The sequence below is a fragment of the Parus major genome, chromosome 18 (assembly GCF_001522545.3).
Source record: "Parus major isolate Abel chromosome 18, Parus_major1.1, whole genome shotgun sequence".
In the NCBI taxonomy this organism is placed as follows: Eukaryota; Metazoa; Chordata; class Aves; order Passeriformes; family Paridae; genus Parus; species Parus major.
This window is the reverse complement of record NC_031786.1, coordinates 4,668,665-4,812,843: the sequence shown is the minus strand read 5'-3', so window position 1 is coordinate 4,812,843 and position 144,179 is coordinate 4,668,665. Positions and strand designations below refer to the sequence as shown.

The following is a 144,179-nucleotide window of genomic DNA, read 5'->3' as shown; positions in this document are numbered from 1 at the left end:
CTGTTAATATTATAAATGATTTATGCTAATAAGGCACCCGTCAACCCACAGCAACTTTTCCATCATTCCATGTATAACTGCAGCTGTGTGAGGGAGTTTAACAGCAGTGAGTAAAACATGAATGGGCAGGTGACTTGTTCTGTGATGCTGATGTGGTGCATTTTTCTCCCTGTTCCTATTGCTAAGCACATCATGACTGCTGGATATTGAGAATTAAAGAGAAAGGATTTCCCATGCACACATGTGCTTGTGTACACACACACACACACACAGACCTCTCCTTTTTGGTTTGGTGCTGAACTGTGGCTGTTGCTTTCACTGCTCTGTTGATTTGAACCTTTGTGATGTTATTAAAGGATAATATATCCCACTTTCTTTATTTCATAACCTTGTAGCTGACTCCTCCCCTCACTTTGTATTGTAACACTGCAGCATGGGGCTGAGGGATGACAAATTTGGATTTTGCTGTATCTGAAATTGGCATTTCCAGCTGGGATTCCAATAGCCAGGTTTTAAGACATCTTAAAGGTTTTTAGAAACATCTGTTTCTAAAATAAGAAGGGACCCAACATAGTATTTTTTTTCTTCTCTTTCTCTCCAAGCATCTAGTTCAAAATCCACGAGACAGCTCTATTTGCTGTGTCACGTATACAAATATTTAGCACTAACCATATGTTTCTGTGTTTTCTTGAAGCCTAAAATAATTTCTTAAACCATCCTTCCTTTTCAACTTCTATGTTTGAGTGCCTTTTTGGCAGCCAAACCTGCTCAGTGTTGAAGTGAAATTTGTTTCACGAGAGAGCATTTATATCTGTGTGTATTTGCTCTTTTGCTGAGTTCATTACAAAGTGCTGCTGTGTGATGGGCTGTGGGGTCCAGGAGTGAGCTGCTACAGTCAAGCTGGGACAACTAAACTTGTCTCATTAGCTTCAACTCAGGTGTGGAAAAGGATGAGCATTAAAAATCAAGGGGAGCTAGGGAGGAATGCAAGATTCTAGAGGAACAAATGGCAGAGGAAAAGCCCAGTGGATGACAGATTCATTTTCTGGTTGTGATAAAAGTTGCAGGTGAACACCAGCCAATAACCCCTTGTGTAATGAGTGGGGTCAGGGCCTCACCTTTTACCAACCAGCTGCAAAGACAAAGCTTTCTTGCCTTATTAACAATCATCAATTTGCCAGCCCGGAGCTGAGGAGCTGAACCTGCTTTATGGGAACACTCAGGGCTGGACCTGGGAGGGGAACAGCCCTGTTTGGATGGGATTTTAAAGTTGTGTTCTGGCTGCTGAAAGAGAATGAATGAAGAAAAGTGGATCCAGGCAAATAAAATCTAGAAGGGGGGGTAGAGGGGGGAGGAGGAGAGTGTCTAAAAAATATGAATACAAGATGAGTGGATAAATTTCGAAGAAATCTAACATAATTCTCCTAAACATACTAAGTCTTCAGTGCTGAAATGCTGCAGCAACCATTCAGTTCTGAGGAGACTCTGGGTTTGGTCCATGATCCATAACTTAGATTTGGAACAATTTGAGTGGTTTTGCCTTTCACACAACTCTTTGGTTGAAGAGAGAGTCTCTTTATCTGCTGAGATCAATATCACACATCAGCAGCTTGAAATGGGGTGCAAGTTTGCATGTGGAGAGAAGATTCTTACCTGAAAACACATTTAGGTACAACCTTGTGAGCACTATCAGTTCATGGGAGCATCCCAATTCTGAACTTAGGGAGTGTTGGAGCACCTCGCAGTGATTTCACTCAGGCAATCACATTAGGATGAATAATGAAAACCATAATGACATAAATATTTAATTTTTATAACTAGGTTCTAAACACTGTAGAAATGTTGTCAAAATTAATTTTCAGCCAGTAACTTTCTTCTTCCCCTTTCTAATTAGTAGAGTACAGATGACATGCTACTGCATAATTGATAAAAACGATGTTTTTAATTGCATCTATGTGATCATTCTTACATAGTTACATCAAATGAATCAAGTGTCATTGCCTTTACACAGCTCAAGGGCTAGAGAGGGTACAGAAATAATTTTATGCTGGTGATAGAGTCATATTAATGCTCATTGCTCTTCATCTGAAGACATCAAAGATCCTTGCAAAGCTGCATGGAATATTCTGCTTTATATGCAGGGAACTGGAGTCTCAGAAAGATTAGAATTCCCATTTTTTTTAATCAGGAGGTCATTCAATCATTCAATCATCAAATCAAAATAAGTGAGTGGTGTTAAAATCTGAAAGTTTTTCATGTATAGGGATCAAGCACAGAGCTCTGGACCTGCCCTAGCCCAGAAAAATTAAACCATGCCTTATTCAGTGGCCATGTGGAATGCCCAGCCAGGTGATATAATAGATATAATAATAGATATGATGATTTCAAGGACACCAGGAGTAGCTTTGCTCTCTGAGAGAGCAACACCTCAACCTGAATTGGAAAAGCAATATTGACCACAGCAGGGAGATATTGATCCAAATTTACTACAGAAAAAATTACCTGGAGAATCAGAAAACAACAAAACTGGTCTTTCCACGTGAAGGATTTTAGAGCCCACGCTAGTTTTTTCTAGATGTGGCTTGGAACATAAAAATAATTTCCTGATTCATCCACCAAGCTGAAAAATCAATTATTGCACTCCTCAGGTCTAGTAAACTGTTTGTTCCTTAATGTAATGACAATTGTCTTCCAAGCAAATTAAGTCCAGCACTAGAGAAAATAAAATATTCATTAGCAAAGTTATTGGAAAAATAGATCAAATTATATTGAGGCAGTTTATTTTCTGTGCTCCTACAAGGTGCTTCTAATAACATGCTGGTTTTAAGTAACATGAGGACAGTCTTCTGCTCTTCTAGGTTAGAATGTTACCTGGAATTCCTGGAAAATCCCCTAATCCCATAGTGAGGGTAAAAGCACAGAGTGGAGTTTATCCTGACCTTTGCTTCTGTTGAGTACAGGAATTAAAGTGGAACAGGATGGAGCAGCTGGGTGCTGGGGAAGAGGGGCTGTAGTGTCACAACAGATGTGAAGAGAGAACTAAAAGTTGTGTTTTAGTCCTGCAGGGTGTTCTGACCATAAAACAGCCCCAAGCCTCTGCCCCTTGAAGCAGTGACAGACCTGCATATGATTGTGGAGGATGAAGTGCTTCATACAGAATGAAATGTAATCAAATTTCTTGTTCTTCCCCTCTGCACAAACTTGTGGCTCATTTGGGTTCTTTTTTCTTCAGCTGAGAGAGAGGAAAAAACAAAATAACAGGCCAGAGTAGAACAATAAGCAATATCTCTCAGTGCCTATACCAGCAGCTGGCACAAAGTGTCTCAGGCTCTTGAACTGGTCACACCTCACACCCCAGAGCTGGCAGTGGAAAATCAGAGCCTTGAGGACACCTGAGGTCTTCTACCCCTTTTGGGGTGAGAACATGGATGTGCCAAACTCCTGGAATATTTCCCCCTATTTTTCCAAATATATGATTGTCTTTAATTTGCATGGAAATCAAACCATCACCTGGCAGTGAGTCACAGAATCTGGGGGACAAACTCTCCTACTCAGAACGCAGCTCCCCGTGGGGAGCACGGCTGCCCTGACACCTCCAGACAATTCTCACTCATCCAAGTAATCCTTTAGATTAATGTTAAAGCAGCAGCACAGAGTCGACTCTTGGAAGCAAAACTGAGTTCATTTGACAGAATTTAAAAAATAGTTATTCTCTGTGATCTCTCTGAAGTGCTGAGGGAGGGAGGGAGAGGGGGAAAATCCAATTACCTTATTTGTGTGTGTGTGTCCATACACTGGGACTTTCCTTTTATTCCTTATATCTGGGAATCTGTAATGAAGCTGACAGTGATTTAGGGTGTTTTAAATGTTTTGGAACTAATCTCTGCTTTCCTGGGAATTTTCCTGGGAATATGCATTGCCTTTCTTGTGTTCACTAACCTAGCTAGCTAATCATAAAAAAAAAATGCTATTTGGACTAATAATGGGTAGAATCTGAATTACTGTTAATTGCTGCAGACAGGCTTAGCTCATGTGATGAATGTAAGCATTGCCTTTCAATATGAACTTGCATTTATCACAAAGCAGAGAGTACTACAGATCTGACCTGAGGATAAATATTTTTAGATTAATTAGTGACCTACTTGCAGATACACAGAGAAGTCAACCAGGTTTTATTTTCCTGTAAGAAGTATTTGAAATGTCTAGCTGTTCAGTTCTCAGTGCATTCTGCAGGATTGCAGCACCAATTTGGGCTTCAGACAAAACAGGTGGAGGAAATTCCTTCTAGCAATGAGACAGCCCTTGATGTTCATGGCAGAATTATTTTGTGTTTTTGCAAACTGGGGCACATCAGCAGCCCCACTCTGTGCAGTGTGGTTTTAACAAGAGTCCTGTCACCTCTGGCAATAATCATCTCTTCTTAGCTCATTTTAAATATGCTGAGGAGACACTGGGGCTTTGCAGCTCAACACTCCAGTTCAAGGAATCATCCGTGTTAAGAAGGGTTCTTGAATGCATACTAAAGTTTAAATATATATTTAAATGCTTTTCAGGGTGGTTTATAGTACACAGTAACTGTTTTCCTGCCTCAGGGCTTTAATTAGGAAATGATAGTGAGCATCTGTGCTTGCTGGCTGGTGAAGGGGACTGAAGAGAGAGTAGGAAAGCATCCCACATAACCAGAGATACATTTTGGCTCTTGGTTTTCAAAGCTTGGAGAGTTCACCCTCCAAAGATAAGTGTGTCCCTCTAATGTCTTTCTCTTATTCTGAAAAAAACATACTGAAATTCTCTAGGATAGAAATGATCAAAAGTCTTTGACTTTAAGACTAGTTTAAACCAGGATCTCTAGAAAGGAAAACCAGGATCTCTAGAAAGGAAAGTGCTGCTAAGGGCCAGTAATTTCAATTATAAGGCATGGCAAAGCCTGATATGTGTGTCCTTAGATGGTTTAGGTCAAACTACTCAGTTCACACAAGATGGAGACAGGTCTGGAACACAGGAAAGCAAACCTGCTGTTTCCTAGTTTGTTAGTAAGAAAATCCTTAAATGTTGTAGGGGAAGGCAAGTTCCAGCACTGCAGGCTGGGAATTGTGCTGTGCTCAATCCCTGCACCCCCAGCTGGGCTCAGTTTGATCTGTAAATATTCCAGTTCACTGCAGTGTCATGTTGAGGAAGATATTGTGAAGATTGTGGAAATTCTAAATATGGGAGAGAGATCAGCACCCCACATCTCTGCCAGGAGCCCCAGAAGATCCCTGGCAGAGGATCCTCTTGTTTCCTCAAGAATTATTGCACATGTGTTCTCGCTTCTGTTCTCACATTTGAACTCAGGGAGCAGGGACATCTCCAGCACATGATTCCCTGCTTGTCTCCTCATCCCTGAGATTGCATCCATACACCATGGAATGTTTTGTGCATCTCTGCTTGACCTTGTGTGGCATCATCCTTCACATAATTGAGACACACAGATATTGCTGAGATTGGTTGAACAGCAATGGTATAAAAAAATGGCAGAATTTTAATAGATCTTTACACTGTTCCCAGTCAGTTAACAAGAAAAAGCTCTGCTGGCAGAGAGGTGAAAATAGGGGCAATACATGCCTGATATCAAAGGGGGTTTATCCTCTCCAGAATTTCAAAAGAAGCCATTTCACTACTTACACTGTGCACAGAGAATTTTATCTCTCCCTAAAAAATAAAACTCAAATGGAATTGTGAGATCACTCCAAATGAAAGGGTATAATATTTGCTCATGGATGAGAAAAGTTAGTTTGGACCCCCATCCATCAGTGTAGCACAATGAGGAGTAATTCTTCTTTCTTCTCCCTAGTTAATAAAGGGGAAAAAATTCTCTAAGAGCAGGATTAGAAAAGTCAGCAATGTCCAAATGTTGAATATTTTTCTCCTCAGTGTCAAAACACTTCTTGATAGTGCTAAAGATTGAAACAATGTTGGTTGCACTCTTGGAGTTCTTACCTTCACCATCAATATGTGCAGCTTCAGGAGTAAGGCAGGGAGAGAAGGTGGAGGAAAAAAACTTGTTTTTAAGTGGATTGCTAGCCAAGTTTTAAGATTCTGTTCTCTAGTCTTTCACTAAGGCATCTCTTTACAATGTTCAGCTGACCAGATTAAATATGGCCTGACAGTTTTCTTTCTCCTCCTGACTAATATGAGGCATTTGGCCTTTTGTTCTGGACAGTTTCTTGTCCTCATTGCTTTCTTCCATTAATCCATTACAGTTCTGGTTTTCCTTCTCTTAAGTGCAACATTTTCACTTTCTTGAGCAATGGACTGAACTTTTGCTTTGAACAAATTGTATTTTGTAACATTGGGACTTTTTGATAGATTTTAGGCAACTCTTAGATAAAAAGAATTTGGGGGAGTTTCAGCTATCCTGGGTTAAGTGAGGCAGGGGAGGAAGAAAATATTTGAATGAGCTGTTGCAGAAACAATTGCAACCTGATTGTTTGGAGGCTAAATCAATCCTAAAGGGTTGTTACTGTACTGACTCAGTAGGAAATATAACAGCAGATCTGGGTTTTAATTTAGTTGATTCTCCTGTCACCTCAAGCAAATTTTCAGCTTCTTTTTCACCTATATTTTCATTACTTACTTGTCTAGCCTCATTAGTACCAATGCCTTTTTCTCTTCTAAAAGCTTTTTTAAGATTTTTTGGTTTCAGCAGGTTGGTAACAGCTTCCTAAGGATAAATTTGAGCAAAGAGATGCAAATTCGTGTATTATTGGGTCTGTCCCCATTCCTTCTCTGTGGTAGGAGGGTTTTTCTCAGCACAGCACTGACTGGTTGTATCCACTGAGAACAAAACTTGGGGAGATCAGGTGAGCTGGAAATGCTCAAAGCACAGTGTTTCAAAGGAGCTTAACAGTTCTGCCCCTTCTCTTTCCTTATCACTGTCCCCAAAGGCAGGAACAGAAGAAATTGGAACCACACTTACTGCCCCTGCCAGCTAATGGAATGAAATGAAAGTTGCCTTCCAGGTGATCAGCAGATTAACTGCTCAAACCATCACTCAGATAATTCAGTTCATAGACCAAGTTATGTACTTGGTAGCTGCAGATCCAGGAATTTAAGGCTGCTTTGTTTCATAGTTGCTCTTGCAACATTTGGATTATCAACCAAAGCTTTCACCTCTCCCTTGCACTTGTCAGTGTTGGCAGTATAAATGAATACATTTAAATCTCTTTGTGGTTTATTTGTGTTTTAATACTTTTGATCTCTCCTGAAATGCTTGGTGGGACTCAAGTCTGCAAGTGCTGGTTGCAGATCTGCCAGATTTTACTCTGGGTTGTTTTATATCCTTTCAGCCTGCACCCTTCTTTTGAAATTTGTTGGCCAGGAAAGTTTAGGCTCAAAAAAAGAATCATTTTCACTGTGACATACTTAAGGGCTGGTTTAGAAATTACAAACAAGGAACTTGCAAATTGACCAGGATGTCATACAGATGCCACCCCAAAAAAGGTTGCAAAGAAACAAACATAGGTGTGTTCTGTAAATGGCATTCTGTATTTGTTATTCAATAAAGTGTAAAGGGGTTGTCTGACACAGAAAAACTACCCTAGCACAGAATAATAGAATTAATAACTAATATTTATTTATTAGAGTCTTCTTCCTTCCTCCCTAGGATTTGAATTTCTATATTTGAGTCATTCCTTCTATCCTTCCTGAGAAGCTGCTTGACTGACAGCAGGGAAAGGTGTATTTTAAATGGTTCAAGCAGTTGTCACTGGATTTATCTGCAGTGCACTAACAAGGAATATCCAGAGGTGTTCTGGGCAGGATGGGGGTCTTCCCTCTTCCAGGAGGTCTTGTAACAAAAGAGGATAATGAAGGCTGAAGTCTGCCACAGCCCAGCCCTGTGTGCCACACTCTGCCCTACCTGACAGGTGGAGCATTAACAGCTTAAACCTGTATCATGGGGGGCAAGAAATGAGATCACCTGGGGGGAAAAAAGAGGTCTGGAAATAAACAGGCAAAGACTTGAAGGTTTAGAAGGCCCTTGAGTAAATGAACTGCCTTTTCTGAAGTGTGATAGTGATCAAAAGAAGACAACCCGAGGAACAGAGCTGTCGTCCCCAAGCAAATGGACTGTCACATCATTTATCTGGCTGCTTTCTGGCAGCAGGCAGTCTGTCAGAGCCTGCAGCCTGGAGAAACAGGGAAAAGGAGAGGAATAGCAGGCATCTGACAACTGAAATGATGCTTGCTGTGTTGCCATTGTCCCTGAATTTTGAAAGGCTAACATCAAAATATTATGACTCCCCAAATGTCATAATTTCAGTATCTCAACTCACTCATCTGCACTCTGTGCCTCAGAGCTTATGTTTAATCTCTTTAACATTCTATAATTACGTCTTCAGTGTGCATCAATTATCTCAGAATATGGAAACAAATTACCATCATTATCTTCAATTGTTCTTTACATTTTCTTTGTCCTTTTTTGTTTTCTGGCTTTCTTTATCAGTGCCAAAAATGTAGCTCACATTCCTGCTCCTTTGTCATGAATATACATTTGGCAGTAAATCATCTGCCAAGCAAGGATTTGTTCTTCCCTTTGCTGTTATTCCCCAGTTATCCTTGTTGGGCAACTCATTACTTTTTGAATATTCAAATAGGTTTATTTGAGGTACAGCTCTCTAAGCAAGACCAAAGATTGGTAGCAGTCAGACTCTTTTTAGTTTTTCAGGTTCCTCACTAAAATACTTGTAAATTAACATAGATTACATACCCAAGAATAGTACTGGTATCTGCAGGAGTGAAGTTTATTGTGACAGTAATTCACTGGTCAAAGCTGGCTTCATCTGCACTGATGTGACAGCTAATGGCTCCTATTACATGAGTGCCCTGTGAATTATACAGTGACTTGTAACCATTCCACCACAACCATAAATAAATCTAATGAACTTAGTGCTTTTAAAAAAATAAAATTAAATTAAATTTAAAAAAAAAAAAGCATTAAGCTACAGCTCTGGTTGGGCTGCAGCCCAGTAAAGCAGAGAAAGAGAATTCTTGAATTTCAGCAGCACATTGGGATTTGATTGGAGAGAAGTCACTCTGGCACCAAGTATGATGCTGCTTGATTCTGCACTCCCAAAGGGAAAATTACCACTTAAAATTCAGTCTTTGTAGTCTGATTTGCCTAAATTATTAACTTTTGTCTCCAGGACAATCTATCTGATTAAGAGATGCTGGATGTGTTAATTGTTTGGAATTTGGTGAGGAAATTGTTTCTTGTGTGACCCTGGTGTATTCCTGACTGTTTGGGGCTAGAATCTGTGAATGCAGCTGAGATAACCAAGCTGTGCAGAATTCTAAGTCAGGACATTTTTTTAAGGTCATGGCTTTGCTATAGAGATCATGTCTTATTTCTTCTGAATTGATTAGGCTATCTTTCAAAATGCTGCACTGGAAATCAAGTTTCATATAATAGGTATTTCTACCAAGAAAGGCTTATAGTGGTAACTCTCCTGTAAAACAAATCATATCTTCCTGCCCTCCTCTCTCCATTTTATGAGGTACCTTTCCCCTTCTTATTGCTTTTTCTTCCGTTTCTCACTGTCTCTGCTGCACATCAAGGCAATAAACTACTGAGGTGCAAAAAAAAAGGCAAGTACTTAGTCCAGAATTGTATCCAAACCTGGCTGCTGCCTGAAAATAGTAATTTCTATCAACTGTATTTCAAATTAAAATGCTAAAGTTCTGGAGAAATGGGGTGTGGAAATACTTAATTTGATAGCAAATTACATTTATGGGTTGAGAAAATGATGTCTTTTAAAAATGGGCACCAGTGTTCAATGCATACCTGTTTTAATTACCCAGGTGTGGAAAATAAAAAAAAAATATGCTTTGTTGGGAACATTTCAAGGACTGCTGATGTCAAGAAAAGGCGAGAGGCAGCACAAACCCAGATGGTTGGCTGTAGGCTTTTCTTAACCTTCCAAACAGATTTACTCAAAACTCCTACAAATCAAGAATCCAGCACAAAGATGAAATCTATTTTCTTGTGCAGCTCTTTATTAGCTAGTGTTGCAAAGTGTGGTTTTACAACCAAGGCAAAGCACATGATCTGGGGGAATTATGAGCTGCATTTCTGGTTTTCATGTTTCTCTGCTGGTCTGTGCTCCTGTGAGGTGAGAATTTGATATGCAAAATGGCACTAAAATCAGCCCTGATCACACTGCCTGGGCTTGGACATCAGAGGATGTGAGGAGTCAGCCCTTGACTTCCCAAAATTAACTTTTTACCAACACTGGAATGAGCTGCACCTTCAGAACCCACAAAGTCATGGCAGAAACAGGAGTGGCACAGGAGAGAAAGTGTGGGGTTTTCTCTTTTGTAAAGCTTTTAACTTCTGATCTAGCATGTTTTTTAGTGAATTATTTGTTGTGATAGATGTCTGTGATGTCCTGCTGTTCAGTTTCCATGTCTGTGTCCCAAGGGAACAGCAGGGATGATGTGAGCCCACTGCACTTGTCTCACACAGGTGACAAGCTGTCTTCTGTGCCAGGGATCACTATTAATTTCCTGATTATAAAGCCTGAAAATTTGGTATTTGGCAGGCTCAGAACTCCAGTGTTTGGCCCCCACCAGAGGGATTCTCCAGGATGCTCAAGATCATCTTCTGGAAGAGCAGGAGGATGGAGCTTACCCTGCACCACCAGACCCTGCACCTGAGACAGGTGAGGTTATCAAATGTCTCCTTCTGTACAGGAACTCTTCTCCAGGATTAGTGAGTGCTCTGCTCTGGACTGGACTTTAGCCTGTGTTATCTTTAGTATTGCCATGTGTTTATAAATCACCATCCCTTTGTGCAGGAAGTTCCTTGCACTTAGACTGATTTTTTGTGAACACGATATATATGGTGGAGACAAAGTTCTAATGCCTCTCTAGTATTCTGAAGAGTATTTTTCCCTCAGCCTGCACCTGAACTGACAGGGTTGTTCTGAGATCAGTAAATGGTATCTGCAGTAACCCCTTTCAGGAACAGCAATTCCAAGGGGACCCCACCAAATCCCCCTGATGAGAAGAGCAGTGCATCAACACAAAATTGCTGGAGTTGGATTTTAAGGAACATGGACTGCTTCATGGCTCCAGAATCAGGGCTGACTGGTGATACCTTTAAATATCTTTGGCATTTATTACCTTCTGCAATGGAAAGGGTAGTTACCAGCATTAGAATGTCAAACATTAGAGTCATGGAGAACAATCACATTGGAGAAGTAAGAGAGAGAAAAGCCAGCAAAGGCTTAATTTGAAAAATATCTCTGTATAGAGCTCCTGTTACTTCAGGGATGAATCCATGTGAAAGTACTGATGTTAGTGCAAGTTTTCACTAACAAGCAAAATATTATCATTAATTATTGTGTGCATTACTGTACTTGAGCTGCCTTTGTTCTCTAGTGCTCAGTCATACAGACTGCCAGGCTTTCCAAGGAGCCTGAGGTTAGGTGTTTGTCTTGGGGAAGCTTCCTGAGAATAGTTGTGTAATAAACACTCTGAGCTGGAGGGTAAAACAAGTGATATATGTTGCAGTACAGCAGTATAATGAATTAGTTAAAAGCAAACAACCCCCAAAACAGTAGATTGCCAGGGCAGGCCTGTGTCTGCCAACCAATATTTCTGTGCCAGCTTTCCTAAGGAAACACAGCCAAAAAACAAGAGTGCAGTAACTCATCATGAAGAAAGCAAGCTATTACAGAGTGGATGGAACAGCAGCAGTCTCTCAGCACTAACCCCAGATCATGAGGTTGATTCTCCGTCCTTTACCTGATAAAGAATAGGTGCAGTAACTTATAAACAAGTGCAAACTGTGCCACATGCTGAATCAGAGCACTCTCTTGCCTCTCTGCATAAGAGCAGAGCAGGGACAAGTGGTCAGGACCTGGACTGGGTGATTGTTTGGCTCTCAGGAACACTGGCAGCTGTAATGAGAATATCTTCCCTGTGCTTACAGGTTTAGTGGCTGAGACAGCACTGGCACCATTCAAGTGAATTAAGGAGCACCTTTGTAAAGCATTTTACACCACAGGAGATAAAGTTGTCTTAGGCAAAATAGGGCAGGTGTAAAGCCTGACTTCTGCAGTCTGCTCTGCTGCCTGAGCCTGCAAGCCTGGCTGGCTCCAGTGTCAGCAAATTAAGGTGAAACAGGAGAGACACTGGTCAAACATAGCTAATTTTTAGTCACCCTGCCAAAGCCAGATGTCTCCATTCACTTTATAGCAAAGAAATGCCCTGTCATGCCCAACAACTAAAATAAGATTCATCAGCAAGATGAAATTCAATTTATTACACGCCTGAGTGGCCATTAGAAGAGGAGAAGGTGAGGTTTGATTGCTGCTTGCAGCGAGTGCTTAGTGAGGAAGAAATGCTGGTACTTCAAGAGTGGGCAATAATGTCAAACATCTGCCTCATTTCAGACTGACAGACATGCAGGACATGTCCTCTGCCATCCACACTCAGAGCCAGCCTGGTCAGATCAGCCTCCTCTGCACCAGCTGCAGCAGCTGAGGGATCATTTTGCAAGGGGAAAAACAGTGGGTATCAGGGAGGAGCATTATTCAGTTCTCTCCAGTGGATAATACCCCTCTATAGGCATGCTGGAAAGGTCACAGAAATGGAAGTATTAAGGGTCTGCTGTCATCACACATCTGTAAGACACACAGGCAGGTGTCCCAGTCATCACTTGAAGTTTCACAGTCCTTGCTAGGCCTACTGAAATTGAAAACTATTTACAGATGTGTGGAAATAGAGATTGCCTTGGAAATTTTGACTAGTAGTATAGTTAAACTGGAGTTAAGATGAACTTAGATTGCTTTTCTCTTTCCTTTCATTCTTATTTTTTTCTGAGCCTTACACTCTCTGAGTCATGAAGACTGCTGTTGAGCATTTCACAGATAACTCCTGCTTCAGGAGTGAACTGAGGCCTCAGCACAGAGAGAGGTTTTCCTTAATTTGAGGAAGCACTTGAAATAATCCCTTGAACATATGTTTCAGGACCACAGAGTGTCAAAATTTCAGATGTTTCCCTAAATTTAGATTTCTTAAACCAACACACTGAACACTGTGTATTCTGCTTCCTCCACTGCTTTAAGTAGAAGTGTGTTTCAACAGCATGAAGGACTGACACTTTAATGACTCTGCTTTGAGTAGAAGTTCTCGAAATCCAATCCCTTCTGCAGAGAAGTTATAGAGCTCCTGTTCCCTGTTATGCACTTTTAAGGGTCTTTTCTATGTGATGTACAGCAGAATTAAACAGATAGCTGGTTCCTCCTGTGCTGTTGCAGGGAACAAGTCTGAGAGAGAGGCTGATCTAATCAGGTGATTCCCTGCCTGCACAGGGCTGGGTTGTGTCTCTCGATTCACCCCACACAAGCCAGATTAAGGATGGAAACCAAGCTATTGCCATTGTTTAGGTACATGGCCAGAGTGTGTTTATGTAATATGCACTACAATACAGAAGAGAGACTTTCTATTTTCCTTTTTTTTGTTTGGTTTTTTTTTTCCTCTATCTGTATCCCTGCTGTTTAGCAAGAAACAGTAGAGTTGGTCAATAAAATTAAACCTCCTTTTACTTACCAGTCACTGAAATGCTAGGGTATTCTTAGCTGTGTCTGGAAATGCTCCTAAGATATTAGGTAAACACTACAAATTGGATGTAAATGGAATCAGAGAAACAGCTGCCATCTTTTGCTAGCTGATTAATTTTTTTCTGAGTCACAACAATTATATTTCAGCACGGCACACCCATCAGGTTCTAAACACTGACTGCAGTGCTCGCCACTGCTGCTCGTGGATGGGCTGGGGAGGGGGGAGCAGCTCCCCAGCAGTGAATTTCGATTAATCTCAGCCCATTTTACATGCCCTGCAGCAGTTCCCCCCATCCCCTGAGGAATCTCTCTCTGGCTGGATGTTCCTGCTGCACTCGGGATCCCGGCGAGATGAGACAGGCGTGGGCAGGTATTTACAGACTGAATTTCCTGCGGCAAATCTCTCCAAATCTCCAGTTCATTTCCCAGAACCAGCGGTTTTGCCACGCATTTTTGAGCTTCCACTGTCCTCTAGTGGTGCTTTGTTTGCCAAACGAAGATGCTGAGAGGGCTGGAGCACCTGTGGAGGCAGGATGAGCTGAGGATGCTCACCTGGAGAAGAGAATGCTCCAGGGAGACTTTAGAGCCCCTTCCAGTGCCTAAAAGTGCTCCAAGAGAGATGGAAAAGGACTTTGGACAAGAGATGGAGTGACAGGACAGGGGGGAATGGTTTTAAATTGACAAAGGACAGGGTTAGATGGGATACTGGGTGGAAATTCCTCCATGTGAGGCCCTGGCACAGGTCGCCCAGAGGAGCTGTGGCTGTCCCATGCCTGGAAGGCCAGGCTGGAGCAATGTGGGATAGTGAAAGGTGTGTAGCAAATGTAAATCTTGAATGTGTGTCTCTACCTCTTGTCCAAACCTTCTCTCCTGAAGTGGTTCCCAAACCATCACTCTGAATATCCATACGTGCACCCCAGTGCAGACACCAGCACACCCACTCCTGCTTTCCCTTCATTTCAGCAGGAGCTGTTATTTGGTTTTTCGACCAGGCTTTACATTTTGAATTAGCTTGGGTGTCAGCAGTAGTATTTAGATGAAATTTAATGGATTTATTTCTTGTCTCTCAAAGGGGCTGTCAATGTGTGGGAGGCAGCTGAGTGCTCAGCTGAGAACTTTGCAGCTGGGGTGTACAGGAGGAGGGATTGCACTTAAGATGTTGTCTGCATGTAACTTGAAAAATGCCTTGGTGCATTAGCAGGAAAAGATGTTTGCAAATATAAAATATTAACCAGCCTTTGTTTTTAATAAACTTGATTACTCCAAGGGAACAAATAACACTTGTTATAATGTAATGTGTTATAATGTTATAATGTTTGTCCTATTTCCTGAGTTTATTTTATGAGCATCTGTCTTATCCCTCACCTGTAATAGGAGACCAGCTGAATATTTTATAAAATCAGTATTTCAGTAGTATTCATATTATTGTATCAGTATTCCTACAGATGGTGCAATATGTAACAAAATTAATAAGTCTCAGGAAGCTATTTACTTAAAAAAATCTAAGCCCAAAGTCCACAGAGACTCAGGTGTACACTTACCCTTTCTCAGGGGAGCACTCCTATTGGATTCCATGTCAATATTTGCATGAGTGCATGTTAACAACTTCAAGGCTTTTTCCTTCTCTGATATATATTTACATACTATAACAACCTTGAATTAATTAGATGACTGATTCTTTGAAAACTGTCGTTATTTCCTCCTTTGAGGTGCCTGTGAGGTGCTGAGCTGTGATTTGTGTTGGTTGGCTGTGATCTTGCTGATTTGTAGTGGGATAAACATACAAACACTTCTAACAAAAATTCTTGCATGAGAGTGGCTTTTTGTATGGTTTTGGTTGGCTGGGTTTTGTTGTACAAGCTGACATGGAGAGGAAGGTAAGCCAATAATCTGCCTTGTGTTCAACAAAGGATAAGGTGTTCTCCCATCCTTTATCTGACTTTCCCAGTGCACAGGCTCTGCAGTGGAGACATTCTCTCCCCATCTAGGCTTTGTATCCTACCTTAAGCCTTTGCTATAGAATTTATCCTCTAGCAGTAATGAATTTTTGATATTGGCTGTCTTTCTCTGAAATTCCTTTTCTTGAGGACTGGCAAGGAGTGAGATTCAGCAAAATGACTGGTGGAGACTGGTCATCCAAACATGATCATCCAAATGATCATGGCAGTAAAAAAAGAAGTAGGATATTGATATCATCTGACTTCCAGTAGCTGAGGCTGCAGGTATTTTAACTGCTTTAGGACTCTAAACAGGAGCTGCTACTGAGCAATCCCCTGCTGTTTACCAGTGCTGGCACCCAGGTGCTTGTGGGTGGTTCGGTCTAGCCCAGACAGATGAAAAGTAATTAAAAATTAAAAACAAAATTTAACACCACACCACCACCCCCATCAAAAAAAAAAAAAAAAAGTAGAAGTACTAGTGTTGGCTTGCAATAAGCAAGAAAAAACACCCAATTCAAGAGTCCTAAATCACTTTCTGAAATGGCCTGAAGGTCACAGTCAGTGTAGGACCCAGACTCACAACTCTGTGTACTCTGAATTGTATCCAGGTCTGCACTTGGTGACTGAACTGAACAAAGTGAAGCCTTTGAGGCCCCTGTTCACTGCAGGTGATCTGGGCCCTATTATAGTTAATGATCAAGATCCTGCACCTCAGAGCAAGAGCCTAATTTAGCTCCTCAGACTTATCATCAGGGAGGGCCAGTCCTTCTTTATTAACTGTGAAGAGGAGCCTTTCAGCAGGCTGCAGCACTCCTTGTGAACCCCCACTGTCTCTGCATTACCTCAGCTGATGATTAATTACCTTTTTGGGGGTGTCTTTCTGCAGAGCACTCCCTATTTGAATTGGAAATCATGTCCTTGGGAACTGCAACAAGTTCTTGTAAGACTGCATAGCAGGGATGTAATGGAGATAGCCAGCCACAGTACATCAGCAGGTAAAAGAAAGGAAAAACCAAGCTGTGCTACTCTGACTACACTGTTTACTCTCCCACACTGCTGTTTGCATGTGAATATGAGAGATATTTGTTATGCCCTTCAGCAAATATTGTTCTCATCAATACTGACGGCTGTATCAGCTGTGGATTAGCAGCACTCATCCTCTCTGGAAGGATGTTTTCAGTTCTCACTGGAGAGCATTAAAAAGGAAGATCTTTTAATTCTGCAAGCAGCCTCTAGAAGAGAAAAAGAGCACATGAGTTTTGATCTCAAAAAAATTAATCTTTGGGTGGAAATCCATAGTTCTAGAAAGGAATCTTGTCGTGGAAGGCCCTAACTGTTGTTAAGAGGCAATGTCTCCTCCATGAAAATACAGGTCTTTAAAATGTGCAATGGGATCTGACCCACCACACAAGACAATGGTCCCCAGTGGTGTGTACCCCTGAACCCAGGATTGGTGTCTGTCTGAGGTATCCATGCTTTTTCTAACCTCAGCCTCCAAAACTGTGTTGAACATGAGAAGAAAAGCACCCAGATATTTCAGTGTTAAATGCAGACCCATGTTTTCTGTTTTCTTTCTGATTCACACTTTTCATGACGCATTTCAAGGAGAATTAAATATGAAATATATCTTGTTATTTAGCCAACACTTAATGTGCCATTCTTATCAGCAAAATACTGCTGAGTGCTCGCCTGTATGTGTGTGTGAACTTTTGTCCAAGCTCTGTAGATGTTGAGGGAGTTTGGAGGAATAGCAGTAATTTCCCTCACAGTCTCATTCCAGTGGTTTATTTCTCCAGCTTATGCCATAAGCTTCTTCAGGGGAATCTGAAGAGCCAGATTTATAAAGAGAATGGATAATTTCATTGCAAAAAGACAGAACTAGCATTATGCATGTTAAGTTAAGGGTAAACAAATCTCATGCTTCAGGGCACAAAATGATTTCCTATTGGGCTCAGGAAAGATGTTTTTCTTCATGTAAAGCATTGTATGGTTGGCTAGACATATTGCTAAGGGTTTTATTTATTCTACTGCCCTCTGAAGCATCAGTTTAGGAGACTTCATTTTAGGTTGTGCTAGAGGCAGAATGCCAGATGTTGTTATAATTTTCCTTAGCATGGAGAGCCAGCTCTATAAACTTCCAGCTCCAGCGCCTTACCCAGTATCAGTGGGAACAAATGAGGGCAGAGCTGCTACTTCCTTGTACTCAGGAAAAAACCAACATAGGATTCATCTAATTTCCATCCTGCAATACTTACCTGCTGCCTCCATGGTGCAAGCAGTCACAGCAGGGACATGATTCTCAGAATACGCCGTCGGGGCAGTGGAAATCAGCCACTCTCTGGAGTCTGCCTGCCAGGAAAACTGAAATACCCCACAGAAAAACACATCCCAGAGAAGAAGCAGGCAAGGTTGTGAGACAATCTTTCAGCTGAGGGCAAGGAGGCTCCTGTCTGCAGCCTGCCTGCTCTGTGCAGGGAGGTGAGAACACCTCCACACTGCCCAGATCCACGCTCTGCCCATCCTCCTGTGCCAGCAGTAATTCAGCCTGTGACTTCAGCACAAAGAGCAGCTTTGAAAGTCCCCAGAAGAACTGCCTTTGTATTTGATGCCTGGAGTCAAGTTCCCTTAAGGAAATAGAAAGAAAGAGAGAGAAATAGCTTTTAAGAGCCTTGGTGGATTTTCTTGTAAGTGGGAAGCCTATGTAATTTGGTAGAAACAGAAGAAATCTAAATCTGTTAATTCAGTGAAAGCCACAGGAATGTGGGTGTATGCATTTGGGAAATTCACTGACAGGAAAGGGAAGGTTTTCAGTTAAAACATTCCCATTATACCAACTGAACTCAAATCCAGTTCATGTGTTTGTCGTGCTTTTTTTGTAAAGTCACCTCTTCTCTCTGTGACTCTATTTTTATCTGTAAAATGAGGGTGACAACACCACCTTTGCCCAATATAGGATGCAAGCTGCTATGGCCTGGAGCAGGTGCTTTATACAGAGTCTAACACAATATTTAATATAAATACCCACAGTGTTTTCCAGACAGAAATTATTTTATTGTGAATAAGGCTGAAACACTTTTTTCCTATTTGAAATGTCTGGGGTCTTGTTGTTGTCTGTCATTTCCTCCTCTCTCTAGCCTGACTCAGGTCTTGAAAGCTCTGACAGTTCCATGAGTTAATTGCAACCATCAGACTGGGTGCAGCTATTTTACAATGAAATTATCTGCTGGGTGAGGGGAACTCTGCCTGTAGGCCACGGGCATTTTGTTTGGGTGACAGATGACAAGTCTGGCAGGTTTGTGTGTCTCAAGGTCTGCCACGGTGAGGATCAGTGATGCTGAGCTATAATTGCAGCCTCTGAGATCAGGGCACCCTTCACAAGGGGCCAGGGAGGTCTCTGCTCACTGGGATCAGGCTCAGGGTACAGCTGGGCCAGGGGACACAGCTCTGGCATTCTTCAGGTGAAAAACTCAAGCTTCACTGCTGGTTTTGTGTGTGGAAGCTGAGGTGGTGATGGGACATCAGCCCTTGTAGCCTGATGGAGAACAGCCACATCTTCACTGCTCACATGGGATCTGCAGGAGGAAATCTGTTTTTTCTGGGCACTGGAGGAGGAAGAGAGGGCATCCTTTGGCATGATGATGCTGCAGAATTATGTTTGCTTGTGCAGATGATGTCTGGGAGATTTAACACTGTTTCTAAATGTCTGCTTCATAATAATCCCCACATTCCATTCACAGCAGAATGACCTGGAAAGGGTTTGGTTTGAGAACAGGGAGTACAAGTGCAGGTAACAGGATTTCCATGCTGTGAAGGGAGGTGGCCATGAAATAAGATCAACAGCTGCTTCACTGGGAGACTGCTGGTGGCTGGAAGAGGTGCCTTGTTTGAAGGTGATATGGGCAACCTTTTTTATTTGAAATATACATATACCCTGTGTTAGGCACTTCTGCTGTCATAAAACTTCTTTTTTTTTTTTTTTTTAATGGTAAAAAGTTATAAGTTCCTGAAATTTAAAACTTCTTAAGAGCAGCAGATTGCAATTTCAGGGGCACCTTGTCTTTAACAGAAACAAATATTGCATCTCCATTGAGAATTGCTCTTCAAATTAGAAATTCAAGCCTTAATCTCTCAATCAAACAACACTAAATAAAAACAACATTTAACTTCTGCTGTCACTTTTCCTTGAAACAGAAGATGAAAAGAAGAAACTGTGTTGCTGGAGCCTACTCCAGAAATTCCACATTACTTTGTTAAAGCCTTTTGATGTTGCAAGGGAAGCTTCTGAATTGCAAATAGCTGGGCTTAGAAGTAATAAAATAATTCCTGCCACACTTCAGCTGAGTGCACAAATGTTACTTTTAAACATGCTGCTGAGATAAGGAGGATATTGGGGTGTTGAAAACAAGGTCATCCTTGGAGGAAATGTATTATCCCTCGAGGCCACAGACCACACCAAAGCTGGGGCATCCTCGAGCACTGGGTGATACTATCACAAATGAAAAATAGTTCCTGTCCAGTGTGGACATTGCCATCCTCACTGACAAGAGCAACAGGAGAATTCCAATTGCCAGGGTATAGGTGGTGAAATGAGGCACGTGGCAAACTCCTGACTAGAGTCTGTAGCAAGAGATCTCCTCATGAAATTACCAGCAGGTTAATCACAAGATCTGTTTTGTTCCTTCTGCTTGGGGCACAGCTCTTCTGTGAAAAAAAATGGGTAATAAGTGACCTCCAGAAAATTTGCTTCTGGTCTACAGGATTAAAGGTGTCCATCAGTAGATGGCCCTGTGTAACTGAGCTGTCTAGGAAAACCTTATAATCACCTGTGGAAACCCATAAATTTATCTCATTTTCATCTCACCTTACTCTTTGCCCCTAAGCTGGACTACATGGCAAAACCTGCCAGTCAAAATTCTCACTCTGAGTTCAGTGGGGTCAGGTTTTCCAAGCAAACCTCTCTAATTCTAAGGCCACATGTTCTGCCTTTACTCATGGTCAGAGTTTAGTAGTTCCTGCCCAGGAAAACACAGTAATGTCTTCTCCACGGTGGTAGAATGAGGCCATAACTGCAGCAGATGTGCCCAGAAGGAAACAACTTCAGTGCATGGAAATATCAGAAATATAGATGTGATAACAGCAGCCCTGGTTAGAGCTCTGCAGCTCCAGCTGCTGCCAGAGCTCCTGCAGTTTTGCCAGAGCAGAGTGAGTTAAATCAGCTCTGACTTGAAGCTTCTTTGTGCCATAAATCAGGGAGGCTCTTGGAGAGGTGCAGAGGCGAGATCTGCTGTAAACTTGTCTGCCTTCAGCACAGCTTGGATGGAGGAGAAAACTGACATTTTCTCCTTTACTATGCAATGCTGTGCTGGATGTTTTTTGCACAGAATTAGTTCAGGATGCAGGAAAAATCAGCTCTGGGATGCAAATGTCTCCCAGTGTAAGAATTTACCTGAAGGGGGAGGGAAACCATTAGCTCAGGAACAAGCCCTGTCTTTTCCTTCTGCCACGTTTTGATGATAAAGGTTTCTTGCAGGAGATGTCAAACTAATTTGACTTCATTTTGCAAATATCCTGAGACTGTGTGCTAGGAGTTGTCTGGATAATGCTATTCCAGGAGGATTAGAAAGCGTGGAGCAGCCGTGCCAGGCACATTCAGGATGTTTGCTGCCTGCTAATGTGGAGGCCTTGAGGAGTCCATCCCATTGCAGCTCAGCACTGGGCTCTGTGACAGTGTGGAAACCTTGGCTTCTTGTGGGTTTAGGGTTTTTTTTTTTCCATATTTCCATTCAGCTGGAAAAAAACAATGAACAAAACAAATGGGTTTCAAATACTTACTATGGGCTCAGCAGTGTAAGAAGCAGTACAGGCAGTTTTAGTAATAAAGGCTGCCACATGAAGGGTGTGACAGGGTCCTCCACTCAGGGACACTGCAAGTTCCCCAAACCCATACATCCAGTCACAATAGGGAACATTCAAATTTATTTACTTTTTTAAGGTGACTTCATGGGTGAAGTCAAAGCTCACTGTATTCCTGAGGTCAGAGTCCTTACCTTGGGTCCATCTTTAACCTCCCTAGGGCAAGACTGGCCTCAGCAGGGCCATAGCTTTGGAATTCCTCCCCCAACAAGTGTATTTATTGATTTCTCCTTTTCCTTAATGTGACTTTAACAGATCCTTCAGGGAAGAAGCTGTTAAATTCTTCCCACTGAAGGAACTCTTTCTTCTAGTTTGTAACTACCCACAGTAAGAGCTGTTCCTTGTAAGGACAGAGAGCTTAAATTAGTGTGGTCTGGATCCTTCTGGTGCTTGCATATCATCAAAATTTCTTCTTTTTCAGTCTCAGCATCCAGAAGAGATGGAATAGTTGCAGGCCATGTGGGCAGACACAGAGCACCTTTTGTTTTGTTACTGACAAGGAGCACCAAGTTGAGATTTGATTTCCGAAATGGAAAAGGTGATGGCTTGTCTGAGGATTTATGAAACAAAATACTCAAAAGAAAAATTGGATGGCTCCTTTGGTCATTTCTTCTTGAGTGTTCATCCAGTTCAGTCTTGCTGTGGTAATCACCCTTGGAAGTGCTCTGTTATCTTCACAGTGTCTTCAGAAATTCCTGCTGCTGCTCACAAGAGCCCTGAGATGTTTTTGAGGAATGGGAGAGTTATCCTCCCTTCCCCCCTGCACCAGCAGCTGCTAAACAAACTTCCCACAAAGAGCTTTTACAAGATCTGGAGGAATTCTCTGTCAGTGGAAATGAATTGAAGAAAAACAGTTCCAAGAAGAGCCTTTCATCAGAACTCCCTCTTACTCTGCTTGTTTGGGGCAGAGAAATCAGAGCTTAGATGTTCTGGCTGGAAGCATGGGAATTTATTACATCTGCCATCTACTGTGAGTGCAATTTTCTAGGAGTCTGCTGTGTGCTGCAAACAGCTCCATCTTGGTTTTGCTCCAAATGTATTAAAAAAAAATCCCACACTGTGTTTTGTCATTGTATTTATTTACTCCTGCATCTCACCATCTAAAAATAATTTAAAGTGAAAGGATATGAATTTTGTTTGTGCATGGAAAAAAAACCAAAACATAATGGTTTCAACTACTGTGATTTTGAGGAAACAAAGATGACAATAACTTAGAAAGTCAGGCTGCCTATGTTATCTATGGATTCAGGAAATGTTTAAAGCAGTAACATTTAGACACATTTTTTCCATCACTTACAACTAAACAAGTGAAGTCAAAAGCAAGTATAAATCAGTGCAGAATAGTAGCAAACCAAGTATCTTGAGAAAACAGAAGAAATTGGCAATTGTCTCAAAGAGAAAAAGGCTTTAGATTTAAATTCAGTAACAGAAATTGGTGGCAGACATGGTGGAAAGCCTGTAGTTTTGTTTTAAGCCTCTATTCTTTTTCTTCACTCTAACAACTGTTTAGGAAGCAATATACTGTGGATGAAGCTTGCTGAACTGGAGAATGGAGTATTTCCCTGGTGTCTGTGAGACACTGTGGAACAAATTGAACTGAGTATGACAAGCTGCACAGTGTTATTTTAGTGGCTGCAGATAACTGGATTTCTCCTTCCAGGCATTAAGTGTCACTAGTTCATGTATTAAGAGTCAGATCCTGCTGCTGGCCACAGAAGTGAAGGATCTCCAGTGGAGACTCAGTGGTGCCTGGGGAAACTTAGAATTTATTGCTGTGCCACCCTGAGCAGGGGCTGCCCCTCAGGGCTCTGGCACCAGTAAACGTGGCTAAGTGTAGTCAAGTAAAAACTGCATTTATTAAACAAAATTCTCCACAGATAATACAGGTGTAACTTATTTGTGCAGGTATATCATGGTGATAGAGGCAAAGGGCCAGATTCTCCATGGTCCTGGTCCAGGTTCTGGACAATTTGTTGGTGGAGTGATGCTCTGGTGATTTGCCTGTGCTGCTTTTTCTCTGCCTGTGTTACAAGTTGTGCAGCTTCTCCAAAGCTTTATGTGTGCTGGGAAAAGGGGATGGTTGTGCTTGGGAAGGAGAACATCTGGTGGCTGGAATGAATTGAAGATAGCTGGGCTCTTTTCATGCTTCTGCCACTGATTTCTGGAATGACCTTGAGCAGGGAATTCTGCACACTGTTCTAAGGCAGGCTACGAGGAGGCTGCAAGTCAGCCCCAAAAACAGGGGCACAATAGCTGTGCTAGGCTAAGTACCACTAATTACCCCTGCTTCTTTGGACTTGAGGTGTGTTTTGACACAGCACCATGTGTTGGGCCACACTGCTTGTGGCAGCTGGTTAGACAGAAGCACAGATCCCTAAAACTGGTTTTACTGTGCTCCACTGCAAAGGGCAGGCATGTCCTTAATCTCTGTATAGCTCAATGCCAGGTTATTCTGATCATCCTCTGGTTTGTTGTGAGGTGAAGTAAAATGATGGTTAAGTGTCTCACAAGCAGGTGTAAGGGGGAGGTAACAGAAAAACACAGCAAAATCTACCAGAGAACAACTGCCTGTCCTGCATTTAAACTGGACTGTATATATGTGCCAAGGGACCTTATAGGAAGAAACAAAAGACATAATGAGTAATACTTTGAAAATGGATTTAAAAAATCCAAGAAAGCCTCATTGGCCATATTTATAATCATGCCATTGTTCTGTTATATTTGTTATATATTTGTTATATATATTGTTACATATTTGTTATAATATATTGTTAAAATTTTGTTATAATATATGTTCTATATTGGTGGTGACAGTGTTTAAAAGGCAACATATGTTTACTTGTGCTTAATACTTGCCTTCAGCAATTTACATCTGCTAATGCAAAAATGGATAAAGTTTTCTCACAAACACTGGTGACAAAACCCAGCATCCAGTTCTCCTTTAGTACCTAAACACATGCAAGGTTTTATGAATTGAGAACAGTGCATGCCATTTCCAAACACAGGCTGCACTGAGGGGAGCCAAATTCTTTTCTTTATTGCACCTTGAAGTGTGTTTCATTAGTGGAGGAAAGAACAAATTTGCTTTTTATCTCTTCCTTTACATTGAATTAAACCAGGTACTTTTAAATTATGGGCCTGAAATTACCGACACTTTGGACTTGTGCAGTTTGCCGTTAAATGTGCTAATTCTGAGTTATGTAACGTGTATTATTTCAGGTGGATTAATACATCAAATCTGTCTGCATCCATTTAATGCTTCTTAAAAGTGCAAGAGAAGTCTGATGTATTTTATGTGCAATGGTGAGATGGCAAAGTTTCTCAAATCTTCCACATGCATTTATATCTGTCAGAATGACTAAGGTCAAATAGAAGTTACAGCCACAACTCTCACCAAATAACAATTGAGTGCAAAATTAAATATTTGCAATCAGAACCTACCAAAAACTTGTCTCTGTGTGTAGTGTTCAGACAGATCTGTTTGCTCTGCTCTTGAATTTGTTTTTAGGGCAGACTGATGTTTGAATTTTTTAGCTACGGGACTGTGAGAATTTTAGTTAATAGTTAACAGTGCTTGTTCTCTAATTAACTGTCATTTTTGTGACTGCATGCATTAGGGGAAATAAAAAAAAAAAAAGGGAACTAATTTGAAATTCAAAGAGGCCTTAATAATAAAAAATGCAGTCCTGGCTTACTTTCCTCTGTAAATAATACAAAGAGCTCACATATAAGCAAGAGTTCATCTCCTGGGTATGCAACAACTCAGGAACAAGCCAGTTCCCTTTTTGGGGTGATCATCTCCAAATCATTTGGGGTGAAGCACCTCCAAATGTGCCTGTTTTGCACAAAACCATGAAGGTAGCACAGCCCTGGGACCTCTTTGTGGCATCCCATTTGTAAATGCATGCTCAGGGAGGAAGGGGGGATGTTAATGCCAGCAACCAGGGGAGCAGCAGAGCAGGAATGAGTTTTCCAGAGGTTTTTACTTTGCTTGTCTTTATTAATTGCCGCTGTTGAAACTTTTAACAGTCGCTCTGGAAATTGGATGGACAACAGGGAAAAGCAGCCATGATCATAATCTCCTGAAGGATGCCATAAAGATGGAACTAAAACTCCTCCTGAATTACCTTCCTCTCACACACACACATTATAATAGAATTAGTAATTCTCATGATTCACTGGAATGACAGTTCCTTGCCTAGCATGATTTAATGGGGTGGTTGTTCCCTGCCAAGGGCTGCCACCTGAACTACAGGATTTATGAGCTGGCTCAGTAGCTGAAACCCTGTAAGGTCTCATTTTTAAAATCTAAGGTGCTTGAATAATCTAGGCTGGCTCTCTCACATTTGGGAGGAGTGGTGGAGAGGTAAAATGAGTTGCATAGAGTAGACCTGTAGAAATGTTTCTGACAGGAATATCCTTCCAATAACCAGTACAGCCATTACTGTTATCAAGGTATCAGGAAACTGTATTATTTTTCATTTCTGTTCATAAGAATTTAATCAAAAAGCCACTGAAACTTATTTCTTTCCTCTGAAGGACTTCCACCAGGTGCTGTTAGCCCAGCTTTATCTCCTGAAGGTCTGTTACAGTGTTATAAAAGACTGATGAGAAGGGGGAATTTTCCTACTAAAATGAGGATAAATCATCATTTTTCATTCTGTAAGACTTGCTCATACAAATGGGACAGTGCTACCACACAAAGACAAATCACTCAGTGCTGCTGCTTTAGTCACTGAGTCCAAATCACCCCTGGAAGGGCAGGTCCCATCCTCCAGGTCCTCCTTCAGCCAAGCCCACAAGCTCTGTGAGCCAGATGGAGAGGAGTAATTTACTCTTTGCAGAACACTAATGGCTCTTAATGGAACGAGCAGCAGCTCTTGGCTCTTGCTCTGCTTGGCTTGAAGGAACAAGTCTGAGCAAAACCAGGCTCAGAGCAGTCCCAGGTGATGAACTGAGTGAGGGCAGCCTCAGATTTGTCCCAGGTGACACAAAGGCCCCTGCTGCCTTTAGGAATGATGGAATTTGGAGAGGCAATGCCTTTGACACAGAAGGGATTTACAGAGTGCAGTGTCTCTGCCATCTCTTCCTGTGTACACCTGCACAGACATTGTCCTCTTCCTTTATTGTTTTTCCCTCTAATGTCCCCTCTTCCTCACAATTAGGTATTGCAAATGGTTATTAATATTTATAAACAGCTTTGTTGTTTTCTGGTGGGGAGCTGGATTCCTGCTCAGCAGTCACCCGTGACTGTCTCCCAGCCCTGCCATCCTTAATTAGTGTTCCCCAGCTATTCCCTGGGCCTCCCCATTGCCATGGAAACCTTATTTAATTGCAGACTCAACTGGTCCCTCTCACAGAGTAAGGCCTGGCTCCTCTGTGTTTTCTGCTCTCAGTGCTATCAGGGGTAATTTCATGTTTTATTCTAAACTGATAATAATTATAATTTCAAATTATGAAGCAAAAATGTACTGAGAGAAAGGAAAATAAGAATAATCAGTTCCTTGTCAGTGTCAGGGATAAAAAATATCGGGGCTTTCACATAGTAAATAGCATAAGTAGGTTGTAATTCCTGGTACTGTAAGAGATGTCACAGGGGGGTAGAATTCCAAAGAAATACAAATGAGGATTTGAGATGACATTAATGGAAAAGTCCCGTTAGTTTCAATGGGAGAAAGAAAATGATTATGTGTCAGAATATTATTAAATTAAAATTAATTTGGGGAAGAGCATTACCTGTGTCTATTACTGACTTTGGCTGCAGGGAAGCATTTTTGCATTACCATCAGAAAATTTTTTCAGAAGCATCCACCTTGCACATAGTGAGACTTCTTCTTCCGGCAGGAAAAATGTCACAAGGATTATTTTAATGTCATTTTTCCTTTCAGGACAAATGAAGTTTTTTAAGCAATATTTTATAAGTTTTTTTTCCTTACTTTGGATCAGAATCAGCCATCCCAGTTAGGCATAAATGCACATGCAGGACACAAAGCACGCAGACTCAGTCTGGGACAGTCAGAAAGGGAATTTCAGCTCAAATGCTTTACATCTGGCAAAGTTCCTAGCAACAGAAAATGGCCTTGTAAGAGAAAGAGTCTGACCTGCCTAATGTGGATATTTTATGTATCCAAATCACCTTTAGGCATTGTTGTTATTGCTATTAGTGAATGTGTTGTTGCAGACCTGCAGCGTGAGTTGAGAGAAGGGTTTTTTTACCACTCTGTGCCAAATCTTCTGAAATCTCACAGGCTCAGGAAAGGAGAGGAAAAGGAGAAAACTTCCCCAGCTTTTGCTGTATATTTAAAGGGTTATTTTCCTTTGTTTGTGCCTATCTCAGGACTCTCTTCTCTTCAGACAATGCCAATTCTCCTGCCTCTCCTGATCTTCTGTCCAGAACACGGTGTTATTTCAGACAGACTGGGAGTTCTCCTAATTAAAGTACCTATTTTATTTGAGCTCACATCCAGTTGAATCTCAAACAATTTGGCCACCAAATCTGGAACTGCAGGAAACACTGAGTTTGTCCCTACTCCTAATTTCTTGTTTTACCTCCCCTCCCTTCTATACTATTTTAATCTGACCCAAATTTGACCCAGTATAATTCAGCAGGAACATGTGCAGCACCTTGTTCTGCAGTTCCCCATATGGCAGTGAGGGAAGGAAAGCTAGTGCCAATTGCAGATCCAATTATAGCAAAAACAAGGTTGCTCCATTACTGCATTTGAAGCCATAATTAAATTTGCTAACTGTGAAGAGATGCCAAACCTGCCATTTCTTTGGAACGTGGGACATCTGTTTAGTGCTAATGCTAACATGGGATTTGAGAAGAAACAATAAAACTTCCACCAGTTTCTGCTGTTTAATTTCATTTAAAAAAAATATTTTAGTTCATGTCTTCTTGGTTTCAGTTTGGCATTCCTTGAGGCATTTCTAGTGCAGGCATCCACTCCACCAGTTGCTGTCCAAACAAATACCCTGCAGTGAGAGTTGTCCCTTGGTATTTCAGCACCCAGGTCCTTTATGTGGGAGATGAAGCTCTGTTCTTTGACACTTTGACAGTACAGCTGGTCTGTAGCTGGACAGATAAATCTGGCCATAATAAAATACCCAATTTGGCTCTTCTGGTTGGATAAACACATCCCTGGGTGAGGGATGATAGGATGGATCTGAACACATACAAAGGAGCATTTGATCCTCCTAAGTGCAGACATCTCCCTGGCCAAGGAGCTGGGCAGGGTTAAAACCCAGCCCAATCATGTGTCTAAACCCAGGAAAATTCAAACCCCCTATAAAAAGAGCTGCTGGAATAAACTCTTTGCTGTTTGTCTCATGTTCAAGAGGACTCGAGTCGTGATTTCTGTCTCCAGCCTACAACCACACATAGCACGTGGTGACTGTGTGAGGACACAGCCATCCCACCAGGAGAGCAGGGGGAGACAGAATGGTGTGTGAGGAGAGCTCCCAAAACAGCTCTAGAGCTGGTCAAATCATATTCTCATCCCACCATTTAGGCAACTTTTTATTTTTGACTGAAAAATCCATAGCTTTGTGAACAGCTGAAACACTGATTTCTAGGAATATGTGCCACTGAACACTGCCATAATTAGTGCATTCCTTAGAAAATATCAGCACATTTTCAGGGCTGAACTTCCCATGGAGTTGCATTTCCAGTTTCAAATGCTCACCCATCATCAGCTGCAGCCAGAATTCTGAGGACACAATTTCAGTGCTGACACCAAGAAATTGGCCAATGCATTTCTAGATCTAAGAATTAGCTCACTGTGTTTGTTTTTTTTTTTTAATTTCAACTGATCCTCGCCTAATTAAACAAAAATAAAGTAACTTGTGGGTTTTTTTCTAGACAGGACACTAAACTAAGGCCTAAGGCTCCCATGCCCAGTCCTGGATCTTGGAATTGGAAGTCAGCAGAGGGTTTCTCACACAGGTTTTCACTGGGCATGGCAAGTTGGGCATTGATTGCAAATTCTGCCTCTTGCCATCTCTGTCTGCAGCAGAGTTAGCATTCATGGTGTCACTCAAAGTGAACTTTTACTGCCCACAACAACCTATTTCTGTAGCAAAGGTCATATTTGCTATCTATCAGGATGTAGCAGCACAGTGGAATAATGAGTTGCCACAATGAACTGGCCTTTTAACATTCTGAATGGGCTTCTAAATCAAGCAGAGGGATCATTGACTGAAAATCATTTGGTCTGTCTACTTGAAAGGTCATAGTCTGAAATACTGCAAGATCATTTTAGCCTGGTTTATACAGTGAAGCAGATTCTGGTACAGAGCCCACCACCTACACCAACTGTGCAGGTGTCTGGCCTTCGTGGGATTTGAGATGGAAGTGGGAAAAATGGAAGACTACTTGGATCTGTCACAGCCCTTAAGTCAAGGAAAGATAAAAATCAATAATGGTTTGGTGTTGTTCATTATTTTTCTATTTTTTTTTCTTTGTGGCAAAATCCTTTTTTCCAGCAGCTGGAATCATCAGGAAGTTCTAAACAAATGCAGTATTAGATCAAGCTAAAAGAATTTTAGTTCCTTTTGATGTTTCTGTTTATGGGGCAGTTGTTCTTTTACCATGCAGACCTTTCATAGGCATATGTATGAAGCAAAACAAACCTCAAGTTTTGAGGTTAGGTTTTTTTCCATTTAAGAATCTAAATTACTAAATTATATGCCTAAACTCAGTGAATTTTAATAGGATTAAACCACATGCTGAAGGTAAGTTCTTAATGCCTTTTGGAAAAAAAGAGGAGACTTAAGGAAAGCACCCAATGATATAACAGGACCTTTTTTCTGTATTTAGGAGGTTCAGTTTAACATTCAAGTATGGCATTAAACTTCTGAGATTAATCTGGTTATTTCTCTAGCATGCTATAGAGAGAGAGAGAGAGATAACAAGGGTTATCCATGTTTTTATATTTTACAGCAGTAATGATCCTTCATTTTCCTGTCCTCACCTATCCCAACCCCATCCTCTTTGGCAGCCTTGGGAGTGTACCTGAACAACCATAACTTTTTCAGTCCCACACTGAGCTGCTTCAAAAGCTGATTATTTCCCTCAGTGTGTGTGATATCACAGTTATTTGGGTACTCGAATTTCATGACCAGTGGGAACCCTCATGAATAAAATCTCCTGGCAGTGTCCTGGCCTGGGAATGCTCCATCCTGGCTCGGCTCCAGCCCTGCAGCAGGACAGGGATGGTGTGAGTGAAGCTGCTGCTCCCTCCCAGCTGAAGGGTATCAGCTCTGACAGCATTTGCTGATGGCCACTGAACCATAAACCATATTCTAAAATGTTACACTTTACTCGCTGCCAAGGCAATTCATGAGCAGTTTGTGAGATGAAAAAATCTGAAAATCGAGCAGGACTAAGGAGGACACGTGAAATTTTGGAGGGGAGAAAAAAGTATTAGGTAATGCTAACTCATCAAAATAGACCCTGAAATAGGTAATAAAGGAGATTAAACAGTAAGAGAGGCATCATAGTGAAAATAACTACAGCACCATCCATGTGTGTCTGGTGCACACTTTTCACTCCCTGATTTGAAAGCAATTTTTGACATTTGGGCTCTATCAGAACCCTTCTTGCCAAGAGATCACTGTATAGTTTCACAAGTATTATTGAGGACTCACACAGTGCCTGTGAAGTAGATCAGTGAAATTATCTCATTTTTTCAGATGAGTAAATTGCATCATCTAAGTGAGTGATTTTTTTTTTCTGTTTTCTGAGACCACAGCGAGCCAGCTTTAAGGGATGATCCCAGGAGTCCTGGCTCCTGCATCCTGCTTTTATAACCTGCACTGACCTATGTCTGCTTTAACAGAGTCCTGGTAAGTGATTTTGGGGCATTAAATACCATATCAGATTAGAAGCTGGAAGTGTCTATATTTGGAGGTAATCCCAGTGCATTAAAGCAGGAAGAGAAGGTGCTGCACAACAGGATTGTATTTGGTAATGTTTTGCCAGTCTTCCTGAAATATTCCTCAGTTATCAGGGGCTGCTGTTCTTACCTTGATGTCAGGAATGTAGAGAAATGTTTGGGAAATCATTGGTAATGCTGAAAGGTGTAAGAGTTTTCCATATTACCAAGCTCATGGATATCCCACAATTTCATGTGATGCCTCATCCTGAGGAAAAACCATTACTCCTGAGGAGAGTCCAAAGACTTCTCAATCCTCAAAGCAGGAATTTGTGAATATCTGAAGTGTAACTCCTAAGAGGTGCAGCAGTGCTTCCCCCAGCTACAGAAATGTGTATTGACTAGAAAAAATACCTTTTATATTAGATAAAGCACACATTAAGCAAAACATTTTTATTTGGGAATGTAGAGAATATACTGAATGGCTGACTATTTACAGAGGTTTGTTGGATGATGCTCCTAATCAAAATGAACCCCCTAATAAGTTTATTTTTTAAAAGGGCTAAGCACTATGATTTTTTGGTTAATAATATAAAATGATTCTGTGGAATGTATGTTTACAACCAGTCAGTAGAAATATAGAAAGAACTGAAAAAAAAATTACAGGGGAATAAAGATTGACTCAGCTGATAGCTAAATATTAACCATGTTCATAAGGAGAAGGGAAATTATTACAAAGGACTTGGCAAACTGAGTTGTCCAAACTGACTGACTAAATCAAGAAGTTAAACATCCTTGGGCAAAGCAAACCAGAGCAAACCAGCAAAGGTCATTACTGTTTCCTCAAATGGTTTGACTCTTTCACTTTGCAATTGAGCTGGGGTTTTAAACATAGCTTTAGTATGCAGACATAAAGGTCCTGGTCTGTGTTGAGCAGAGAGGCTTCGAAAGGCATTTCCCCCCACAGGTATTGGGATGTTACCTGCAGCAGCTTCACTTTGGGGTGTTTCAGGGCTCCACCAGCCACACAATGGTTAAAGATCAGAGGTGTAATTAGCTATGCTCTGCTGGGCTTGCCTTTAGGCCTCAGTAATAAAAGGATTAAAAGAAGAGGAATGGAAAGATTCCCTTTTTTTTGTCTTCCATGGAGCAGTCTCAGCAGCACCAGGGTGCTGTGTCTGTGCCAGGGCACCTCTCACCATTGCACTGCTGTTTTAGGTTGTTGCAATAGAATATATTTCCTTTATTATATCTGTATTCGATTGCCACAGGAGTTACTTTAAAAACTAGAAGTGATGTAAAACACTGAGAAAACAGCAATCACCTTGCTGGTGTGCAGGTAAACACATCTGTATTCAAAAGTCTGCTGACAGTATTGCATATTTTCTGCACCTGATTTGAGCAAGGGGAACAGTGAGTTTCTAACTGTGCCTCAAGTGCCCCATTCACAAGAGGATGATGCATTGTCAGCCAAATCAAAGCTAAGACTAAGCAGCACTTGAAGCTTAATACCATTCAAGTGAGTCCAGTTAAAAGCAAGCACCAATTTCCAGGTAGTGACCTTAAGCTGTGGGTGTTGCATTATCAGCTGCAGCTGAAAGGGATTTGGTTCACCTGAGGGGTAGGCACAGGCTCACTCAGTAAAGAAATTATGAGTAAAAAGGCACTGCATGAGCTGCTCTGTCTGCCTTGCTCTCAGTCCCCATTCCCCACAAAGTCAGAAAATTGATGGTAAATGCACATGTTATCATTCATGGGTGGTTAGAGAATTCCAATTTGAAAGAGCTGAGGTTATTCTTGCCTAGAAGACTAAATGCTAACTCTGTTCAATTCCATTTGTGTATAGCAATGGAAAACATGATTTATCTGGGGTATCAGGAATGACATTGCCTTTCATTAGCCATAAATAGCATTATGAGGCTCTGCCCTACTACTAGGTGGGTTCATGTACTATCAATTTCTGTGCATTTATACACATGCAGAATTAGGAAGGTGGAAATTCTCCAAAACCCTGCTAGAAGAAACCTGTTAAGAGCTTATAGGAGTATTTATTTTACATTTTAAAAATTCAATAGACTCCAGTTAATCTGCCCTCTGATAATCCACAGAATAGTGACTGAGCCAGACACTTAGCTGGTGTAATGTACTGAAGCTCTTCTGAAAGCAGCAGTCAGGCTGCTCCTCTGAGACATAAGAGGCTTAGGCTCAATTCCCTAATTTACAAAAGGTCTCCAGTGTAACTTTGGCCAAATTCCATCTGTTTAGATAAAAATAAGGGTTTACAGGTAGTGAACAAAATTCAAATCTCAACGATGATCAAATTTCCTACATGATGCTAAAGAGAGAAGGGCTGAATGGATGGAGTGCACAATTAAAAACACAGTGGCTGCACATTAGGAGGAACCCTCAGCACCCTCATGGAATTTCTGTGTGCTTGAGGAAGCCAATTCTATGAAATAAGGTATAAATCTCCATATTTCCAGTGAGAATCCTCTGTTGCTGTTTACAGTAACAGCAGAGCACCAGTTTCTTACTGCTCCTGAAGGCAGGTGGAAATTAGGGGCCAAACAATTCAGTTCAGTCATGACAAAAGGCTTTGTGGGCAAAATTTTCTGGTCTTTGGTCAAGCCACAGCTTGAGAACATGTTTCAAGCACCAGTTCTCTGGAAATAGGCATCAGAAGAGGGACTTTGGAGAAATTAACAACTCCAGCATTAAATCTTCCTATTGTTGCTTCAGAACTTCAGTGTGGGATTGAAAGTTAAGTGGATTAAGGAGTGTAAAACGTTCATTATTGTAGCAATGGGGAACATCTAAGCAGCTAAAATTGATAGGTGCTTTCATTTATAATTGCTGAGAGCTTGAGAACCAGAGTGTGTTAGGAGAGAGAGCAGTGGGAAGGTTTGAGCTCCTCAGGGGTAATGATCTGGTCTCTGATCCATACAGGTGCAGCTTTCTGGGGGGCAATTGTGTGCAGAAATGCCAGTCTGGAAAGGTCTGCCCTGCACACAGGACTGCAGAACAGGCACTTCCACAGCTGTGGTGCAAAGCCTGGGTAGATGTGCTCTGAAAGCTGCTGGTCAAAAAAGCAATGGTGTCAGTGCCTTTTGGTGGCTTTGTGTTTCAGTTCATTACAGAAGAAATCTTTATTGTGGACATAGTTCCAGGAATAAGTGAATGGAAAACACTCCAGAGGACTATTCTGCCACAAGAAAGGTTGGAGAAGTGGGCCTGGAAAAGATTCTAGAGGCCAAAAGTTACAGAGAAACAAAGCAAGGAAATATTAAATCGAATAAGGAGAATAGATGGTGAGCCTTCTGTGAAATGAGAGAAATGGTTTGGGGCAAATTCTGCAGAGTACAAGAGGGCAAGTACCTGAGGGAGGTGGAAACAATTTTCATGGTTCCCTCCTGCAGGATGCTGCCTTGTTAAATGACATCTCACCATGAGCTAAAAGGTTATTTTCTTCCTGTAACACTTGTTAGCATTTTCTTCATTCTCATCTCCCCTTCTCATTTGACCTGTGACAGGTATTAATATCCACTTTGACTATTCAGGAGCATTTTCTGGCACAAAATCTCAATTTGAGAGAAGTGTGGCAATTTATAGTAGAGTTAGTTATTGCTAGACCTCAAAAGCTCCTTAAAGTGGGGCTGCCAGAGATCTGCCAAGTGTGCCAGTGGGAGCCCAGGGCTGTCCTCAGTGATGAGAACAGCCTGCACCAAACCACTGATAACTCCTGGCTTTGTATGGAACCAAACATGCAGAGAGAGCACCAGTCATCTTTCCTTATCTACTGGATGTGTGAATCCCTGCCAAAATTCAGCAGTGGTGCTTAGAAAGCATTAGTGCAGAGCCAAGGTGTGTGATTCTCTTAAGCTGGGAGTACAATTCTGCATTTCTCTTTGAGCTATGTGTACCATTTAGGGGTCTTTCTGCTCACAAGATCAGAAGTAGGGAATGCATATAAATGAGTATTGTTGCAAGGAAAATGAATGTACTGAATTAGTAGAAAAGATGGAAGAACTGCCTGTTTTCAGGAGTGACCATAATAGCAAGCAGCAGCAGATTTAGCCTGATGGTCTACTATGGGAAGATCTCTGATATATTGATCATGGTGGAAAAAGCAAATCATCTAATAATTTTTATACTTTTCTGTATGAAATATTTCAGCAAAAAACCCCTCTACTGCTGGCATTAATGCATCATTACCCAGAGATAGCTGTGGTGAAAGATAAAGTACAGACAGGCAGAAATTTCCAGTTTGTCTATAGGATTTGTGCTGTCTGTCAGAGTATGCACAGTGCATCCCAAGCCATCCTCTGCTTTTAGAAAAGCAGTGAGATTCCTGTAGCACATGAAAATGTAGCCATTTAGACGTAATAAATGTTTCACACAACATTAAATTACTTGTAGCTGCATGGTCTTGCAAACACCACTGCTCCAGCTCCCTGGGTAAAATGTAGTGTAAAACATCAGTGTGGAGGTGCAGCCAAAGCAGGGAGTGTGTCCTGAGCTTTCCAGCTGTCCTGGGCAGAGATTCAGAGATTTTCACCTGAAGTTTCAGAGCAGCAACTAATTCAAACTAATTCCACACTGACACAGAGGATGTACCTTCTGCAAGTTTACCTTTCTGAAGCTAATTTCAGGCTCCATGACAGGTCACCACCCAACAGTTTCTGTAAATCTGCAGTGCAAAGGAGCTCCCTGAGAAAGGTGTGTGTTCCTCTGCTCCACAAACTGGGGGCTCAGGATGGCACAGGGGTGCCACAAATCTCCATTTAGACCACAAGTGTTAATCTGTGAGCCCCCACAGGTCAGAGCCACCTGCACTGACCATGCCCAGGTGTGGTGAAAGTTAAAGAAATCTGAATTCTTTGGACTCAGAAAGTTCAGTCCAACCACAACCAGCCTTTGTTTCTGTGCCCAGATTAAGAACCCAGGTGAATATTTGCCTCCCTCAGAAACAGGGAAGGATGTTCTTCAGCTTTGACTCAGTTACAGCCTTAACATCTGTATTTATTTGTTTATTCTATTAACTGGCAGACACATGGCTGATCCTTTCCATTAAACAAATTGCAAAATTTTCTCACATCCTGCACTCCCATAGTAGGAAAATCACTGCCTTCCAAGTGGGATCTTTTGGCAGATCCCCAAAACTGTCTCCACTAGTGGAAAGAGGCTTTGGGTTGAGTTTTTCACCTCTTAGCTGCAAGGTAGTCAATGTGTAATAAAACCTGTAGCTGGTGGAAAGTTTTTCAAAAAAACCACCCCAATAAGCAAATACTGACTTGCCAAAATCAAAACTGTCCAAAATTCTAGTTCTGAAATTGTCAGCATATCTGGTTCTGCATGCTCAAAATGAAACCTGATTTTCTTTTTGTCTTTGGATATTTTTTTGATACATTTGGATGAGAAGCATAGTTTAAACTGTTGTTTCATTAAAAAAACAAAACCATTAGGGAAATCCCAACACTTTCTCTTTTTTATATAGAACCAACACATGACAAAAACAAAATGCATTTCTGGAGAGGATGGAGCCATAAATTATATATGTAGTTTAAAAAAAACAAAACAAAAAATAAAACATAATAAAAACCCCTGTAACTTTTTCTTCTCCAGCAGAAACCACCTCAGCAGACAGAACCTGCATCCAAATGATCTCACTGTCTGCTGAAATCCTCTTTCCTCAGTCCACCTGACACTCTGCATGTCACCACGATGGATGAGACTTGCTGAGAACATAGACAAAAACTCCCATGGAATAGAATAATTGATGGAGAGCTCAGAATCATGGCACTAGTTTCTTCTTGTTTTTCTTAAAATCCTGATCTTGGCATTTTTTCAGGTCCTGCCTGTGTTTGCTGTAATGCATTTATTTCATTCAAAGTTGTTTTGACACTGCTTTTTCCTGTGATTTGAAGTTGTTAGTAAAGTTATGACAACATTTATTATCCCCTATAAGAGATAAAAATGAGTGGTTTTCTTCATGATTGATGCTCAGTGTAACAAGAATTGCTGAGTAACCAACTAGTTCCATTGTCTAGAGCCTAAAAAAAATAGTGGTTTATATTTTTAGAGGAAAATGGAGCAAAATGACCCCAGCAAAAGCTAAAAACCAAATTAAGAACACACATTTATAAGCTTTTTTAAAAAAAACAGAGCCAAACCTGTTTCAATTGTTATTTTTATGCTGAGAAATCCCCTTACACTGTAGAAGAGTAACTGCTACTATGAACACTGCTCACTGAAAAGTAGCTAAACCTCCACCACTCATTTAATCATTCTGAGTTTTTCTGCCAAACACCTGCCTTTTAATTTGCTACAACCAACCTGAAACATCTGTCAATTTTTTTTCCCCCTATGAATTAATAATGCTGTAATTAAAATCCAGCAGAGAGCTCAGCTGGGGCTCCTGGTTAATTAGGATAGGAGGGGGCTGTGTGAGCAGTGTGCATGGCTTGGAACCAGGGTTCTGTGCCTGATGAGTTTCTGCCAGTCCAGGAAGCTTCTGGGTGGTTTTTCCAGAAGCCAGCAATCATTTGTGGGCAATCAAATATTGCTGAAATGATTTAATTTGGATGCAGTGCCCAAAAATTTCTTTTCTATGTGTGTATTTTAAAAGGATCTGTGTTTAGTTTCTCTCTAAGCACTAAGAAAAGAAGCAGCAGTGCTGAGCTAAGCTCTTCCTGAGAGATGTTTTGCACTTCAGGTGGGAGTGTCAGGAAGAGAAAAATGAACTCCTTGGTAAAGGCCATGCCTGCTGCTAACAGGCAGAGATTGAGGATGGGAGTTTCTTCCAGCATTGATTTCCGTGCTGAGAATTGCAATGGTGCTCGACTAATCAGGATTGTTCCTGGTACTGAAAATATCAGCTGCATTCAGGTTTGATGCTTGTTGATTCTTGCAGCTCAAGTTCTTACACCACACATTTGAAATGTAAGGATTATGGATTTTTGGCTGATTTGTTTTGTTTTGGAACAACATACAAAGTTATTTCTAGTTTTATTGCATTTCAGCACATTTAGAGATGAAAACATCAATCTGAAAACCTCATCATTTATCAAGTAATTTTTTAATTATAAAAAGTTCACAAATTAAGCTTTTTCAAGCTTTCTCATTGAAGGCAAAAAAAATTATATTGCACCTCAGAGTCAGATATAAGAAATTCTTATCATGAATTTAAATGATTTGAAAACAAAACTGAACTAAACTTGCAGCATGTAGTAAAAGAGAAAAGCCAATATGGCTGAGAGGGAATTTTCCTAAGCCACCTTTCACTCCAGCAGCTGCGGCATGAAAAGTGAACAAATTGCTTGACCAAGCCTGCCCTCTTCAGGCCTCTGCATCCCTCTGGCTCTGCCAGATTTCTTTTCCACACAGGCAAATTAAACGTGCTGCTGACATAACAGCACGTGGACATTACTTATTTTTTGTTTCATTTATTATTATTATTATTATTATTATTATTATTATTATTATTATTATTATTATTATTATTACTATTATTATTATTATATTAAAACAATATATAATAATATATTGTTATATAATAAATAATATATTATATATTATTATAGATAGAATATATATATAATATATAATATATAGTAATACATTATATATAATTCATATATATGTATATATATAATGATGCTATATAAATATAAATCATATATATAATAATATATAATTATAATAAACATATTATATTTATTAGATATAATAAATAATATATTATATATTCTTATAGATAAAATATATATAATAATATATAATAATATATAGTGATGATACATTATATATAATTTATATATATAATTATGCTATATATTAATATAGATCATATAATAATATATAATGATAATAAATATATAATATTTATTAGATATACTAAATAATATATTATATATTCTTATAGATAAAATATATATAATAATATATAATAATATATAGTGATGATACATTATATATAATTTATATATAATGATGCTATATAATATATTAATATAGATCATATAATAATATATAATGATAATGAATATATAATATTTATTAGATCTAAATATTATATATATTATATATAACATTATATATAGTAATAATATATATAATTTTTATATATATATATATAATGATGTTATATAACATATAAATATAAATCATATATACAATAATATATTATAATAAATAATAAAATAAATTGGTATTTGGGGACAGCTCTGTATTCCTAGTGTGACTGTGTCTCAAATATTAATTCAATTTGCCCAAATAGCTCCTGATTAGGTTTGCTGTTGTGTGAGGGCTGTGAGCTGATGGAGATGATGCAGAAGGGATTTGATCTGTGCCTGGAGCTGTTTGTTCAGGTAAAGCTCCCAGCACAGGCCATAAGCAGCATCATTAATGAGCCACAGTGAGAATCCCATCGACTGCATGTCTTGTACTGGATAACAAGGGAGAGTCACACTAAAACAGGCTTCTGGTGAAGGCAGTGAGAGTAAATACAGCCCCTGGGAGATGGAGAATACTGTGCAGCTCCTCACTTAATGTCTGGTCAAAAAGCACCTTTTAAGAATCTCTCATTTTTAAACTAAAACAAAAAATCATCACAATGTTTTTTTTTTATTTTCATATAACAAATAAAAGCAGGTACAGGTCAATATCATAAATCAGATTATGAATGACAGCTGTTTAAGTATTTCATTCAAGTAAGTATTCATTCATTAATATTTCATTAAGTATTTCATTCATTCCTCTGAGTGTGTATGTGATTCTTTGAAAATAGGACTGAACCCTAAATAAGGCAAAGTGTGATTTTTAAAGTTAATTAATGAGATATAACTCTGAAATGTAAAGCCAGCAAAACTAAATTTAAAAAAGAATCTCTGCATAGCTACAGCAATTTGGGATTTTTTTTATTTTCAATTGATATGACATCATCAAAATCTCTGGTACAAATGAAATCACATTGATAATCCTGCTTATGTTATATGTATATATATATATATATAATACATGTTAGCTGAGCTGAGGCAGACAGAAGCTATGCCACACAACCCTTTTCTTTCAAAACTTTTTGCAAAGAGAAGTTATTTAACCCCTTCTTTCTTTTTAAAACATGCTCTATGTGCTTGCAAGAGGCAGAAAATGTCCATTAATAGTTATAATTAAGTGTAATAGTATCTCTTCAGTAATAGTAAAATTGCAAGGAGTGCACTAGGGCTCTCTTGGGACTCTTTGACCTCCAGCTCATGAATTCTGAGGATTCCAGCCCTGAGAATGCTGAAGAGACAGAGAAGTTTTGTTTCAAGCAGAACCTAAAGCCCTCTAGAGTTCACAGGTCTATACCAAAAGCTGATTTCAATGAGTAACTTTAATCAGTAATTCCAATTAAAAAAATGCTTCGCTGGGATCTTTTCCCCTGATCAGCTCAATAAAATATGTTCTTTGAAACAAAATCTGACTCACATTGTAGGTTTAATGAGGGCTAATTTAAATAAATTAAATAAACTCATTACAGTTTCAGTGTTAAAGAGCAAATTAATTAAATACCTAAGTTTAGAGGCTGTCTTTCAAAATTCTGTGAAGAAGAACAAATAAACAGAATTCTGTTTTGAAAGCTAAATCACAGGATAACAGAAGTGTGGAAAATTGAGATGTGTTCATTAGAACAGTCTCAAATGGATCCTGACTGGGCTGCATGATGGATTTCACCCATTTACTATAGATTGCGTTAGAAAAAGACTCCTACATTCATGGTATGTGATCAATTTGCCTAAGAGTTCTTTGATAACTTGTTTTTCATAGAGATACTTGCAGGTAAGCCAAAAAATGTGATTTTCTCCTGCATTGACGTTAAAACCATCCAGTAGATGGGGCCACAGAGTTGTACAAAACACAAAAGAAAGATTAGTGTCTCCTAAGAAAAACCCTCATAGTGCAAATAGAGCTTTGTAATCCATTACATTCCAATGTCAGGCAAATAATTTATTTGCTTTTATCGTGTCTCGACTGTATGATTCATTAAGCTCTACTCAAAGGCTACTTAATATGATTGTGTGTGTTTGATACCGAAATAATTACAACTCAGCCAACAAAAATTACAGCTGAGATCTTAATTTTCATCCATCCTCTGTTGGTTCCCAGGTATTGTCCAGGTGTGAGATAGGCTTGTGATGAAGTGACACGATGGAAGTCGTTGCAGTAATTGTAGCATTAAAATCCCACATGTGGAGAGGTGTGTGTGGCAGGAGGAACGTGTCAGTGGTTCCTGCAGAACACACAGGATAACTTTATGAACGTAACTCGGATGCACTGTTGAGAATGGGGTTTTTTTGCCCTTTGAGATCTTTTTTGTGTGTCCTTTTTAAATGTGTGGATCAGAAAAGGCCGGGGGGTTTGAGAGCGGCTGTAGGGAGGTTGCAGGAGCAGGGGTAGCCCCGGGGCTGTGTAGCGGTGGCTGCAGAGGTTTCCATTGCCTGCTCGTGGGGTGCAGCTCGGTACCAGCAGCAGAAGGGGCTCTGGGGGTGTTTCTGAGCTTCCCCCCACGAAACGCCAAGTTCCTCGTGGATTCAGCTGTGAAATACCATCCGGGACCCGGCTGAAACAGCACTGCCTGTGAGCGAGGGGCTCGCAGGTAAAATACTGATATGGGGCAGGAAAATGAGCCCGTGGCTGTGTGAGCAGAGGAGATCAGGGGGTGCTTTGGGTCCGGCCCAGGGCGAGGGACTGAGCTGTCCGTGCGGCTCTGAGCACAGCTCAGCCCCGGGGGGAACCCGGCCCGGGAGCATCCCTGCAGTGTCCCGGTGGGTGTCCGGGAGAGCCCCTATGCCATGGGATGCCCGGGAGGGATCCAGCCCCGGTGGGTGTCCGGGAGAGCCCCTATGCCGGGGGATACCCGGGAGAGCCCCAGCCCCGGTGGGTGTCCGGGAGAGCCCCTATGCCCTGGGATGCCCGGGAGGGATCCAGCCCCGGTGGGTGTCCGGGAGAGCCCCTATGCCCTGGGATGCCCGGGAGGGATCCAGCCCCGGTGGGTGTCCGGGAGAGCCCCAGCCCGGGGGATGCCCGGGAGGGAGCCGGTCCCGCGGGGGCGGGAGGGGCCGCTGCTGTGCCGGTACCGGGTTCCAGGGCCAGCACCGGCACCTGGAGGCGGCCCCGGGAGCGCAGGAAGGGAGCGCCCGGCGGGGCGGGAGGGAGTGGCCGGATCCGGCGGCGGGGCCGGGGCTGCCGGCCCGCAGAGCCCGCGGGACGCTGCCGGCAGCGGCCATGGCTTTCGGGAAGGCTCCGAAGGACCCGTTCGGTACCGCCGTGGGCCGCCTGGTCGGTGAGTAACCCCGAGCGGAGCCCCCGCCCGGCCCCCGGCCTCGGCCGCCGCTCACCCCCCGCTCCCCTTGGCCTTGCAGAGCGGGCGACGCTGGGCTCGCTGCAGACGGAGGAGTGGGGACAGTTCATGCACATCTGCGACCTGATCAGCGCCACCGAGGAGGGGTGAGGAGCGGGCACAGGGGCGCGGACATCCACCGGGGCACGGCCGCATCCCACAGCGGAGCAGGGCTGGTGTGAAGGGACCCGAAACAAAACAGCGCAGGGAGCAGATAGCTTTGGTTCCCGAGGAAAAGCTTTGCCTGTCGCGGGGCCATCGGGGCTTTTAGGGATTAGGCTGGGAGGTTTTTCCCCATAGGAAAAGGTGGTGACAAAGGTTTCTCATCCGAGTCTGAGGCGTTTATACAAACTGTACTTCTCGGGTACGCCTGTGCTCTACAAACCCGCCTGGAAAAGGCTTTGAGCACTGGGATACCTACAACAGCATTTAAAACTGTTGTATTTTGCCTTCGTGTTCCCCCGTGCGGTGTGTGCCGGTGCCGGGGTGAGGGATGCTGCCAGGGGATCTGCCCGGTCCGGGGCTCCGCACCCAGCTGTGCTCAGCCACCTGCTGCTCTCAGCTTCCTTGTTTCCACCTGTAAAACGGGAAAAAAGGAAAGTCGTCCTCATGCTACATCTGCTTCAGCATTGCATTGCGAGAACTCATTCTAGCAATGGTATATTTTAACGCTAGCTGAAGAGTTTTATCCAGGACAAGGAGGTATGGCTTGCTTTCTGCACAGGTGTCTTTTTTTTCTGTATCAGCTTTTCTTTCCCTTCATTGTTTTGGATTCCACATTCTCATCTGTGGCTCTTAGTGCTTGGAATGTCAGTAATAATGACTTCCTTCTGGTTATTGCCATAAGCAACAGCATGCTTTGACCCTCAGTGTTAGTTTTTATGTAAAGTTTCCATGCAACAGAGCCTTTTTTCAGTAAACTGTTTCCTCTTGTGTAGCTTGGGCTTGCAGAGGACTCCTTGTGACTTCCTCCTAGGCAGCTACTACTAGTCACAGTCTGTGACAGGACAGTGGGAGCAGCAGAACTGCTGCATCTAATTAGGTAAATGGTTATTTTAATGCAATATCCAGCTCCTGACCAGAGCATTTCCAGATGCTTTAGCGAGGGAGGCAAGCAGGAGTAGAATTGTAGTACAGCTCTCTGCAGGGGAAATTTCTCCACTCTCGTGCTCCCATCCATCACTTGATGCTCTACTGATGTGCCTGGGTATGACATATGATTAATAAAAATAGAGAAATGTCTTATTTTTTTTTTCATTAAGTATATATCTCATCAAACTAAGAGATGTAGTAATGTAAGTTAATTTCACTGATTTTGAAATGCTTTTAACAAAGATTTATTTTTTTTCTTTTTTCTTTAGTGAAACATTGTATTTGGACCTATTGCTCCATCATAGATTCTAGAAAGATCCTAAAGAGATGTTAGGACATCTTGTTTATGTTGATCATGAGCATTGGGCTGGCCCTAATAATTGTACACTATAGGTAGTCCATGTTAATGAGGCAAAACTGCTTCCCACATGTGATAACCTCAATACCATCTTCCTTTTCCTCCTACACAGATAATTCAAAGATATGGGGTGTATATATAGAAATGAAAATGGCTGGGTTAGAAATGCCCCTATCTCTGGGCTGGAGTGGGTTGTCCCTCCATCCATGGTAATTACTCAGATGAGTTAAGTGCATCCTGCAATTAGAAGATTGGAAGTTATCCATGACACCCCTACTCCTGACAGCACTCCCAGGAGAATATTTTCTAATTGCATCATACAAGAAAACTACCAGTCAACTCTTGATACATCTGGCAATTGATATTTCCTTTCATGGCAACAAAAACTGGATAAGTAATTATATTGTACAGCAGTGGAAAAATATAATTTTGGAGCAGACTTTGCAGAGGAGAATGCAAAGTCTCTGCACAAGTCTCTGGAGTAATGCAGAGTCTGCAGTACCAAACCTGATTCACTGCTTTGTTGCTCTACTTCAGTGCTGAAGAGATTTTGCTGAAATCAGTGGGGCAACTGCTCTGGTTTTATGTGGGTGTAAACACAGGGGTGGATTTGGTCCTGTATCTCAGGCTGGTATTTTTGGTACTTGGATGAAGTTATGAACTAGAAAACTTCACTGGTAACTTCTCCTCTTTCATTTATTGTCATAGACCAAAAGATGCAGTTAAAGCACTGAAGAAGAAGCTTTCAAAAAACTGTAACCACAAGGAGATCAGGCTTACCTTGTCTGTAAGTACAGCTGTGTTTATATTAATTAGACACTAAGAAGGCAAACAGTCTAAATGATAAAGTGGCATGCAAATTATCCCTGACACAACTCTCCAGGACCTTTTCAGTCTTTGTTGTTTGTGTGTACAGCACTGCCACAGTGCAGATCAGATGGTTTGCTGGCATTCCATGGACTCCTGGAGGATGCAAATTGTGGGGGGAGTTGTTCTGTGTAAAAGTAGGATAGTTCTTATGTGCTCCAGTGACTGTCCTGTGAAAATCCCACCTGTTTGTGAAAGACATGGAGGTTAGGATATTACATAAAAGCTACATTTGCCCATCCTATTACTCACCTTGTGGTGCTGATCTTAGTCAAACCAAGCAGTGTGCAGCATGGTGGAATGTGTGATATGTGCTTGGTTAAAGGAAATGTTATCACATATAAACTATAAACTTGAAGGAAAAGCTAACCCTGGTGAGTTAAATAAGGGAGTGAGAGGCAGGGTGAGCTGTGTGAAATTATAACTAAAGGTTAGAGTGTCTGGGAATATCCTCATCTGACAGAATGTGGTCTCTAGAATCTGACAGTGTTCCTGAATTTCCCCAGGGTTTGGGGAGCTGTTGTGATTTCAGTCAATTTAAGATTTACTGAAGTATTTTAATGCAGAAATTTCTAATACTGTTCTAAGTCCTGAGTTTCTGGCTTGAATTACTCTTGACTTGCAATAGTGGAACTGTGACAGGAGTGATGTCTTTTATATTTTAAGTTCTTGAGGATTTTAGTCTTTTGTTAATTGGCTCAAAGTATTTTCTTCACTGTTTCCTTTTTTGAGGTTTTAGAGGCCTGTCTGCATCACTTTGAGTACTATTGCTCATGGGTTTGGTATTTGTTGTGCAAAATCATTATCTCTATCAAGATGTGCTGAGAAGTGATTAAAGAAAATGGGTGATGGATAGTGCCAAATTGTAGGTTGCTTAGCAATTGCCCAAGTGTCTCCTGACGAGTTAGAGACTCAGATAAATGTTAAACGTGTCAATATCAACCTTCAGCTCACTCAGTTTCCGGAATTCTTCCCTGGCTTCTCCCTCCACTGTCTCATGAGTCACATTTTTGTGTGTTTTGAGTATTTGCATAATGTAAACACTGGGTTTCCACCGTACCAGGTGTGTCTCCTGCAGCCCTTGTGCAGCAAGGTCCTGTTCTGATTGCCTGATAGTCTCTGCTGATAACCCAGGGTTTAGGTTTGGGAGTTGTTCCTTGGGTATTTACAGTGCAGATATACCCAAGGTGACATTATAGCCTAGCTCCTGAGTATGTAAAAGTGGGAGAAGGATCTTGTTCCAGGTCTATCCAAGAGGAAGATATCACACTGACCTGGAAGCTCATTGTATTGCAGATAGAGCATGCAGCAGGTTCAGCTGGGAGTGCAGATCCTGTCCTGTTCCAGCCCCTTTCCCCATCCTCACCATTCCCATGCACACCTGTAATTTGCCTGCCAGGCAGTCACATCCTCTTGGCCCAGCTGCTGTTTTCTGTTTGCAGATTTCTTCTCCCTGTATTCCTTAATCTTGTTTCCTCTTTTTTTATTTGAATAAGTTCCAGCCTTTCTTCTAACTCTCTCTCTCTCTCTCTCTCTCTCTCTCTCTCTAGTTTTAGTTCTTACATAAGATCTTTTATGCTTTGCCTCTCCCTCTGCCTCTGGCTTTTTTCCTTTTTCTTTTTTTTTTTACCAGTACTGCCATAATTTCAGCATGTGTAAAATCTTTCTATTGATGACCTCATTGCTGGCCATGTGTGGCTTTTGCCTTTCCCACAACACTCTTCCTATGTTCTGTATCTTCTGTTTTTATCTTCTTAATTACCTTAATGAAGTTGTTCCTGTTTTCCATTTTGAAATGTTTAGATGGCAGCAGTAATTGATTGCCAGTGGAAAAAAAGAAATCAATTTCAATTCTTGAAACACGAGCCCATTCCTCCCTGTGTAACCCTCATCTCTTAAAAAGTCTTTTCCTCCCAGAGTTTTGCAAAACTAAGTGTTCATTTTGGATGAACTGTTAGTGCCTGTGTTTCTTACAGTAAATGTGTTCCTCTACCTTTTGAGACTCTACATCAGATTGTCTCTCCTACCTACATTAGATAAAACTAAGAAGGATCTACAAATCACATTTCTTTACAAGTGCATTTTGATCCAGTTCTATCTATTCAACCTTGACATCCTTGAATTCAGTATTTGTAATGAAGCTGTTTAGGGATCTCATTCCCAGAGGATACACACAGGGTGGAGTGTGAAAATCTTCATGGAAGCAGCACGTTATCCCTGATTCTGCTGCTGAGTTAAATCTCAGCAGTGTGTTCCTCCTCCTCGCTTTTAGGTGATGTTTTATTTACTTGGAGGAGGAAGGCTGGGTGCCAGCTGGATAATGTGGCTTGGCTTCAGGAGCTGCTGGAGTTGTGTGAAATCACATGGATGGAGGTGTTTGTGTCAGGCCATGGAGTTGCCTCATGCCCAGCCTTTGATAACACCGAGAGATCAGGGCTGGCACTGGAGGTTGTGCAATCAGCGTGAAGAGGATTAGAACTTTCAGGCAGGAATCCAACAGACTGAGTGTGTGTTACTTTTTATTGCTGGTAGACTTTGGATACATAAGTTTTGTTTGTGGTTTTGTTAAGCATTTGTTGCAGTGCCCCAGTTCTGACACCTGTAAGGTCTCAGGAGCTGAACAGCACATGGGGAAATTGTTTATTGGATGTGTCCCTCTCACTCCTGCATTCAAAACAGTGGGCAGAAATTTAAGATTAAATTACTGTTTCACCTCTGTATTACATTGTTGGAAAATATTATAAAGGAAGTCATTTTCCCAGAGAAATTGTGGATGCCCCATCTCTGGAAATGTTCAAGTCCAGAATGGAGGAGGCTCTTAGCAACCTGATGTGAATGGCAGGGGAATTGGAACTAGTTGATCTTGAAGGTCCCTTCCAACATAAGCCATCCTATAATTGCTTAGAATTAAATTTTGATTTTTTTTGTTGTTTTTTTTCCTAAGAAAAGTTCCACTTTTCCTTTTTATTGTGTGTAATTTTTCTGATGCAGAAAAAATTTAGCATGGCACACGTGGCCTTCAGGTTTTAGTTTGTTAAATTAACATTTCACAAAGTGGAGGATTTGAAAAACAAAAGCTAGAGTCCTCCAGCTCCTCAATTAAGAGTACCACTCTATTTTATTATACTTTATATATATGTTGACAAAGAAGAAAAGAAGAGGACATTGAGTGGGAGCAAAAGAAATCCAAATCTCAGTGTTTAAAGTGTGAAAAACAAGACTTCTGAAAATTCAGTGTTGAACTTTGATTGAGAGTACCCAGCCCCTGCACTGTAATTGGTAAGTGGCAGCTGAAACAGCTGCTCATACTGGTTTGGTTTAAATGCTGGCCTTGGAAACAGCATCTTGCAGTTCCAAACCTCAGATGGGCAGGCATCAGGATGTGCTCAGTGGAGTGTAATCCTGGAGATGGATTAATGGCTTGTTCCCCTTGAGTCAGAAGTGTGAAGAAGCAAACTGTTCATCTGGGTTTTCTTGCAGCCACCTTGGGTCTGAGAAGCATCCCTCACGAGCTGCACCCATTGCTCAGCTTTATGGACCAAGCCTGGCTGTTTTAAATGTACAGCAAATCCTGAAATCTGAGTGAGATCTGTTAAGGAACATAGCTGGCTTTCTGCTGTACTCACCAACTCCTCCCATTTTTTGTTTCTGCTTCACAGTTTGGCTTCACCTCTTTGTGGATGCCTTTTATCATTTTAGTTCTGTGATTCAGTCCTTTAAACCAGAGGCCTTGGATTGAAGAGTTTGCCTTTTTTTGCTCAGTGCAGATCTGTGGGATTGGTTACCCTGGAACACAGCAGCTCTGTCAATTCCAGCACTTCTCATGTCCTGTTTGCCATTGACAGGAATGGTTTGATTGAAGTTAATTTGCCAGTTTTGTTATTAAAACATGTTTCTGGTAAGTTCCATTGTGCTGCATGGAGCAGTGGTTGGCTTGGCCAGCTTGGATCTGTTCCTTCCACTGGAAGTGCTTGGGACTATGAAATCCTATTTCCACTGGAGTCCTATTTGCACAATAAATACCCATATTGAAATTCTAATGAAAGGTGTTACGAGAATGAGAGTGGCTTGTTCATGAATAGTCCACTCAAAAATAATTGAGTCAAAGTCTAATTTTTCTTATACCAGCCTAGTTTTATCCTGAGTGTGTGGGCTGGTCACTGAAGTCAGTACTTTCATTCAGTGTGTAGATACCCAGTCCCCTAAGTAGGGAATTAATAATAAGGAGTAGTATAACAAGTTTCCCATGCACTGGGTTGAAAATATTTTACACAAAGCATCTTTGAAGTACTGCACAAGCAAATGACTTGGCTTGTTAGCATATGTTTCATGTACTCTCTATGAAAAGTAATGTTTCAAACCAAGAGGTTTTTGTAATTATCTTTCAGTTAGCTTTTTGCACAGCAGTCTGCCAGTGTCTCTTTGTTCTACCCTGTTCTCATTTTGACAATATATTTTCTTCCAGCCTTAAACCTGTTCTCCTGTAAGCTCCTGATCACACTGAGAGAAAAATCCCTGAGTCTTGAGGCTAGAAAATGAGTTACTAAAATGGTTTCACTTAGTCAAATGTAGTCTGCTCTGAATAGGAAAGTATACTTAACCTACTTTTATGAAGATTACAATATCATCCCTTTTAAATGCATGTATCCTTTTTAGAATATGTCCTGTCTGTTACATGGTCCAGGGGAAGTTTTTTTCTCAAAACACATGAAATTTTGCAGCCTTTTGTTAATGTCACCCCTTTGCTTTCACCCTTTTGTCTTCCCTCTTATGTTGGGAGGGAAAATGAAGCTACAATTGAAGAGAAAGAAGCACAAGAGTGACTGTTTTTCCCATCATCCATCTTCAGATTTGGGCTGGGCAAGATGAGTTCTGTTCCTGATTCTGCACCTGATCTGACTGAGCCCAGTTTCCTGTCAAGTCCCAGGTGACTGGGATGTAATGGCAGTTTTTGACATCTCTTCTGCAAAATGGGGATTGTAATCAGCCACCTCCAGATGTACAAGGGAGAAATATTACATACTTACCACATCCTTCTGTGTTTGATAGGGCAGGCATGGTGCTTGAAGGGCTCATGCTCTAAGCATTTGAAGCAGGGTTTTGGAAGTAGACTTCCTTCATGAAGATGAATCTGACAACTGGAACATTTCAGCTCATCTCTTTCAAATCAATGTGACCTTTGAAACATATGGAGAAATTATGCTCCAAGTTGGTGAATTTGTTCTTTCCTGTTTTATCATTAGTCTCTCACTGGGCAGATTAGAGGACAGGCATTTAGTAATCTGATTTTCTTCTCTTGCAGAGCTCTTCAGAATCTGTAAGACCAGGGTATCTATGTGCTAGGCAGTGAATTAATTCTATTGCTGAAGCTGTACAAGTAATTTTTAAGATATGGGCGGATTTCCAGCTGTGTGTTCAGTAAATGCTGTGACATGAAAACAACTGTGACCATGGCACTCTGTTAAAGGTTGTGTGAGTCTGGCTGGCACAGCTCCTTTGGACTGTGCAGGTAAAACAGAGCACACAGGGAGCTGCTGTTTCCCTGAAGTGACCTCGTCAGGCATTCTAGTCAGAACTTATCTGTTCATATCCATTCCCACTCTTCCCTATAGTTCCTTGAAACAACTTAAACAAAAAGAAACAAAAGCCATCAAGTTGTGTGGCTTTTCCCCCTCTATTCGTTGTGTAACAGATGTTTTTTTGTGTGTGTGCAGCTGCTTGAGATGTGTATGGAAAACTGTGGCCCAAGATTCCAGTCTTTAGTTGTGAAGAAGGATTTCTGCAAAGACAAGCTGGTGAAACTGCTGAACCCAAGATACAACCTGCCCATTGACATGCAGGAGAAAATACTGACCTTTATCATGGTGAGTCTGCACTAAACTGAGTGTTCATAGTGTTTCTGCCACGTGGTAAATGTTTAATTGTGCAGCCTGTTTAATTAAACGTTTAATTGTGCAGCCTGGGAGCCTCTTCTGAAAGCAGACCTTAACTTTGGAGCTGTAGTGGTTCCTGTTGCACTGAATGGAGTTGTCCAGAGTGAAAGAAAGGAATGACCTGTCTTTAGGACCATACATTTTAAATGCACTTGACTGACCCACTGACTGACCATTTCTGTGACTGTTACTGTCCCTGATATTTCAAAACCAGGTTTGGGCACGAGGTTTTCAGGGGATGGTGGATGTGAGTGAAGTAAAAGAAGTTTACCTGGAATTGCTGAAGAAAGGAGTGGAGTTTCCATCCTCCAACACCAGCAGTGGTGGATCTAAGGTGAGGATATACAAGGACACTTCAGGAGTGGGATGTGTTCATTTTATGGGACACAGAAGGCACAGAAGTTTGATCTGGGTTTTTTTATTTAAATGCTCTGGGGCAGAATATGACCAGTCTACATAAGCACATGAGAAAGAATCAGTTCCAGTTATAACAGCTAAGGTAACAACAAAGAAACCTGACCTACATAGTAATTTATTTCATTTCCAAGTACAGATTCATGGATATGTTCTCAGGAATGAAGCATCTCTGGCTTGAGACTTTCGAAGATTTGTGTGTGTAGTTTACTTCAAAATAAATGAGTGCTTAGTGCTCCAAACTTGTCATCTTCTGAAAGCCTCAACAAAAATGAGTAAGATTTTTACAAAAACACGTACTGTTGAGAATATGAGAATCATCTGTCTCTAAGATTAAATGGAGAGAAATCTATAAGAAAAGACTATTGTCTGTCTATCTCTCCAGCTTGCACACTAAGTGTTATTTAAGCCTATGTCATAGGTAGTATTGTGTGGCATTTAGGACATTAAATATGATTTGAGCACTGTACAGCAGCTGAAAATACAGTACATGGTTTAATGCCATTCTTTCTAGAATTCTTTTTTTTTTTAAAGAATTTTCACAAGAGCTTGGGCAGTGTGAAAGCCATCCATCACTGCATGGAATCTTGCAGTTGCAGAATTAGATGTTTATAATCAGTGCAGACAGGAATAATTTAGATTTATCCTGAGTTTGATCTGCTGGTTGAATAGTGGAGTGCATAAAAGTTTATGTATTTAAAGGTTGTTTGAACAAGCTGTGTGAAGAATGCTCTCAATAGATACCATTTTTTTTCCACACCTAGTATATTAGAGATGATTTTGTCTGCCTCATGTAGTTGCCAGTTAAAATCAGTGGCAAATGTTCTGTTTGTCTCAGCAGACCTGAACACAGTTTTTACCTCAGTCTCCGGGAAGTGAAGAGTTTGTAGTGTGGTACAGGCTGAGGTTTACATGTGAACTTTTTTTAGCAGTCAGTTCAGATGTGATGCAGATGAAGCTTTCTCAGACTGTTCCTCCTTTTCAGTCCAAGAGACTTTTGTCATTTACCTTCTGCAGAGACCCAGACTCAGCCCTCCAGCCCTTCTACTGCTTCCAAATGTGATCACATTCCAGGCTGTCCTTCACTGCAGAATTGCAGTGGCACTCTGGGCAGGACTCTTTGCTCTTAGATGGGTTGTTTATTCCTTGCTAGCCTATTCTTGAGCCATTCCCACTTTAGTCTGTGATGGAACTTACTTGCAAACCTTTCCAAAGATATTTTGTTTCCAAGCTTCATTTCATTACAAAATGGCCATTAGATTCTTGCAAATAGGTTTTGCTCAACAAATTCCCTGGGAGCACTGATTATGAGGAATCTCCTGCCCAGTTGTGTAGTCTGAGAGATGTTCCTCTCTCCACTGCATGTCTGCTGCCATTCTGTTCAACCCAAGCTCTGGTGTTTTTTCTGTTTTCACAGATTTCAACCTGGTCTTGTGCAAAGTCATCCCCATCCTCTGCCAGTCCTGCCAAACATTCCCTCCTGCCTCTTCCCACAGGCCCAACGTTGTTGTTGACCCCGGAGCAGGTGCAGCACTGCAGGTTTAGGGGAGGGTGGGTGCTCCTGGAATGTGCTGGGAATGTGTCCCTGGAGCAGCCTGGCTGCCACTGGAGGCACCCAGGGGTCACAGGGTGTAGCTCTGGGTTCCTGCTCTCAGCTTTGTGGAATTGCTGCTGGAGTGTGTGGATATCTAATCACATCTTAAAATGCTCTTATGCAAATTGATAACAGCTTGTTCAGAGATAAGCAGGAAAGCCAAACTTTCACATAAGTCTTGTGTGAAGAGGTTATGGCAAAAAGCAGGAAGGAAAGAGCAGTTCTATTCCTGCTTGCCCTGTATGTAACTAAGAGGAGGAGCAGTAGCATCAGTGAGAGGGATTAACTGCAAGGAAAACAAGCAGCGTTATCAGGCTTGGATCTTAGTTTGAGTGCACATTTAAAAGCTGAACTAATTCCATTCATTTCCATGGCATGTTACTAGAGTAAAATAATGCTAATTAAGTCCATATTATACCTAATGGGAAAGAAAGTGGTAAAATTAGAGGTAAGAATTATTCAGCTTGCTCTGTTCACCTCCACAATATTCTCCTGTTGAATTCCAACAGATTGGGAAACTGTACAGTGAACTGGATATGGCAAAAATGAATGTGAGAGTCATGTCATCAATATTGAAAGAAAATGTTCCTGGCTCTGAAAATCCAGATGATATGAATCTTTTACAGGTACATGATGATAATTCATTCATAGGGGCTATTGGTTTGTTTATAGTTGCTTTTTAAAGTGTTACATCTTGTCTTTTAACATCTGGATTCAGATTGACAAATGAAACCCAACAACAAGTTTCTATCTCTCGTTTTGCTCGGCTTTCTTTCATCTCCTTCACCTTCCCTTGACATCTCAAAAGTCAGAAAAGGACAATACAGCTTGCAATGCAAATTTAAGCTCTAAGGAATTCCAATGGCAGAGGAATTTCATAATGGAGCGTTCTCTGTTGAGCATGTTCTGTCAAACAGCCTCAAGAACATTCCAGCTGGAGGATAGCTGATGACACAGTGTCGCTCTCATATCCGTCCTGGAGCTTGCAGAGCTCTCTTTATTATCACCAGTCCCTTAGAGGCACACTGAGGGCCAGTGAGGAATATGAAGCATTGGCTTTATGCATGTGACCTCAAAGCTTGGGAGCTTGCTGTGCTACAGAGGAATTCGTGTGTGCTCTGAAAGTAGCCTGAAGGAGGCATATTGCAATAGTTCAGTGATGCAACAGTGAACCTGTACATGTTCCTTCTGTGATATTATGTGCTTATGCTGTTTTTTCCAGTTCAGGAATTAAAAGTACAGTATTACTTCAGCTTTGCATTGGTGACCTATGTTAATGGAAGCTTTTTGATTTCATGTTGTCTGTGAGAACTTAGAAAGCTTTTACCACATCCTTCTGTTTCTAACCTTACCTCCAAACTGCTACAATGAGGAAGCATTTTTGGCAGTTTTGCAGCATTAAGTGTTTTGAAGAACTGACTGAATTTTTGCAAGCCTTGAGTGCACTTCTCCTGTGTAGAAATTTTCCTGTGCAACAAAACTCTACTGGGTGCTGTTGAGAAGACATTGGTTAATTATGCTTGACCACCTCTGTCCAGTCCATGACAAGGTTGAGAAACAGAGAAACTTTGTCTTTTATTTCCTGTCTCCTGCTGTGGCACTTCTGTACGTGGGTGCACAGATTCAGCTGCCCACAGTAAACCAGTGGATTCTTCCTGACACTCCCAGTAATAAAATTGCTGGCAAAAGGTTGAGGACAGGGTGTGGAGTTTCCATATGTGGGAGAGTGAATGAAAACTCATTCCTTTCACTGTTGTTCTTTCTGTTCTTTTTCCCCTGTGCACAGGGTGGTGTAAAACATTAGGCATGGCTAGCTTGTTCTTTGAACAATGCTTAATGTTATTTTTTTGTTAGTGGCACTACCTGGATTGCTTGGATTGGGCTTTTGTTGTCACAGAACAAAATCCTGTATTAAAAAAGCTGCTTGTTTAGACTTTGATGGAGATGTTGATTTTAGTCCTTAAGATTGCCTGGAGTCCCTCAGTAAAAATTGTAACAAGGTGAACTTGATCAGTGTAATGTGTTTACGGTTCTTTATCTTCATTAGTGGCCAGGATCCTCTCTTTCCCCACCCTGTTTTGGACAAGGCTTAAGATATCATATTTCCCTGGAAATAATGTGCTGGCCAATAACTGAAGTGAAAGAATAGTTCAGGATCAGCCAAGAAGAGTAACAAGCTTTTGTCCTGGATGGTGAATGGACATAGTGAACAGATAGGATGTGCAGGAATTTGGGTCCAGATCAGCAGCTGGTAAGAATTAGCACAAATGTACTGGAATCACTGATGATTTCTATTCCAGCTGCTACTTCAGCATTGTAAAATTCCAGTTTTCAAGCAAATCCATTCCTGAAATGAGTGTCTCAATTTCCTTCTCTATTGAGTATTGATGCTTGCCAGTCTGCCTGTGTAATGGAGTCATAAGAAATACACATTTTTTAAAATGTGGATCAGGTAGTAAAGTGTGGAGTCAGGAGGTGTTAAATGTAATTACAGACATTAGGCTGAACACATTTCTGTGTGTTTTTTCCTGGGCCATGAAGATAGAGTACTGAAAAGTATAGCACTCTACAGTCCTGACACGGATCTAGCAAAGGGATGCAAATTGCTTTTTAAATAAATAATTGATTTACTTGAAGTATTGTTGTGGGGTTTTTTGAGGAAAAATCAGATCACTCTGAATATCAAAGCAATTTCTGAATAGTAGTGTGCAAAACCAGTAGTTTTCCCCCTCCTTTTTTGTTTCTTTAAGCAGAGCCAGCCTGCATTTGCAAATGCAATGTGAAGGAGAAAAAATGTTGGCTGAGTTAAAGCTCCTGTTGCTAAAGAATTTGTTTCTTTGAACATGCAAAATCTGCAGAGGGGAGTAATATAAACAGACTGTCTTCCACTTCACCAGGCAATAATGCAAAATTCTTCCAATAAACTCTCATAATTCTCCTATCTGATGATTCTCTAAGGTTTTGTTTTTCACAAAAAACCTTCTTAAAAATCCATAGATTAAGTTTATCCAGGCTTCCCATTTAAATGAACAGTTGGAGTTTGAGACTTATCACAGAGCACTTCTGACCTTTAGACTAAAATTGTCTTTTCTTCAAGCAGACGTTGAACAGGATTGTGTCCAGGTACCCTGCTGAGTTTAATCAGCTTCAAGCAGGATCAAATCACATTGGCTCTACATCACCCAGAGGGGACTTTGTTATCTTGCAATTTGTAATTTAGGCTTTAGAGACACATATATCTTTAGAAATGAAGGTGGGTGGAGAGGTAGGCAAGAGGTGGGTTGTGTAGGAGTGGTGTGGTGGTAGGAGTTGTGACCCTGCATTGCAAAAATCAAAGACATTGTTCTATTTGCAATGGTTGGTACCCCTGTGGTTTGTATAAATTAAGAATGTTCCCTGTGATTCTGCAGTGTTTGGGTGTCCTTATCATTCATCTCCAGAACTGATTCACTGAGAGACCACAATTAAGATTTTTACTTTGTTTTCTTTCCCTTGCCTGGGGCAGAAATTGTACAAGACCTGTCGGATGATGCAGGAGAGGATCATGGAATTGTTGGTGACAGTGGAGAATGAAGATGTGGTTGTTGAGCTAATACAAGTAAATGAAGATCTGAATAATGTCCTCCTGGGACACGAAAGGTGAGTGCAGGGCCTCTCTCCTCACATTTGGAACCTTACCTGAATAAATACACTAAAGGAAGAGATGATCCCTATGCCTAGTGTTGATCCTCCCCATGGAGACAGATTTTACCCTTAAATTCAGAAAAGAGATATGACTGCAAAAAGAGAAAATAATGTATTTGTTGCCTCCTGAACACTCCAGAAATGGTTCAGGAAGGTAGTTAGGAGACATTAGAGTGATGTAAAGCGAGTTAACAGCATGGGCATGAAATCAGATGGAGGCAGACAAAAATAATTTGGAATTTGACATCCTTTTTGGCAGAGTCCAAATTTGTCAATAGCTGCTACATATCCTTTAGTGCTAGTGCTTATCTCTGTTAAGTGTCTGTGCTTCCAGCAAAGAATACTTGTCCTCCTTTCTAAACAATTTTGACGTCTTTACTGCAGGAATTGGCCATGGAGCAGCCTTCTGCCTCATTGCACACTTAGGAGAGCTGCTTGCTGTTCTCAGCTGGATTGAAACATACTGTTCTGCTTGTCTTACAGCAGAAAATGTTTCTTTCTTTCACACATGAAAGCACAGCAGCACTCCTGTTGACATCCTGGGTATTTGTCTGTTATGGCACGGGTAGCATGACTGGATGCAGGCAAAACTGAAATTAGTTTTCAGCTTAAAATTCCAGTGTTGTTCTCCAAAGTATCACACGAGTATACACATGGAGAGTGTTCTGATTTAACTGGAGATACCCTTCCATGTTAAGAGGATGATCTCTTCCACACTTAAAACATGTTCTAGGAATCATTATACATCAAGTACAATTGTTCTTTATTAAATTTAGCAAATTAATATAATTTAGTAATCTTTTCTTTTTAATCCTCACTGCCACACTGAAAATACACTTGTTCTTCTAAATTTCAGGCATAAACTTTGGGCCTTATCATGACAGTGTTAGGTTTTCATATACTCTTAAATCTTGTCTGCTGTAGTGTTGGTGGATTTTACAGCAGCTGTCTTGAAAGAACTGTGTGCTCAGTTCTTTCTTTAGGAGGTTTTGCCTTTTACTAAACAAAAGAGGAATTTTTTTCAGCTTTTGTGTAGATCCACTGAAGTCAGATGCAGTCAGATTACATTTTTGTTACAAGTGATGAATACTGCTGAGGCCAGGAACCTCACACTGTGAATAGGAGCTTGTGGATATAATTCAGCAGATTCCTCACTAAAGACATGGTGATGGAAAGAGTGATTAATTTGGACAGAAAACTACAGTATTCTAGTAATGTAATACTACATTATTTGTATGGTACTGGTCTTCCTGACTGCAGATCCATTCCACTTCAGAGTGGATAAGTATAAAAATGTATCTGGTTAATTTTGTGTTGCAGATTTGTTCTTTAGATCTCCCCCTGAACAACGAGGTGTGTAAAGGGCTGACTGATTTTAGTGAGCTACATCTGTTTCACACTCTGTATGTTGCTGGAGGATACATTGTGCTGCATATTCTGCTTCTGATTATTAATGTAGAATCCAAATGAAATCTGGAGCAATCTCCACTGTGCAACCAACAGCTGATGTGTGTAACGGTGCCTCCCTCTAGTGTCTCTGCAGCTCCTTGGTTCTTCCTGGATTTCAGATAAATACTTTCTGCTCTACAGTTGGAAAGGATCTTTCCTGCTGTTTCTTCATGCATCTATACTCTTTTCCTGGGCCTTCCTAGTACAGTGACCCTGAATAGCAAATGCAGTTGGATAAGCTGTCCATACAGCTCAGGGCTCCTGGTGCTGAAACACAGTGACCTTCTGGATGCTCAGTGTCACCTGTGTGGGTCTGCTCTGGACCCACTGGTATCACTACTAGAATATACATATTTAAGCAGGTAGATTTTTTTTATTTCCATTTTAAAACAATTATTGCAAAAGCCTGTGCTAATGAGAGGGCTGTGTGGCAGAATAGGTGTGTGGTTTGTCCTGGGAAGGCATGAGGGACTGCCCAGAGCTCTGAGGACAGAAGGCTGCCTGGGACTCAGCTGGAAGAATATTCTGGTCAGAAGGAGCTGGATTTGGCACCGTGGGTGTTCACAGTTACTTGCCTGGTGTGAAGAGACACAAAGCACTGTCAGAGGAGCCTTTTGGGTTTTGTTTAGGAACAGGCAGATGACTGTCTCCAAACATGGGGCCAGAACAAAGCAGCTGGTGTTGGTGTAGGAGATAGCAGGGCCACAGCCCTGGAACTGGGGTCAGATTGCCAATAGAGACAAGTGCCCTGAGACAGCACCTGGAGTGCTTGCTTGGTGCTTCAGGAGCATTTTGAGAATCAAAAGTTGATTCTAACTGATTTGATATTCTTCAGAAGCACATCACAGGAATGTAAGAATGAACATTTAATCTGCACCTTCAACAGGTTCTCACGGAACAGAGTTCGTTTCCTGGAGAACCAGAGGATCCAGCATGAGCGGGAGGAGGTAACTGAGGATGAACTCCTGAACTGCAAATATTCCTTTTGCTTTTCCTTGTGAAAAATACATTTCTGATACATGCAGAATTTTATTCTCTAGTTGAGAGGTGTAGGAGACAACAGACTGACATTACTCAATGATTTTTCTAAAGTCTCACTTGCAAAATTGCATGCAAATTCATGTAACTAAGGTAGAAAATAATGTCAAATCTAAGAGGGAAACTTGGGCATGAAAAATGAGAGAGAAATCTATTCAAATGCTGGTTTATTGCCTCCCCAGCTAAGCACAAATATCTGCTGTGCAAAAAAAGAGAAACCATAGGTTATTTTCATTTGTTTCCTGTTAATGGTCTAGAGACTGAAATACTGCTGCACTTTGAGAATTCACTTCTTCTGTTGATTTTTTTTTTTCCTGAGTCAAAGCTTTTTCTGAATTGTGAATAATGGCTTGTAGCAAACTTTTAATGACCGTCCTTTATTGATTGATAATTATGTCTGTAAATTGTATTGCCCAAAGTAGTTTTGCACATTTCATCTTCTGCTAAGCCATAATTGTGCAGTCATCTAGGACTCAACATGAAAATGCATTTTGAATGCTGAAATACTGCTGAAAATTATTAAAAAGGTAGAAGATTGTCTTGTTTTCCTTGAAAAGCCACAATTATTTCGTTCTGGTTATGTAGGTGGATGGTTCTGCTTGATAGATGCTCTGTTAGGTTTGTAAATAATCCAACTAGTGCAGTCTGTGCATTTTTATATTATTAAGGAGACTGAGTTTAAAATGTGTCATCTTTTATCTATTTATTTTTTCATCTGATGTTACCAAACCTGTATGATTCAAGCACGTGGTTTCATCAAACCTTTGGCTGGCTACATTATTAATTCCAACACATTCACAGGAGAAAGGAAAGGAACTCTTTTCTATGTCCTAGGAAATTTTATTGTGGTTTTGATTTTTTTTTTCTATCCAAAACGGGGATGGAAAAAGATCAGTCTCATTGATCAGAATTTTTTTTTCTTTTTTTTTTCTATCCAAAACGGGGATGGAAAAAGATCAGTCTCATTGATCAGAAGATAAATATCAAACCTGTATCCAAACAAGTTCAGAATAGCTGAAAGCACTGAGTCCTTTCTATTTTCTATTTCAGAACTGGTTTTCTTTATTTTTTGAAATTTATCTTTTCTGAAATGCATATTTTGTTTCCTTAGCTACATTTCACACACACACAGAGTCTTGATCTTCTCCTACACTCCCCAGTTTTTAATAGTAAGATTTTAAAAGTTTATATTTTGTGAAAACAGCAATTTGTTTAACAGTATGCAAATTCCTTAACAAAAAAACAACCAAAATTCTGGGGAAAAACCCCAAATAACTTACTCTTTTTCAAATGTTAAGCTCTACAGGAAACAGCCATCTGCTCCCTCAGGTGATCTGCTTGGCCTCTCCATGGATTCTCCATCTTCTGTGTCTGCAGTGGTGCAAAGTGACCCTGCAGTGTCTTCTCCAGGAAGTAAGTGATGAATTCCCCTTTCCCTCCCACCCTGATTCCCTAAAACAAACCCACAAGAGCTTAGTGGAGGAATCAAGAAGTTCCCTGTAAGAAAGAAAACAAAGATACTCTTTAAGGATGTTCCTTGAATTTTTTTGAAAGGAGAATTGGAATGTGTCCATAGGAACAAAACTGTAAGGTATTGTGAGGTTGCCTATAATTTTTTTACAATAATCTTTTTCCCCTTTTACATTGATTTGAGCAGTAGAGCATGTTCTGTTTTCTGCTGCAGTGAGTCCTGTAAAACTCTGGTAGCTGTTTGTTCAGTAGACATAGCAGGAAGAAGCAGGAGTTTTTGGCTTCAGGGACCCAGAATTACTGTTTGCAGAAGCCCCTCCTTTACCCACTTTAGGGAACTCCATATACTAAAGCTAAAGGTGTGAATGTCCCCCTGGGAATAAATCCCTAGAATTCCATTTTAATCCTTTACAAACAGTGACAAGTTTTAAGTGGTATCTATCATGTAGAGAGTTCTGCTGATGCTCTAAATATAGAGATAAATATCTTGGGTCTAGGGCTTTTCAAAGTCATTAGAACTTTGCCTTTCATGTGATAAGCAGCAATTAATTTCAGACTCTTTATAGGCCTTCCAAACAAAACCTTTACTCTTTTAGTGTTCAAAGTACAAGTAGCTACTTTTGCATCATAATGTTTATATTACCACTTTGAATTTCAGATGGGCTATCTGCACACCCTGAAGATAAAACCAGGCCTCATCCATCAATTTACCCACAGCTGGATTCAGCAACTCCTACAAAAGTTCATCAATCCCCGTGAGTAGTGTCTCATCAAGGAATGGGAATGGGGAACAGACCCTCAGGGATGTTAGTGCTCTGTAATTCATCTAGTGAATACAGGAAGCTCTGAGGACACATATTTACTACTTTTACATATTAGTCCAGTAAAGCAAGTGAAAATTCCCTCTGTGCTAGACATTGTTTGAGAGGGTTCAAAGTGCACTTATTCCTGCATCACTGTTTTGTCATAAATAGACATAAGTGTACCTGACTTTCATCAGGGAAAGTGAGAAACATGAAACAGGTCAGTAAAAGAGTTCAGGACAGGAGAGCTGTCCTTATAATTCCTGTGCATGGGACACTGGTCCATCTGCCCATGCTGCTCTCAGTTGTGACACACAGGAAAGACAGGCCAGCCTAAAAAATAATGGAACAATCAGAATAAACAGTTTTGATCGTTTCTTACTTACATTTAATGTATTTCTCTCTCCTAGACTTGCAGCTGAAGCACAAAACAATAGTTTAAGGAGCCCAGCTGGACACATATATGGCAATGTCAACACATATAGCAATGTGAGTAATACTCATGTTTGGGATGATCACTCTTGTCTTGCACATGTCAAATGAGAACTGGATTTATCCCCACTGCTGTCCAAGTGTGATGCAAAGTTCTCTTCTGTGACCCTTCTCCATACCTCAGGGAGTATTCTACTTGGTAACTAGGTTAACTTTCCTCTTTGGCTGCCACAGATTCTAATGTGGGAGCCTGTTTCCTTGGGTCCAGCACAATCCCAGGGGAATTTGCAGAAAACACTTGCTCTGTTATTTGTGTTTAATTTGTTGCTATGCAAAGCAAGCTGAGATCTCCTCCTGTTGCCATGATGTTACTCTGGTATACTTTCTATCTCAAGTAAGATATTAAAAATAAACATACAAAAAAACCCAAAAGCCCTCAAAGCCCCCACAAAAACATAGCCCACCAAAAAAATCACTTAAACCCCAAGTACAGTGTAGACAAATGTCATGCTGCAGAGAAACATCCATGACAGAAGGAATGGAAAGAATTTGAAGGGAGTTTGAGATAATATTATGAAGGCAGTATGAAATAGAAAAGTTGAAAAGCAGCTCCCAAACAAACATGCACAGTCCTTATTTTAAACTGCAAATAAAAGCAGATGTTTGAATCTGTGTGTTGGAACAAATCACACAGAAGTAAATTATACAAATGTGCTATAGAACACTAAATGTTGCTTTGAAGGTTGTGTGATGAATGAAGATTAATTGGGCTGCTAACTGTTGGCCTTGGAATTTTACCTGCAGCAGTCAGAGAGTTTAAAGATAAATCAGCAATTATGTAAGTTAGGTCAAACTAGTTCTCATAGAACAATCTGTTTATGCATTGTTTTGCTTGATGTCCTTAGTTGACAACTCTTTTAAGCCCAGTGCCTCTGAACCCAATAAGTCTGCAGGCTGTACAGACTGTGCCATCAAATGGACCAGCACCAGCAGGTAATAAATTCTGCAAATCTTCTCTTTAATTTTCTTGTTAGAACTTAAGGCCTTTACATAATGGCTGTCTGTGACTAGGGACAGCAGCAAACATTGACAAAGTCATATTGCTCATGGGTTCTGTTACACATCTGTCCATTTTAGCATGTAAAGCAGCTGAATCCATGGCAGATAATGTGCTACTTTCAGGAAGACACAAAAAAACATGAAGTAATCATGCTTTTCATTCTTATTTAAACATGGATGTGTGTGCCTGTCTTTATTCTTCAGCTACATCAAAGAACAAGTCACAGTCACCTCATTACTATGAGATAATGGAATTCGATCCCTTGGCTCCCACTGAGTAAGTAACTTTTAAAATTCTGAGGTACCAAAGACAAAATGGCTTTTTCTTCTGAGAGGAAAAGCAGAGCACTCTACTTAGGCTGAGTTAACTGACCAACTGCATCATTGATGTAAAGGACACTGGGTGCATTTTGCATGGTTTCTTCCAATTAACCAATTAAGGAATAAACTGTAGCATCTCATTAACTGGCATCTGTAAAAATGCCAGTTAGCAGGTCAGGGTCCTGCTGGAAGAAGCTGACTGAACTTCAGCACAGGTAGTTCTGAATGAGGTAACCTAAGGAATTTCTGTTCATAGCAATCATGTTTTTTAGATAATGATTTTCTACTGCATATGAAAAAAATCCTTCATTTAAATATAAACGAGAGGGAATGGATGTTGTGTCTCTCAAGAAGGTCAAAATAGTAAGACAGCAAACTAATACAAAACCTAACAGATGGCAGAACTCCCCTTTCTAACAGTAAATAGCAAAAAAAAATATATATATTGAGCTATCTGTACAAAACTTATTTCTAAGGAGTCATATTTTGAGGTAGGCAAATCTCAACAAAGCTTCCATTGCTTTTGGTTGTTTTTTTAATTAGTGCAGTAATTGCACTGTGGTGCACTTGTAATTTGTGTTTTGCAGTCCTGTTCCCAAACTTGTTTGATGAAAAGTGGCAATGTCCAGAGGTTCCTCATTAAATGTACAGTCAGACAATCAGAGCAGGGCTGGCTCTTTGTTTCCATGGGAACCTGGGCATCCTGCAAGGGAAGCTACACAGCAAACTTTGAATAGCATTTCCCTAGTGCATTTAGTAAAAATGAAATGTGACATAGGAGTCACCCTGTTCCTTCTGTTTCAGACCTGTTTATGAAGAAATTGATGTTGTGCTGAAGACAAAAGTTAAAAAGAACACAGACTGAAGGTGGAGGTGAACACTCTCTGGTGCTGGTCCTGTGCAGTGCTTCCTGTAACTACAAGTGAATAACAGAAGAGGTTTTGCATTTTGACACAGTAATTAGTGTTGGAGTACTAAGCTCTGTGCAAGTTGAAGAGTTACTTGGCTTTACACCTTGGCAATTTGTCCTCAAGGTTCAGCTGTGTGTTCTTCAAGGTCACTTGCATGGATATTTTAATGTATTTTGGGGGCCTGTAAAATGTGACTTCCAAATTCACCTGTGTATGGAGTACCACTTGACACCTGGCACAAGTAAACAAAAAAGACATTACATTCACAGAAACTGCAGAATCCAGTTTCTCTTTCAGCCTCACTGCTATATTCTTCTCCCTAGAAATCTGTAAGGGGGTTTTGAGATAGAATTATTTTTTTTTCCTAAAGTTGGCCTCTTGGTAGATGTCTGAAGACATTCAGTGTTACATTCTACATCCTTAATACAGATTTTGCTTTTTTATTTTCATCCTAAAAACCCACAGTATAGTTGGATTTTTGTCTTGGGAAGAACCTAAGCTGGGACACAAAGTACTGTCATCCATAATTAACACAACAGGGAAAAAACCTGCTTGTTCCTATGTTGTTGTTGTTGCTTTTATTTACTCAGTAAATATTGGAGGGGGATCAATTATCTCTTTCAATGTTCCTGCCCTGCAGAGATTGTTCTGGTGAAGGAAGAAATAATCATCTACAATGCAGATGAGCAACAGTTACCTAATTTGCTTTAATTAAGTTGTTTAATCATGTTAACAACTGTTTTCAGTCTTTTAATAAGTGCCTTATCTATTTTAATGCTGAATGTAAACTGTGCACTTTAACAGGTATAGTTCTCTGAATTTATAGCTGATACAAAATTTGAGAACTTAGTTCATGTTCACATCAGATAAGCTAACTTTTGGTGAAACAACTGCATTTTAAACATTCCTTATGTTAACTCTTTAAGGGATAAGTTCTCAGCTGCTTTTATAATTTTTGTAGCATAAAATTCCAAATAAAAGCAAATGCTTACAGAGAAGTAAACTTTCATCACTTCCAAGTTTTTCTCTATTTGTGTATTCCCTGAATCATAAATGTAGGTAGCATTTGGAAGTATTTTAGTGTGAATCTGTGCAGTTTGCTGCAGGATCATTAAAACAACTTCCTTCTATCCAAAACACAACCTTCAAGTAGTCTGGGAGTTTTGCAAGCTGAGGTGAAAAGGTGAGTTGCTTTACTCTCATTTTTCTTGCAAACTTGCAGTGGTCTGGACAGCAGCCTGAAATAACAGCTGAAAACAGGATTTGAGGTGGATTGATTTTTTCATTTTTCCCCTAGAGCTGGGTTTTATTGACAGAACCTCCACAGTGAAAGATAACAAATCAAACTGGGTTATTCCAGTGTAATCCATAATGGGTGATTGCTGATGTAACCTCTCTGTGTTCAAAGCTCCACAATGGTCAGAGAGATGGAAGGGAATTGCCTAATTACCAAGGTTAGAGCCTGTGTTATAGAGGGAATGTGCTCAGCATCTGTGCAAATTTGGGCTTTCAAACCTCAGGGAGAACACACGTTTTTACAGAGTTACTATTTGTCAGGGGGATATTCCTTTTCTTCTAAAGAATGTGGCCAGAATAAAGCAATGTGAGGAGAACTGCCATAATCAATTCAGCTTTCAGAAGGACAATGGACTAAAGACAACTGAGGTAAGAAGTTGTTTTTTTCCCTTAGCCTGGATTCAAAGATTTGTCTTGATGTTATTTTTTTTCCTGAAGTATAAAATGTATTAGAGATGAAAGAATGAAAAGTTCTCAGTCTTTAATATGCAGTGAAGACCCGAATGTCATCCAGAATCTGTTTAACCAACACAAGTAATTGGTACAATAATGCATTTTAAAGGTAGCATCCATTTATTTTCAAAAAAGCAGGTTTTGACTTATTGTATGCAAATATAATTGAGACTTAAGTAACTGGAAGTTATTTCTCAAGTACCCATTGCTTTTTCAGAGTCCAGGCTAACCAACATCAGCCTTACTTTGTTCATTCTCTGCTGGAAGGGGTAGAAAGACCTGGCCCAGAAGAAGATATACTGCCTGATAGTAATTTCTGTCTGAAAATAAGCAGGTTACTTGAACTTGCTCTGCAACTTGCTACTGGTTTGCAAGGCAGTGATGAAGTGTTGTTAGACCTAACTCACAGATAAAAAGCTACATAAATACAGGCTTACATGTTCTGATGGTAGAGAGTCCCCCTGGAGAGCTGCTGCACTGCTGAGCAGGCTGTGGCCAACTCAGCCCCTGAATGGGCTGATTTTGGTTTTTGAGGCAGTGTCTGAGCTGTTCATTCAGCTGCAATTCAGAGCAGTTGTTTATATGCTGCCCTCCCCTCAAGGCATATCAGACACAAGCCAAGCTTGTCTCCTGTGGAGGTGCCCAGAGTAGAGCCCTCTGCAAAGAGCACTCACTAACAGCACAGCCACTTCAAATGAGTGGGACACAACGTGGAAATAAGATGGCTTTTCCAAATGGAAACCATCCCACAGATCTAATGTGCTTATGCTTAAATTACTGTTCTCATGATAACAGTTTTAGAGCAGTCTGCTCTTACCAAATGAACTACTGATTCAGTAGTAACATGAGAGGGTGCATCACCTTCTGAATCATCATCTCCTCCTGTGCCAAGGAAGGTTATACAGAAATAACACTCTAACTTTGTTTAGTTATGAGACTTCCTTAATTTATTACCTGGGTTTACCTTTTCCTAATGTAACTTAACATGCAAGTTATTTTCTGGAGCCAGCAAGGTAATTTCAGATGCTTAATCAACAGATGTTTTCTTCTGTATTTAAATGAAGACCTTAATTTACATGTTGGTTTAAAAATTTGCCTTGCAGTATTCAGATAACATCTTACAAAAAGATGGCTTGAGAAAACCCTCTCTTATTTCAGGAACAGTGTGTTCCCTTCCATTCTCTGATGAAGAAACACTATCCCCAAGAAATAGGGAATACATTATGTTGGTTTCCAAAAAATATATATATACATATACTTTCATAACAGTGTATGCCCATGGAGGTTTAATATAATTTCACACTGCACAGTACTCCTGCAGTTTTTTCTTCCAAGGAAAACTGGCACTCAGATGTAGCAGAAGTCACATTTTGTAGTTACTGATACCCAGGAAGTGGCAACTTCTGTCCTTCCTTTGCTTCAAAGAAGGTGTAAGAGAGGGTGATCAAATCAACTTTAGCCATTTTAGGGTCCTCTGCAAACTCTGGGTCAATGTAGAAAAAGACAGGCATGTCCACTTCCTCCTGAGGATTTAGCCTCTGTTCTTCAAAACAAAAACACTGCAGGTGGGAGGAAAACAAAAATCCACAATCAGACAACAATAGCGACAATGAGTTGTTATCTCTGCCAACATGAGAGAAATCTTCATGTTTTAAAATAAACTCTCCTTCCCTGTACACCCCTAAAACCCTGGGAAGGATCAATAAGATGAGCAAAAAGACAGCAGCTGTGGTGATACAGGAAAATTCTGCTACTGTGATGATATAGGAAAATAATTAGCTTTTAATGAAGTGTGTAAAGGTGTCAAGGGGTGGAACCAGCTCACATCATTCTGCCTGCCTTCAGAAATAACACAGATTTTGGAGCCACTCTGATGGCACCAGCAGCTTGGTGTGAGGGCAGCAAAGCTCGGAATGAATTGATACACTTTATCATTTGAAAAAAACAAGGTATTTTCGTCAGCACACAAAGAATGTGTCTAGGATTAAAATGCAATTTATGGGTAACTGTTTTTGTTTGTGTAAAAGAAAATGCAATCTTAGCTTTGTTCACACTTACTTGTATTTTATTGAAATACTGTCCTGCTTCAAAGGGGACGACGTTGTAGGTGGAGATCCCAATTATTGGTTTGTCAGTAGGATTTTTTGCTTTATAAAATGCCAGTGCAGTCTCTCCTGGTACCACCTGTGTAACATAATTGTACAGTGATTTTTTTTTTATTTTTTTTTTTAAACCACTGCATCCCTCCACCCCTCAAACCAAGTTCTTTAGACTTTATCTGGAATTTTCTTTTTTGCTGTGTCAAATTGATTATTTCACAAATATTTTTGATTACATGCAATTCATCCATATTCAAAATTAAAAGCTTCAATACTGTTCTACCTATTTTTAATCTCACCCATTTTGCCTGAGTCTTCTATTAGCCTCAGCAGCTCAAAAGCACACAGCTTGTTTAATAATCAGATTTATATATGGTGTGCATTTAATTTCTGAGGTTATTCTTTCAGTACTGGACTCAGAAACTATTAAGAAGCATGACTCCTTATTTTGAGAACTAATTTGAAACAGAACAGTTAATTTGTGATTTTTTTTAAATATAAAAAAGTTCTTATAGGGATAGGGCAATAGGAGAAACAATACAAGTTTAGATATACTATATAAGTATATTTAAATATATACATACATTTTTACAGTGTATATATACCATGTGCATGTGGTGTATGTACCATGAAGTGTGTACATATATATTGTTTTGATAACTTTTGAAAGCTTAATGGGGTAGCAGAGGGGCAACTACACATCATGTCCTGTAAAAAGGACATTGCCGTGGGGGAGCATGTCCAGCAAAGGGCAACAAAGCTGGTGAAAGTTCTAGAAAATATGTCTGGGATTGTTTAGTCTCAAGAAGAGGAGGCTCAAGGGGAACATGAGTGCACCCTAGAACCACTGCCAGGTGCTTGTAGTGCGGTGGGGACCGGGCCCTTAGGCCGTGCCTGCACTCAGAGGACCAGCAGAAATGGTCTCAAGCTGAGACAGGAGAGATTCCCATTAGATATTAGAAACATTTTCCGCTGTTGGTGTGGTCAGGCTTTGGGAAGGGCTGCCCAGGGAGGCGGTGGAGTCGCCATGCCTGGCGCTGGGGGCCGTGTTTCAGTGGTTCCAGTGGCAGTGCCGGGAGCGCGGTCGGGTCGCAAAGGCCTCTCGGCCCCGCGGCTGTGCGGGAGGAAGGCGGAGACTCACGTAGATCTCGCTCTGCTGCGGTTTGAAGTTCCACTGAATGCTGGCGTGGGTGTCGGCGTTGAAAGTGACCCTGATGCGCCGGTCCCGGACGGGCTCCATGCGCTCGATCCGCTCCCCGTCGCTCCCCGTGCCCGCCGTCCCGCCGAGCCCCGTGGCCTGTCAGGGAAGGGCAGTGAGGGCCCCGCGCCCGCGGAACCGGCGCCGGCCGCGGGCCCCCCGTACCTGGCAGTAGAGGCGGTAGAGCGGCACGGCCGCGTACGACAGCCCCACCATGCCCACGGCCGCCGCCGCGATGTAGCCCACGGCCGAGCGGTTCCGGCGCCGCCACTCCTCCTCCTGCTGCCGGGTGAAGGGGTTGGAGCCCCGCACGCCACGGGTCCCGCACAGCCCGAGCCGCGGCCCGCGGGCACAGCGCGCCCAGGCCCGCCCGCACAGCGCCATGGCCGCAGCGCGGGGGCTCTCGCGACAGACGGCCGCGGAATGGGGCGGGAACGGGGCAGGAACGGGGAGGGACGGAGGTGGGAACTGAGCCGGAGTGAAGGAGGGACCGTAGAGAGGGAGGTTGGGCCGAGCCGCCATCGCATCACTGCCCGCCGCGCCCCCTCAGAGCGCGCTGAGCGCGGCGGTCCCGGAGCCGCCCGTGGGTGCCCCCTCCTCGCTCGGGCCTCGCAGGTTGTGTACGAGGTAACTGCAGCAGCCCTCAGGCCGCCGGGGTTCCGCCGCCCTGCTCCCGGCACTGAGCGGGCTGTGCCGGCCAGGAGCGGCACCGGGAGGGGTGGTGGTGCCGCAGGAACACCGCACCGGAGGTACCGCAGGGATGAGCTGGGTCCCGCAGGTATCCGGTTATCCCTCCGGTTCCGCGCTAGCGACCCCAGGTTGGGATCGGGGCTGCTCCGGATGGTCCCTCCGGGGCCGTGCAGTTCCTCCCCTTTTCGACATTTGACACCGGTTGTTTGTTGCTTTTTCTCCCTGGTGCTTTGCTTCACGTTATTTTGGTTTCTAGGTATTTGGTTTTATTCAGGCGCTGGTACTCACACCCTGCAAAGGTAGCGAGTGCTGTTAATAAACATCAGTAACTTGAGGACAGGCAAAGTCAGGCAAGTTCAGAAAGAATCGTTTTACACACGGCTGGTGCCATGCACTCTAATAAAGTTTGCTGTAGCAGTACTTGAATTTACTGCTTTAGAGCTGTGTCTCTCCTGTGGTGGTTCCAGTAAGGTGACTCACACAAGGACTGGTAGCTCCCAGGACTGCTTAATTTCCCACGTTGAATGAGAGAATAGTAAAGGCTTAGTGTGGTACATATACTGTGATATTTCCCCTGTGTTCAGATGTCTGTTTTTGTGGTCCTTTAGTGATCAAATCCTGAAAACATTTACTGCAGGAGCATTTGTGGTATTCCAACGTGGATTTAACATCTTTTTCACACGATAAATACAGACACACAGGAATTGGTGTGATTCTGTGGAGGCTGACACTGCACCAGGGGACTCTGCTGTATCTTGGCCAGGGTCTGTGGTGTGACACTGGTGCCAGGAGCACCTGTGCCATCTTTGCCTGTGGGTTGGGAGAGTTTCTTGTCCCTCTTGTCTTGGAAATAATTCCTGTTCTGGGTTCTGGCATGTGAGGGTTCAGCCATGCACCTCACAAGGTCAGGAAGATTTGCTGCTACTGATGTAAACAAATATTTTTTTGCTTTAGTGCTTTTGTAGCAGTTTTTGAAATCATTGTAGTTCAGTATATCCAGGCTTGTATTTCCTATCAACCTGTTGTATGTATTAATAAAAACACAGTGTGAATTTCTGGGGGTTTTTGCTACATTAGTGGTGTGTAAGCCCATTTTGTGTGTTTTGGCCTGTTCTGCAAATGTCACGTGAGAAGTTCAGAGACACTAAATACCAGAGAGTAAGTTAAAAAAGCATGAGAAAACAAGAAAAAAGCACCATTCTCTTTCCAAGAAACTTTCAATGAAAAAATATAGATTGTCTTTGATATTATGTTACATTAATCTGTTCCTTCTTTAGAAGATTTTAATCACTAGGAATTCAGGTTTACCCTAATTTCTACCTTATAAATTCAGAGGAGGATGTGAAATGTTTTGGTACTACTACAGCAATGTTCAAGTTGTTAACTGTTTTCAGCAGTGAATTTTATCCATTTTGTCCTGGCAGTTTTCTTCTTCCAGTTTGATTTCTCCTAGTCAGTAATAAATAAGACTTTTTCCAATGTCTGAAAATAAACATGGCCATGTAAATCTCAGACAGTGGTTTCTCTTGTTTTTTTTCAGCAGTTTTGACCCTGGGTAGGAGCCTGTTCTTCATGTGTCAGAACTCTTCATTTTGAACTTTTATTTTAATAGTGCTTCTAAGAAGATGTCCAGTCCAGGTCCCCTCACAAATACAGAGAAGGAGTAAGTACTTTTTTTCCCTAGATGCAGAAATAAAATTATTGGATTATAATATGAAATTTCTTGCAGTTTCATTGGTAGGATCTTGTCTCAATGAAGTCTTAAAGGAAAATAACTTTGATCTTGAAGCAGTCTGTAGATAAGCTAACACCAACACCAGTGAATTTACACATTGAGGGAGGAATTGTCCCTTAAGCTTTTCATCAAGTTAACCAGCACTTGGTTAGGACTAGTTTTGTAGAGATAAAACCCTGCATAGAGATTTCTTAATTTGATGCTTCTGAACTCTGAAAACATACTTGTATATAGTAGATTGCTTCTTTGTACATGTGCTACAGTAGCATAAGACTGAAGCTTTTGTACTACAGTGCCTTATTTTTTTAGAATATCTCTTTATCTTTAATATTTTATATGTAGTACTTAGGAACCATCATATTTTTATCAATGGCATGGGATATAAAATAATTATGTTCCTTCTATAAAACATAATCTTATCCACTTAAGAGTTTGATCAGATTCTAAATGTCAAACATGGATTCAGTCATGATTGAAAAGTGTAACTCCAGACCCTTTCCAAACAGCCAAATAACCAAACCAATGCTGTCATCAAAATCAGAATTAAAACCAGGCACAGGCAGCTCTTGCTCGATTTACTGTGTTTGCTGTACTTGTGCATCAAGTAAGCATCAAATCCAGCAAAGAGTATTCAGAAGAATAATAAAATAATTTATTTAGAATTATGCCACCTCATAAATAACATGATTGTTTTGAAAAGCAAAACCACAAAACATTAAAAATGCTAACTTGCTTCTTACTGGGACCTGAAGAAGCCCAAGCTCTGCTTGTCTGATTGAAATTCAGGGTATGTGATCACAAAGATACATCTTTCAGACAGCTGTGTCTTGCTAGTCTCATGAAGGATGAGTAGTTTACATGAGTAGTTCCTAGCTCACTGTATTCCAAAGGCAGTTTTTCATTAGAGAAGGGCAAGAAAGGCACCTAAAACTGCACTTCAGCTGCATGCTGATGGCAGGTTGTAATTTTCTGTACTTTTATTTTTTATGGGAGATGGTATCGATGCTTCCAGTAATGGAATTGGTTATATTAAGGTTTACCTAAACTTTAAATCACACCTTTCTTCTCCCTTAGCCTCAAACCATTCATGCTTTTCCACAATTACAGTGTTGCCCAAGCTTTTTTCAGGCTTAACAGTTGCCATATAATGACAGATGTTTTCTTTTAATCTTTATAACCTAATCAGCAGAATGTATTTTGAATAATGAGTGGGTTTGGATGGATCACATTGAATGCTCATCCGTGCTACATGACACAGCATTCCTCTGCCTGCAGTCCTTAAAATCTGAATTTAGGGTTAGTGAAGCTGAAAGGCTAAAGTTGCATAATGGATTTGTATTGGACTTTCGTAAAAGGGCTTTGGTTTATTTATAACAACTTCCATTGATTCTGCAGATCTTTTAGTCAGGTGCTAAATTATCCTGTATCCATCTCAGCTGCTGAAGCATTGCAAAACGTCTCTTGGGAAAGGCAAGTTATAATTACAAATGTTGCCAGAATGGAGTAGTTTTCCATCTGTTTGGAAAGGAAGGGTATTTAACAACAAATGATATCTCTTGAAAATTTAGTCTTACTTATTTAGACTAAAATTCATGGAGTTTTGAGTTAAAATTTTCCTAGGTCTTTCTGGAGGTAAAAAGTAATTTGTGTTCCTCTGAGCATGTTCTTGAAAGGCAGAGGACTTGCAAGAGAAGCAAGGATGCTGTCATTCATTAAAAGTAGAATTTGAAGAGGGATAGAAGCCTTGGGGCTGAGTTCAGGAAGCTGAATTCTTGCTTTGAAGAAGGGCTGGAGGAGCATTTTCTGAACAAGTGATGTATTACAGGTAACACTAATAAAATGAGAGAAATAAGCCTAATACTACTTTATATCTGCTTAATTGTTCAGAAGTTTGTCATGTCTGGTTTAATAAAAATAACTTTTTGCTTTTTAACAAGGAAATTGCAGAGCCTTGAGCCATGTGTTAATTGGGGGGTTTCTATAGCAGAAAATGTGACACTAGCTGGTCTGAGTGATACATTTTGACAAATGCTCCTGATATTGATACCACTAATTGATCTTTACTGGTGTTGAGAACAGAGGTAGTTTTGTTGGAGAAAGTCCATTGGTATTTTATGTAACCTTGCCTAGAGCACATTGAATTGATACGAGGCTTAAAATATCAATGGCTTTTCTGTAATGCCTGTAACACCAGCAGAGTGAGCTGACTGAGAAACAGCTACAAAGGGGCAAATCTTCATCTCTTAATGGATGTGATTGCTGTGCCAGTGAGGCTTTTCACAATTTGGGAGCTGGGAAGGCTGCTTTATGTTCCCATTTCCATCTCTGATGTGCTCCTTACTCTGTAGTGGGTCACTCTGCCCCTTCTGTGTGTCCATTGCAGGCTCTCAGGACTAACCACTCTCTATTTGAACACTGTTCAGCACGTTGTCTCTCAACAAAGGGATCCTTTCCCAAGAAGGATTATTTGCTATTGGAACCACAGTCACTGCAGCTTAAAAAAAAAAAGGTGCCTGAGATAAGTGTTTGCATTCCTGGCTTAGCCAAGCCCTCCTGCTGCACCTCCAGACCTGACAGTCTGATCACAGGGTTGCTCCTGGCTAGAAAGGATTCACCTTTCTACTTAAAGCCCTCAGTGAATGCAGGGTAGTTGGCTTTCATTTCATGCTGCAGTCTTGTTATGATCTCTTGGGAAAGGGGGAGCAGTAGGGGTACTTCTTCTGAGGCAAACCTGGAAGGAAACTTTCATTAACTAAACTGGTGTCAACACTCAGAACTTCTGAAAATGTGCATATCTCTGCAAGATTGTCTCCTATCACAGGGTCTGACCTCTGGGAACAGGGGTGATGTGTTTGACTTCTTCAACTGGATTATTCTCTGTGTAATGACATAAATATGGCAGTTTTATTTCCTTTCACAGAAAAGCACATGTCAGTTTCCATTTCTAGAGAAAACACATAACCCTAGTTCTGTGTTGACTTTTGACTGCTGTATCTTGAAAGTGTAAAAAGCAAGTTAGATCATGGCACAAGCCAGTAATATGATTGAGAATGAAAAGTCATAGCATAATGGCATTCATTTCATTAATACTTTCAGTCTGTTTTCTTGGCTTTCCCTTTTGTGTGGCTGTGCATAATCCAGTCTGCTAGGAAGATTGCTTTAGAAAGGTCATGAGTTACTGCTTCTGACCTTGTTTGCAGGGATCATTCAAATAAATTATTAGAAGAACAGGAGGAAATAAGTTTCTTTTAATCATCACATTTGCCTTTGGCAGCTGGATCTGGATTAATAATCATAATGTAGTAAATTTTCCCCTTTGCATTTATCAGTCTTTAAAATTGTTATAAATGGCCATTTCAAAGAGAGAAAAAGTAAGCATTACCTCTCTAGGTGAATTAGTGCATGTGACGCAGAGGATTTCAGAGAAGATTAAGTAGGCAGAGACGCTCAGCTGGAGCTCTGTGTTTGGGTTTTTTAGTTGGTAGCAGAAATCATCCTGCTCATAACCTTTATCTGGCTGAACTGGAAACCTCCAGTGTGTTTTGCTTGCGTTGTCCTTGTTTTTCCTGCTGTGCTGAAGGATGTCCTTGCTTTCTCCAGGGGCTGAAGATGAACCAGAGCGTTTTGATGGTCTCTCTCTATTATACTGGTATGCTCAACCATTCAGTTCTGAGGGCATTGCTCTAGTCTGTAATTGTGCAACGTACAGGAAAGATAATTTAAAAGCTGTGGGCATTTTCAGCTTCTTTTCATCAACAGACAGAGTTTATAATTTAGATTTTTGTGTGTCAGGTGATATGTGTTTTGTGAGCAAAGTGTATTATTCTCCCATTGATAAACATAGTTAAATATTTTGTTTGTGCATATAAATTATTAATCATTTCTCAGGAATAGAGATCAGAAGAATATCTGGAGCTGTATGTTCTGATAAGTACTGAAAAGTACTAAAAGATAAAACCCAAAGTTGTTGAACTTCCTTGTGTATGCTGCTAAAAAGTAATAGAAGCAGATTTATTTTAATTTCCCTTACTAGAGCATCTACATCAGAATGTTGCACACTTAAGTCTGTTAGCATCCAGACTTCAGCTGGAGTGTTGAGTTTAGTATTTTTTCATGTAAAAAGGTTATAGCATAGTGAGTTTGGTGAGCTTTGCTTGTTTATTTCATCTCTTGCCTTACATCTTCTCTACATGCTAAAACCTTGCTTACAAGTACTTTTGCCTGACCTCAAAAAATAATTAGCAACATCTGATTATTTAATTTGCATCTTTTTCTGCAAAGAACATTGAATTATTTTTTGTTAATACTGCCAACTGGTTTAGGAGTTTATTTCCTTATTTATACTGTTGAGCATGTTTCTAATGCTCTAGGAGAAATACTCTAACATTTCATGAATATTGAAAGTGATGACATAAAATAAATGTTGAATGGGTGCTGAATCCAAGTCATTTTACAGTGAAATTGTTAAAGCTCTATTTTATTAGAACTATGACAAGTAGCTAAACTTGAAAATCTAAGTTATATTAGGTAAGAAACCCTAATACTGAAAGTCAACTAGATGTGATAATACTAAACAAATTTGGGGCATTTGAAAATCTTTGTCTTTACTTTTATATGATAAAGTAATTTTTAACTGCATGTATTGGAGGGATTTAGTCTTTAGATCATAAACAGACCTGAGTACCTTGTAAAAGTTGTCTGTCCAAAGTGTCAGTTCTTTCTAATTGTAGGTGGCAGCATCACAATTCCAGTGTTTCAGAGATATCTAATTCCTCTCCACTGTACATTATTAGTTGTGTGTTCTCTGTATCCTCTTTGTCAGAGGATCATTAGGATCTCTCTTTAGAAAGTATTGCTGGTTACTTTTGAAAATGTCCTGTTCTTAGATTTGATCATACTTCAGGATTGTTTTATATGATAGTACCTAATGATGTTCTACAATTTCTGGTGAACTCTAAACTCCAGACTTAAAGTCTGATATTTGATCTTTTCAGACTTGAAGAAAGTAAAATCTCTGTGTTGGTTTGTGCAAGGTTGAAGTAACTTTTGTTCCTGTTTTTTAATTTTAACAAAAAAATTACCACGTGAAAACTGCTGAGAGGAAGTGTCCGAGTAAAACCAATAGCAGTAGCAGCAAAAGGCAAAAGAGAAAAAAATAGAATAATTGCCTGTTTTAAAGATCAGTGTACTTCATTTAAGATTTCAGAGATGGAGACAAGTCAGGACAAAGCATGATTAGTTTGCTGTCCTTCAGCCTCAAAACAAATTGTGGGATAATTGCAGTGACAGTGCTGGGTAGTAATACAAAATACTCTGTCCTTCTCATGGAGTAGGGGGTTGTCCAAAGGGTATTCTTAAAGAAATATCAGCCTTGGGGATTTTTTCTTTCTTTCAGGCTGTGATTAAGTGAAAGCAGTGGGAAAAAAAGTCCACTTTTAGCTTTACAAAGGGTACCTTATGCTCTGACATATCACAGCAAGGTCGTGTGCAGTCCTGTCAAACACACACCAAATACACTGGGTCTCGTTATTTCTCTTTAGCCTGTGAAACAAATACTTCAATAAATATTGCAGTGAAAATTATACAGTGCTTTAAGCATGGGTTTACTTTTTGTTTCTAAAGGTTATTAGAATTATTAGGTCTCTACTTGTGGCCAGCCTTTCTAAACCAAAGGCTAATTTTGCAAATACTTGGAAATATGAGGTTTTGGGAAATTGTTGCTTTTCAGAGCTAGTACTTATTCCTTGATGAAAAAACCTCATCCAGTTTTCTTCTACAAAAACAAAAGAGCTGCAGGTGTTCTTTAGAAGTTGGATCTCAGGGCTAGTCCTAGAGTTTTAAGAACATTTGGTCCTTCTGGATTTCTCTCTTCCTTCTGGCACAGCACCTTTTAATGATGTTCTCTGGCTTTTGCAGATGTACCCAGTTTCAGGCTTGGAGTTCAGGCTGTGCTGGATTAGGTTGTGTGGAAGGATTTGGGTCATTGTGTCCTCCACTTTGATCTTCTCTCCCACCCTGCTAATGAATTCTTGTTGTTCCATTTCACTAGGGCCCTCCAGAAAATGCAACTCTCTATCTAATGTAGAACAAACAATATGTAGGTCAAAGCAGAGAAACCTCAGTCGTGCTTCTGCTCTTTTCTAGAAGAGATCTGTCAAGTCTTCTCCAAAAATGGGGCAGGGAAAGGACAGAGGAGCTATAATACAACTTACATTTTTCAACCCATAAGTCATCTAAATGAAAATAAAACCTGGTAAGGGGTAATCTGGATTTACTTACATTCTTAACACTCTGCGTTCTCAGAGCAGCGTCCTCGTCATAAGTGTGATGAAACTGTTAATTTAGGTTTCAAAACTCTAATTTTACTTTGTATTCTTTTTTAATTCTGTTGGATGATCAACTGCTTTCAAAATATTCCTCTGCCTTTAGACAATTCCAAGTGTTATCCTGGTGTTTTCCCTTGGGATGGGAAGGTACACAGAGGATCAGGCAAAAGAGTTTGGAAAGAAGCCTTTTTTACAACAGAGAAAGAGATCAAAGCTGAGTGAAGAAATCAGGGGATTTTTGGAAAATATTATGTTCATAAATAGCCACAAAATTATATTTTAGATATCTTAGGAAATAATTTTATGCATTGGCTCAGCTGCACTTTTGTTCAAATATTCATTACCTGATGAAGACTGGTTTTACGGTATGTTCTTCTTTGCCTAAATGTTAAGGTGGACCTCATTGTGGAATTTTGTTTATATTTAATCACAACCCTTTTAGTACACAAAATGGGATTCACAGTTCAGCCTGAAATGCTTTGGGGGAGAAGGAAGTAAACTGTATATCTATTATACCTCTCCATCTGATATTTGTGGTGAGTAGATTGATTTTTGGCTGAGGCGATGGTGGCTCAGAGATATCAAATGATATGAAGTAACCAGTGGAGAAAACTGATTTATGTTTACTTGAGTTGAAAACACAGTTGCTGTAATTTCATTTCTGTTAACATAGCTCTATGTACACTTCTATAATTTAATGATTTTTGTTTTATTCTTTAGGACCATTATGGGCCCTCATGGAATTAATCGAGCTGTTCACCGCATCTCTTTCTCTGATTGCCAGAATGGATTAGGTAACTAAGACATTCTGTTATTCTGACTAAATCAAACCTAAAAACACTTGGTGAGCTTTGCCAAATCATATTTGGCATCAGGAAGGTTTATTTGGCTTTCATGGGTTTGCATGCAAGTACATTTAGCACAGTAGGTGGAATAACCAAATTTTCACTTTTATCTTTTTGTTTGTTGTTCAGGAGTTAAAATTATTGGAGGCTATCGGGCACAAACAGCAGAAGATTATGGGATTTTCATAAAGAGAATTCTACCTGGAGGGGTTGCTGCTGTAGATAGTAAGTGTTTTTAACTTTTTTGGCCACAAACACGCTGGATATAAAAAGCTGTCAAAAGAAGTCTTTATTTTACTTTGTGGGTAAGGATATTTAAAATAGTATGGTTTAGTCAGGACCCATGAAGTTTTGGCTTACTCTAAGATAGAGAAATGAAATCTGGACCCTTTATGGAATAGGATTTTAATACTCTCAGGTCTTGAAAATGTTTTCAAATCTACATATGGCTGGTGAAGGAAATTGGTAATCTTTCAGCACTGAGTAAGTGTTCAGATGCTGAACCACTTTTAATTTTTAAGGTAGAAGAGTGGGGTTTCCTGTATAGAACTAGTATTTTTAATTAGTTCTGATAATTTTTATTACTATTTTTTAATAGTAGTGGTGTGCTGGTGGTTAAGATCAGTGTGGTAAGAAGAAATTACACTCAGTAGAGTTTGCAATAATTAAGCTACAGACTTCCATCCTAGGTCTCTGGGGTTTTTTGAGATTCCATTTTATTTTGTTCAAAATGATAATTTAAAGTAATCTTAATCAACTTCAAGTTCATAAACTTGAGATTTTCAGGGGGTTAAAAAATAGAATTGTCTCTAAAAAAATCTTTTAGCTGATTTTATTAATGTCTTAAACATTAATTTATCTACACATTGTAACTTACAATAATGTTAAGAGCAAGATTCAAATAAAAATTAGTTCCACAACTGTGAAATATAAATTCTAGTCTCAAAAATATGTGTGTAAATGCTACAAATAGATAAATGACAGTTATTTTTAGTGTGTATTCTGTCATTAATAAGACTGATTTCTAGTTTCTAGTCTTATCTCAATTACCTGTCTTTCTTAGGATCAGGTGCCAAGAGTCATAAAGTTGTTTAATGCATTAAGTGACATAAAATTGAAAGGAAAAGTCCTGGTTAAATACCTGGTTTAATATAATATGTTCACCATTTTCATGTCGATTCATCAGTCACTGTTGGTTTCATTTAAAGGCCGTTTGCTCACTGGGGACCTAATTTTAGATGTCAATGGAGAAAACTTGGTTGGAGTAACAAATGAAAGGTATGTTTGTACTGATTAGTGAATGTTTATTAGAGCTTGGAATGTTATACATGCATTATTCCAGACATTATCAGTGACTGATTGAAAGAGCACAACTGCCCCAAGATCCTTGGAGTTCAACTCACAAGTAATTTATCCTATAAATCTAATTCAGAAAACTGCTGTGGAAAAGTGAAGGGCTTATAGAAGCAGAACACCAGAATCAACTGGTTTCTTAATGACAGAGATTACAGAATGTGTGTGAAAACAGCAGCAGAAGCTGTTAAAATATAACTATCTGCTGGTTCAGTACTGGTGAATGTAAATGATGGCAGCAATCATATAATGGCACAATGAAGGGGAAAAGAGTAAGCTGTAGATGGTTTCTGTAGCTGGATCTGTAGAGATCAGTGCAGCTTTCAGGGCTGGAGATGGAGATTGAATGTTCAAAGGAAAATTGCCATTTGTGTTGCTGAGGGAGATTCTGAGCCAGGCACACCTGAGCAGTAACTTTTGTTGAGGTGGGCTGTAAATCCTGAAAGAGGCTCAGAAAGGCAGCAGGATGGCCCAAGGAGGGATGGGGGACAGAAGGGAAGGGAAAGAGGGGTCAGTCCCAGTTTATTGCTGTCAGCAGATGCACCACAGTCTGTCTCTTGCTCCCTTCCCTGGTGCTCACTTTAAGTTTTGCTGCTGCCAAGCTCTGTTCTCTGTATCTGGCCATGAAAATTATTAACTACCTTAGCAATTGGTCCATTTTCCTTCTCTTTTAGCACTGCTCAGTTCTTGCCAGCACCCTGGTATATTTATTTGGCCTTTTTCTGCCCCCTTCTAGGGCTGTTGACATCCTGAGAACAGCCTCAGCCTCTAATCACATGTCTCTGCTCATTGCTAGAGATGAAGAAGCAAAGTAAGAGAAAAATTATTTTCATCTTAAAACTGATAAAAATCCAGTGTTGTATCTCAGGGTGACTGGGTGGGCTTGCATGTATTTTTATTTCAGATTAGTTTTAGTTGCAGAATTGTACCACATGTCACATTTTTCTGTGTAATACTTGATACTAGTTCATTCTGAGATCACTTGCATCAATCACTTCAAGTAGCAAGCTCAGGCCAACTTCAGTTTAAAAAGGAGGATTGTAATGTTATGTTTACAGCTAATACCATTAAAAATTACCTGCTGTGATAGTTTTTGAAATGCTTCTCACATTTTAAAATAATGAAAAATGAGGGCTCTCTTAGAGCTACCACAAAACCATAAGATATAAACTGGTCTTGCCTTCTGACAAAAGGCAGATTCAGTTGTTTTTTCCCCTCAGAAGTTTGCTAAGTAGGTTATACTGTTTACTGCAGCAAGTAGTCCAAAATATATTCATTTTAAGGACATTTGTGTTAAATATTGCTTTAACCTGACTGTTGAAAGTTAAGCACATAAACCAATATTGGCAGAGAATCATCAGCAATGTGACAATCCAGGTCTGTATCCCCTTTTGACTTAAATCTCAGGAGGAAACAGCTGTTATGTAACTATTTTTGATAATCATTGCTAGAGTATCTGCTGTTATTTGCCTTTCATGGGATGTTCCACTTCCAGAGTAATCTCCCCATAAAGGATTTTTCTCTAAATTCCTTTAGCCTTTTGTCCGAGTTAAGCTTCCTCTTTCTGTTCCTTTATTTTTTTGTATTTGACAGCATCTAAATCACTCTGTAGCCTCTGATCTCTCCTTTTTTCAAACTGCCTACATATATGTGAGGTCCCCTCTTAATCTGCTTTTATCTAAAGCATACTGGCCTAGTTCCTGTAAACTCCTTGAATAATTAAAATCCATTGGTCCTTTAACCACTCTGGGGGAGAAGTGCAGTGGCCTGGGCAGAATTTACCACTCTGCAGTCCCTCACCAACCTCCTCTGAATTAATTTCTTGTGACTTTACATTCTGTGCTTAAAGATTATTTGATTTACATTCAGCTGTGATTTGTGTGTGTACCCTGGGGCCAGCATTCGTACAATAAATGTTCTTTTTTAAAAACAACATAATGCACCCAGCATTTTTGGAAAACCTTCAGAAGTGGAACAACCTGGGAGTTACTGTCCTTGCAATCAGTTAATTTCTTCTCTCTCTGACTAATTCTGTAATATTAATTTGGTGATGTTTCTGGCTTACATCACTATGGATTATTTATATTTTTAAAGTCAGTTACCACTGAGGTATTCAGAGCCCAGATTATCAGCTTTTTTGCTTAAATGAGGCTGGATTCAATATCAGATGAATCAAGTGTTTTTGTATTCTCTTCAATGCCTGGCACACAAGATGTGCATTTTGCCAGTCTGTTACAGTATGATTGGTGTATTGGTGTCTGCAAGGAACTTCTGCTTTTGGCTTTTAGTAGTAAATAAATATTTCTTCAATCCTCTTGTTTTTAAGGAGCCACATCTTTGTCATTCTCTTCTGGGTTCTTGTTCAGTGTAATTGAACTAAAAGCATTCTTTAAAAACATGAGTATGCTATAAGTGCATAATCTGATTTCCTCTAATATAAGTAAATAGTTCTGGAGCTTGGTAGTACCACTGTATCCGTAGTTCTTATTATTAATACATTATTATTTTATTATCTGTAGTTGATTGTATGACAAGTTTTTAAAGTTTTGAAATGCAGGGTAAAGAGAGGTAACAATAAAGTTTTTACCAACAGTCCATTTCATCCATAGTCTGTTTTCTCATCTTTATCATGCATTACATGATACTTTTTTTGCCCTTTCTGACCATTTGACAGGGCTTTCCTCTTTCAGTGGAGGTTGAGCTTCCTTCTCTGAGGAGGAGCAGCTGCTCAGTACAAGCAGTGCTGGTCTCACAGTTTCAAACTAACACCAAATCCTGACAAAATCTTTTTATTGGCACAGGAAAGAATTCCATGACCTGATGGATAAGTATGGCTCTCACAGTGGCACCAGCTCTGCAAGAGCTTCTCCAACACATCAGTTAGCTGGTGAGAGATCACTTCCCAGCCTGAAATAATCCTGGGGGAGAAAAATCAGCCTTGGGTGGAGTAGAAACTTAAAATTCCTTATTTGAGAGGAGGTGTATTGGAGGAAGTGGCTCACAGTCAGACAAAACACATATGTACCTTGAGGAATTCGTGTGTCAGTTTCCCCAGCTCTTAAAATAAATATACTGCTATCTACTTAAAATTTTAATTACTGATTTATGTGAAAAGTTTTTGGTATTTGTAGCTGAAATGTGCCACAAAATGCTAGAAAAAAATTGATCTAGAGCACTATAAATTCTAATCTTTCTGTAACTGCTGCCTAATTAACATGCTTTTATAGACCATAGGGGATTAGTCGGTTTCATATTTTGCACACAATTTGAAAAAAAATAATCACTTGTTATGCTTTAAAAAATTCTTCCTGGAGCCCTGAGTGGCTCTCAATTCTTAACTGTGTAGGTTTTTTTGAACTTACTTATGTGAGCTAAAATGTTGTGCTTTTTCCCAAATGTGGCTTTTATTTATTTATTTGTTTTTATTGTTATTTCTTCTTTTTCGAAGCAAAATCTATAGACAGCCTTTCTTCTGGCTCATCCTCAAGGTCACAGAGTCCTCAGCTGCATCTGAAGGATAACATCACCACCAGCAGCAGCAGAAATAATTCTGTCCCACCACCATCCCCAAAGCTTCCAAAGTAATCTCCAAAACTGACTGTACCTCTGTTGTGGGAGCTGCAGGAAATGCTGTATTTGGCTGGTCAAGAAAAGTTGGGTTGAGCACTATGTGTTAAAGTTTGGTTTTGTTTTTTAACTTATAGTCCTGTAGCTCATAATGCCATCAACACTGCAGACTTTCCGTTTTAATAAGTTATTTTTCTATTTATTTATTGTTTATGTGGTAGAAGAAGATTAATCAGGTTATTTTTTTAGTGTCTCCTAATGAATTAATGTTCCTGGTTTATGTGTACCCAGATACTCCCATAAGCCTTGGGATATAGTATATAACTCTATATAGTAGAGAGGAGTTTTTAGCCTTGTAAAATAGAGTATTCAATTCTATTTGTAATTGTCAGAAGTGCCTGAGGTTGCTGATTTTAAGTAGTGTAATATTTGAACACTGAGATTAAATGTACACTATTTCTATTTGTTACTGTAATACATATTTACAAAACCTGTAAGATAAAGACAAGTTATTGTTTCAGTCTTTATTATCTAGTTCTGTGAAGTAATTCTATTTTTCTTTCTCTTTGTATCTCTAGTGACAGTGCATTTCAGATTATCTCTGTTTGCAAAGAAGCAAGCCTAGGTTTGAATATTGTGGGAGGAATTAACAGAAATGAAGGACCTTTGGTATACATTCAAGAAATTATCCCAGGTGGTGATTGCCATAAGGTAAAGGCCTTTTTTCCCTTCCTTCCCCTTCAGACACTTGTATTTTTGTCTTAATTTTCTACTTGCTTTTGTATGCTACACGTGCAGTCATTTTTCAAATACAAAATGCTTTTGTGTTGCTCCTTGCCTTCTGTTTTAACAGAATTATCTCACTGCACTGTAACAGTTACAATGTATTTAAAATTTATCCAGAAGTTCCTTTGAGGTAAATGAGGATCTTTTTCCTCATTTTATGTATGAGAAAGTACAAAATCAACTTTTATAAAAGATTGCCTGATGCAAGGTAAATCAGAAAGGATGGGACAGAGCTACAGATTGCACCTCTTTTTCATTTTCTTGTACATTCAGAAAATCATATTTCCCTGAGACTTAATTTAGATGGATCCTTGCAATTGGAAATCATTGTGTAGGCAAGTTAGAAAAAAATATTCTGAAAGTGCAGACTAATAAAATATATGAATTGGTGTTGATCACTCTTAATTTCTGACAAATGCAAGATGTAAATCAGGGGGATTTGACAGCATAAGAAGTAAATAAATAATACAATTGCCTGTTTCAGGTACACAGAACTGTTTACCCAGTGTCTCTTCTGGCTTCCTGAGTAATTATGTTTATTTGGAAGTGTAGATAACCAGCCTTTGCCTCTGGCCCAGCAAAAGAGGACAAGCTCAATTCATGAGCAGTGAATTTTATCCCCAAGCAGTTTATAACTATTTGTTACTGAATTTTTATAGACTAAGTTTAATCCTAAAATGCAAGCTGGAAGATAAAAATGCAATGTTTCTCCAAGACCTCTTTCAGTAGATCCTCTTTTATTTTCTCCAATTTTGTTGTAGCTTATAAAACATTTTTCTCATCATGAACATATAATTTAAAGCCTGTCACACATGATCAATAGACTGAGGCTAAGACATCAATTTCCAATAATGGAGGTAATTTCACAATCCTGGTTATCCTGTTTGGGAAGGTGAAGTAATAAGCATATTTTAAATGTTTGCCACATGAGGGCACCATTGAAATGGATATCTTAGAACAAGCTGGATGAATGCAAAATAAAAGGTTTGCAACTTTATTCTTTAACCAAAACACTAAGTGGCAAAAAAAAAAAAAAAAAAGGTAGTAAAATACTGGCATGGGTTTGAAACAACACAGCTAAAATTATGGTATGTGTGTGTTAAGTAAAATTATACTAGTCTTGAGAAGGTATTTTTTATGTATTTCCTTTATACTTATTTCCTATGTATTATCTTCTGCACACATTTTTTTTTAACATTTTTTAACATTGATTTTGTATTTGATTTCTTAGGAGCTGAGAAGCAGAGACATATTCTGTGTAATTTGATGTATATTACATTAGACAAATGTCATAACTAACTCTGTAAGCATAGGTGAATTGCATGAATTTCCAGTTAAATTGTTGAGGGCTCTGTTAAAATGTGGGTAAAGAAAGCTCTATCTTAGTGAGAAATCTATCCTACCATGTTTAAAGCCTTGTCTTAGAGTCTCTGGGACAGAAATGTGAGATGTTCTTGTGCTGATAGAGAGTTTTTTGCAATTAATTCAACAGAAGCACAAAGTTGCAAGATTATTTCTGTCATGGTTTTGGCTAGTGAGTACTAATAGACCAATCTGGTTTTCTCATTAACATGGCCACTGAGTGTCTGAAGAGTTCCATGTATTGCCATGAACATTTCTTTTTGAAATACAAATTAATCCAGCTCAGAGCTGAATTAATTAGTAAAGAAGCTTCCTAAAGTCAGATGGGTTGGTGCTGGAAAAACCTGTTGGTTTTTTGTCGTTTTTTTTTTGTTTTTTTTTTTTTTTACAGAAGTGTTTATCTGGGTCCAGAGTTGTTATTTATATAATTTCTGATGTCTATTTTCTCTGATGAGTTTTTATAATGACTCTTAATATTTCTTATTCTAATAGAACCAGGGGAACATGTCCAAGTGCTGTGATTATACAGTTCTTTCTGTAGTGTTAGCAATTAATATAAAATTTGTGGGTTTGGTTTTATATTTGTTGTTTTAGGATGGACGATTGAAGCCTGGGGATCAGCTTGTGTCCATCAACAAAGAGTCCATGATTGGAGTCTCCTATGAAGAGGCAAAAAGTATAATCAACAGAACAAAGATGAGGTATCTGTTGTTGTCAAACAGCCAACCACCCAAAATTGTTTAATAGATGATATTTATGAACAGATTAATATGAAAAGTGTTTTTGTGTGCTTAGAGGAAATGAGAGATACTAATTATTTAAATACTCAGTTGTAATATTATTTCATAGAAAAGACTCAAATGCACCTTTTAGAACTGCAAAATTATGATACTTTAATGTTTAAATAAAAAATTATGGTGTTTGTCTTTGTAATGATGGGTAACAGAACATCCTTTTAGAAAAATAGTTAAATATACCCACACATGGTGTTTGGAAACATGTAATTTTTGCAGAAGTATAATTCTATGAATAATATAAGTGTGCAATATGTTGAAACTTTTAAAATTTTAGTTCTAGGTTTGAAAATTTTTGGGAGATAGCTTTTATTAGGCAGAAAAACATACCCAGTCATCCAAAGAATCTGCAGCATCCTTTCAGCCTCTTAACATCTTCTGTAGCACATGGAGAGCAACAGGCTGCAGCACTTGGTCCTCTTCCCTCTCCTAATGGGAGGCTGGTTTCAACATTCCCTCCAGATGCTGTGAGTGTACTTATTACTCCTCTTAGAGCAAACTGAGCAAGTGGTTGTTTTTCTCTTAATTGTAATTGAGTTTCCATTTTAGTAAGAAAATGACTGTCTGTTTTCCTGCACAATGTTGTCTTTGGAATATCAAAACTCTTGGAAAAACCATGTTGTATAACAGGAGAGTAAATCACACTGATGAGAGGAATTAGTTGACTTGGGGTAAGAAAACAAATTAAATAAGCATTAACTGTGTTCTTAGATACCAAATTCTCCTTTACTGTTTCTCTGAAGTTTTGGAATTAGATATAAATAGTTACATATTTAAGAGATAAAATACTCCCTGTTTACTACATATGTGTGAGTACAGTACAATCTCACACTTGTGTGATGATGAGATTTTTGCTTAAAAAAAAGTCCTAGAAGTATGTGGGGGTTTTCCCCTTTCTTTTGGCTAAGCAGCAATTGTTTTAATTCATACAGTTCACCATTAGTGTAAAGAAATAATGTTGACCACAAGAAAGAAGATTTTAAAACTAATATTTCAATTTTTTTAAAGAACATTTTCAGTTTATCATATTTTTAAAGCTAAGTATTGCCTTAGAAGAAGGAAGAATAAAATGTTCTCAAACACAAAGTCAAAACAGGTGATTCTCAAATCTTATATTTGTACTTAAAATTCTTGCCCATTTTTCTTTCCTATTAGGGATATAAACATTGATGTGGGTTGCCTAGAGAAACTGTGCTATCTTAATCTGTGAAGATTTTCAAAACCCAAGGTTTTGATGAGTCCCTGATCTGATTTTTTTCAATGCTCTTCCCTCTCACAACCACCACCCCCTCCATACCTTTTTCTCCTGGGGTTGTTTTGATCTCCCCAGCCCTTTTTTCTTCCCCTGGTATTCCTTCCTGTCCTTTTTTTCATTAATGTGTATTTCTGGTTTGGCTTCTGATCTGCTTTGGAAATGGTATTTCATGACTTTTCATTTCCTCTCATAGATGGAAACTGGAGTCAAGATGGGAGGGCAATCTCCAATTACTGGTCTAGACAGCAATCCTGCTGCTGCATCTGCCATGGGTAAGTGCTGATTTAATTCCCTGCCACCCTTTTCCCTGTTCTTTCAATAACAGTCAAACAGAACATAATACATAACGAGACTCAATAGGCTTTTAAAAAAAGGCAATATTGCACTGTTTTTATACTCCTAAATAAAGGATTGAGATCAATGGATTTTTAGTAGCTTCTGTCAAATATAACTTACATTGTCTCTAACAAACAGCTGAAACCAAGCAAAAATGAGTGATCACAACATTTGCTATACAGCAGTAATGATAATAGACTCAGTAGAAACCAGATAATGAAGACTTATGTATAGATCAAGATTAGGTTGCCATAGAAACTGTGCTTTCTTGATTTGATGAAATTCTGGGGATGTATGCTGCTTGCATGGTTTTACTGCTTAAATCAGGGCAGCATATTGAAAGGATAGAAATAACATTCATCCCTCTTAACAGCTTTCCACTTAATAACAAATACAATATATCATTTATATTTGTGTTTTAGAGACATGACATTCAAATAAGGACAAGAGTCACTTTGATCACATCTTTAAATATCTAGTTTGAATACAACATCTAAGGAAAAAGAGAGTTTGTGAAATTTGGTCAGTACCAAATATGAGCAGAACAATTGTAATTCCTGTGGGAAACAAATATGTTGTATTTAGAAACAGTGAAAATGCCAGAGTGACTCAATAATGGGAATCCCTATTGACACACTGATAGAACTGACTCTGTTCAGTGTTTCTCTGTACACACCTCAACTTTATTCTTTCTCTTCAGGCAGTAGCAATTAAGCATAAGCTGAGCTTCTCAATTTCATGTCTAATGTGCTGAGCAGAGGATGAAAAAATACACAGGATCTGATTCATTCCAGATGTCTCTCCACTGATGTTATTTAAGTTGTACCTGCATTTATTATACTCCATATTAGATATTCAAATTCAAAATGAAACAGTTCCCATATTGCAAATCTGACCAGTTGGTTCCTTTCCTTGGAGGGTGAGCTGACCAAATGTGAGCTGTTGAAACTGGCAAAGTTTTAGTATTGAATACACCTGGAGGAGATTTATGATCACAGTTTTGACATACTGACCATGAAAAACACTGCATCTAAATCAAAGGAACAAGACAAAAGTCTTATTTTTTAATATATTCAGAATATAAGACTCTTGGTTAATATAATTCAGCACACAGGAGCTTCTTTGTTTGAAGATACCAAGAGGGGCAGAGTCTCTGAGCACATCTGAAGAACGTAGGTAGCAAAGCAGCTCCAGTTTGTACTGCTTCTTGTCATGTTTCATTTTCTTCTTATTTAACAGCACATCCTTTGTCAAACCTGCCACTTCTTTCATGCTGCCCTTTTTCAAGGATAAACTTTCAAAGACAACCTTGAAAAATTAAAGCATCTCTTAGATGAGATACTCTTTTTTTTAACACTTTATGAAAAAATCAGCATAGTTTTGAGAAGTTTTTGCACAAACTCACACATGAGGCTTTTTCATTCTGAGCTGAAGGAAAATTGAGCCAATTCCACCAAGGTTCTAGCCCACTGTCTTCAGAATTTAATATAGCATGTGAGAGGTGTTAATGTCAGAGATTTTCAAGATATTTTGGTTTATGCTTTTGGCATGTAAAGAGAATGTAAATTACTTTGAGCTTGGAAACAGATACGCTGTGAAACTAAAAAAAAATTAAAAAAAAGAAGAATTCTCTGCAATTCCTTCTGTTCCTTTAGAGAAAATCTCAAACTGCAGGATCCTTTACTTGTCAAATGCTGGTTTTGGTTTCAGTACCTTTTTAATCCCTTAATGAAATGAAGCATGAAGATCTACATTATATTTATAAATAATGAATGCAATCAATGAATTTTTTTTTATTTTCATACATGTAAAATCCCAAGTGATAGTTAAAAAACCCATGCAAATTTGTGTTTCTGACTATAAGGGTGCAAGGTGCTGATGGATGGTCGCCTAATGGGCAAGAATTCTTGGAAAAGAGTTCCTTCCCAGGAAAAAATGCTGAGGGGCCATGGGAGTTCAGCCTAAGCTCCCTCCACATAGCCCACATTTGGGAACAGGTCATTCCCTCCCTTTCCCCAGTGTTTTCCAGATCACTCCATGTGCTTTTGGCATCTGTCAGTTACACCAAGGGTGTGTCTTGGAGGTCTCTCTTGGAATTCACAAGTGTGATTCCCCTTCTGTTTCCTGAGTATCTGTGTATCTCTGAGAGAAGAGAAAATACCACAAGGAGAAGCCATATGCTTGATGGATCACTCAAACCTATTCCTGGTTATTTTCTGTTAATTTGCTACTTCTCACTTTTTTAATGCGAAAAAAAACAGTGGAAGTGATTGATAATCATCATTTTTGTTGATTATAATTATGTCCTTTAAAAAAAAAAAAAAGTCAGTGTAAGGATTAACATGTATTTTTGGCAAATGGGTATTTAGCTGGCATCTACTTGATGAGCAGAGTTTCAGAACAATTTTTTTTCAAAACAGTTACCACTACATCATTATTACTTTATTTTTTTTTTATATTTCTTAGTTATTGCCCCCAGCCAGAATGATGATTATGACCCCCAAGGAAAGAACTTGAGTATTCTTCTCAAAACAGAAAAGCTGGAGAGGGTAAATACTTAAAGTCTTCTGAGTTCTCCTTCCTCCCCCTTCATGATCCAGGTAAAACATCTGGACAATATTTCTAGGCTGACAAACTTTAAGGTATAAATGACACACAAAATTTTCTGTTTGGGTAGTTCTTTCATGTTGCAGGCCAATATTTCAGTTTATATATTGGGCAAATTACTGTTTTTGTTAATCTAATTACTGATTAACTCTTCTGGGAATCATAACATCCCTCAGGATTTTTAAAGCAGTTATTAAGGACAAAGGGGTTTGCTTATTGCACTCATATGTATTCAATGTTAAATAATATCTGAACATCTCTCAATTAAATGGAAAAGTCACTGAGTGGCTCTGGAATAAAAGTGTTGTCAGTGAAAGTGAACCAGAATACCAAGGCTCTTTGAAGTGTAGCTCTTTAATTACTCCCCCCATCCCTGCAGTCATTATCTTTAGTCCTTCCTTTTTTCACTCCAAAATAAGTTTTTTCCTTCCAGGCACTGAATTATCTTGGGATTCAGCTCACAAATGAACAGCAGCAAGCCCTAAGGCAGCAACTTCATAAAGATTCGAAAGGAACAGTGTCTTTTGGAGGTAATAATTTGTTAATTACCATAGAAAATAATGAAAAGTAAGAATACAGAAATTATAGATAATAACCCTTAATATATTTTTTGTAAGTATTGGGCTGCTGCTGCAAATAAAATGATAATTTGAGGCAAGAACCTTCTTTTACTGTATGAAAGTAAGGTTGAAATTCTGAAACTAAAGTAATGGGAATGTAAATCACAGATTTATCTTATGAAGGCCAACCTTGGGAAAGTTTAATTTTGTGCTCACAAAATCCTGAATTTTTTGTTTTGACAAAACAAGGAAATTGTAATTTTAGGGAAATTAGGGTACTGTAATTTTTCCAAAAATTACTTGTGAGAGTTTTGATGGTTAAAGAGGCTTCTTGGAACAAGTAAACTGATGGATCACATAACTTTAGTATGTGGGAAGCAAAAACATTTCAATTATTGCATATAGAAACAGGTTTGCAGGGAGACAAACACAATTCTTCCAACTAAACCTAATTCTTCTGGGAATGAATTGCTTCTGTTGCTTATAACAATTTTGGTTGATGACACTGACAATTTAAAAATATTTTTCAGAACCTGTGAGACATGATGGTTCTGATGCTAAAACTGATGGAAATTTCACTTTTCCTAAAGTCCATGAAAAACACCAGTGTGTGAAAAATAGTATTTTGGACTTAAACATCCAAAAAGGTCTTCACTGAGAAAGATACTGGATATTCTGTAAGATTTTATGTGGAATAATCTGAACCTTTCTATTTCCACCTTTCTGACATAGTGTAGCAGAATTTTTTAATTCAGAATGTATGGGTAATCCAAGTCATGTTGATTGTTCTTGAGGCACTGTTTGCATTTAAAACTTTCAACTTGTCAACATCAATTTTACCCAGCCTCTATCAGGGCTTTCAGACATATTAAAGAGCCTGGAAAGGAAATTTTTCCTTTTTCCTGTCTCCTCTGGTAAGGTCAACTCATTGGGAAGGGCAGGTGAGTATACCTGGTGTGCAAATTTATTTAATTTTTCACTGACACCTACCAAATGCAGAACATCTCAGGTGCTTTGAAGGAAAAATTCACACCACCTTTGTTTCCTTTTCTCCTTCACAATTTGATTCAAGAATATTTCATTCCACAATGTGTTTGGGCATTTTTATTCTTACCAGCTTTACCAGAACTTTCTCTCTGGAAATATCTCTCTAATTTTCTTTATTTCCTTTAGAAATCTTAAAGAGCAAACACTGCATTTATGACAGTGCCTGTTCATGGTGATATTGGCAGTTCTGCATCAGTGATCTGTCACTAAACTGAACTTCCAGGCTACAACAACAAAATCTGGGTTTTTTTCCTAGATTTCATTGAAGTTTCAAGGAAACTGTTGTCTGTGCACTCGAATGCAGCTGATGATGGTCACAAATCTGAAACCTCTGGAGTCAGTGAAGTTGCCAGTTTACAGGACTCACAGGTAAAATATGTGCCTGGTCAGTGTTTTAACAGCTGGGAGGAGATTATTGGAGAGTTTATTGTATATAAAATAACTCAGAATCTTGGGTGGATGTTTAAAACAGCTCTGCAGCATGGGGTTCTTTAAGATAACCTAGTTTCTGTGAAGCTTTTTTCAGCAGCCTAATTTGCAGAAAGCAATTAATGTAATTGAATTGTGGTTTGTTGTAAGTCTGGACAATATTGATTTACTGAGGTTTCTTAGTAAAATTTGGATTGTCACAACCTGTGTGAGTGAGAAACAATTACTGGGCCCAGTGATTTGAGCTACTGCTACAATGAAAATCATTTTATTCTAGAGATGACTTTAAAAAAGAGCAGTCTTATTATATGAACTAAAATAAAATGCCTTATTATTTAATATATTAAAATAGTGATGTATTCTTAGTACTTTTAAAAAGATACTTTATTAATCCATTTTAAAATGAAAAGTAGTTGTTCCTTTGGAAGATAAGTTGGTTAAAATTTTATTAAACATTTTTAGCATTTTCAGATCTATAAATCATCCTAAAATTAAGATTGTCTTTACAGTTTATTAACAAGAATTTTTAATATAAGATATTAAAGATTATGGAAGACACAGTTAGCAATACATTCTAACCTTACATGTTTGTGTATACTCAGTTTGTAACTTGTGATTCCTTGGAGGATGATGTGGAAAAACTTAAGAAAGAAAGAAATGAAGCTTTAAAAGAAATGAGTATATTAAAGGTAAAACTTAATTTTTATTTGCTTTAAATTATTCAAGTGATTTTTTGAGTGTGTATAGTCATTTACTGTTTTTTTAACTTTATGTGCAGTTTTTCATAGATAAATAAAATGGCAATGCAAACAGTCCTAATCATATTTGAAGATTGCTTACAATATATTTGTGGAGACAGTGAATTTTAACCATTATACTGAATGCTAACACATTTTTTAATCTGATCCATAGAGAAATGAGACTAAGCAGACATTTCACAGAAGTGAATTTGGAGAAATGACTGATTTGCATGGTAATTTTATTTAAAAATGTGTGATGGTGGTAGCTGCAGAGTCTGAGCATGTGCTGATTCTTCTGAAAGGAATCAGAAATGGAGGATAAATTAATCTGTGTGAAAATTTAATACATATCTTCCCAACCATACTAAATTCCCAAGTCCTAAAGCAATAAATATTATTTCTTAATACTCCTGGTTAATACCACATTCCTATGGTCCTGAATTTCTTTTTCAACAAACCATAAGATAGGAAGTTCTGTATTCAGCACACATAACTCTGGTTCTTAGGCAGGAATACTGAGCTTGGCATATTGACAATTTAAAAATTGTCCCTTGGCCCAAAAAATTTCTTTCTATAAATTACAGAGGCATTGTTTTGAAATGGCCAGAGATTAGTTCTCTGTTCTATGCACAAGGATTCTTCTTCTGAGTACTGAAATGAAAGAACCCCATTTACATTGAATACAGTGAATATTGACCAGGAGTCCCTAAATTGCTGATGTGGAAAACTGACAATGATCAATCTATAGTTGATTGCCTTATTTCTTCCACTCTTTTACACACATCCCAGAAATGTTCAGCAAATAATTCTAAAATACTCAAGAAACTTAAACAGCATCAATGAACTCACAGAAAAGTTAGCTTTTAGAGGTGGTTTTATCACAAGTCTTATAAAAGCTGTTGATAGAAGATCAGTATTGTTATCTGTAGTTTTGAAAGAGCTAATTGCTTTAGGACCAAAACTCTTTCAAACTTATTTATTATTTCTTTTTAACAGGAAGAATTGTCTGAATCTGTGAACTTACGGAAACAGTTAACAGAGCAGCTACAAGTAGTCAAGCAAGTATGTTGAAGGCTCTAAAAATTAGAATTATTTTTTTTAAAATTAATTGTTTTTTGTGGAAGGGAGAAAGGAACACTTTCTCTTGGTGCTCATATAGACTATTCTTTCACACTGATTTCAACACAAAGTGGTTCTTGTGTTGCTACAGAGCTTTTGATTAAAAGTGAAGAATTGATCCTTCATATTTTAGAGCAGTAATCTATTTCACTGCTATTGAATTGAGGTAAGAACCTGAGACCAGCTGGATCAATGGAGTGGAATAACAGTGTAGAACCTTTCTAGTCTTAAGTGTTCTTGAAGAGACTTTGCTGTTCTAGGCAACAGTTGTCTAATCCACAATCCTAACATTAATTACTTTATATGTCAGCCAGTATTAAATGTGAAAAAATTACCAGAATAAAAAGTTGTAGTCAGGGTTTTCTGAGGAAAGTCTTGTTTCTGCCTCCAAATTTGTCTATAATTATGAGCCAATAAATCAGAGTATTTGGCTTCCTTGTGTCTCTGAAAGGAAATTCCCAGTTAAATGTAAGTCTCGTGTAATTTATAGCCTGGATTCAAAACCAAGGAGTTTTCCTGCTCCCTCTTCCTCCTGTACACCCAGTCAGCTTTTCCTTCTAAAGAGCTGGCTGCTTTTTTACCTCCTGCACTGCTGCACCTATTCTTTGTGGGTTTCTCATGTCAGATGTCATGTGAAAATGCAAGGTAAAGTTTAAAAATCCCTTGTATTAAGATAGTTTTATATTTTTGCTCCTAAGAGTCATTGAACACCTTCATTATCACCTTTTATTCCTTGAATGTACAAGAGCTTGCTTGGAAGCTTTTTCCATTAGTATTGTGGTGTTTCCTTCTATATACTGTGGGAAATAAATTGGATTATCTTCTGGATAAAATTTACCTGGAAGATTGTTCCAGTAATGCACTTGAAATTCCCATTCTCTATTGGGTTGACAGTGTTTTTCTAGACCAGAACACTTATTCAGTGTATTAATCCAGAATAAAGTTATCACAGAGTACAATCCCCAGTACAAACCTGCTTTTCCTGGGAAAGCAGCCTTGGACAGGGCTGTTTTAAGATGTTTTAAGTGGCAGCAGTGCCCATTTGCCACCACTCGAGGTCCTCCCACTTTTATTTTTCTCAGGTACTGTTGTGGGGTGGTGAAATTCAGCTTTACCCTGAAAACCTCCCAGGGATAAATACTGATTTTCTTGTAGGGATTGAAAGGGCTCCATGTAGTGAAGTGAAAGAGAAATAATAAATTATATATAATTATAGCATTGTGTGATCTATTTTAGGAGATATAAGTGGGTTTTTAATGGACATTTTCTTCTGTTTATACTTGGTGCATCTTCAAGTGTTTTATATATGTTATTATATATCTATTTCTGTTGTTTAAAACCAATATTGGCACTGAGATTCATGGTGATAAGTTTTTTTAAAAATGGGCTACTTACAGTACAAGTTCCCATTTAACTTAAGATGTGCATTCCTGCTTGAGCTGGTTAGTCAAAGGAGTTAATGAGTACATTATTGAGCCCTAATGGCCTGATTAAAAGTAACAAACAACCAAAGTATGAAAAATAAAACAATTTAAGTCTGTGCTTAAGGTCTTCTGACTTCAGTGTAATTTAAACATTTTTTTAAAAATTACTGTTTTCCTTGAAAAAACAAGGTTTTAAATGAGGATTTAGGTTACCAGTCATGTATTAGGGTATATTTTGTGGTATTTCTCTTTTCTACTAATTGTTGAATTACAGAGATTACAGATTAATTAAGACAGGGGTACAAATATTCTGGTTAATGAACATGTTTTGTTAGTACCAACTCATTAAACAGTGCTCGACTCAGTAACTAACAGCATGAATAAGCTTTTAAGATTAGAAATGCTGCTAAACTTGCAGTGAGGTAGTAATTATTTTCTAATATTGGTGTGTGACAATTAAAATTCATTAATTGATCTATTTTTACTTTGAAGCTGTGATACAGCACTATATCTTTTTGTCTTCCTTGAAATCATATGTAAGCTGAAATTGGCACAAAACACAGAAAGGCACTTTTGAGTACCTGAAGTCTTGCCAAGAGCATGAATGTGAAATCTGTATTGATGTCTTCTCTCTTCCTGGTGGAGTTGGACTGGATCCTGTGCTGCCTGAGAGTCCTGGGATATTTCATATTTCAGTCTGAATGATCCCTTCTGTACTACAGCTTTTTCTGGGCAGTTTCTGTCAGCTGGAGCACTCAGCTAAACATAGGAAATGGAAGAGGTTGTAAGGATAAGATATTGTTTGTGGTATCCCAAACTCCTGGACTTGGTTCATGGGGCTGATCTTTGCCACTCTGTGGTTGTTTTCTCTAAAGGGAAAAGAGGGGCTTTGAATAGCTGCTATTTTGAAAGCAATATCTAATTTATTTCACCCTGCCTGAAATAAGTACAGGGTTTATTTCATTGGTTTTTTTTTTATTTTAATACATAGTAAAGATATTCAAAGTTCTTTTAAAGGATGATTTCAACATACAATTTTTGTAGAACTAATCAACAAGCGTGATTGATTTGTAACTACAGTTTCCATGTGGTTTAAAATAATTAGTCTTAGTTCTGGTGTTTGTGGTGGCTGGAATAAAACTTGGATAAAACCTTCTGACACTTGAATTTATCCAAGGAAGAAATAGAACCTGGCTTAGAAAGAAACCTGTACCTTGAAATTGCTCATTTAAGCATTCAGCTTCTCTCCTCCAGCTGCTAAATCCTTTTTGGTTGTAGTGGCTTCATACCAGCTCAGGACAATGGGTCCCATGAGGTATTTATATAAAAGAAATATTAGCAGCTGCAGATCCCCTATCTAGAATCCTAGACTGGTTTAGGTTGGAAAGGACCTTAAAGCTCATTTCATTCCACGCCCTGCCATGGAGAGGGACAGCCTCCACTATCCCAGATTGCTCCAAGCCCCATCCAGCCTGGCCTTGGACACTTTTTTCATACATTTGAGTGTGACAAGAGCTTGTGTTTCTGAAGTGGGTGCTACCCATCAGTTCTTCACTGGTGAGGCCCCCTTACCTGCCAGGTGAGAGAACCCACTGTGTCCCCACAGTGCCAATCCAGTAACTGGAGAATGGAAAAACCTGATGGAATCATTTCCCTTTATGCCCCTCTGCTCCAGCAAATGGTTCTGGTGTGTCAGACAATTTTACTAATTCAGTTGTAGTGTGTAATTCTTTCATTGTAATGTAAGAAGCCATTGTTCTTTAATTATTCCTTTAGGTCTTTCACTATTGAAATCTGGTCATACTTAGTCTGCTATTACAAAGAAATTAATATTCAACAACTGGGATTCTGAAAAAACAATGGAGGAGTAAAGGCAATTCTGGATTATAAGATATTAAACCTTTATCTCAAGGAGGTCTTCTTTCAAAATGAAGACCTCCCTTTTCATAATAGCAATTTTCTCTTCACTTTTCTCATGTCAGTTTATTTAAATAATTCCTAAGTGTGGGTTTTTAAGATGCCACCTTCTTCCAAGGCCACTGTGTTCATTTATATTAGTCAAACCTAACATCAGAGCATCTTTTCACTTTTGTCTCCAAGAGTCTTTTTCCCAAGATGCTTTTGCTGCTGAAGGCTCCCAACTCATCCTCTACAGCAGCAGGGCCCAGCTCTCCTCACTGTTGACTCATTTTGTTCCTTACAGTGGCAAGAAAATGCCCTCCCCAAAGGCAGTAACCTCTGCCTCTAATTCTCTAGGTTGATAACTTCTAAGAAGTCCCTGTGTTCCCTGAATTGTTTCTAGGAAAAAGGAGTGCCACAAACAGCTTGCAGGAGGGGTGATTGCTGTGCTTTCAGGGAGTGTGAGCAGTAATGCCCCTCACACTGCTCTGAGTGCTGTAAACACACAGCTGTGACACCAGTGTGAGGAATAACACACACATGGAGTCATAAGTTTGGGATGAGTCTGTTTCCAGCTGCACTTGCTCCTTGTGTAGTTCACCTAATGCTTCCAAATTAAAAAAGGAAATCGTTCAACTTGCTGTCAATGGATTTCTTAGTGCTTGTGCCCTGTAACAGAAACCTCTAAATTATACAACACCAATGTCAGCTGGGTTCACTAATGGTGTTGCTGTTCTATGTGTGTGCTTACTTCTTCTCCTGCTCTATTTTCTGAGAGTCCAGGATGTCCCTGGCCATTGTCCAAATTGTTATTATATTGCAAAGATGAGGAAGATGATGTACTGGTTATATGTCACTGAGATTAGCTGATTTATGGCCTGGAATATATTGTTATTAAGCCTAACAGTGTAGCAGTTAAAAGTCATATGAAGCTGAGATTGGTAGATCATTTTATTGAAAGAACATTATCACAAAGTATAAGAAAACCTGACTTAAAGGATATTGATTATACAGAACAAATACTTCTACGTTAGGAAAGAATTAAATCTGCATTTTTAAGTTTAACTGACCTCTCTAGACATTTCTACTATGACACCTGTTATATGCAATTTCTTCCACAAAACAGGAAGATCTGGTAATCTTTGTTTTTTAAAACCAGCAATTTCAAACCTAGCTTCTAGAAGGTTATTTCCTCCATGTTAAAGAGTCATAGTGTGTTTCTCCTCTACACCCACCTGTTTTCCCTGTAGTTCCATTCTCAACCAGGATATAATTATAATAATAAGATGTTATAGGTAGACCAGGAATAGAATATTCACCTAAGTGAATCCTTAACTGAGCATCTTCTACAAAAAACTTCCAGCTGTGTGAATATGTGTATTTAAATCTGATTCTTTTAATTATTCAGAAAATTGATATAAAGTGACTTTTCTTACAGATTAATTAAAAGCTGAGGGAAAAGATGGTTTAGTGGTTTTGGTGCCAGTGAACCTGTACATTTTGTGTAAGCAGTTTGTTTTATTCCTAGATGAGTGTAAGCTCATTGTAGTTTGTTGTACAGACCTTTAGTCTGGCTTTGTAATTTACTAATCAAAGTTAACTTCAATCAGTGTTCAGTCCTAAAATTAACTGAGTGATATCTTTGTTCAAAGGAGATATTGCAACATGTTTTCTGTACATTATTTATATATAAGTTTTATCTAACACTCTTCTGTGATAATCCAGGACATTAGGAGCATAACAGGAGCAGGAACTAGGCAGAAAAATAGATTTTATAAAAAGCACTGATTCTGAGAAGAGTGTGGACTGAATACTTACATTAAAAGTTCATCTACATGATGTGTGAGCTGTGACTAGAGTGTGAATTCAGGCAATAATAATGAAATGAAGTAACATCTCATTAAGGTACTTTTTTGGTATGGAAGCAGTGGGGCAGACCAACAGCATCTGGTGCCTTTCAAGAAAACCTTTCATTTAAGTAGATTTTCAGTAATTATAGAACTTGTTCTTTAATTTATTAGGAAAATTATTTCTCTGTACATACCTGTTTTTCATTTGCACATCATATATTTAAAATTAGCAATTGAACACTCTAACCCTGAACGCTAACAGGTAGCCCAGATGCCAACTGCAATACTTGTGAGCTAAATCTGCTCTTTTTGGTAGCTGGAATTGTAACTTTTCCACTGAATTATATAACCTGCAGGAAGCCAAGGCAGCTGTGGAGGAGACAAGAGCCCTGAGAAGCAGAATTCACCTTGCAGAGGCTGCACAAAGGCAGGCTCGTGGAATGGAGATGGACTATGAAGAGGTGATTCACCTGTTAGAGGCTGAAATTGGAGAGTTGAAGGCTCAGCTCGCTGAGCATTCTGGCCAAAATAAAGTAAGCAAAGCCTGTCAGAGTTACCATGGTTTCCTTGCTGTTGTCATGTGTCTTGTTTTCATTTTCTTTTCATCTGCTTTTCTAAAGTAGGTCACTGTTTGTCTTGTATTATTCAATAACTGGGATGATGTGTAGTGAAGGGGGTAATGTGAAGTGTATGAGGCTTCCTTTATCCACACATCTTTGGGCTGGAGGAACAGGAGCTCCCAGCATATGTGGGTTTTAGGTCAGAATGGTACATCTCAAGCATTAAACATGGAATAGTTCCTGGGCTGCAGATATATTGTCTTTAAAAACTACACCTTGCATATATTTGTGTGCTTTTGTACACATAAGAAAATAGCCTTCAGGTTTATGTTTCTGTTAGACAAATAACAACCATGTAAAGTCCAGTCCTGTTCTAAAGTAAATTTAGATTTAATCAAGGTAATCATTTAAATGTAGTAATTTTGCCAAAAAAAATTTAATTTAGCCTTACATTTTAAATCTACTTCATCTCCACTGAGGCATTTCAGAACAGGTAAAGAAATAAAATAAAAATTAAAAAAAAATAAAAGATTAATATAAAATATTTTTTTCCATAACTCCTGACCTGTGTCTTATACACAATTTGAACAAGTGCAAGCAGGTTGGCATTTATGAGGGTACCTTATTTTTCTCATAAAAATGGATGCACATATGACCTGGTGAAGAAAACCTCCTGAAATGTTGCCTTATTTTATCCTGAGCATTAATTTAATATTTCAAGACATTAGAAGGTAAAGTCAAGCTCTGTGGTAAACAAGCTTGCAGAAAACAGCTTAGCAAGTCTCTGTGGCTCCCAGGAGGAATTCCTCTCATCTGGTTGTGAGTGATTATGTGAGTCACACCCTGGATGTTCTTTCTGAACATCTGGGTGAGATGCCCCATGTTTTATCTCAGGTGTTCTTGCAGCACTGTTTGTTTTCTAGGACTTTAATAAATAGCCAAACTTTAAGAGATTCATAAAGTGTGGGTTGCTTTCCTAGACATTTGTTCCAGAGATTCTAGCTTGAGTTCCTGAAATTCTGAGTACTACAATACCTGTGTGGAGATTTGAATCTCTGCATTTCTTATCCCAAAGAAGCAGTATCAAGTAGGTACCAAATCCATATTATACCCTTTTGTCCTGTCCTGCTATAAAAGGGGAGTCAAGTTTCAGGCAGGGTCACACCTGTTTGGTTTTTTTTCTTTTCTTTTAATGCCCAAGTAAATCTCCCCCTAAAACACACTCACTAAACAGAGTATAACATATGTTGAGGCGTAAATAAAAATCACATTGGTCCCTCTCACCTTTTTAGTGTGAAAAAGTGAGATCTCTCACCACCTTCTCCAGAGTGGACAGTGAAATTACCAAAAACTGGTGTTTGAATCAACAGATTCTTTGACATTTGGGGCAGTGATGATTCTGCTGTTTTGTACAGTGTATACAAACAAATTTACTTCCAGAAAAGTTAGTAAGTGGGTTTTGGTGATTATTTTGTAAGGGTTTTAGAGTAGGTTGTTGTGGGCTTTCAGAATGACCACCAGCAGTGTGATAAAAAGTTTATTTTTAACTACAGTGCTTTTTCTGTATTTTGGAGAGATCTTTCTGGATTTTGTGTCCAGCAGACAGCTGAGCTAAACAGAGGTGCCCAGGTACATGTGAGGATTTCACTCGTGGTCCTGTCACAGGAACAGTGCCAGGGACTCTGATGAAACCCAGAGCCTCCAGGGCTGCATCTAATAGAGCTCACATCTTCTGTACTGAAGGAGGGAGGGATGCATAACACTGATCAATAGGTTATACAAGTGCATGCAGAGACATCCTAGGGGGTAGTTTCCTCCAAGATGTGCCATAATTACTGTGTTGAATGCAAACCAGGGGACTGAGTTTGTTCTGGCTGTTTATGGCACCCTGCTGAGAGATACTGTCACCATCAGGTTGGTATTTCTGATCCATTCATCAATTAGTTCAAACTCTCTTAATTTTCAGCCCTATCCTTGTTGTTGTCTTCCAGTTTTAATTTACCTTTCTATCATTTGCCTTAAATTTGGAGCAGATTTGCCAGCTGGTCAGGCATTCCAGTGAAGTGTTTTACAGAAATGTAGAGAAGAGTGTGTTAAACATTCCAAACACCCTGTTCACACTATGTCTCTATCCATGGGAGGAAAGTTATTAGAATAAAAACCTTAAAATGCCTTTCCCAGGAGAACATTCAAGACTTGAGAAAGAGAGTTACAGTGCTTGACTGCCAGCTGCGGAAATCAGAGTCAGCCAGGAAGACTTTTGAGGTGGCCACTGAAAAATTGCTACAATTTGTAGAGGTAACTTTGCCTTTCATTTCTAACAATGCCTTATTTGGAAAATGCTTGTGTTGATGTTTGTGAGGAATAAGCATAGTAAAATGACTATAAACTAGTTTGCAGAAATCCTTTCATTCCTAGAAATTCAGATGATGTATGAGTGTACAGATCCAGAGGTTTACATAATCTTTGTGTTTTTCTATACTGGACAAATGAAAATAACCAGATTTTTTATTTTTCCACCTAAACTCTATCAATTTCTGTGAAACTCCTCAGAAGAAAAGGCAGAGAAAGCTAATATCTGATAATTCTTTGGCATGTTGTGAAACAACAAAAAAGTGATGTTATATTTACTTTGTTTAAATGGGTCATAATATTTTGGTTTTTAATTTTGCACTTCTAGCTGGGAGACACTAGACTCTTTAATTGTAAATCAAATTCCCCATCCCCAAATAGAACATCAAACTATAAGGTATTAACTTTTTGACTGTGCTGATTTATAAACTGTTAACTTCTTGACTATGACCAACAGGTTGTGCATGAAATACTTTCAGATAACTCCACTTCCTCAGCAGTTTTAAGGTAATGAAATAGCAATATTAATAGTAAAAAACTCTACTGTTGTTTCCAAGTCTCAGAAAACTGCCTTGTAGCTATTTTTTTCTATACTTTTGCTGTATAGTTCTGAGTGTCATTTTATTGAAGGAGAGGGAATGGCATGAATTATAAATTAGGCTTTCGGGATACAGCTTCATTAAAAACCGCTGAATTAAATTAAAACACTTAGTAATTACATAGCTATGATTGTCTGGATGTTTCCATAAAGTAATTATAATGTACTAAGGATTAGTTAAAATGCAAGGAACCTTAACAGTAGGTTATAATTTTTTAATATTTTTTTAGATTTTCCTAGGTGATTTTGCATCACAATGAATCCAGTAGCATATAAATAAATTGATAAAATGCATATCCATTTACATTTTATTACTTCTCTTGTTTAAAAAGCTGCTGGGAATATTCAAGAAGATTTAAGCAGCCTTTGGTCCTTCAGAAAATGGTCATGATTGTGCCTATATATCCCAGATAGCATTCCATTAATATTTATGTAATAGTAAAATTGTTTAGTCTCCTTCCTGCAGTTATTTTCGAGACAGCTCTCAAGGAAATCAAATGTATTTAAGTGAAGTGAACTGGAACTTTATTTCAAAAAACCTATGCAGGCACAGACCAACTAGGACATCATAGATAGTCAGAGAGATGCAGTTCCTATTGGAACTGCACACAGCAGTGATGTTGTCTGTTTTACAAAGTTCATAGAATTTATTTTAGTGAATGAATTAATTATCAAATACTAAGCCAATGTGACAAACAGACTCACTAACAGCAGAGAAGATAAGAGCTGGGTCCCATGCAGCAGTGTCCCTTCTTAAATGCTGGTATGAGAATTCCATTCAAGTTCCTTTCCTGACACCCACTGAGCCCTTGACACTGCATTTTGAGCTGTGAATGTTGCTTGAATTGAATATTCCAAATGCCTTCATTGTTCAGCCAGGACTGCTGCTGGGGCAAACTCACTGATTTGGGAGCGTGAATCTTTTTTTGTTCATACAGTGAGAACAAAACCACTTTAGAAAAACAAGTTTACCTTATTGAATGTAACAGTTTCCATTATCATCTTACAAATAAACACTTATTTTTTTTATTATCTTAGTGACAGGAGAACATTGTCCACTAAAGCACTTCTGGCTCGGCTGGGAAGGGTTGGACCTACTGTCACAGCAGCTCTTGCAGCAGAAGCCAGGGACCTTGCCAAGTCTGTCCGTGCCATTTTGGAAGTAGATTGTGAGTGAGTGTGTCCATCTCTGTGTGCTTTGAAATCTGGTATCAGTTCATCAGCCAAGAAGATGGATAATTTCATTTAAAATTGGATGTGAACTGGCAGAATAAATCATTCCTAGCATGGAAAGACAGAGCAGGTTCAGTGTCAGCTCAGGATGCATCTTCATCAAACTATAATTAGAATATAAAGTTATTCCAGAGTACATTTCTTTGCAGGAAAACTTAAAGCACTAAATTAATGCCAAAGTGAGCAATATGAAGATTACCAGAATCATGTAAAACTAGCAGAATTTCATTACTTTAATGCTCTGTTTTTCATATTGGAATATTTGCAAAATGTTATTCTGCTGGATTTACATGAACATGTATCAAAGTGTTTTAATGAAGATGTTGTTGCTGTAGGGAGTGAATGTAGGCAGCAGTTCCATTTGGAGAGATCTGTTTATGTCCTCAGGTCATAAACAGAAATCTGTTCCCATTGGTGAAAATGATGGTAATTCATGAGAGTGATTAATAAACTGCATCAGTTGAAAATCTTAAGACACAGCTTTGAATTATCATGTAATTCCTGGTTCAGATCATTGAAATGATTGTGTATTTTGATTTTTTTGTCTATAGTTGAGTAGGCTTGTCAGTTCTGATCCAGCTTAAATGGATTGATTTACAAAACTGGAACGGAAATGGTACATCACAGGAGGTTTTGGAAAGGTGGTTAGTTATGGCTGCCCATAATTATTGTATCAAATATTTGCACAGATTTGACTGTTTGGGAATTAATTTAGAAAGAAACTGAAAAAATTATTGTTGAGAAAATAAGATATGAAAAATGGTTTTTTGGCATTATTTATGAAGCATTTATTACTCACTCTGTGGCAAAGAATGCAAAACAAGAAGATACAATTTGTTCAAAAGTATCCAGAATATTAGAGTTAGTGTTACTGGTGGAGTGAAAAGAATAACCAGGAAAGGAGAAAATTGATTTTTCACCAATGACAATCACAGTTCTGTCACACTGAGTTGGTTTTATTACACTACACAGGAAATTGTAGAAAGAAAACTTTTGGTTCTAAATGCAGCTGAACTCTGACATGTTTATAATAGGTAGGATACATGTTAGCTCTGGAGCCACAGGAGGGATCCATTTTATGAACCTGAGAATTAAAAATAGGTCTGCAGAGAAGGATTTAAAGATCGAACGTCATCTTTCTGAGTTCATTCTGATTTGGAGAGCATTACAGATAGATTTGGGCTCTGACAAGCTTGGGTATGAGATTAAAGCTTTAAACCTCACTGGCTTTTTTCTCCCTCTCCCTCCAAAAAAAAAAAAAAGTGCTTAAGGCAAAGGAACTATGTAATAGCATTCTGTCTGCAGTGTTCTCTGCCAGCTTCTCACTAAATGTTTTCCATTTGATCTGAAGTTTTCTTGCAGATGGGTTGTCATAGAAAGGGGGCTCTTGTGTATGTGGCATTTCATAAATATCATCCATCAAAGAGAAAAGTGTAATAGAGACTACAGTGCAGACTGAAGGCTTTCCTTTTCACAGGAAGGTGTCCACAGCATAATTTGTAATTGAATTCTTAAAGAGGGTACTGGAGTTAATATTTTTGAGGTTGTTCAGTGGATCAGAATGTCTGGCTGGGAAACCTTTGTGATACATTTTACCTTCTAAACAGAGCTCCTCTTTCATTATTGCTTCAGTCTTGCAAATACAAAGTAAAGGAGCTCCAGCCAAAATTCCTCTTTGATTCATTTACAATACATGTGAAATGAAGTCTGGGTTCCAAGACAAGGTTGTAGAGTGTTTTTCCAACAGAAAACTGCTTCCTTTGTAAAATATCTTCCTTGACAACCAGGCCAAAATGACATGTTTATGAGTTACCTGCACAAACTATCCCCTTCCTCTGTAATAGTCTGACATTCTGCCTGAGGAAAGAGGCTTGAAGAAGTTCAGTGTATTCCTGAAAATCTTCAAGTACCTCTTTTCTTGTGATACTGCTGGAGATCAGCTCTCAGCTCAGCAGGCTGAGTGACAGCTCTGTGAAGGCACTTTGGTGATTCTTCAAGGGAAGACTCTGAAAAAAAAAAAAATAACAGCTCATTTTCCAGGGCTTACTACTTCAGGATCCTCCAGATCCCAAAATGCAAATAATGAAGTAATAAACAGAATAATCAAGCTCATCCCTTGAAAGAGCCATTCTTCATCTTCTTTAAAGACCAAGCTATTTTTATAAACCAAGCCTTGAGAGGCTGTTCTGCTTTACAGAATCTGAGCATCTCCTGAACACTTGAAATTACTTTCATCATGCAGAGGATAATAATGCCTCAGTGAAGAACTGCAGCATTTAAAAGTAGTTGCTTCCTGCACTTAGTAGACCATATGGTGCAAATCATGCTAAAAAGAATAGAGATAGCATTTTCTTCTTTTCTACAAATTTAGAAAAGGAATACACTGGGTACTGGTAATGACCAAAATCTCATTAATCCTGGCACATAGTTATCTCATCAAAGAGCAGGCAATCAGCATTTCAAAATGGGCACTCCTATAACACAGCTTTTGAATATTTTGGCTGCCAGTTTCCTCCCTCTGCCTCTGAAACTTCTGTCAAAAATGCTGTCTTGCTGTATTTGACACAATCCCAACCATCCACATCCAGGAAGTGTTCTGAAGCCAGGTTCTCCACTCAGCAGGAACTCAAGCAGTGAATTTTGAGCTGTTTTATCCCATCACTTATGTTTAATTTGCTCTCAGCCTGGGATCTGACACAAGGCAATCATGCACAAGTTCACTCAAATGATCTCCAAATTAATACAGATTCCAAAACTCCTACTTAATTTACTCATATTGATCTTGCCAGTCACTTTGCATTTGATTTTGAAGATCCTACAGGCAGAAGTTTACTTGCCTGGATTTTATATTCATTTTCCTTGAAAGCTGACTGGATTAGAGAAGAGAACAGAAACTGCTGCTGCTCAACATCCATTAGTGCTTGTTGGTTAAATTGCTTTTGATTTTTGGGCAATGCCTTACATCTTTGGCATTAAAAGCTGAAATATTGGATCTATCCATTTCATCAGTTTTCAACTATATTGTGTTTAAATGCCAAAACCATTCCATAGTCAGGAAAATGTCAGTTATCCCTTCCCATCCTTTTGACAGTGTGGGTGGAACTAAGCTATAAAGTAGAGTAGCAAGGCTTCACAAATAACAATTTTGCTATGTTGAAAAAAGCCAATATTTTTAAGTATTTATATTTCTTTTGTTTGTTGCAGGCCTGGTGTGTTTGTTTATTGCAACAGAATTAATGCTATTTATTTATACAGTATTTATTTATACATTTTTGCCACTTTGTTCTTGAATCTTGTATTTTATGAACACAGTGGTGCTGTAACTTTGTGCAGGTAACTGGCTGTAGTTCATCAGCCAGAACATTTCCCATCCCCTTTTTACCTTATGCCTGTACATCAAAATCCAGCTGTAACTGTGGCATGGACAGGCTTGTCCTGGCTAACTTCAGTTAGTTTGGCTCCTGATATTAAAGATGCTGTATCTTCTTGTATTTTTAGTATTATGCAAAATTATTTTCTGCAAGGTCTACTTTGTGGGACAAGTGTGCATTGAGGAATAACTCTGACATTCCTTCAGCTGCTGAACTAGAACTGTACCTTTCCTTCCTTACTGGAAAAGCTGTCTGGGAAGGAGCAGAATTATGATAACCAAAGAGATAACTCTGTGTATTCATTGTTCTGGCAAGGCCATAAATATTTCAGTGAATTACTGAAATCAGAAATAGAAGAGACCTGATAAATTATACAGAGTATAATCTGAACACAGCTGTACAGCTCCCTTTTTAATAGTTTTTGCTAGCAAAAAAACTAATATCAGTGGTGTGTGCTTTAAAGGTAAATAGTTTGTTTGTCAGCTCAACAATAATGGAGGCAGTATGTCCACTAGAAAATATTCATTTGGTGAAATTAATATGTATCATTCCTTTGAAACTTCTAACAACAACAGAAGGAGTGAGTTTTCCTGAAAGAGAATTTATTAACTGTTTTATTCAAAGGAAAATTTCACAGTGTTGCTAGTCCCTGAAAGTTGTTTTTCTTTTCCCCTCCAAACAAAAACACTTAATGGGAAGATAGTTTCATTTTTGTCAAAAGTAATATTATTAAGTTATTCAATGAATTTTTTGCTGTTTAATCTTATTTGAGTTGACATTAAAAAGAAAATATATAAATCTCAGAATTGCATTCTTTTAATTTTTCCAGTAAACAACATCAAGTATACACAAGATGAGAAGTGGATCTATTTCACACTGTATTACAGACCTTAAATTTCTGTGTTATTTTGAAAATGGGAATGTTTCATTAAAAATTGATAGCTTTTCTGCAACTCATTAGATACATTGCAAATCAGATCACAGTAAGAAACCTGAAGGTGAACAAATTACATACTTGCAGAAAAATCAAAATTCTAGGTTGCATAACAGGGAAAATGGCTTCTGAAATACTCAGGGAAAAGAATCCAATCATATTTAATATAATTTTATGAGGATGCAGTCAAGAATTTGAAAGCTTTTTCTCCACATAACTGTTTACTTGCAGCAAGACTTTTGATTTTCTGGAAATCATTTAAATGTACAATTTTGCCTGCATGGTAAATAAGAATGAAGAGTTGTAATTCTGACAGTGTTCATAGAATTGATATTTCCAAAAGAAAATCTGTCCAAGAATTTGAATATGTTTCATTGCAACAGAAAATAAATGTTGAACTTAGGAAATGTAATGCTGTACATTATTGAAAATAATTCTGATAAAAATGAAATTGAGTGTGCATAAAATTAATTTGAAAAAGGAGCACTAGACCTGTGAGACAAGTCCATTCTTTCTCCAGTCTGTAAATCTGATCAAAACTGCTTTATTGACATGATTCCTACACCTTGTTTAAAATTATTACCCCAATTTTAGAAAGGAATTTGAGTCATGAAGCAGCTGACTTGCTCGTTCATAGGTAAGAACAACAAAAACCCAAGGATTTAACATAAGTCTTTGGAATTTAATATTTATGTTGTTTTCTGATTAAGTGTCTTATTGATAGGAAATCCTGAAAGCAGCTTTTTTTCCTTCCTGGACAGTAACCTACAATTACTAGAATTTGTTATTACACTGGAGATGCTATTCCCCAGCAGCCTTGGGTAACTGTCAGGTATATTAGTGACTTGTAAAAATTCTTTGTTTATAGTTTTTCATTACTGTGTGTGTTTTATGCAGTGACTTTTCATTGAGTAAAAATGCCTGGACTATGGAACAGTGTCAAGCATCCAAGTTCCCCCAAATAAATGACAGCAGTTTGTTGAATTTTTCTCTATACTACAACTCTCCTTGCCACTTCCTTACCTTTGCACTTCTCTGACTTCTCTCCAATTCATTAAAGTTGTATTGAGTTCTGTACCTGAGAGCTTCCTGCAGGAGACAAAAATAGAATGAGCTTGTTTGCTTTAATTTGAGCTCAAACTTGGTCCCAAATGGTGTTTTCTTTCCCCAGCAGGTTCATGTTACTGGGTCATGTGAAGTTTGGGCTTTCTTCTGCTCCCAGAACCAAAGGCATCTGGGTGTGCATCACTTCCTTCTGGACAGCTGGTTATCCACACCTCAGATACAACACTTTGCTGTTGTCTTTATTCAGCTGCACCCTCTTTATTTCAGACATTTAATCTGAAATAAATTAGTCATCCAGTTAGTCAAGCCCTTACAAAATCCTAATCTTGTTTTTCAATGGCATTTCAAAGAAAGGTCCTTTTACCAATGGGTTTTAAATCCTGAATTATCCCAAACTCCCCTTCCTTGGACTAAACCCATGTTTTGTTGAGTGAGGAATGAGGTTTTCACCTAACTGGCCTTACTTGGTGGTGTTGTTACAGGGCCCAGGATCTAGACCCTGCTTATTTAATTTGGTGTCTGAGAATCAGAACATTACAGTAATTATGGACAAGCAGAGAAGCCAGATAAAAGCTGACACTAATAAGGACAGAATAATTTTAGACCCAGATCAAATCAGAAAATACATTTAAATGTCAGTTATGAATAAGTTGCATGCTGCTTTATTGGTGATGGAATATGCATGTTAATCCCCATGTTTCACAGCAAGGAAAAACACAATTCAGTATCTAAAGCTTGTATTTCAAGACAGTTCTTTAGTGTGACCTAGATTTCAGAACTCTGTTGTTGCTGCTGGAAAAGCAAATTATTCTCTCTCCATTCACTTACCTTTAATGAGAAAAGATGAGTCAGCTTTTGAACAGGCACTGCCTGTCCTGACGTTCAAATCAAAACATTTTAATAATGAAAAACAAGTAATATTATTGTATCTTAAAATACAGATGACCTAACAAGATTAGTGCAGTCTCATTAGGATAATTTCCAGCATCTCTGAAAAAAAAAAACCAGCTTCATGAAAAGCATACAGACTTGTTTAATTCAAACTGTGGTCCCTCTATGAAAAAAATTAGTTGACTTTGTGCCTCTTCCCATAGAAGTTGTATTTTCTCTTGGTAACTATGGAGACTGAAGTCAAAACTCTCCAGATTCAACAATTTTAGTGGATGGTAAATACTTCCTAAACTGCCTCTCTATTAATTTCTTTTGACATAATGCTTAGAATTTTGATACATTAATCCTTTATTATAGCATGGTGTTTTGACATAAGGGAGGAAACAAACTGTGAAATTCTGGGGCACGGAGATGCAAATTGTTCCCAAGTCAGAAGAAGTACACAGGGGAGGCAGGAATTGGTCTCAGCCCCATTTCAGTGCCTGAAAGGCAGAAAATACCCTGGTGAGACTGGAATTTATCCTTGAGGGGTCAGTCCCAGATCCAAGTCTGGCATCCTTTTCTGACTGGCAGGGCCAGCTGGGATTCAGCTGCTGGTGGGGAGAGGTGAATGCCCAGGGTGTCCCCGTGGCTCTGGGTGTCAGGGAGCACCTGTGCCATCAGCCAAGGTGACCAAAAGCAAAGTGACCATTGCAGTGTGTGTGCTTTTGGCAGTCAGTGCTGAGTTCATGTTTGAGCATCCCAAGAGATCTGGATTCATGTTGACAAGGGGAAGGGGGATGAGCAGCTTTCCCTTTGTTGGGAATGTGTGTGCTGAAGCTGTCAGGGCTCATCTTGTCTCAGAGGGCTCGTAGGCTTTGCTGTCAGCTCCTGCAGTTGTCACATTTTTTCACTTCTCCTCAGTAGGTAGGAGTGAGAAGCTGAGGGCCAGCAGAGTTCCTCAGACATACACGGTGCACAAGTGTGCTCATGTAAATGGAGAGAAGTACAAGGAAAGTTGATTGCCAAGAATGAGAGAAAGCTTTTTTTAAAAGTGTGTTTTAAGGAGAGTTTCCTAGAGGAAAGCATGATTACTTGGTGCTTGTAAAGGAGACCTAAAGGAGGTACAAAATGGCTCATACTAGATGTGTTACCTCATGAGGCACATGGATCATTAAATGGGAGTTATGGGGGGAGATTTTGCCTTGCATTAGTGATTATTGTGTTTGGTAACAGAAATTTTCCTTTCATTGTAAATTTTACCTTTACACTTCAGTATGCTAACTGGAAGCAATTCATGTTTTTTTTTCCCTTTTGGATTTATAACCAAAAACTCTCTTAGATTTCAAGAACTTTTAACATTGTTTCCAAAACCCTTTCTTTTAGCTATGTGTAGCTACAGGCTTTTTTACATCAGACTAAAAGGATGGCTTGAGTTGATGTATTCTTACAATTCTTGCTTCAAAAGGAAAAAAATTTTACTTTGGTCAGTCCTTGCTGTGAGATGAGCAGAGAGTGGTTCTGTCTCTCAATTGTAGGTGGTTTGTGCCAGCCCCTTCTGCAGTTTAATTTCATCATCAGTGCAAAAAAAAAAAGAGTGAGATATTACTTAGCAAGAAAGGCATATCATGTAATACTATTGCTTTTTAAATCTCAGACAATTTCTGCTCAATTCTAATTTTAGGCAGTCATTTTAATTTTTTACCAATGAATACTTTCTAATTAAACTTGCATTTAACAATCACATGCGTCAGTGAGCAATGGGAGCTGACAGTGATGGAGGTGGGTGGATAACACAATAGATGCTGACAAGAGAAGTTGATCCAGTAAGGAAAGGAGATGGATGAATTCCGGAACAGAGGAATCAGGGGAGCAAGAAAGGAAGGGAAATGGGGAAAAATAAATAATTTCTTGAGACATACAGTGAGGTATTCCAGGCTATTCCTAATTACCTGGTCCTGGTGGTGAATGCCCTGTGTGCAGAGCCTTGTATTTCTGGAATAAGAATGGGTTATTCCAGGTTCTTTTTAATCAGCTGAAAGTGGCCTGTACCAATTCAGAACAAGAATGTTCCCCAGAGAGTACTTCCATGAATTTAACTTTTTTAAACCTGGTGTAAAATTCCAAGTGAAGAACTGTTTCTCTACTTTAAGAATTAGTAATGTGTTCCCTGTCTTCTCTTCAGCAGTATGAGATACATAGGCATAAACAAAATTAATTTCAATTTAATTTATGCAAATATTCCTCAAAAATTACTTTGTAACTTGCAGTGTGTTCAGTCAGCAGTGGAAGCAGTAATGCATTCTTAACCCATCCCAAGTGGACAGCATTGTGTTAACAGTCAATAGTGGGAAACTGCAAAAAAAAAAACCTACAATTAATTCATAGGAAGGAATATTTTTTAAAAAAAAACTGGAAGGGGCTGAGAAAATTGTAATGGGGAACATGTTTTTACCAGCCTTGGCAGGGAGCACTTCCAGCCCTGTGATCCTCAGGTACTGCATTTCTCTCAGAGGCACTAATTGAAACTCAGTTATAGAAGCCTTTAACACTAAAATAAAACAAAATAAAATATCTTTAACTTGGTAAGTGAAACAGATGGAGCCACTGAGAGAAATGCAGTACCCAAGGAGTTTTCTGATTTTTCTGTGTTGCCTCCACCTTATCAACAGATTCTTGACCACAGTAAGCTAAATAATTTTGGGTGGTTCACCACTGCATCCTTATGTATTTTCACTGGACAGCCAGCAGCATTTTAGGAAGAAGTGTAGTTGAAAAATGCAAAAATCAGTGTCAGATAATCAGTATGTTAAATACATTTCCAAAAGGAAATAATAAGAGGCAGTAGATTATGCAAACTCTAGTGTTTGGCCAGAAGAAGCTGGTGTGAAACCCCTCCCAGCTTTCACTGCCCCTCAGTTTTGGGGGTTTATGCTCTCCTGAGCTAAACAAATGAATTGCATGAGTGAAATGTGATAATACTGAGGGACAAGCAGCTTCATGGTATCTTGGCCTCCTCAAAATCCATTTTTGTACATCCAGCTATCAAATGTGTGAGGTGGAAAGACTTTGGAAGCCACTTGATTAGCAGCACATTGAAATAAGCTTGGCTTTTTTGATTCAAGTTGCTCAAGAATTACTTTTTTCCAAGAAGTATTTTATATTATTTTGACTTCTACTAACCTCCTTCACAGTTTAAAATGAGCATCAGTTACTCTGTTTGCTTCTTATCTTGTTAACAGTCCAAATTGCTTGGAACCTACAGCACCTAAGAGTTATGTGAAATAGATAATTAGTCTTTATCTGAAAGAAATAGGTATTTTGGGGTTTTTTTCTGTTTTATTTCAAAAATTCAGCTGCTGGAAATACACAATTTTAAAGGTAATTCTTTATCCTTAAAGACACATAGCAGGAACCTCATTGCTCAGGTGACTTTAGTTCTCACTTATTTCTGAATTTTCACATTGAGCAGAGTTCTAACTTTGGATTTCCTTCCTTGTTAAGTACAAGAAAAAATGTCTGTACTGATGTACACATGTGCTGTTTGAGGTTGTTCTTATTTCCTTAAATTTTAGTCAGTTAACTGGTCATTGTTCATAAATTGCAATTGCTCTTATATTCAAACTGTTTCTAATTAGCTGTACCAAGCTTTTCACAGACAAGTATTAGAATAGAAGAAAGACATTTATAACAATTTGTAATTTCAGAATTTCCAAAAAGATCTAAAAGTTGTTCATATAATCCTTCAGCATGAAACACGAACTATTTAATAACGCCTTCTAAACTGTAAATTGTAATTGTTTTACTCCAACATTAATGAGTTTGCCAGCATAGATGGGTCAATATGTTATGATTAATAAGCAGTGGAAAAACACAAGCTCATCTTTCAGCATGGCCTGAATGTCCAAAGTAAGACAAAAGCTGTTTTTGAAGCCTGGTTTCTAGGAACAGACTGAAGGGAGACAAGCCAATCTGCCAACCATAATCCAAATCAGCAAAAGTTTCTGTTGCTACTATTTCCCAGATGTCTCCACAAGAAGACTACTGAGTCCATCTTTGTTTTATTAAGTGACCAACAACAAAAGAAAAGAATGATTTGTTTAAAATGGAATTTGATATGTGAAAAAAAAAAAAGGAATGGAATGTCCCCTCAGCAGAATATTATTTATGAAAGGAAGCATATTTGGTTTTGGGAAGAGCACTTGAAATGATCTGAAGTGACACACAAGCAAATGCCAGAAGTGCATATTCACTTCTGAAAGCTTTTTCCTGAACCTGAGTGTTTATAATTTAATTCACAAAAAAGCAGCAAAATACAGCTTATATTATTGATAGCCCAAAAAAAAATAAAAGTCCATTTTGTGTGTACACCCCACTGAACACTCTGGACAAACAAGGGTGGATATTTCTCCATGGATTTGTGCTTTAGCTGTGTCAAATTATGTAAGTCACAGAGGTTTTCCTTCGCTGGTCTCACACCATGATAACTCTGGTGTCATCTCTGGGATGTTCCCATATTCCAGTAGCACTCAGGAATCCAAAACCAGGCAATTTAAACCATCAAATCAGACCTTCAGCTTTCATCCTCTTTGCTTAAATAGCTCAGAAAGGAAGAGCCAAAGGCATTTGGGATCTTAATTATCACCTTTTCCTTTATTATTGAAGCCACTGAAGGAAGGTTTAAATGTTGATAAGAGCTGAAATAGATCAGAATTCAAAAGCACATTTATCAAGTGACAGGGAAAACTGGTTTTAATGTCCTTCAGCAAATCTTCTGAATCAGAAACTCTTTTAGCAGGTAATTCTTGTTTCTTAAAAAACCCCATCATTTCTGAGACTGATACTAAATACAAATAAATTATCAGGAGATAAAGGGTATGAGCTGGCTTGTACTCTGTATGTAAAAAAGATATGTACAGCTGGAAAAGTCATAAAAGGATATGTAACAAAGACATGCTTATTTCTGTTGTTGATCAAAGAATGGTTCATTGTGAAACAGAATATGTGTACAGTGTGGCTTTAGCATTCCAGACAGATACTACATCCCTTAAACTTTATGTTAATTCCAGATACTGACTGTTTACCCATAACAGGAAGGGAATTGCAGCCAGAGACCCTTTTAATGTTTGATAACAAAGGTGTGAACAATGCTGGAAATAAGTTTGTGTTTCACAAAAGAGCACTTAGGGTGAGATTAGGACCTTTGGGAGGCAGTTGTCCCTAAGCACTCCTTCCACATTCATCAGAGGTGTTTGATGCCTGTTTGTAATGGAAGCAGGGTTTTAAACTCCTGCCCCAAGGCCAAAAACCCTTAAGGACATACTTATCTTGAAGCATCTAAGTAGGCCAAATCTAGATAGAATCCCACTGCACAGTGCAATTTTTTTTGAGCAATTCTTGCGATTGCCTTTAAATCTCTCATTTCCTTTGAGTAATTTTGTGAAAAAATAAGCAAAATTGAGCATTTTTGGACTGCAGTACTTTGATTTCAGGACTGCAGTTTTGAGTCAACTGCTGTTGTATCTGCTTTACTACTGTCATCTGCTGATCTCCATGTATCTTTTGCTTTAATAATTTTTAACTAGATTATTGGAGGGGGAGGGAATCACCCAACCACGTTATTGCACTTTCTAGGTTTGATAACTGCTCAGGAAAATGAGGCTTTTCCCCTAATACAGGTATTTTTCCTTAGAGACTTGAGGGATCATGCCATGTGTGTTGTTATTGAGAGCACACACATTTCTCTCCTGGGAGCTGCAGGCAAAGTCTTCCATATCTGTCACTTCCTACAGATTTAACATTCAGGCTGATGCTCATCTCTTTTCTGGGACCCACAATGTCAGTGCTTGTGCAGGTTTTGTCCTGTTAAGCTAAGGAGGTGATAAAGATCGATGAGTTCCACACTTATCAGGGATCTGGAAGGTTGTGTTTGCCCCAGGGCTCCATTTCCTCTCAGATTTCTATAACTCAGAGCAGTGGTTATCCCAGCAGGCAGCTCAGGGGAGGAGGAGCAGTCCCCAGGGACCCTGCCTGACTGCAGCAGTGCTGGGGTACAAACAGCATCAACTGCTTCCTTGGTTGTGTTTTTCACAGGGAATTACAGACATTTCTTTGGCATTAACCCTAATTAAATGCACACAGTAAGAAAAAAACGCTTTAGGTAAGTTATTGTGTATTTTGACTAAAGTGCTCTCTCTCAGGAGACCACTGTTCCTTTTGCATGCACAATTGCTTTTGTAGTTTTACCTTTTCTTTACCTTGCAGAAGGTAAATAGTCAAAATTATTTGAATAGCAAGAAACCCTGTATTTTCTGCTGAAATGAACTAGTTTTTAAATACTGTAAATCTGTAATTTCTTAAGATGATCTATGCAGACAGCTGCAGCCAAATATATTATTTATGAAGATTCATCAAAGAGAGTGTAGCAGTTCACACTAGAAATTATAAATATGCAGAAAATCTGAGATTGCTGAAGATGTAGGCTAAATCCTGTATATTTCAGACTGTTTTTCTGACTTTTTCAGCTCCTTTATCTCCCATTTACTCCAGGTGAGAGCTTAGCAGCCTTTCAAAGCAAGTCCTGGGACAGACAACAAATTTGACCCTAGAGGGTGTGAAAAAAATAAAGCAGGAGGAAGTAGATCAACTTATGAATGATTCATGGAGTCAGTGAGCTTGGAGGAAGTGGCAATGATGTCTGGGGAAATACAAAGCAAAACGTGAGAGCTTCCTAGCTACCAGGGGAAATAGAAGAAATAGAAGTACAAATCTGAAAGGGTAGGAAAGTAATAAAGGGAACAGCACTGAAAAACTAGTGGAGACCAAGTAAAAAAACGTGGAAAGCAGAAGCATTAAAAAACCTATAGATGTAGGTGGGATGTGGATGCATATGAAAAATGGATAGGATACACAATCTAATGCATACTAAGTCAGAAGGACTAATAAAGCACTGGAGGTGTTTCCAGAGTTTCATTTCTAGGTGACAGATGTATTCAGTGTTTTTGAAAAGTGAAGTCTTCAGTGGGTAAGGGAAGAATCATTGGTTGTTGCTACCCATGTACATTTCTTCACTTAGAAGAGGAAAAAAAGCCATAATTTTAATCAAATCACCAGTGGAAAAAATTGTAGTTATCAGTGATAAATGAAACAGGTGATGTAGGGGATCCATGTGAGTACAGAGAAGATGCTGGGCTTTTACTCATAATTGAGCAAATCCTTTATAATTTATTTGGATATGGATGTTTCATGCAGGAAAAAGGAAAGGGCAGGGCAGATGGAAGCAATTGAGGGATGAATCCCATTGCCATTTAAATAATCAGAAAATACCCATGCTGAATAAAGGTCCCATCTTTCATGGGAGAGGAAGGAAGAACCAGTGAGCATGTCTAGCATATTTATACCCTAAAACATCCTTTTCTTCCTCCCTTCATAATGGAGTCGAGCCTGAGAAATGCTACACAGCAGCTACCTTGTGTTTAAAGGGAAGTAGCTGTGGATTATTCTCTTTGAAAGGTAGTGGGTGGTGTGTTTTGAGGAACAGATTGTATAGATCTGTTCTAAACTGAAAATGGGAAGAAGCCTGAGATAAGTGACTAATGGGGGTAAAAGTGATAGGGGAAAAAAAAAATCAGTCCAATGGGTTTTTTTCCTTTTTCAAGCAGTACTGACTGACAGTGGTGCTGTTCTGTGTGCCAGCCGTGGGTGGGGAGACAAAATTCACAACTCAAGATCCAGATGCTCATCAAACAGCCTCATTTATTGTTCAGGGCTCACTGATACAGTTCATCCAAAGCTCCTGGGCTTAGATGGATCATTGGCTGGGATCTCTCTCTGCCCAGATCTCTGGCCAGATGTGTTTCCTACTAATGGTGAATGGGGCTGGCTGAGCCCTCTGTAACTTCCCCAGGACTTGTTTGGGTATGAACTAGGCTGGCTGAATTGGATTTGTGTTGTGGTTGGATTTACCTTGGCCAGTCCAGGCCAGCTGTGCTGTGACAATGCTGTGACATTCTAGTTTCCAATTCTCAAATTCCCTCCCTGACTTCTGAAGTTTGGTTATTTGTTGCTCCTTGCTTGGTGCCTGCAGGTGTAATTCCTTGCCAGGAGGTTTGTACCAGCTGCAGTGTGCTCAGTCCTGATTCTGTGGCTGTAATGAACTCTCTTTATGCTGGAGAACTGAAGTTAGCCCTCTCCAGACTTTTAAGAAGAACCACACCAGAGACAAAGGTGTGACAACAGAAGAAAATCAGCCTTTGGAAAAAGAAAATTTAAAAAATAAACGTGTACTTAGGGCAGTTCTTGGGAAGAGGCAGCTTTCAAAGCTCAGATGGTGCATGCAGGCCAGCACATTTTCCAAATAAAAGTTTTAAACCAAAATCACAGATGGTTCTAATGAGCTGGTCTTTGAGATACACTGGGACTTGAACAAAAATAGTTTAACTCCTAAGACACTAACATTTCAAGATGTGTTTCAGGCTAAGCACTTCAAGAACAATTTTTCTTGCATATTTAAATTAATATGTATTTTCTAGTCTCAAGAAACCCACGATTTTTCAGGACCTTGCACTTCCCATTATGTACTCTACAGTACAGTATCACAAAAGTGGGAGCATTTTTACACAGTGACTGATGCTTCTTTCTCCAGCATTTTTCACACCCTACAAAGAGTTAGTTTTGAACAAACAGTTATTTAAAAGGTAAAGATTTGCTAGGACAATGTAATTTTTAAAGGAATATAGAATAGTACTCTACTGAAAGTATTATTTATAATTCTAGTAATAGAAGTGTCATCAAATGATACCAAAAAGTATCACCTGGTAGTAAATGTATCATCAAAACTAGTAGCTTTGTGACACAGCAAGTATTTGTTGAATTGTATTGTTTATATTATTATCTGTTACAAAAGTAGGAATTGATTTACAATTATTATATGGCATTGTTTGAAATGACAGCATTGTAATTTACACCATCTCAAAACTATGTTCTCTGTGTCACTTGAGTTTTGAGAGACTTCTTATTTCTTTATCTCCTCTTAGGTCTGCCTTATGGATGGGAAGAAGCTTATACAGCTGATGGAATCAAATATTTTATCAAGTGAGTAGATGTGGGGAAAATGGGTCAGAGTTGAAATAGAAGCACATCAAACTAAACACATTTACAGTCCTAGAATTAATGGAAACATTTATTGCACATTGCACTGTGTTCTGTTGGGTTTTTTTAGAATATAGTGAAGATTAATTTATTAAATAGGGTTGGTTTTTTTTATTCCTCTAAAATATTGAAGGAAATGATGAAAAATATAATTCACCTCCATTCCTTATTTATCATGATCTATTTACTATTAAGTTGTTCTAGCTGTTGGAATTTCCACAGTGTTTAATTCTTATAGGTGCCAGAAACACAGAGTTTTGCAGGTGGATTTATGCAGTCTCCTAAAAGAGAGGAAGGGCAACAAATAAATTACTTTTATCCCAAACTCTTCCAAAAGTCACATAAATAGCACTGAAGTTGATGCATTAACTGGCAAAGAAAAGCAGGGTTTTTTATTTTTCCTTTTTTTCAAGCACACTGCTCAGTTGTCCTTGCCTCACCCCGTGGTGCCTCGAGCGAGATGTATTAAAGCAGACATGGTTTTTTCTGCAGAGGTTTCCAAATACTCTGTATATGATCCTGCATTCCAGCTCTAATCAAAGAGTGCCTTTTATTTTCAGACAGATGTAGGTCACTACATGAGATTTATACCAAAAAAAAATTTAAAAAATAGCTTAGGAAATGAAAGTGAATTAAAAGCCAATTTCATAGCAGTGGAAATAAATACAAGAGCAACTATTAAAACAGAGCACTGTTCCCTTGGGCTCTTTGTTCATGCAGGGAGCCATGGTAGGACAGTTGGGAAGTTAAGGTGGATGCTAGACTCTTTCCTGGGTAATACTCTGGGTTTGTACCTGTGTGACTGGAAACTGAACTTGAAGATTGTACTATCAATAATAGCAAGTCAAATTTAGAATCAGAAGAGAAGAGATGACACATTCTTGAAGCTCTCCCCCAGGTTTTTTGGGGGTTTGTTCCTGTGTTTCTTCTATAGATATGTATCTCAATGACTCAGCAGAAAGATGGATGTGCTGGATTGTGTGCAGACTCTTCTTTCTGAGCTCTGCCCTTGGATGCTGAAACATTGCAGATGTGACAAGCAGATGCTTATTAACAACAGCAGAATCTCAGCTACTCTAGGTGGTGCAAGTCTAATTTGCAGAAAGCAATCAGATGTTTTGCATCTTACCCCCACTTGCAGAAACTACAGATTGGAACTCAGGAGTTCACATGAAAAAGCTTTTTCAGGAATTTTTGCAGCTCTCACTGTTAGTGACTCTCTTCATTTGCTCCTGGTGACAGTGCCCAGGTTTTCCTTTGCTGTTACCTTTTATAATCTGTCCTAAAAAGTTCTGCTTCTCAGTCTTTGTGAGGAAGGAAGGCAAGGCAAATTTATCCATTTAATGGCAGAGAAGAGTATGAAATCACCCTTTATGACCACTGGCTGAAAACTACTTCTGAGTGGAGTCACCCCACTGTTAGAGCTCTTAATGCAGCTCATTAAAATGGAATTAACTGGGCATTTCAATAACACATCATGGTAATTAATATTATTTTTAACTGTTTCCTTGTTTTGCTTTCATCACTGTTTCCAAATGCCTTTGCAGAGTGTAAGCCAGGCTGTTTGCATGCCTGGCAATCCATACCTCTTACTACACTGTGGAATGTGTATGAAGTCAGCTGTCAAACTGAAGTGTTTGGAGCAAGGAGCACGGCTTGCACAGTCCCTTGTTTCTAACACCAAATGGTGGAGATTTCAGGGTGAAAACCCACATTGAAAATATCCTTTTTCTAGAAGGAACTTAGCTTGAGGGGCCATTTTATCAGCTGATCCTTCCCAGTGGGATTTAATCTTAATTGTTTAAATGGGGATTATCAGAATAGTTGATACTTCACAGCCCTGGTACTAATGCTGTAACCTTCTTGTTCTCTTTGGCTGTGAATGTCAATCCTTTTATTCTACTTTAGAATCCTTTCATTCATTTTTAGCCCAGCCAAAGCCATGAGGGGCTTAAGAGTATTTCAGCACTAGCCCACTTGCCTGTATACAAATATACAATCAAATACTATTTTAATTAGCAGTTGCCTTCAGTTCTAACATGCTTTATTGGGCCATCAAGTAGCTGAGTTCATAAATCTATACATTATAAATCTAATGCAGTAAACACCCCAGAAAGGAATCTTAATAGCACATAAGCTTGAGACAGCTCGCTGTGAAATTTCCATAAATATCTCCGAAGGGGTGTAGCAATATGAGGTGCATGAGAAATCAGAGTTTAAAAGAAGCAAACCAGCTGGCTTGTGTTACACACTAAAGTGAAACCCCCTTATGTGAATAAGTGACATGAATAAAACATTTACATGGGGCTGAGCAGCTCCCTGTACCCACCAGGGAAAGTTTTGTCCGTGAATCCTGACCTTAGGACAACTTTTGAAATCACCACTTTTATCCAGCAAATCATTTCAGCCTCAGTAAATTATTTTCAATCAACCAGATTTCAGGACTAGTCAATACTGCAAGTGTGAGAAACCACCCTGCAAAAACTTAGACTGCTAAAACTAAGCTGAGCCTGGGCTGAACATTAAGTTCATTTGTACAGCTTTACCATGGAATAGCAAACTGGAGTGGAAGGCTCTCTGAGTTACAGCTCAGTGTGCACTGGGATAAAAACAAGTTCAAGTCTCTTACTAACATAAAATAAACTAACAGTTATCAGAAGGACAAAAAATACAACAGCAGATAGGGAGCAGCTTCATTGCAAATGTAACTTCCCTCCTGCCAGGCAGTAAAGGTGGAATTTGGGCCCAGATATGTTTTAAGATAACTTTAAAGTAACAGAGAGGATAAGCACTCTTGTATTTTTATGTAGCAATACCACCAGTCATTCACACGTGGCACCAGATTCATGCTCCATCAAGACAAATTAAGCACTGGTACCTTTTTCCTCACTATTTTACATTTGGAATTTCAATCCTTTTTATGCTGGGTATCCCATTCCAAAGTTATCCTCACAGTGAAGAATATTTTGTTAATATAGACAACATTTCCCCTGAAGCAACTTGTGCTCATTACTTCTTGTCTGTGCCCAACATCTTCATGAGAAGAGGGGGCTGAACAAACCCAATTCCTTCAACATTTCTTCATGTGCCCAGTTCTCCAACCCTTTCATCATCTTGGTGACCCTCCTCTGGATTGTCCCCCATTTTTCTATTCTCTGTCTTGAACTTGGAGGATCTGTGCACTGAAGAGACTCCATGTAACAGGGTAAAAAGGTTCATTAATTAATTTTATTTTTCAGATGATTGATGAAGGCATTTTTAAAGTTACTGATTTTTTTAATAGAAATTTCTGTCCCAAAGAGGCATTTAATCTGTAAGTCCCAGAAAAACAAAGGGGCTAATGAGCCCTCATAAAGTATCACCTACAGCCAGATGAGTGTGAGAGCACTGACAGTCAGCTGGGAGGAATTAGGATGGGAAAAGTTTTGTAAATAGGGGAAAGGCCATCTTATTCACTTTTAAAGTTTTCATGTGGCTGGTTTTGCACAGGCTTGGTTCAGGTGTTAAAAGAGTTTACAAAGTGTTGTAACCAACCACCACTAGGAAAAAATCTCACTTTTGCTGTATGATCTAGCACTAAAATCCAGCAGTGTAAACAATGTCTATTCATTCTAGCACTGAACTGATTTTGTGAATTAGCAATTTCTGAGTTTGATTTTCAAAGAGGAGAAAGAGCCTGTGCAGAACTGCCCTCCCAGAGAGGCACCATATCTGCTAATCAGTGGTTTCACCCTGCTAGTTTAGAATCACACAAGAACAGCATAAAACCCCATGGCTGGGACACACTCATTTTTCCCCAGAAAACCCATTCTAGTTAATCTCTTCCATCCTCCCACTGTGCTCACCTTTAACATATGGCAGCTCTTATCATGAGGCTGGCACCTAAAATTAGGTAGGGCCTTGCTATGCTCCCTCCTACTCCCACCCACTCCTTGCATATGTATGTGGTTTGTAAGGACCAGCTGTGAATTTTGCCCCTGTAAACACTGCTTTTCTAGCATTTTAATAGGACTAGATTCCAAATATTCTACATTAACAGCAATTTCCCTCAAGAATGCTTATCTTAAATTTTAAATTTTCACAAAAGACAATTTAAATATTTTAAAATTATTGGGACCTTTTCCCTTGGATGTGTAGGGGAAACATTAATGTTTAGTTTAGGGTTATCTTTCATCAATTTATCTAAAAATCAGAAATTTCCTATGGAGGCATTGTGTGCTTCAGGTGCCTCCACTGGAAGGTGGAGAATTTGCTCCAGGTTAAGTAGAAGACTAAAGTCAATACTTATAAAATACAGAATAATAAAAAACCACACATGATGTGTTCTAGTGGATTTTTAAATCATGCCTAACAAATCAGGTTTCTACTTGGAAAGCAGACACATTCTATACTATAAATTTCTATTATGTTTGGTCTTGCTTGGGAAAGAGAAACCATTCACTTCACTGAAAACTGGGCATTCATAGAAACTGTTTATCATTGAGCTAAGAATAGCAGAGCATGTGTGATAGATGAAGAACTTCTGTACTGTAAACACTGATGTTTTACAGCACTAGAGTTAAAGGTATCATCATAAAAGGAAATAAATCACAGTTGATTTTACTTACTGCTTGGTAGCTTGAAAATAGAAATTTGTTTCTTTTCTAAATGTTCTCTGCACATTTCTACTCTTTATAAATGAAGGCTGCAAACCCCAAGACACTGAGGTGTGTTCAGCTCATTCCTGATTACTCTGGTGTATTACAATATCCTGATTATCTGCAGGTTATCTCTGGCAAGGGTTGTGGCCCTTGCTAGAAGAAATCAATAAAGTCCAAATCATAGCAGACTTTATGTAGAAATAAACTTTTGTATGTTCCACTTAATTTTCAGTCAGTTCAGAGCAGCAAACTAAGAAAACCCGTGATCTGCCATACTGATTTCAGCAGGGAATTGAAATTCCCCTGGACTGAATCCAGTGCCAGCTCTGCTCCCAGCTCCCTGTAAAGCAGTAGGCAAGTTACTACCAAAATTAGCAGTTATCAAATCATCATTTTAGGTGTCCCCATCTTAACTCTGATGTTTTGTGGGTAGGGATGGGTAATTTGAGGCATGCAGTGCTGGTTCCACTAAGTTCAAAGAAAGCTGCAGTAATTTCTCCTCTCTTAAAATTTGGACCTTTCCTATTTTACCAAAAAAAAAAAAAACACACAAAAAAACAAACAAGGTTATTTTTGAAAATATTTTCCTTTACCTGTCATCCTCAAATTCTCCTGAATGAAAGTAAAGAATAGTTATATAGTCACAAGAAGTGGCAAATGTTTAAATAGAACTGGTTGAGCACTAACCAAGTGCTGTTTAATGTCCAGGGATCCAAAGCTGTCTCCATCCATCAGCTCAGCATCAGTTCACACACTCTCTGATGTAGGCATGTGACTCTGGGTAGCACTGACATGCTTCTCTTGAATTTTTGGAATTCAGTTTCTCTGATTCTCACTGAAATAATTTTGCATGACTATAAGAAAAATAATCTCAGATGTAGAACTAGGAAACTTGGCATTGGATTTTATGATAACATGAGCTTGTAATACAAGAATGTTAAGACCTTAAGCTGCTTTTGGTTGGGCAATCTTTTTTTTTCCTGAGAGGTTGTTTGTTTTTTAATATCAAGAACCAAAATGGAGAAACATTCTTTGAGCTTCCACAGATAGTGCACACTCTGTCCAGCCTCTGGCCGGTCGCAGAAGGCATCTGTTAAAATTTCTTCAGTGAGAAAACACAAGAAAGTGAATTATTTTGCTCCCTGGGTTTTGGGAGGGCCATCAGAAGCAGACCAAAGCACTCAGCAAGGTTTTTCAGGATGTGCTTCATCTGGAGCAAAGTCACTGCTCCAGGTTCACATCAGTTTGGTGCACGAGGAGTTTAAAGAAAAGCCTTGAGCATGCTCTGATGCATTTGCAAATACACAGCAGCAGAATTTTTATTCAGCTCACTTAGAGACAGGACTGTGAGTAAGTGCAAACATTAAAGCAGCATTTCCAGAGGAACAGCACTTGGCTGATACTGGGGGAGACAGATTTCAGGTAGTGCTTTCAAGCTGAGAAGTGCTTGTGCTGTCATTCAAACCTTAGTTCTGATTCAGCCTTGGCTCAGATCCTGCTGTTGCTACTGATTTTATTTTAGTTTGGGCTATTTGTTTATTGTTGACAATTTTTAATGATGCAGCCCACATTATTTGGCTGGATAAATCTTCTTCCTAGTGATTACTGCCCTCTGAAATGGCTTATAGATTTTTCTGAGTAGACAAGGGTTTAATCAGTTTAATCAAGGAATAAATAGCAAGACTGTCTTCTGGGGTTTCACTTTATATCCCTCAATCTTTAATTAATACTCAAGCAAAATCTGCAGTCCCTGAGGGAAATACAAGAAACATTTATGTTGCCTCAGGACACAGCTCCATGAGGTGACATGCTCTTGATCTTATTACAGCCAGTAAAATTAAGGTCACTGACATTTTCCAGGACCTGCCCAGCACCTCCTGGGGTACTCTTAGGGGTTGTATGTTCCTTTTGAAATATCTTGAAAGAAGGTGCAGGCTTAAATGAATTTTAACAAAAAAGAAAAAAGAAAATATGAATGTTTCAGTTCAAATAATCCAGTCGATAAAGGCAATGCAAAAACCCTTCCCAAACTGCATTTAGGATTCATGTCTGGAAAGTGTTGTCCTTAGATGCTCTCAGGATTGATTGATTGATAGATTATACTTGCATCAATGCCACTCAGTTGTTTTATTTTGCTCTAATTGCTTACCCGCTAAATTAAAATGCTTTAGTTACAGCTCAAAATAAGTTATTCCTTGCAGGTCCTCCCAGCATTTGCTCCTCAAAATAAGGAAGAGTTTTCCAGTGCTTGACAGCTTTTAGTGCTTTCCAACCACTGGCCTTTCTTTCCAAAGGGTATTCCAGCCATGGCACAGACCTTGGCTGGCTCTGCAGGTGTGTGCTGGCTCCAAGAGGGGAAGAAACAAAAAATGAATACCAAGTTTAAATTCATAAGGGACAACAGCAAAGTGTTAAAAGTGAAAGTGAAAAAAATATCTTAAAATCTAAAAAAAAAGAGGTCCAGATTTTATTTTTTTTTTCTATTAGCCTTTCTCTGAATTTTTGAGTTATTATTTTCCTAGAAGATTGTCTAAGGTTGTAATCTTAAAAGAAATAATTTTCCATGTGAAGAAGGAAGTGCCATAAGGACAGTAATTATAATGGCATTTTAAATAATCCAGTACTGTTTCTTTGCCAAAACATCCCTCTTGTTCTCATGTTTTGTTTCTCCAAGATCTCAAATTTGTCCTGCATTTTGCTGATGTTAAAAAGACAGACTAATCTACTGACATATTTCCAGATCAAATGTTTCTGTTTTCTAGCAATAAATTTGGCTGCCCTCCAATAGCAGTGATTTGTTTGAAAACCTAAAAATCTTTAAATGTTGCTAATTGCTCTGAAAATGTTAAGCTTTTGAACAGGAATATTTGCAAATGGAAAATGTTGTACATTTAAACTTTGTAATGCTGGCTTTCCAAATATTCCTTTAAAATTCAAACCAGTTGCACCAATTAAGCAAAACCTAGAGGTAGATTTGGACTCCCTCTCACTTTTTATTGCTGGCCCTAACACATAAATCAGAGAGGATGCATTTCTAATACAAGAATGTTCTCCAAACCAGTAAATCTGGGATTATCTCTTCGGACTGATTATGTCAAAGCTCTTTAGTCACAGCACTTTTGGAGAGCTAAAAATAAATAGCAGCGGGGTTTATACATTTATTCTCTACCTAAATAATCTGTGTGTATTCTGTGTGTCTGTCTACAATGTGAGACATGGTATCTGGACTTAATGTTTATTTATAAGAGCTCTTTTCCTAGGAAGGATTTTGGCAAAGGGTTTAAACCAAACTGTCTTAAGAGACTCGCCCGTGGGATAAAGTCTAGAGCAAGTTGAAAGGAGCTGGGTTCAAATCAGAAATGTTTGCAGCAGCAGCTTGACAACAGTGCAAAACTTGGCCCCATTTCCTTTGAAAATGAATGAAAACTGGTTCTTTTCTTTCTTACCAGTGATGAAACAATCTTATGCCATCAAATACAGATAATTGTAACCCGGATTTCAGTGCCACAGTTTTGCACTGAGGATTTTGAGCATTTATTTTGTGTGAGAGCAAACTGAAGTTCTTAGAGCAGTGGCAAGAAGGTGGGCATGTGGTCATCTGCCTCCTGGCCCTGATGTATGTAGGAGAAAAATCTTCTGAAGAAGAAACACTTGACAAAGAATTTTTCTGTTGGATACATCAAAGACCTGTGGATGCCTTTCCCTGTAACTCTTCTGCTTCTGTGCAGTTTCTCCCATTTCACAGGGTTGATACAGAAGAAAATGGAGCCAAGGCTTCAGGTACACAGCAGGTCAGGGCATGCTACATGAGGAAGTCAAATGAGAAAAAGAAACAAATTTTAAAATCATTTTGTTCTTATTTAAATTCAGCAACTGATTGCTCAGAAAGGGTTTGATAAAAGTAGGCAATATAAACACAGTAGTTCTGGAGGCAATAAATCTTGCATTGGCAGAGGTGGAATGGATGGAATCCAGTTCATTCAGCTCCTGTAATTCTGCAGGTATTGGAAGAAGTTCTGTGTTGTTATACCAATAAATCACATGCTGGGACTTCAATCTGGAGCACATCTCCAGTACTAAGCCTTATTGACTGAATATTTTAATTGGGAAACAAGGCATTTCCTGGCATTATAGAAAACATGGCAGAAATATGCAGCAAAGATATTCTTCTGAGTATATTTACAAATGTAAATATATTCATAATATAAATATGAATGCATAGATTTCCCTGTGTTGTGGAATAATGGGAACATGGTTCTTGGTTACAGAGAATTTATTCACAAGTCTCTCATAAAACATTGTAAAACAACTCTTTTCATGTTCTTCATGTTGGCTGTCACCTGACTTTCTAAAGATAAACATTGGAAATGTTTGGCAAGTTGCTCTTAGTCCTAGTAAAAAAAGTACATTTGCTTTCTCAGAATGAAACAATTCCTGTCCTTGAGAGTGGTCATTGTCTGCTGCAGTGTATTTTCTGTAGGAACATGTTTTTCATTTATCCTTTTGTTTTAACTCCTGTGAAACTGATCCTACAACCCCACTAATGCACATTTTTATAACAAAAGGAGGAATGGATTCCATCCAGTCGTGGTCTCATCAAAAGAGCATTTCTGAATTGGTTTTACACATAACTGGAGCTTTGGGGTTTGGTTTTTCTATTCTTTAATTGTTGGGTTTTTAAAATGTATGAGAACCAAGGATATAGCCTTTATATTCCACTTTGTCTTCCTTGTGTGGTCCTTTCTCAGGCATTGCCTCAGCTGAAGAAGTGCCTGAATTCACAGGTTACCTGTTCAGAGCAGCTCCAGCTGGGATTTACATTAGGATCATATTTACCTCTTGGTGAACTGTATCATCCTCATCACACCCAACTGATTCACTCAGCTCAGTGCACTCAGCTGAAAGGTGTGAATAGTATGATCATGTTATGGGAACAACGATCCCAAACCCATCACTCAATGTAGTGGAACATTGACTCAAACTCCTACTTTAATAAATCTGTTTCCATAATCAGTTATTCAAGAGAACGTTCTCACACAGAAAAAGACAAAACCTGTTCTCACTTGAAAAGGTAAATCCAGAGTGGTTCCTTCAAATTTAAAGAAACCAGTGCACCTGGGAAGTGAGTACAGACCTGGGCTTTGGGGACACTGTGTTAGGACATGTGAGAGAAGCCGTTTGTCCTTCGTGGCATTTATTATACCAACAATATTTTTCAGCTTCTTCTTGTAGTGAACTTATATTACAGAATTAATCTTTGCACTGACTTGACTATAAAAACTGTGAATTTATTAGCAAGATTTTTTTTTTCAAGTGAAAAGAAGCTATTTCCCTTCCCAAGAACACATTATTCCAGAAGGCAGAAGAGGCAGTGTGTTGCCCACACACAGTATGGCTCACATGCACACACCACTCACAAGGTGTGCAGTGTTCTCACCACAGACTCCAAACCTGTCCTGGTGTCTGTCCATACTGAGCCCTGCTTGGCCTCTTTCCATTCACACAGAAACTATAAAGCAGCTTAGCCTCCATCTCAAGTGTAGGGTTTAAACCTTAAAAGTCAGCACTGATGCCCTTTTATCGTGTGTGTAAAGGCTGTGGGAGCACACTCAGAGTTTGGGCTAGAGGACATGTAAAAAACGTAATTTTTTTTATTTATTCCTTCTGCCAGAAGAGGAATTACTTAATTATGCTAGAATAGTAATTATAGAGTTGTTTGGGTGGAAATGACCTTAAATACCCCCTCATTCCAACCCTCTGCCGTGGGCAGGGACACCTTTCACTATCCCAGGTTGCTCTGAGCCCCATCCAGCCTGGCCTTGGACACTTGCAGGGTTCATTATTGTAAAGAATGTGTTTCTATGATGTGATTCCACATTTGCTCAACTCCCTCTTGACCACCCTGCCTCCCTCAGGCTGTACCCTGTGAGATGGCCATGTTAATACCCTGCTGTGTTAATTGTCTGCAGCTCCAATAATTAACAAGAAGTGTCACAAGTCTATATCAGGAGTCTCATACAAAAGCATTCTCTTTATTGAATTGGGAAATAGAACATCCAGTCCAGGTTCTGGCTGTTTGAAGACTCCACATTTTGTTTTTAAAAACCTTGCAGTTAGCAAGAAAAAAGACAATTCTGTGTTTGAAGGTGTCAATGATTGTTACAACTCGAGATTCCAGCTCAAATTCCTTGTTTTGGTGTGGGTGAGCCTCTTTTGGGTTGCTGATGGTATTTTTTGTTGGTTTTTAGCCACGTGACACAAACAACATCCTGGATCCATCCCGTCACCAGCGCACTGAGCCTGCTTTGCTCCGAGGAGGAGGAGGATGGAATCAGAGACCTTCCTGGGCCCAAGAGCTGAGGACAGCTCTGCACACAGAGTATAGTTTGTCTGATTTTAGTCCCTTAATGAGAAGATGCACAGGTTTTAATCTACCTATTTTTCTAGTGTCATGTAGTAGTACCTGGTGACATTTCTCCCCATCAAGCTGGAAGAAGTTGTACTGGTTTTGAGATGGGATTGTTGATGTGTGCTACAAAGGATGCAGGTGCCACAGGAGCCCTTTATCTGCCCCATTTTGGTGTGCCAGGGATCAGTCTCACCCTAGGGCCCAGACCAGTCTTTTCATGAGTTCCCCATAGACCCATAATTTCCCTGAGCCAAAGTTGAATTTTCCTGGTCAGCTGAAATTTTCACAGCTTTGAACAACGTGAGATTTAAGATGGGACCACTGGTGGTAAATTCCAGCTGATGATTGACTGAGACATGCAAAATGAGGTGGGGTTTTTGAACCAGTGCTAGTGAGAATAATGTAGATGACTTAACTGAAAATTCTTATTTCTATGGGAGAAATATGAAAATAAGTTTTGCTAGTAGAAATTTAGTGATTTATAACAACTATTGGAGCCCTGATGACTTTTTAAACAAATACTAAGATTGGTTGTTGAGCTTTAGAAAAACGTGTCTTTGATAAGTTGTCAAGTAAAAAGTTTTCATTTTCATAAAAAGTTGTCAAATTTTCATAGAGGACATCATGCTCTGACAACAATATGAGGCAATATGAAAATTATTCTACTTTTCTACTCTGCTAAACCAATAGACACACATCAAATACTTCAGTGGAAGCTGTGAAGTTTCAAGTACAATGAAACCTGTGAAACCACCTCCAGGATCAGCAGAAATCAGTCATCTCCTCAGAACTGGTCTTTTAAGTAGAACAAAATAATTTTGTACACATTGGTGATGTTTTAAAGAGGATAAAGGAAATGATGGAGAGTGCTAGTGCAAGTTAATGAACAGGTTTCTGTGAACCTCAATAGCACAGGATATTTTAAATCTCATTATTCACAGCACAATGTCTGATGTCAGCTTTGTCAAATGTCTCATTCTGTGCTACATTTTTCTGGAGGCTCTTTCTGTGTGTATTGTGTATATAATGGTGGGTGTTACTAATGAATGAGACAGACCTGAATCTGCAGAAGCACTGATGGATATACCAAAGGAAAATCTCTATCTCTGCTTCAGTCCAGGAGGGAGAAGGGGATTGTGGCAGTGTGAGGAAGGCACAGGCTGCAATCACATTTTTTGAGGTCTGTCTTCAGCAGGTATGGCGTTGGAGTAAAGAATCCTTGTCCTGTGAGGAATGAATATCAAAACCAGACTCACAGTTCTGGTGCCTCAGCCATGCTCTCTGTCCTCAGCAGTGCAGAGCTGTGCCAGGTCAGGCTCACTGAAATGGCTGATCCTTTTGAACCAAAATAATTCTCCTTTTTTTGAAATCCAAGTCAGGCCTCTGAATAGCAGCCCAGTAATCTCCAGCACTTGGCCTGAGAGCTAGAGAGTACATCACCAAATGTTCTTCCTGAAGCTCACAGAAGAGACCTTTACAGGCTTTGAAGGAGGTAGATATCAAGGCATATTGAATAAGCAAATAGGAAACAATTGTTTTGTACTTTTAACTAGATCAGACCCAAATTATCTGTGAATCTACACAGGTGGTGGAGATTAGGGAAAAAAAGTTTGCTCAGCAGACACACAGTAACTTGCATTTCTAAGAAAACTTCTCCTAGCAATAACACACAGAGGGTTTATTTGCTCCAGTGGCTCCTGCATGCTCCACAGCCTCCTGTGTGCTCCCAGAGAGCTCAGGCCAAAGGGACAGAGCATATGCTTGACTTTCAGGCTTGGACACTCCAGAAGCATTTTTATTTAAATACCTTTTCTCAGAATAGCACAGATTCATAACCTACAGAAAATATGTGGTGTTCTGACTTCCTTGTGGTATTTGCTATAGCCATAGTAGTCATTTGGAATGCTTTATGACATTCATGCTTCAGTGACAGCCAGCCTGAGCACAGATTCCAGCTCCCCAGTTGTGCACAGGGGTGGTTGGAGCCTCTTGCAGCCTCGGTTCATTCTGTTTGTGGCTGTGTGTCAGCCAGCTGGGTGCTCCAAAGGGGAGCAGCTATTTAGGGCCAGGGGCTGTGGCTCAGGAAGGCTCTGCAGGAGCAGGGGCTCCATGGGGAGCAGCTCAAAGCTGTCCTTCTGTTGGGTCAGCTGCAGGGGGACAGCTCTGCACACTGTGCCCTTTGCAGGCGTGCGGCACGGGGACAATCTGCCTGCCTCCCTCACTGCCACCTCCCACAGACCCCAGTGTGGCACAGACCTGGAGCCTCTTCCTCTCTCCCTCTCTCTTCATAAACTTGCCTAGAAATTAAAGATGTTGGAAATAGATCTCTGCATCTCTTCAGCTGCTCCAGTGAGCGTTTCCCTCCTCAGATAATCCACCAGCTCTCGTTCTCTGGGGTTGAGAATAAATTTTCTTACCTACAATCTCCAAAAGTTCCAATCTATTTTTATACTCTGGCATACTTGTTTCCTAGGTTATTTCTCTAGATCTCCCCTTGTCTCTTCTATTCTGTGAAATAGTTTTGTGAAAATCATTTTGCTTAAGCTGAACTGTGTATATTAAGAAAATGGTTCTAGCATAACTTGGAACAGAATTTGTAAAGAGCAATTGTCAACTGTGAACATCAAATTTTCATTTTTATTCCTGAATTTAAAAAAAAAAATAAGTGTAAAATATACTAAAGTGCATGTTATTAAATTTAAATTAATAAAACTACACCTTTATATTGGAATTAATCTGACCCACATAACATTCTCCATCTGTTGAAATGTCTCTTGTAACAGGCTGCTTTAGGAATGGGTTGGTTCATTTAAGTCTCTTTCTGATATTCAGGAGGTGCCTGGTGCCAGTGAGGTAAGGAAAGGAAAATCCTTTAAGAAAAATATTTGTGGTTGTGGAACAGGCTGGGCTGTGCAGGACTGACTGTGGGCAAGGCTCTCCAGGAGCTCAAGGAACGCTGCTCTGGCTTGGCTTGTGAAATGTTTCCTTTTCTGGGAACTGATGGGATTCTTAACCCTCAGCTCAAGTCTCCAAACCAAACTCCAAAATTCAGTGGCCTTTTTGCAAGTGCTGTTCTGAGTGACTTTTGTGTGGCTCTGTTTTAAGACAGCAGTAAAAATGTAAGTCAGCTCAGGAGTGTTTGTTGAGTGCTCTGGTCCTTGTGTGTTGCCAACACTGCCCAGTGCAAGGAGCAGCAGCCTGCAGGGAGTGAGCCCAGTCACACCAGCTCAGACTGGCACCTGTCAGCCCAGCCACTGGGGCCAGCTTTGCAGAGATGTTTAGCAGCTTAAACATGTTCGTGGAGTTAATGGGAATTAGGCACCTAACCTACTTATATGCTGCTATAAATGCTGCTAGGCATGTTTAGATACCTAAATACCTTAGTAAATCTTTCCCCTGGCTGCTTGCAGTGATAGTGTACCAAAAATCAAATACCAGTTACTAAAGCCTCACCTTTGTCCTCTGTAACCAGCTTTGCTTTTCCCTGGGGATTGTTTTCATGTAACACTAAAAATACCAGGCAGCTCACAGGTTGTACCATCCAGGCTCTGCTCATATTTTCTGGTGGCTTGATTATTTATTGCTCATTCCAGATATTTTCCACAAACAGTGGCTGAGGTTGGCATGGGTTTAACGGGTTGGTATTTTCACAACACTCATTTAAGTTATTTTATTACAAGATTATTGAATTCTCTTCCCACAAAGATGAAATGAGTATTGTATCATTCATCATTAAGTCCATAGAGTTGAAAAAAAATGGCATGGGACAAAGATGTTACAAATAGATGTTACAAATAGAGCCTCATGTTTCCCAGTATGAAGATGGGAAGTTGAAATCTGATAACCAATGCTGATTCTGTCCCCGTGGTACAGTATCAGTCAAACCTAAACTAATTAAAACTATCATTTAAAGAGAGTGGAATAAAAAAATCTTTATCCTGCCTGCTCCCAGCTATGTTTTGGGAGGTTGGTTTGTCCCCTGCAAATTCTGGTCCTGAAGCCACAAGGCCACGTTTCACCTGATGTCCATGATCAGGATCTCTCCTTACAACTTCCAGGATTTGCTGAGGTTAAATATGTGCAGGGTTAACTGCTGTCTAAGGATATTTCCTTGCCTGTATCTTGCAGCTCAGGAATTCTCAGCACACCAGCCAGGACAGTGATGTGTTTGGTGTTTACAACAGTGCTCAAGACTCCAGAGAATTTAGTCCAGCATTTTTCCAAAGAACACATAAGCTGTGTTCTTCCTTCACCTTAAGAAGGATGCTGATAGAGACATTGAACTGCAGCTACACAGTCTTTATCATTTACTGAGGGTTCCAATGGGGGAGGTTGCTGAAATGATCCTCCATCCTGATAAGGAAGAATTCAGTTTCTCCAGCCAGTCACTGTGGGGAATTTTGGTTTCATTGTTAGGCTTCTTGGGTAAAAGCAAAACATGAAAATTCAGTAGTTTTGCTGCTGTTTCAGATAAGTAACTATTTCACCCTGACCCCCAAAAGCTCCATTCTGACCAGAAATGTCTTCATCTCCTCTCCAGTACCCTGCCTGTCACGTACCCACAGGCAGTAGTATTTCCCTGTGGTCCAATTACTATTATCATCATCAAGAACTATCCTTGCTCTTGTATGTGAAGAGAACACATCAAAACACAATTGAAATGGAAAAAGAAATAAAATTATGTTTCTTGCCTGAAATAGAAATATAACAATAACAGCACTTATATGGGGAAGAGAAAGGATCCTAGGAAAGCAAAGCACTGGGGCTCCTGCTGATGTTTTCATTTTCACTCCAAAGGCTGGTGATGCATCCCTGTTCCTTTCCAACCCCACTGTTGCTGAGAATAGCAGGAGCAGGGGGTTCTCCAGGGATGGGGGAGCTCTCAGGCCCTGGCTGAGCTGCACATTTTAATCTCCAGTTGGAGCCACTGGGGACCCATCGTTAGGGACTGTAATTAGTCACTGTGTGGGTTATGTGTTCCAAGCTACAGACAACTAAAAACAACTTCACTGATGGCACGGCAGGAGCAGGAGCAGAGAGGCCCAGGAAGAACCTTCCTGGCACTTTCAGACCATATTACTCCTTCAATTAAATGCAGAACTGTTGTAAATAATAAAGATACAGAGGACCAGGAAATAGGCCATAACTGTTGAAGTATGGCTGTCTTGTTACTTGGCTAATTGAAGGATGCACCAAAAGAAATTATTTTGGTATTAACTGAAAATGTGTAAATGTGTAAATCTTCTTAGTCCTTTCTCTGCTCAGCTTTGGGAATGCAGTCCCTTAAGCCTAAACTCTCCATGGATGTGTTAACCCATTCTGGCTGCAGATGCTGAAGCAGCAGTCGTGCAGGCTCTGCTGTTTCCAGTAACCACTTAGAGTCCTGCAGAGAATAATACAAAAGCCAAAAATTAAATCAATAGTAAACATTCACTAACAGGAAAACTCCTGTGGCTGGCTGAGGATAACAGAAAAGAGTTTTACTGCTGTGCTCAAAGGTTGTTTGGTACAAAACCCTGAAGTCTGTTTCAGACCAGGTTTGTTATTGCTGCTTGTCCTGATGTTTTGGATACACAACTTAACCCACTTACAGGAAACCTGAGGAAAAGGCCTTGATAATTTTGCCACATACATAAAAATGCAGGTTCTCATAAGAAAACTCAGTAGCCATCATGACTGAAGTTTTGAACAGCACCACTGGCTGCTCCCAAGGGGCTGTTCTGGGCCAGGGACACTTGCCTGGAGCATGGGGGGAATTAACAATTCAGCTTCTGATATGGCTGAGGGAAATTACAGCTCTTCAGGTAAGGAGAAGGATTGAGTTCCTTTTTTTGCTATAGCCAGAAGGGCAAGGGTGGCCAAGGGTTCTGGGGCTGGAGTGAGAACAGGGGCACCCTGCCAAGGGCATCACCACCTCCCTGAGCATGGGAGATGGATCCTAGGGAGGGTTACCAGGGGAGCTCTCCCTTGCTCTGACAACTTTTAGTTCATTGTAGTGGAAAGCCCTCAATCCAAAAACCAGTGTGCTCTGCAAAGGCACCAACAAGCTGCAGGCAGGCAGGTGAACGAGCAGAGACCTGCAGAGCAGGCTGTAATTCCTGGCCAAAGACAAGGCCACAGTTCAGCCTCCTCCCTCTGTGCCCACTGCATCCAGAAATTGTTCTGGGATCCATCCACAGCTCTCCTGCCCTCCCCAGTTCTGATCACGATCCCTGCCCTGAAGCAGAGCAGTACTCAGCTCACTCTCCCTGCCACTGCCACATTTCCAAGGGAAGGACTGTAGCTGTGATAGCTCCCAAGTGGGTAAATTGAGTTTGCAGTAATCCCAAATACCTGAGATAAGAAGCACAGCTCTGCTATAGAGGCTGAGGGCTTTAAAAGCAGGGAGGCACTGGGACTTGGGTGCATGTACGTGCCTCATGTCATGTGTCTCTGCCAGGGCTGAAGCCTAACTGGATTTCACAAATGTAACTTCTGTGCCTCTTGATCACAAAACCCAATTAAATCAACCTCAAGAAGTTTTGAATAAATCCATACCTGAAAGTTTGCCTCAGAAAGAAGAAAAAAATTATATATATATATATATATATATCGCTCCATCTCCTCCTCTGCCTCAGCAGGGGAGCAAAATGAAAACTTCAGAACTATTGCTTTAAAACAAATAAGAGAAGCAAAGCACAGCCAGCAGATCTGAATTCCTGGGTGCACTGAATAAAATCAGTCATGTGATAATGATGGGATTTTCTAGAACACCTTTTAGGCATGCAATTTCTGCATTAAATTTATTCAGATGTCCCTAGAACATCTGCTTCTTCTATAAAATGGGAGTAACAGCCACTTTTTACAGTGTACTGACAGCTACAGATAAAAGCCTGGTAATTGCTAGCAGGAACTAGTGCCTAACCAGAGATTTTCTTCAAAGTTAGCCTGCCAAGATTTTTAAGACTATTGCACATGATAGCCCTGTGCCGGCTCACACAATTCTGGGAGGTGGAGTACGTGTTTGAATTGTAGATAAAGGTGGGTTTCAAACAGATTCCAGCCTCCCTTGAAGGCAGATCAGAGCGGCTGATGCCTGGAGCCAGGAGAGCAGAGCAAATCCCCAGATCGCTGTTAATGGGACCGAAAATCAGTGGGAGCTGCTTTAGCAGGTGGGTGCTGTGGGCTGCTGTGCTTCCCTTCAGGGAGACACCCAACACCTGCTCAAACCCTGGGCATTCCCGAAAGAGAGGAGTCATTTATTTAAGAGGGAAGAGCCACAGCTCTGCAGCAACACAGTCCTGGTGCCTTCTCATCTCCTCCCTCTCTGCTATGTTTATTCATGAGTCAGGGTGCAGGGAAGATGAAAAGGCTGCTGGCAGACTTCTCCCGGAGTCTCCACTTGAAATGGAACCACATTTCCAGGGAAGCCTTACTTGTGCTCCCAACAAGGTTGATCCTCATGGGAACGCCGCTCTCTGCAGCTCCCAAGGCAGGCAAACATCGTCCAGACACTTTTTATGACAAAAAATCAATAATCCTCACCTGCTTTGGTGAGATCCACAGCTGGAGTGAGGTTTTACTGCTCTTGGAAAAGACACTATTTTGATGGATTAGCCTGGTGCCAGGCTGTCCCTCTGGTGTTTACAGCAGCCACTTGAACAGCTGTAAAACAGCACCTAAAAACCAGGGGACTGCTGTCACATGGGGCTCGAGCAAAGCAAGTTCTGCTACAGAAATCCCAGCTGAGATCTTCCTTTGTAAAAGGGAATAGCAGCTAGTGGAACAGAAAAAAAGAAATCCATGTCTGAATGAAAGGAAAGTGACATTAGGGAGGACTTCTGAGCTCAGAATAGCTCCTGCCATCCTCTGTCACAGCCTCACTCCACAAGCCAGGGACAGGCTGCCAGGGTGCTCAGTTCTTGTAGGCAGTCCTCTGCCTGGAGCACCTGCAACCTGCACTAAAAATCAGCCTGATTTTTGTAATTTTCAGGGGAAGTGTTTAAAATATTAAAAATAAATCACGTCTCCTGTTAGCTGTTATAAAACTGGAAAGGCTTATGGGTTTTTTTTAGTTGATTTCAGACTCCCATCAGTGCTGCTGGTGCTGCTGCTGTATCACAAAGGGGTCTCTGCTGACAAGTTTGTTCTCTAAACAAAGCAAAACCACAGCATTTTATGCCTGCAGCTGCAGTGTGTGTTAGAGTTACAGGGTCCTCTCCCTCAAACTCACACATTTTACTTTTTATTCACATTTACATGCACACTCAGATGACAGCAAATCCTATGTTTATAATGAACCCAGCGTTCCCTTTCCAGAAAAGCCAGTTGTATGGACCACCATAACCCTTATGGCAGAAATATGACATTTCTAAAGATTTATTTGAATTTCAAACCAAGTCGCTGTGGCAGGGAGCAGTTTCAACAGTGAGAGTGAATTGTTCTAGTAGAGATCACTCAAGAGCAACTAATCTTAGCATAAAGCCATTGACAGACTTCCAAAGGGTCTCAGTGCAACTCTTAAGTAAATCAGTCTCACCTACTCACAACACAGAGAAATCAAGGTGTTTTCTTGCAGGAGTCATCTCTCAGTGTCCTTGTCCCAGGCTGGACCCCAACCTGCCACACTCATCACCTGCTCTGAGGGGCTGAAGGTGGCTCAGCTCTCAGCAACCACCAGCACCTGTCAGGATCAACCCCCCCAAATCCAACTGGGATCTAAGCAGCTCAGTTTTCCTATGAGGAGCAATTGTAAGAGGGTTTGTGCAGAAATCTGCAGTAACTGAGGTCGATGCTGATGCTGTTGCCAAGCTGACATTGCCTCTGAGCAGTTCAGTGAAAAGGCTTGGGAGATGGAAGATCTTCATCCTAAAAGGGTGTTACTGTGAGGTTCAGAGAAATCTCATGTACTGCTGTAAGACTTTTTACTCAAACAAGTACCTGGCTGCTGTGTACAAGAGGTTTGCAACCTGTCAGTGTCAGACCTTATTACCTTACATATCTAAGAAATCACACAGTTAACTCTGGCAAACACTCACCTGCCATACAGCTGTTACCTTCTTAAGATCCCCCCACCTGATCCTACAGGAAACAGGGACAAAGAGAGACAACACTGGTGAAAACTCAGTGATTTGTCCAAGGTCATGCAGCAAGTGGTGCCAGGGGCTGGAGAGCTGAGGTCACCAGCCTGGTGGTTCTGCACCAGTCTGCCCTGAACTGTCTCAGCAAGTGAAGGGTTCAGATGTAAATGTAAATGTATAAATTACAAGAAATTTTTGTTTTTCAAAACCAGAGTTACAGAGGTTCAAACTTTTTTATCTCCTGCTCAAGAAAATAAAAATAATAAGGCAATATGAGCTTCTTGCAGAAAGGAGAGGTTTTCCAGGAAAGAATTTACACAACAGAATAGCTGACAAGTCAGATAATGACCAAGATAAAACACTGGTGCTGGATGTCTGAGCACAGCATCAGAGAAATGTTCCAAAAATCTTGTCTAAAAGTCTGTAGCAGCTGACGTTTTGTTTCTGTTGCATGGAAGCTTCTTGGCCATGGAGGCACTGCCCTGCCCGATGGCTCCAGGACAGAGGAAGGAGTTCCCTAAGGAGAAAAACAATCCCCGAGTTGTAGAAGCACAAATGCGGAGTATTGTGAGGGGCTGATTGTGCTGAATGGAGCCAGCGGATGGGACTCTGTATCCATGGTAGCTGAGGAGGTGACTCATGGCTCCACTATAAATACAAACTTGCCTGCAAGGAGCACACTCGAGTAAAATCTGTAATTGTACTGCGTTTGCATAACAAGCTTGAGACTCAACTTCTCCCGGCGTTCCCAGTGCATCCCTCAGGATGAGATACTGGTGTGGAACAGGAGAGAAGCCACAGTCCCCCTGCTCTGCCTCCTCTTGTCCCAGCAGGGACATGGCAGCACATCCTGGGCTGAAGAAGGGATCATGCCACTAAGGCACCAAAGCAGGGAGGGAACATGGCTGGGTACAACAGCAAGAGCTTAACTTACAGTAATTCAAAATGTTTGCTTCACTCAGGAACAATCCCCTGGCAGGGGCAGTGCCGTCCATCACCAAGAACAGAGTGATGCCACAGGAGGAAGAGGTGGCTGCAAATGGGATAGCCATTAAACAGCTGCACACCACCTCACCTGGATCTCTCCTGGGAAGGAAGAACGTGGCAGTAGAATATCTGAAAGTTCCTAGAAGGAATCGCAGCCCTCGTAAAGACATCAGGCAAAGCTCTGCTGGCAGCCTGGAATTCGCATCAGCAAATAGTTTGGGATGTTTGTGCTTGGAGAGGAGACTGCAGCTTGCCTGCCTCAGAAAAAAAGGAAAGAGGCAAAAAGGGAGACTCTCCAAAGTGAGAGAAGTGCCACTGGCTTCGGAGCTGGGGAGTTCAGTACCCCTGGGGGGAATGCAAAGCCTGTGGCTTTCAGAGCACGCTGCTCCCCCGGCCAAGAGGACGAGGGTGGAGACGCTCTCCCGGTACTCCTCCAGCTCAGTGATGGATCTGAGTGAATCAGTGGGGAAAGAGCTGCAACCACGGCTGCTCTGCAGTCAGAGGTCTTTAAGAGACAGAAATAAGACATTTAAAAAATATTATACCGAATTCTTAATGATTTTTAGGAGGCACAAATAACTCTCGTTGCAACCTTCTTCTCTCTGCATTGTTTAAACATCCCCTGGCTTGGCGAAGGTGGGAAAAAGTCAGAAAGCTGATTTGGTTCAACACTTTGAAAAAAAATAGTGATAGACAAGCACTTCCTCTCCATTCAGAGTCACAAACCAAATGAAATCTCGCTGCTCTTGTAATTTTTTGCAGGTGTTATTGTATGGCTTGAGATTCCAATAAAATTGAAAGATAATCAAATTGGAATCCCCATTAGTATGTACCTGTTGTAAGGTTAGCAATTTCACAGTATATTAATTTTTTTCCTAGATTAGTTTAAATGTGTAACAGCACTTGATCTAACAAAGCTGCATGGGCAGACAGTATTTCAACACTGTGAACATCTGTTCTGAGTTATCAAAATTCCAGCTCAAAAACAAATATTTCCCCTATAAATCAACCCAAACATTATTCTGAGTGTTGTAACAGATGCAAAATGATTCTGGCTCCCTCTGCCCTGTGGTTTGGCTCTTTCCTTAAACTTGATGTGAATATATTTATTTAAACACTTCAAGAAATACACATCTGAAATGGCTATTTAAGCTTCCTTGGAGTGTGTCTGATGTTGGTTCAACATTTATGGTCAGTTGACAGACTGCCTTATTAACTACAGATTCTAATAATTAGTGTAAGCTCTGTTTACAGCTTTGCAGATAAACCTGTTCTGGAGCAGCTCTTAAAGTCCCACTCAAGTGTTCTGAACACTTCAGCCCAAGAGCACAGAACTGATGAGCCTGAGAGGGGCAGAGTTTATCTTGGGGTTTATATTCATTCTGTTTCAGCCTGTTTCAGTGGGCTCTTTGCCCCCATTGTAACTGCTGCTGGTCATCTTTCATGAGCTAAATGAATTAGAAGAGGTATTGATTTATCTGGCATAAAGAAATGAGATTTGTTTACTAAACATGAAATTTGGAAAGAGGCTTTGCAAGAGGGTTCCCAGTTAATGGTCTGAGAATGTGAATAAAAATATTTACTTAGGCAGACGCAGCAATTCCATACCCTTAGGTGTTTAATTGCATTAAGCTTCATATAAGCAACTGGGGTTCAAGTTGTTGTATTTTTTTTTAATAGTTTATATGTAACAGCTAAGCCAGACAAAGAGAGAACCGAATTTGTGGTACCATAAATAACTACAAACTCCTGTAGAGAGAAAAATCCTTTTGGTTCATCCCTCCTTGCACAAAATACCCTTTGGGGGCAGAAAGAAGGCCATGCTTTGAGGGTGACATTTTGGAGTTGTTAATCATTTTCTGTCTTAAATGCTTGGAGAAAAACAGTGTGTGTGGATTAAATATAAATCTGCCTTTAGTGCAGATTGGGAAATGGGAGTCCCAGGCCAGTTCTCTCCCAGGAACATGGGAACACGTGGGGCACAGGGAGACAGGAGGATGGCAAAAAGGGAGAACTGCAGGAGTCTGTGTCAATCTGTGGAAACCACACAGGGGGTTCAGCCATAAGAACCTGCACTATTCCCCTCAGGGATGCCAAAGTTGTTTGGAAGTTGAGGGCCACATTTTCCAAAGGCAATTTGTTAATAAGGCATAACAGTAGAAATACCAGGGAGCTACAGATATGTAAACCTGCATAAAAGCGCTCATTTTGTTCAACATTTCTATTTGTAAAGAGATCAGAACACATTCTATATGCAGTAGGCTACATCCTTCTATCACGTTATACATTAGCTTTATATATTGTTAATTAGACCTAATTTAGGCCTCAAAAAATCTCATTAAAATTCTGATTAGTGCTTTTGGCAAGCAGCCATCTAAAAAGCTTCTATTTCTTTCTTTGATAAGTTTGAAGCCACTATAACAAACAGTAAAATAAGATCACAGCCTTCTTTCTCATGCTAATCAACATAATGTATTCTCCAGGTCAAAGTCATTTAAGGGAAAATACAGGAGGAGGACATCTTTATTTCCCTGCATGGATGCTGTCAGGTGGCTATAGAAAATTATATGTTTATGCCTTCTGGCAGTTAAAAAAACCAACCAACCAACAAACCCCAAACTTAAGAAACTTGTTATGAAAATGCCAGTTGTAAACCTTTAAAATCAACTTACTCTGCAAGCCAATTAAATAAGGGTTTTTTTAAAGGTTTTAAAAATTAATGGGAATAAAAATATTACAAAGCTGGTTTAATATTAAAACAGTTCTGTCTGATGTTTTCTGCATAACTTTCTGCCTGATGATTTCCATACAGCTTGTAGTCTAAATGCCTGGCCAGGAAAACATACAGACAAGAATATCTTTAGTCCAAATACAGTCATGTACCCACATTGCTGTAGATCAGAGCAGATAACTTTAAAAGAAATCATGGAATAAAAAAAAAGTCAAAGGCAAAATAAAGCAACAAACAATAGCAGGGCTGCTCTGCTCCTTGTGCCTGTGTATGTTGGGTTGTTATGATACAGCTGCCAACTATCATTGTA

At 39.5% G+C, this 144,179-nt stretch overlaps 3 protein-coding genes across 8 annotated transcripts; 2 read left to right on the top strand and 1 right to left on the bottom strand.

Annotated features, from left to right (window-relative positions):
* The first annotated feature begins 42,544 nt into the window (after positions 1 to 42,544).
* Positions 42,545 to 65,159, top strand: TOM1L1 (target of myb1 like 1 membrane trafficking protein). 2 transcript variants are annotated; one of them, XM_015645868.3, is made up of 15 exons: positions 42,545 to 42,658; positions 42,738 to 42,822; positions 44,874 to 44,952; positions 50,747 to 50,896; positions 51,180 to 51,299; positions 52,797 to 52,904; positions 53,483 to 53,599; positions 56,479 to 56,612; positions 58,993 to 59,053; positions 60,443 to 60,557; positions 61,273 to 61,369; positions 61,828 to 61,906; positions 62,755 to 62,842; positions 63,113 to 63,185; positions 64,034 to 65,159. In XM_015645868.3, the coding sequence occupies exons 1-15, from the start codon at positions 42,601 to 42,603 to the stop codon at positions 64,092 to 64,094; spliced, it is 1,425 nt and encodes a 474-aa protein (XP_015501354.1). In that variant the 5' UTR covers positions 42,545 to 42,600; the 3' UTR covers positions 64,095 to 65,159. The 2 variants fall into 2 exon arrangements, with proteins under 2 accessions (XP_015501354.1, XP_018864073.1); XM_019008528.2 differs by lacking the exon at positions 42,738 to 42,822 and having other exon boundaries at positions 42,594 to 42,658.
* Positions 65,160 to 65,900: 741 nt separating this feature from the next.
* On the bottom strand, positions 65,901 to 69,723 carry LOC107212516 (cytochrome c oxidase assembly protein COX11, mitochondrial). Its single transcript, XM_015645870.3, has 4 exons — positions 69,352 to 69,723; positions 69,130 to 69,285; positions 67,948 to 68,073; positions 65,901 to 67,448 (listed from the first exon to the last, which is right to left on the bottom strand). Exons 1-4 carry the CDS (start codon positions 69,706 to 69,708, stop codon positions 67,266 to 67,268), a joined length of 822 nt encoding a protein of 273 aa, XP_015501356.1. The 5' UTR covers positions 69,709 to 69,723; the 3' UTR covers positions 65,901 to 67,265.
* Position 69,724: 1 nt separating this feature from the next.
* STXBP4 (syntaxin binding protein 4) lies at positions 69,725 to 134,045 on the top strand. Of its 5 annotated transcripts, XM_015645865.3 has the most exons (24): positions 69,731 to 69,813; positions 71,417 to 71,539; positions 75,212 to 75,260; positions 78,658 to 78,731; positions 78,912 to 79,007; positions 79,991 to 80,060; positions 80,872 to 80,946; positions 82,937 to 83,022; positions 83,584 to 83,716; positions 84,281 to 84,413; positions 86,445 to 86,551; positions 86,922 to 87,111; positions 88,093 to 88,171; positions 90,702 to 90,784; positions 91,276 to 91,372; positions 92,706 to 92,818; positions 93,481 to 93,567; positions 94,615 to 94,680; positions 100,267 to 100,443; positions 102,652 to 102,768; positions 103,280 to 103,329; positions 104,459 to 104,589; positions 119,929 to 119,986; positions 130,932 to 134,044. In XM_015645865.3, the coding sequence occupies exons 4-24, from the start codon at positions 78,665 to 78,667 to the stop codon at positions 131,041 to 131,043; spliced, it is 2,127 nt and encodes a 708-aa protein (XP_015501351.1). In that variant the 5' UTR covers positions 69,731 to 69,813; positions 71,417 to 71,539; positions 75,212 to 75,260; positions 78,658 to 78,664; the 3' UTR covers positions 131,044 to 134,044. The 5 variants fall into 5 exon arrangements, with proteins under 5 accessions (XP_015501348.1, XP_015501351.1, XP_015501347.1 ...); XM_015645862.3 differs by lacking the exon at positions 75,212 to 75,260 and having other exon boundaries at positions 69,725 to 69,813; positions 71,420 to 71,539; XM_015645861.3 differs by lacking the exon at positions 75,212 to 75,260.
* Positions 134,046 to 144,179: the final 10,134 nt, after the last annotated feature.

What these genes read in the sequence shown, in the direction of transcription:
- TOM1L1 (XM_015645868.3), top strand. Translation starts at nt 42,601, where the DNA reads ATGGCTTTCGGGAAGGCTCCGAAGGACCCGTTCGGTACCGCCGTGGGC. An exon ending in TGTTGTTGACCCCGGAGCAG is followed by an intron (nt 52,905 to 53,482) that starts GTGCAGCACTGC and finishes GAATTCCAACAG; the next exon opens with ATTGGGAAACTGTACAGTGA. An exon ending in AAATGGACCAGCACCAGCAG is followed by an intron (nt 62,843 to 63,112) that starts GTAATAAATTCT and finishes TTTATTCTTCAG; the next exon opens with CTACATCAAAGAACAAGTCA.
- LOC107212516 (XM_015645870.3), bottom strand. Translation starts at nt 69,708, where the DNA reads ATGGCGGCTCGGCCCAACCTCCCTCTCTACGGTCCCTCCTTCACTCCG. An exon ending in CGCAGCAGAGCGAGATCTAC is followed by an intron (nt 68,074 to 69,129) that starts GTGAGTCTCCGC and finishes TATGTTACACAG; the next exon opens with GTGGTACCAGGAGAGACTGC. An exon ending in AGTATTTCAATAAAATACAA is followed by an intron (nt 67,449 to 67,947) that starts GTAAGTGTGAAC and finishes TCCCACCTGCAG; the next exon opens with TGTTTTTGTTTTGAAGAACA.
- STXBP4 (XM_015645860.3), top strand. Translation starts at nt 75,193, where the DNA reads ATGTCCTTGCTTTCTCCAGGGGCTGAAGATGAACCAGAGCGTTTTGAT. An exon ending in GTTGGAGTAACAAATGAAAG is followed by an intron (nt 80,061 to 80,871) that starts GTATGTTTGTAC and finishes GCCCCCTTCTAG; the next exon opens with GGCTGTTGACATCCTGAGAA. An exon ending in CCATCCCCAAAGCTTCCAAA is followed by an intron (nt 83,717 to 84,280) that starts GTAATCTCCAAA and finishes TTGTATCTCTAG; the next exon opens with TGACAGTGCATTTCAGATTA.